Below are 142669 nucleotides of genomic sequence, written 5' to 3' on the forward strand. Positions count from 1 at the left end.
TCTCCCTGCTTCTGTTTCCTCCCCTCTCCTTTTTCCTATCTCTCTTCCCTTACTCTTTTTCTTTCATTCTTGCAAGCACTTTTCCATTTTCCTCCTTATACTCTCTAGGACTTTCTCTCTCTCCCAGCCTTAAAGTCATGTGTCTTCTGTAAAGATGCCTTTTATACCAAGAACACGAACTTCTTGCTGTTGAGTATATAGTGCTAACTCCCTGTGAAAGATAAATGCGTCTCATGGCAGAAAATCATTTAATGATGTTATTTGGTTTTCCAGTGGGTCCTGAGTGACAGTCTAGCCCCCACTTAGTAGGCCTGAACAGCTGCACGAGGGGGCCCTGGGATGCACCAACCCTGGCTTCTGTACCAATCGCCTGACAGTGAGAACCCACCAACATTAAGATAAATAGCCAACCTAGAATTCTGCACACACTGTAAACAGCGCAGTCATGTAACCCATCTACACGGAGACCCTTCTGAGAGTGAAAGGGGCAGCTGTTGGTGACCACGCTGGACGAGCAGGCATAGTCAGGACCGACCAGCACCTCGGCACTGAGACCCCCTGAACACAGACACCACCACTTGATGCAGATAAAATATAATTACAAAGGACCAAGGAGAATACTCACCGGTCACAACTCTGGGATTGTACTGATATGCACCTGCAGGGAAGAGAGTACAGCTCAGTTATTGCCACGGTCCTGAAGGCACTAATTTCTCTAAGCAGGAGAACTCCTGGACGGTTTGGCGCTCATCTTAATGCCCTGAGAGATTCACAACCGGCAAAATCAGACTCACTTTAGCACCGAACCAGGATCATTTGTTTCCATGCTGAGCCATGCTTAGGAATCAGAGGCGCATTTACAGAACATGCAGATTACCCAGCGAGCGTGCCCCCATCCCTCGCACCGTGATTCCAGACGGCAGAAAGCTTCCTCCTCCCGTGTCAGGAGGAGGCAGATCTTAGTCAGATTCGCAGCAAAGGCTTTGCCATGCAGCTTAATATGGGGGGAGACAGTTCTCTTCCGGCTGAAGCAGGGTGGAGCATAGAACACAGGCTGGAGGGAGAAGGCTGTGGCAGAGAGCAGGAGGCAGAGGGTCACACAGTCGTCCCGATTTTGGATTGAATGGTGTGATGGGATCGGCCTACTCTGGATCTGCGTCCGCGTCTCAGAAGCAGCCCCCGGGAGCTGCTCTCTCCTCCAGCAGGCAAAGCCAGCACTAACCGGGCGTGTCCTGCAAGGCCGGGTGTGTGTGTTCCGGAGCCTTGGCTGCTGTCTGAGCTGGGACGTAGGTGGTCTCCTTACTGACTACCCCTGTGGTTCCCACAGGAGAAGCTGTGGATGGCAACCTGGAGCCTGGTCCAGTAGCTGGCCTTGTGGCCACTTTGGTGTCTGACTTGGAAGTAAGATCTGGCTCTGCAGGGGAGTGCAAGACATGGACAATGAAAACATTGAGAACAGTGTCTTTTCTCAGCTGCAGAAGAGAATGGACCAACACCTTCTCCCGTGAGCCCACCCCGGCCAGTCCTCTCCCAGAAAACTCCTCCACAGCTCTGGGGGAAGAGCCCTTGAGTGGGTGACATCTTCGTCCGTTCTGAATGGCCAAGAGGCTTTTATGGACACTAGCGGATTTATGACTATTTATCATGGGCCACATAAGCTAACGATCTCAAAGATCTGAGTAGAATCAGGTACTGGAGAAGTGGTTACCAGGAGATCCAGCTCAGACAAACAAGTGGAACTGAGGATTTCCCTGGTTGTCCATAGGATAAGTATCCACCTGCCAATGCAGCGAAGAGGTGGTTCGACCCCTAGTCTGGGAAGATCCCTCATGCTGTGGAGCAACGAAGCCAGTGTACCACAACTGCTGAGGCTGTGCTCCAGAGCCCACCAGCCTCAACTACTGAACCCACGCTCTGCAATAAGAGAAGCCACGGCAGTGAGAAGCCTGAGCACCGCAACTAGAGAGAGCCCTCGCACAGCGACAAAAAACCAGTGCAACCAAAAAATAAATGAACAAAAATAATTAAGAAGAGTGGAACGGTAGTTGCCAAAGACATCAGGATGCTAATTTTGGTTTACTTTTTTCATACTGGCACAAAACTTTTGAAATAAGGGGAACCTGGGATTCAGCCCACCTGACCTTTAGAAAGTGGACCTGAGAGATGTGTCTTGGCTCAGCGCCCATCTCTGGGAGGAGGCTGAGCCACCTGCCATGTGTTGAGGTCCTTGACCTCCCATCCCTCACTGGCCAGCAGCTGCCACAACCCGTAGGGTGCAGTAGCACAACCCTGCTGTTCTGTTTCCGTGGTGAGTGGGTCTTCCAGTGTGATAATACAGTCCTGATGAGCCCAGCCCTGGAGCAGAAGCTGTGATCACACATCCTGGGCTATCCGGCCCCCTGTTAGAGCCTCTGCCCCACGCTCTCCCAGGCCCGTGCGCCAGAGGAGTCATCATGCCCTTTCACCCTCTGTCAGCACCTCGTAGGGCCCAGGCGCTCTGCAGACCATGCTCCCCCTGACCCGGGGCAGGCCCATGAGATGCCCCTGGCCCCAGCACCCACCCTGGAGGTTACGCTCACACTGGAGATTTCCCTGCGCGGCTGAAATCTGCCAAATGCTTGGGGCACGAAAGCCAGGCTGAGGGAGGTCCCTCGAGCCAGCTGTGACTTGGGTCAAAGAGGTTGTGGGAACCCCAGCCTCTTCCTTCCATTTGTCATCAGCTCAGTAACTGGGAGGAAACCCTTACTCCACCCCGCCACCTTCCCTTCAGCGATGGTTCTCAGCCGTGTCCCCCTGAGGGTCCCAGGAGAGCTTCTGGAACTCCAGTAACTAGGCGCTCCCCAGACCACCCAGAGTTCCAGAAGATACAGTGAGCATCCTCACTTAAGAACTGGATCTCGAGGGAGGCGGCCCGAGAAACGCTGTCAACCACCGTGGGATGGCTGCGCCTAGAGGGAAAGGAGGAGACGGGGCCAGGAGAAGCCTGGCCCTGAGGCTTCCCTGATGGCTCAGTGGTAAAGAAGCCACCTGCCGACGCAGGAGACGCAGGTTTGATCCCCAGCCCAGGAAGCTCCCACATGCTGCAGGGCAACTAAACCGAGATGCCACAACTAGTGAGTCAGCGCGCTAGAGCCCTGGAGCCACAACTCCTGATCCACGAGCTGCAACTTCTGAAGCCTGGGTGCCTGGAGCCTGTGCTGCCGCAGCAAGAGAAGCCACAGCAATGAGAAACCCATGCACCACAACTCGAGCATAGCCCTTGCTCGCCGCAGCTAGAGAAAAGCCTAAGCATCAACAAAGACCCAGCACAGCCAAAATAAATGAAAAATAAATAAAAACCTCACACTGGGTAACGGGCCACAGAGAATCAGGGGTCAAGAGAGGGTGTCAGAAGACACAGGGCAAGTCTTCCCAGGATATTTTGCATCCAAGAGCTCAGATTTTCTTAACAGAGCGGAGGAAACCAAGGTAGAGTTTGCCTAAGACTCGGTCAAAATGCAGAACCCTGGCAGCTTTGTGCAAGTGTCTGTACCAAAACAACCATGGGTAGGGTTGTTGGGAGATGGTATGCCTCGGTCTCTCCCAGTTCTGCACATCTTGCCAGCGGAGGCGCCATCTTTTCCAGGATGCTTAGATGGCCTTGGCAGGTGGAGACAGTACCTCCCCCTGGAGCACAGGGCAGATGTGTTCACACCAACAGTAAAACAACAGGCTTCTGCTCAGGCTCCCTCCTCTCCAGGGATGTCCGCCACCCACACAGGCACCCGCTTAGGCCTGTTTAAGGCACGTGGGGACGAGGGACTTGATGAAATCTGCCAGTGGCCCTGCTGCCTGCAGTACCAAGTAAGAGAGTCCTCCGTCTCCGATCCAGGAGGGTCGGGTTTTCTGCCAGTGCCCATGAGGCCCAGGAAGGCTGATATGCAAGGTGGGCAGGACCTCAGCCCCCTGTTCCCCACCCCCCTCATTCTTGAAGCTATGCATCTGAAACGAGGTGTGATCCGGCCTAGTAAGAGTGGATTTTAAACCATTGTGAATTGTGCACCCGTGAAGCCTGGCTGTCAGGCAACTTTGGTTGAAAAGAGACAATGAAGCTAATGTCAACTCTTATCCTTGACGTGAATAAGGGGTGTTTGCGGTGGAACCCCGGCAGTGGCCCACGGATCTGCAGGCTCTCTGTGGACCCAGGGCAGCCGGGAATGGGGGTCCTGAGAGGGTCTGCGGCATTCCTACCTTTTCCGGAGGGGGTGGGGCTCTCTGGCTCTGGGGTCAACCCTGTCGGCGCTGCTGTGGAGGGTGGCCTTTGGTGACTCAGGGAGGGGTCTCCTAGAGAGAGGATAACCACACGGCATTTATGATCCCGAGGGTGGAAGCTGGGGTGGCTTCAGGACTGGATGTAGATAAAAGAATAATAATAAGTGTATAATTTAAATAAACAATATGTTTATAATTTAAAGTGGACACATTTGGCCACCCAGGCCTAGCCAGACACACAGGAGATAAACAGCTGTTGGTCCGCAGTTCGCAGAGCAAACAGACTGCACAAGTTCAGTGGCAAGTGTCTTGTCTTTGGCTACAATGATGGCAATGATATCAACTCAGCTTTTTAATGCTGGCTTTTCCATGAGAAAACAAACGATTACTCAATGGACTGTTTTTGGCACAGGTTGCTGGGGATCATGGAAGGAGTGGTTAGTAGTAAAAGGTGGGGCTTTGGGGGCTAAGACTTAAAGGTTCCCCCAGTCTTCGGTTCTAAACATCTATGATTCTAGGCTCACCCCCATCTTTCATTCCCCCTACCCCACCCTGCAACCCACCCTGTTCAGTTCAACCTCCTTGATTCATTCACCCAGAGGAACTGGAACATTGAGGAAATGCCCGCTTTCTCTACAGTAGGAAGCCCTGAATTTTGCCCCTGGACTACAGTTCCAGTGGGTCCCCGGGCTAGACTGAGGAAGACAGCTGTGCTCTCCCCAAAGTTACTGCTCAGACCTGGCCTCACCCAGCCCGTTCCCATGGTCCCAACGGTCCATGCGGTGGGCACCCTGTTCCCAGCCCAGCGATGCCTCTGCTACAAGCAGAAGGCTTGTCTGGCCTCTGAGCCCTTGCACGGTGGCCACGCGGTGGCGGGACAGGGGCACAGGGTGATCTCAACACTACAGATTCAATAGGAAGACTGGCTTTTCAAGGAGTCCCCCCGCCATGAATCTGCTCTTGAACAACCCCGTTTGTCTGCTTTCCCCGGAGAGAAGCTGAGACTGTCCACAAATGTTACGTGAGATCGTATCCCACCTGGACACACACCATGTGTTCAGTAACTATTTAACTCATCCTTCTCTTGGAAGGCTATGCTCCTTCCTTCTCTAGAGTACAGGGCTTAGTCTTCCTGAAAATAACACTGCTGGCTTCCACTCTAAGATTCTTTGACTTCTCCCGGCATGGTTTTCCAGCTGTGGATTTTTTTTCTCTTTAAAGGTGGGGCAGTTCCATAGATGTCTCCTCATTCTTGGTCTGGAGCTCCGGCTGGATCCCAGATGATGTCTGGACCAGGAGGTCTCTGCTCCATGGGTCTCTCCACTTCTCTCAGGGCAGGTGCCAACAGGAGGAAGGGCAGTGATTTCCCTGTGGGCTGTCCCCTGGGGAGGAATCGGGCAGCCCGCCAGGGAGCAAGGTGCTGTGAGCAAACATCTCTGTCTGTAGCCCAGTTCTTGCTTCTGTGATCTAAAGCACTGATGGTAATAATAGTTAATATTTACCAGAGTTTGTTTACTCCTCTTACAACCCCCCATGTTGAAAGGCCCTGATGAATCAGGCCCATTTTCTTGATGAGGAACCAAGAGATCCAAGACATTGAGGCCCTTGCCCAAGGTCTCATGGATGGTTATGTGGCAGAGTCAGGATTTGAACCCAGAACTGTGTGACCCCCAGAGCCCACATAGTTCCCCCTCTTTGAGGTGTGTTTAGAGGCGCATTGGTTTATTTAGCCTCAGTCCTCAACCCAGACGTCTAGGCTCCCTCATCAGCTGCCCGTACTGCGGTCTGCTCTCTGCGTGGCCGTGGCAAAAGGGGTGGAGGGACAGTGCTGGGACGGCCACTTACTGATGCACTTGAGGTTGGGAGTGGTCCAGTGGGCGACTTTCGCGGTCTCGTTAAACACACACTGGGTCAGGCTGGAGGTCCCAGCTTTACGCTTGAAGCCAGAATTACAAACATACCGCTCCCTGGAGTTGATGCTGTAATTCTTGACCCGGATGTCTGCATGCTCCACAGATGTGGGAGTCGGGCAGGTGATGCCTACAAAAGTGTAGACGAGAGGGAACATGTGAGCAGATTGCAGCTTGCTCTGCGGGAGGCTCGGGTGGAAGTCAGTCACTTTAAACCTGAGGGACCCTAGGGATCCACCCCCAGATTCAAGCATGTGGAAGATGCCGAGTAAGGGCGCCCACCGTCTGGAAGTGGTCCAGGATCTTGCTTTAAGAGCCAGCCATTGAGCATCATTCGAGCCTCGGGGGCCATCAGTGGAGACCCCTCTCCCTGCCCTCCACCCCCGTTAGTCTCCAGCCTCCATATCTCTCAAACATATCCACCTCTGTCTCTCTCTACCCTGCCTCTCTTGCCTGAACAGCAAAAGGCTCCAGGTTGCTACCTTTAACAAACCTTTAATCCATTTGCACAAGGCAGATGGCATCATCTTCATTTTTTAAATAGTTTATGTATTTATTTCTTTGGCTGCACCGGGTCTTAGTTGTGGCATTCAGGATCTTTAGTTGTGGCATGTGAGATCTTTAGTTGCAGTATGTGGGATCTACTTCCCCAACCAGGGATGAAACCCGCCCCCCCCCCCCACCCCCCGCATTGGGAATGTGGAGTCTTAACCACTGGACCACCAGGAAGTCCCCAGCAGCATCTTTATAAATGCATATTTGATGACTTCACTCTTTCCTGGTTGCCCACTGCCATCTTTCCTAAGCTGAGTTTAATGTCACTTCCTTAGGAAAGCCCTCCCTCACCCCTACAGTCCCCTGAGTCCCAGAGTTCTGTGCCCTTTTCCTCTATAGTGGGGTCCATCCACAGCTGTATTTAAGACACAGAGCCTTGAGGAAGGCTCTGCTGTTCCCGTCTGCCGCTCCAGCTATTCTTGCCCCTGGCCACACTAGCCTTTGACCCCTCACCACCCCCCATGCCTTCACCATGCCCCTCTGCCTCCCCCTACCCCACCCTTCCTAGCTTAGTTCAATGCCACTTCCTCGGGAAAGCCCTCCCTCACAAGGGTCCTCAGTTCTTACAAGGTGAGGACCCAGCCAGGTTACCACCTTTCCTCCAAAGTGGCCTCCTTTAAGACTGAGTCCCACTCAAAGCCAGGAAGAGTCTATTGCAGCTCAAGTTTCAAAGCAAGATTTTCCTGTAGCCACTTGAAACAACTGTATGATTTCTTAATGCTCTTTTCCTTATCAATTCAGTACATGATTAGGTTTTCTTGTGCATGGAAGAGACGGGAGAACTCATTTCTGAGGGCAAGCCTTGCATGTGTGAGGCAGTCGAGGCAGCTGAGGGTGGGCTATGCTGGAGGCAAAGTCCCACGGAGAGAAATTCCTCAATAGCATTTGCCATTGTCCTGGAGGCTCCCTTCTCAGTTACTGAAGGGTGTGTCTATGTGGAGTGGCTCGTTGGTTGGGTGCCTGGCTGCCCACAGCTGCCTGGGGAGCTGACTTCTGGGTTCCGGGTTAGGAAATGAGAAATGAGTAAGTCTCCACTGAGCCCCTGGAGCATCAGGAGGCAAGAGAAGGGAGTGAAGTAATCTTTCTGCCAGGGAGGGACTCTGAGGGGAAGACTGAATGTAGCGCCAGTTGGATTCACAGACTGGAGGAGGAAGGCACCTTAACTGCCCCTGTGCCAGGGGTCAGCAAACTAGGGCCCAAGGGCCAAATCCAGCCTGCCATATACTTTTGCCAATAAAGTTTTATTAGCACACAGCCTTGCTCATTCATTTATGAAGATAGAGGCTTTCACTCTGCAACAGCAGGACCGAATTGTTGCAACAGAGATCTAAATTATTTACTTCCTGGCCCCTTTCAGGAACAGCCTGCCCCAGGCTGTGTAGCCTTGAAACAAACCACTGCCCTTGTTACTTCAGTGCATAAATAACTTTCTTTTTTTTTTCCCAGCTGAGTGAGTCAACACAGAACTAATGCAGTCCTCTGAGTAACTGAAGTTGACAAAAGTAATATTGCCTTGCCAAAAAAGAAAAACCTCCCCACATGGCAAAACTCCATGTAAGTCAGAAGACAAATGACCAAACTGGAAAAAAAAACAAACTGCATTTTCTATCACATAGGGTTAACTTCTCTCATGTCAAGAGCTCCAGAAAGTCAATCAAAACACTTCCAATCCCAAGGAAAAATAGGAAAAGAGTATAAACAGGAACTTGACAGAAAAGGAAATACAAATGTTTTTAACTATATTTAAAAAATACTCAACCTCAGTCATAATGAAGGAAATGTAAAATAAAACTACCTAAGACAGTGATTTCAGTTCCCAAGTTGGAACAGAGCCAGGAGTTGGTTACTACACCGTTACTTGCATGTTGCTTATACAGCCCCAAGGGAGACATACTTGCAATCTAAATACCCATGCATTTTGATCCTGCAATTCTGTTCTCAGGGATTTTATTTTACAGCTATATCTGCATTCCTGTGAAACGTTATTACAACACTTATGCACATACCCTTGAACTCAGCAGTTCCACCTCTAGGATTTGCCTTCCTGGTGTATTTATGAAGTGAGTGTGTACAACGTTATCCATTATAATAGCCAGTAAATCGCCCTGTATGTCGTCAGTAGGAGAATAAATAAATTACAACAGAGATTATAGCACCACTGTACCATGAAGTCCTACCCAGCTCTTTACAATAGAAATTAGAAAAAAAAAAAGAAAGTTGTTTATGCACTGAAGTGGAGAGATTTCCAGGATAAACTGTTAGGTTTGGAAGAAAAGGAACAGAGCACTGTATATTATACACTACCCTCAGTGAGAAATGAAGCAACACATTTATCCAGTTTTTTGTTTATACATAAAATCTGCAGAAGTATACACAAGAAACGATTCACACTGGAGGTGAGGTAGCTGAGAGGTAAGATTGCTGCCTTTTCACGCTTTCTGGATTTTTTTTTTTCATTTGTTTTTTTGCTTTCTGGATTTTTAATGGTGCAAATGCTTTACCCATTAAAAATGCTTCTGAAATGTTTTGTAATTCTGTTTGCTCTGCTGATGTTTACACAGGTTTTGTTTTGTTTTGTTTTGTTTTTTTTCACGATATATGCTGGAGTAACAATCAAAATAGCTAGCAACCAGACAGTGGCCTGATTCAGACAGCAAACAATCAGAATAGCTGCTGGCATTAACCTGGACCTGGTGGGGTGACCACAGGCCACAAATCAAAAGCCATACCAATGATGAGGACTGGCAGAATATCAGTCATGTAGATATACTATATACTGTTTTAAATATATGAAATACTTCATAATAAAAAAGTAGGGGATGGGATTTAAAAATACCCCACCACAGGAAGTCAGAAACCACAGGACAAAACGTGTTCATTGCTTTTACTGTAACACCATGCCGCCTCTGCGTGGAGCCCTAGCTTTCTGCTTTCCTGCCTGACCCTCTGCCCAGGGCTTGCCCATCTTCTCCTTCAGAAAGCGCTCTCTGGGTTTCCACACTCCCCGGCTGCTAGCCTAGGTGCAGATGTCAGAGAATCACTGCCAGAATCAGTGGGACACGTACTCAACCTCTCAGGGTCACCACTTCCTGAACCCCTTCTGCCACATCTTGCTGGCTAGGAGGGCCTCTTTAGATATCAAATCAGAGGGAGCCAGTTCCAAATTCAGAGTGTGGTTGGAACAGTCTACGGTCAAGTGCTCAGCAGTCTGCAGACAGGCCAGCCCACCCCTGGGTCAGCTGTCAGACCCTCCCCTCCTGCTTCAGGGTGTATTGCCAAGGTGTCAGCATCCTCATACCTGAACACACCTGAGCACACCTGAGTCCAGTGGGTCAGTCACTCCAGGCTTTACTTTGGTCTTCCTAGTCTCAGAAGGGAAAATAGCTTGTTTGATTTTCATTCTTAATCCAACCCTGACTCTTCTTTTAAAACCCCATCAACATCTAATATTAGATTTTTAAAATATTTATGTACTTATTTAGGGTGCACTGGGTCTCAGTTACCACATATAGCATCTAGTTCCCCAATCAAGGAGCATGAAGCCTTAGCCATTGGACCACAAGAGAGGTCCCTAATATTACATTTTAAAAACTCTAATATCCAGCTTGCTGTCCTTTGTCACTCCATCCTGATGCTGACAATGCTGTCTTTACTTACAGTGATTCTATAGTGGACACAGCATTTTCATCCCCTTTTCAATGAGATCATAAGATAATCATTATTTTAATGTATCAGTTTTCTAAAAAGAATTTTTTTTTTCCTATTAACTTGTGTGAAAAGAGTTCATGGGAGAAGCGATCTGGCTGTTTAGGCATACTTCCTTCCTCCTCCTCTCTCTCCATCTGAAGTCTGGGTTGCATCTTGCTCATCTGAATCCCTTCCCAAACATTTTTATTTGCCTTGTAGTCCTCAAGTTCAGCTCCATCCACTGATTGCAATTTCAAATCATGTTTTGAATCTCTTGATCTTTCCTTGGTCACCTTTTTTTTTTTTGGTCTTCACTGTTTCTATGTTGTTTTCAGATTTGAGATTGTGTGTCAGCAAATTGTCCTACATCTTCTAAATCTGGAAATCCTTTCCTCCATTTAGGCAGTGGATTTCAGCTTTGAGTGTTTGTGGCACTCTGAAATAAAACATTTGCCCTGTCACTCGAGGGGATTTAAAAAGTTGAGGCCATGGCAACCGTGTCAGTAAGAGCCACAAAGAATCACTGCTACAGTGTAAGGACACCGAGCTAGTATGTCATTCTGCAGAGCTGCCTGCTATGTGGGTGGGACAGTTCATTGCATGTATAAGTACCTAAATTTATGGCATATGTAATAATTCTAAGTTTTGGGCAGGCTTCAGTAAATAGGCAGTCTTCTCCATGGTGGTCTGACTTCACCTTAGATGCGTAGTTAATCTGTGACACAGTAAAGATGTGTGTGAGCGCCCTGGCAGGACGGAAGGAGCGTTCCTGCTCCTTTGCACTTGGGGGATGGCTGCCCTTGCAGCTCCCGCTGTCACTCATCTGCGGCCCCCACGGGTGGCAGAGCAGCTCCTCCAGCCCTGTGACCCTTTGCTGCAGCTTCTCCCGCCTTTGGGCCAGGTGTGCCCAGCTCCAGGATGAGGAGCGCCCCTTGTGGAAGCTGGAGTCTCACAGGGAAGATGAAGGACCCACATGGGTTCCAGCTCTGCCTCTCAGCTCCCACGTGGCTCTTGCTTCCCCCTGTTTTATGTCCATCTTCCCACCGGACCATGACCTGGAGGCTCCAGCTTCAGACGCAGAAAGGACAGCTTATCTAGATGGTAACCGGCTCCCACAGCAGCAGGAGGTGGTTCTGTTCCTCTTAGATTCTTTGGACCACAGTCCTGACCAACACAGTCTCAAAGTATCTTCCCACAGTTGGTTACTAGTTACAATGGGGAAAATGGTAACTACATTGCTTCCCACAATTGGTTACTAGTTACAACAGGGAAAATGGTAACTACCTCAAAAAAAGCTGACAACTGCCACCTGAACCAAGTGATCAGACATCACAGGGACTTCCCCCTGGTGGTCTAGTGGCTATGACACTGCGTCCCCAGTGCAGGGGGCCTAGGTTCGATCCCTGGTCAGGGAACTACATCCTGCATGCTGCAACTAACGATCCCACATGCTGCATGTGGGAACTACATCCTGCATGCTGCAGCTAAAGATCCCACATGCTGCATGTGGGAACTACACCCTGCATGCCGCAACTAAAGATCCCACATGCTGCATGTGGGAACTACATCCTGCATGCTGCAACTAAGACCTGGTGTGGTCAAATAAATAAATTAAATATTAGATAAAAAGAAGTAATATCACCAACATGGGGTTATAATAGCTGTCATATGCCTCCTGACCTGATTCACTGCTAAGGACACAGGATCACATCTGTGGTCTCCCTCCCCCAAATCCATAAGCTGAATCTAACCATGAGGAAACATTCAGAATGTTCCAGACTGAAAGAGGCCAAAGAGATATGATAACTAAATGTTACACGTGGTCCTAGATTAGATCCAGAATTAGGAAGAAAACAGCTAAAAGGACATTAATGGGACAACTGATAAAATTTGAAAAAATGGACCTCGTATTAGATAATATTATTATGCCAAGATTAAATGTCCTAATTTTGATAGTTGTACTGTGATCTGGTAAGAGTGTTGTGTTTTAGGAAGGTATGTAAGAAAATGTGTTCTTAGGAAATATACATTGAAATATCTAGGCATAAATATTTCAAGCATAATGTGGCAAACAGTTTAGATGCTTCAGAAGAAGATGTACATGTAATATAAATATGCAAATGTACATATATTTAGAGAGAGGGGGAAACAGTAACTAAAATGGTGGTCCAGTGGTCAGGAATCTGCTTTGCAGTGCAGGGGACATGGGTTTGATCCCTGGTTGGGGAACTAAGATCCCACATGCCACAGAGCATCTAAGTCCATGTGCCACAAGTTGAGAGTCTGCACCACAATCTCGCATGACGCAACTAAGACCCGACAAACCATAGAAATAAATTAAAAAAAAAGAAAATTGGGCAAAATGTAAACAGTTGGCAAAGCTGGGTACAAGGTATTCAGAAGGTCTTTGTACTGTCTTTACAACTTCCTGGTGAGTTTGAGGTGGTATTGGAATAAATAAAGGTTAAAAAATAAGTACGCATCCAAATAAAAATTAGCTGAGTGGTGCCTGGGGCCCTTTCCTTGAGATTTCCTCTTGAAGGAAACTCTACGGGCCCTCTACAGCTCAGACCACGATTACCTTTTGGTCAGGAAAATCTTTGATTATTTCCCTCACTGTGATTTTCATGGTGCTGACTGCCCCTCGTTACCTGTCCTCTCTTCACACCTTTCAACGCTTCTTCCTCATTTCCCCGGGGCCAGTAGTGGTGCTTCCACTCTTTCTACACTTGGTCTTTTTTTTTTTTTTTTTAAATATTTATTTATTTTGCTGCTCTGGGTCTTTTTAAAAATTTGATTATGTTATTTTTTTATTCTTGGCTGTGCTGGGTCTTTGCTGCTGCATGGGCTTTTCTCTAGTTGTGGTGAGCCGGGGCTCCTCTAGGTGCGGTGCTGGGCTTCTGATTGCCGTGGCCTTTCTTGTTGCTCTAGGGCCCGAGAGCTTCAGTAGTTGCGGCTCTAGAGCACAAACTCAGTCGTTGTGGCACACAGGCTTAGCTGCTCTGCAGCATATGGGATCTCCCCGGAACAGGGATTGAAACCAAGTCTCTGGCATGGGCAGGCAGATTCTTTACCACTGAGCTACCAGGGAAGCCCTGCTCCGGGTCTTACCTGCAGCATGTGGGATCTTTTAGTTGCAGCTCGCAGGCTATAGCCAAGAGTTCTACATTGTCCCCGATGGGAGTGTTCGCCTCCATCAGGGCCGCACTGGAGGTCTTTCTCTGCCTCACCAACTGCTCTTTACTGCCTTTACCCTCCTCTTCTACCATCCTTGTCAGCACGTCTCAGATGTGCACCAGAACCGTCTGGAGGGCCTGTGACAACACAGGGTACTGCACCCTCTTCTTGGAACTCCTGAGTTAGCAGGTCCTGGGCAGGAGCCACGCATCTCACTTCCTAACCCTAACCCTAACAAGCTCCAGGTGATGACGATGCTGCCGGCCCAGGGACCATGCCCTCTGCTATTTAAAGGTGCAGAAGAGCCTCGGCACCACAGCAAGTTACCTTTCAGCATGGAAACTGCTTGTTCATACTTTTTCAGGTCCTGGTCTTGGTTCTATCAGGAAGGATTTCTTTTACAGGTTCTTCCGGCTGTGCTTTTCTGAATTTCTGTTCTAATCCTTTTTCATTGGATCTAATTCTCCCCCACCTCCAGCTCAAAAATGTTCTGTTGGTGTGTTTGTGTGTGTCAAGCTTGACAGTACCACACCACAAAATCTTAAATTAAATCTCAGATTTTTGCTACCAAAATCCTAAATCTGTACCTGTGGGGCTTTGCTATTTATGAACAGAGCTGGGGAAGTATTTAGAGGTGGAGGGGTGGGTTGAGTGGAGAGGGACGACCATAAAACTCAACCCTGGAAACATTTGACCATGACCAGCACAGATAGTCCCATAAAAACGCTAGACTCTGTTCTATGATAAAGTGTTCCTTCCTACTGTGGGAGCCTGAATGGACCTTGGACCTTTGGACCTCTCAGGGTACATTACTGATGGCTGGACGGTCTCTCCAGTCCCAGAGGAGTAATTCCAGAGAATACAGCAGACGGGAGAGGGCTTAGCAAAGACGGGATTTAGTCGGCAAGAGAGTGTTTAGCTGGTTTCCTTCTTTATGCCAGGTCTGGTCTCTGGAGCTGACACCATTGTGGTCTTGGCCTTGGGAGAGTCTGTAATGTCAGAGTCAAGTGCTGAGCCTCTCTGCCAGAGGTTGTTCTGAAACCTTAGCAGGGGGGAGACTCAGAACCCCTGCCTCACCCCAAACACCATACATACAGTGACTCTCAGGACCAGTCCATTTCCTCGGAATTGCAAAGGCAAAGTGCTCAAAGCTGTACCTGTCTTTTTGTGACCAGCATATTTCAGTTAAAGGGCTTCCCTGGTGGCTCAGATGGTAAAGAATCTGCCTGCAGTGCAGGAGACCTGGGTTTGATCCCTAGATGGGGAAGATCCCTTGGAGGAGGGCATGGCAACCCATTCCAGTATTCTTGCCTGGAGAATTCCATGGACAGAGGAGCCTGGTGGGCTACAGTCCATGGTATCACAAAGAGTCAGACATGACTGAGTGACTAACACACTATTTCATTTAGCATAATCAATATTGTAGCATATTTCAAAACCTCCTTCCTGTTTAATGCTAAATATTGCACTGTATGTATAGACCACATTTTGATTGTTATTCATCTGCTGATGGACACTTGTGTTGCTTCCACGATTTACTTACTGTGAGTAATGCTGCTATGATCATAGGTGCACAAATATCTCTTTAAGACCCTACTTTCTTATCTTCGTTCCTCTGTATATAACGTATCTTTATTCTTTGATCATGATTTTCTCTTTCTCCGTATTTTTCAGCAGTCTGAATATGATGTGTCTAGCATGAGATTGGGGCTTCCCTGGTAGCTCAGACAGTAAAGCGTCTGCCTGCAATTCAGGAGACCTGGGTTCAATCCCCGGGTCGGGAAGATCCCCTGGAGAAGGAAATGGCAATCCACTCCAGTACTCTTGTCTGGGAAATTCCACAGATGGAGGAGCCTGGTAGGCTACAGTTCACGGGATCGCAAAGAGTCGGATGTGACTGAGCAACTTCACTGAGCATGAGATTATTTCAAGGGGGTGGCATTCATCCTGCTTGGTGTTCTCTCAGCTTCCTGGATCTGTAATTGAATATCTTTTATAAATTTGGAGAAATTCTCAACTATTATCTCTTCAAATATTTCTTCTGCTCTATTCTCTTTTGTTTCTGGAGTTCTGATTACACATATATTAAACCACTTCCTACTGTACCACAGCTCTTGGATATTCTGTTCTGTGTCTTTGTTTTCCCGCTCATTTTTGCTCTTTGTGTTGCTGTTAGAGTAATTTGTACTGACCTATCTTCAAGTTTTGGAGAAGGCAATGGCACCCCACTCCAGTACTCTTGCCTGGAAAAATCCCATGGATGGAGGAGCCTGGTAGGCTACAGTCCATGGGGTTGCAAAGAGTCGGACACGACTGAGCGACTTCACTTTCACTTTTCTTTATATTCAAGTTTACTGATTCTATTCTTGGCTGTGTCAAGTGCTCTGATAAGCTTGTCAAAGGTTTGCTTCATTTCTATTGTTTTTAAATTTTTTCTAACATTACCATTTGAGACTTTCTCATGATTTCCATTTCTCAGCTGAAATTCCCCCTTTACTCATGAATGCTATCTTTTCCATCTGAGCCTTTAACAAATTAATGATATTGAGCTAGCGAAAAGTTTCCTTTGTTTTTTTTTTCCAAAAGATGGCTCTCATAGAGCTTAGCTGTCTTTAACTTCATTGGAAACAATTTTGTTAGATTGTATTGTGACAACTCATATCAGCATACATTTTTAAAAACTTATCAAAATTGGTGAATTTGTATGTAGCCATTTTAATATTGAAGACGGAAGAAAAAAGCAACATTTTTGGCATATCGTGCATTATTATTTCAGGAAAGGTAAAAGCACAACTGCAATGCAGAAAAATATTTGTGCAGTATGGAGACCATGCTGTGACTAATCGAACATGTCAAAAGTGGTTTGCAAAGTTTCATGCTGGAGATTTCTTACTGGATGATGCTCCATGATTGAGCAGACCAGTTGAAGTTGATAGTAATCAAATTGAGACATTAATTGAGAACAATCAATTAATTGTTATATCATGTAGGCGACTGCCAACATACTGAAAATATCCAAACCAAGGGTTGAATATCCCGTGCACCAGGTTGTTTATATTCATCGCTTTGATGTTTGGGTTCCACAAAGTTAAGCAAAAAAAAAACCAAAACCTTCTTGACTGTATTTCCACATGCGACTCTCCACTTAAATGTAATCCCTTCCATTTTTAAAACACATTGTGACAAGTGATGAAAAGTGGACACTGTAGAATAATGCAGAATGGAAAAGATAGTGGGCCAGGTGAAATGAACCACCACCAACCACACCAAAGGCCAGTCTTCATCCAAAGAAAGTGAAGCTGTGTATATGGTGGGATTGGAAGGGAGTCCTATATTATGAACTCCTTCTGGAAAACCAAACGATTAATTCCAACAAACACTGCTCCCAATTAGACCAACAGAAAGCAACACTCAGCAAAAAGCGTCCAGAATTAGTCAACAGAAAATGCATACACATCAGGATAACGCAAGATCACTGTTTCTTTAACACCCAGGCCAAAAACTGTTGCAGCTTGACTGGAAAGTTCTGATTCATCTGCCATATACACCAGACACTGCACCTTTAGATGTCCATTTATTTCAGTCTTTACAAATTAATGGGAAAACTTTCAATTCCCTGGAAGACTGACTGTATAAGGCACTTGGAACAGTTGTTTGCTCAAAAGATACAAAGTTTTGGGAAGATGGAATTATGAAATTGCCTGAAAAAAAATGGCAGAAGGTAGTGGAACAAAACAGTGAATACGTTGCTGAACAAAGTTCTTGGTAAAAAAAAAAGAAAGAAAGAAAAAAAAAAAGAAAGTTCTTGGTGACAATGAAAAATGTGTCTTTTATTTTTACTTAAAAAACTGAAGGAACTTTTTGGCCAACCCAACAGTTTCTTTAATTTCCAGTCTGATAGTTTCAATTTCTGGGTCATTGGTGAGTCTTGCTTATTGCTTTCGATCCCTGGGTCGGGAAGATCCCCTGGAGGAGGAAATGGCAACCCAGTCCAGTATTCTTGCCTGGAAAATCCCATGGATGGAGGAGCCTGGTAGGCTATAGTCCACGGGGTCCCAAAGAGTCGGACACGACTGAGCAACTTCACTTTCACTTCATAGTGGGACTTTTCTGTTGTTGCGACATACAGACATACAGTATGTTGAGACATATTTTTTTGTATGTCTCAATTTTTGATTGAATGCTTAATCATAGTTGTAGAACTGAGATAAACAGTATTTACGCCTGAAAGTGTGAACACTTCTAATGCTTAACTGATGACGTGGGGAAGGTTGAGTCAGTCAAGGCAGTTGTTGAATTGGATTTAGATTTTGTTGTTGCTACGGTTACCTTCAGAATATCATTGGCTTCAAATTCCCCCAGTTTTTTTTTAGCGGGGGGTGGGGGAGGGCGGCGCAGGGCGGGGGCCGTGCTGGGTCTTGGCTGCACTGAGCAGGGTCTCCTCTCTCATTGCTGTGTGCAGGCTTCTCACTGCAGTGGCGTCTCTTGTTGCAGAGCATGGCTCCAGGGCACACACAGGTTTCAGTAGTTGCTGCTCCAGGCTCAAGAGCCAGGCTCAGTAGTTGTGGCACACACTCTTAGTTGCTCTGTGGCACGTGGGACATTCCTGCGCAGGGATCGAACCTCTGTCTCCTGCATTGGCAGGTGAATTCTTTACCACTGTGCCACCAGGGAAGCCCTCTTTTAGTCTTTTCTTGTGCTTAGGGTGGATTTGAGTAAACTCTGGGAGAAAACGGAGGGCAGAGGATCCTGGCGTGCTGCAATCCATGGGGCTGCAAACAGTCAGACACGACATAGTGACTGAGCAGCAACAAGTGCTTCGAGTGGGGGCTGGAGTGGGGAGGTTTTTCTCAGTGTTCCTGCTCCACCTTCATCTTGTGTCCTTTTCAGTTTATCTAAACCGCAGGGGTTATCTCTCCACACTCCTGCCCACCCCGCCCTGGGCAGTTGACGGCTGCGCTTGTGACTTGGCGTCTGCTTGCTTGGATGGGGTGGGGTCCGGGGAAGCTGACTCTTGGCCGGGTCCAGCCTCAGTCCTAGGCAGGCCCGGTGTGCCTGGCGCTCAGGCTTGCAGCTTTCAGTCGCATTGCTTTTTCCTTTCATGGCAGCCAACCACACCCTTGTTATCTTTAACAGGTTTTGTACTTGAAAAAGCTTCCACCCCCTCCTCCAGCAGCAGCAGTAGTGGGCCTCCAGTGGTGTTGGTATAGGATCTGTACCCAGGACCAAGTATATGTGGGGTTATTTAGGGACTTGACATTCTGTTCCATTGATGTATTTGTCTATTTGTTCATCTAGACACCCAATACCTTGCTGTCTTGATTATTGTAGCTTTATTGTTGAAGTCAGGTAGTGTAAATCCTCTGACTTTGTTAATCATTTTCAAAGTTGACTTTGGTCCTTTACTGGGTTATCGAATCAGTATATCAATTTCTAACTGGAAAAAAAAAAGCCTGCTGAAAGTCTGATTGGAATTGCATTAAATTTATAGGTCAAGTTGGTGAAGAACTGACATCTTAATAGCACTGAGTCTTCTCAATACCCCCAAACACAGTCTTTCTTGATTTATTTAAGTCTTCAGTAATTTATCTCAGAAATGTTTTCTAGTTTTCAGTGTGTCAATTTTGTACACCTTTTGTCAATGTGTCCCTAAGTACTTCACATTTTTACTACAACACAAATGACATTGTGTTTATTTCAGTTTCTAATTGTTGCTCATATTTTGTATATTGACCTTTGTAAATTGATTGTGTACTCTGCAACTTTGCTCAACTTATTCCATTAGCATTTTTGTAGATTCCATGGGATTTTCTACACAGATGGTCCCATAGAAATTTCATGATTCCCTTTCATTTACCGTGTTGTCTTACTAACTGTAACGCTTTGCTGTATTATTGTAGTGTTTGCTTTCAGATCTGTAGTATATGTCTTTACCTCATCACAGCTCACCCACAGGTGAAATCATACTACTTCACATGTATAGAATAAGAACCTTGAACAATACACTCTCTTTCTCTCCATCCAGCCTTTTGCTATTCTGTCAAATGTTTTGCTTCTACTTATAAACACCACAATATATTATTATTATTTTTACTTTAAACAGCTGATTACATATTTTATTGGCTACAGATTTTAATAGATGTTTTCTATGTCTTATTCATCATTTCTGGGTGTTTTGTTTCAGGCAAAATTTTTCGGAATGTCTACTTTGTCATTTTACTGAAAAAGGAAGTCTACTTTCCATTGTGAACAGTGTGCATGTGTCTGTGCATGCTTAGTCTCTCAATTGCGTCAAACTCTTTGCAACGCCATGGACTGTAGCGCGCCAGGCTCCGGTGTCCATGGGATTTCCCAGGCAAGGATACTGGAGTAGGTTGCCATTCCCGTCTCCAGGGGATCTTCCCAACCCAGGGATCGAACCTGTGTCTCCTACATTGCAGGCGGATTCTTTACCACTGAGCCACCTGGGCAGCCAATCAACCACATATTGGCAAGTAACTCACTTTACAAAGCTAGACTCACACAATTGCAGTGGAGGTAACACATTTGATTGTGTCAATAATCTTCATCTCAGAAGCCTTAGTCACACCTTTTGATACTTCAATTATAATTTCTCTTCTCATAACATTGTTCTCTAGATGGTCAGTGAAGCAAATCTCACCTTGTTTCCAACACTGTAAGCTCCTGAATACAGTTCTCTGGTACTTATTACAGGAGTTAAGCCCATTGTGTGATGGGTGTTTTCTGAAGTTAGTTTTTAGCTCATGAATCTACAGAATGGAATGGATGAAGTAATGGAAATGGGAGAAAATGTAAGATTCTTGGATTTTCAAAACTCTTGAGTAGGCAAAAAATATACATAACAAGTCCTAACGATTGTTTAAATGAAGTCACCAAAATATTTGTGTAGGGCCACACCTCTTTCTACTTCCCATAACCTGTGAATCAGACTTTTTTCTAACATGAGTAAGTGACCCTGGCCTACTCTCGAAACCAGAGTTCAAGAGTAGCAGGCTCCTCCCATTCTGTAAGAAAAGTCAGAATCCATTTCAGTATTTTCTGTCTCTTATTCTGCTGTTCAAACACCTACAGCAAGCTGACTGTGGTGGGAGACCAAGATGTATAGGATATGATCTCTGCCCTCGGGCTCACTGTGACACTGATGTAGCCAATGCATAAAAGCCTTTCTGTGTTTTCAGTAATCCATTTTCCCTCATTATTCTGGAAGCGCCAGCCAAGCCAACACACATTTTCCTCTTGGCACTCAGTGTGAGTACCCACTATACCCAGGTCATGCCTTTAACTCATCAACTCTCTTCTCTCAAGCTCGTTAACTGAGCCTCCCCGTCTACCTTTTGTGTGGTAGGTGGACTCATCACCATTCAAGTCCTTAAATTATGACTTCTGAAAGCTTGGGAGACTTGAGTAGCTGTAGGTTGAAGGACAAACAAAAGGGAAAGAATGAAATACATTCTATACTCAAAGGACTCAGGAGGAAATCTGCACCCCTCAGCCTTACCAACACTGCCTTGGTTCAGGGTTTCATCACCACTTACCGGAACTATTGCAAAAGCCTCCAGCTTAGCTTCCTGCCTCCAGACCCTCTTGCCTGCAATCTTTTGAAATGTATTCTCCACACTCTTGACAAGAGTAACCCTTTCACCACGTGCGTGAATGCTAAATCGCTTTAGTTATGTCCAACTCTTTGTGACCCCATGGACTGTAGCCCGCCAGGCTCCTCTCTCCATGGGATTTCCCAGGCAAGAATGCTGGATTGGGTTGCCATACTCTCTTCTAGGGGATATTCCTGACCCAAGGATCAAACCTGGGTCTCCCACATTGCAGGCAGAATCTTTACCGTCTGAGCCACTAGAGAAGTCCAACTTTTCCACCATACAGCTCCAGTTAACATCCCCCTGGACCCAGCCCTTAATTACCTCCCCACTATGCAGAAGAAAATCATCTTTCCAAGTAGAAACATTCAAATAACATTGATCATGTTTAATAAGTAACATGGATATGACTCCAAGAGTATGTACTAGGGGACTTTGTACATGTATTTACTTAGCTATGTGCTATTTGGTAAAATCAGCTTGGTAGAAGTGATCTAGCCCAATACAAGTTAGCTGGAGTGATGATTCTATTGAAAAAGAATATCCTCAAATGTTTCTGCCATTTAAAAAGACTTTGAGGGCTTTCCCCTTGCCTTATTTGTTCTATATAGCTAATTTTCATCCAACTTTTTTTACTCTATGATGTTTAGAATATCAGAGATTTTGAAACAACCTGAATATCCATCCTTTGGCAGGTAACAGAAGCCTACCAACAACTCTAACAATAAGGAACTATTTAAATAAGTCATAGAGGATTATAAAATATATGTATATAATGCACAGTTATATGCAGTGACTTTATAGAGCCCAATTTTGAGCAATCTACAAAATTTAGAAAGCCACAAAAACATTGCCAAACAAGATTGGTTGTAATTAAAGATGAATTAGAAAAAACTCAAAAATTCTAGCTCCTTTTTGTGTTACTTCTTTTGTAGTTTTACTTTTTTCCTTTCACTACAAAAGCAATGCAAATTACATCAGAAAGACAAGAAAAGGCAGACAACTACACAGACACAGACGCACACACACACGACGTATCATCTCTCGACTCTAGATCTTTAGTAAAGGCTGAATCATACAATGCATGCTATTTGAAAGCAACCCCATTATTTATGCAATCCTCCACTGTTGGAAATTCAGGTTATTTCAACAAATCCCATATTTTGTACATTTAAGTTTGTATCACTTTTTTGCTATCAGTAGCTGCACAAAGCAAAAATGAGATAAAAATGATATAAGTTTTTAGCAAAACTCCCCAGATGTCTGAAAAATGGCTTAATAATTTAAAAAATGTTTAAAGAAATAAGTTGTACAACCACCCTTAAGCACACCAGCACCCTGCGTAACAAAACCCAGGCTGGTGAGCAGGGATATTCATCTTCAAACAAATCATCGTCGTCTCCAGCTGCTTTGGGCAAATCACCTGAAGCCTCACAGGTTACGAGCGTCTTTAAGAAGCTGCCTGGCCAAGATGATGCGTTCCCCCTCCAGATCAGGCCTCCTGAACCAGGACAGATGACAGCAACACGCTTTGTCTATTAGCACTGAAAACTAGCGGGAACAGATCTGAAACTATCATGTACCCACCTAGTCGTAAGGAAGGAGCTGCTCAGTATAATTCCTGACCAGAATCACACTGCCAAGTAGCAAATCTAATCATCTGTGTCCACTTCCCTTCTCAGTTCACTTAAAAACACCAGGGACCCTCTGTTCTCTTAGCTATTCATCCATTTTTACACCAGGAGAACGGCTACCCAGGTGGCATTAGAGGTAAAGAACCCGCCTGCCAATGCAGACCTGGGTTTGATCCCTGGAGGAGGGCATGGCAGTCCACTCCAATATTCTTGCCTGGAAAACCCCACAGACAGAGGAGTCTGATGTGCTACAATCCAAGGGGTCGCAGAGAGTAGAACACAAGGGAAGCACTTAGCATGCACACTGTCCTGATTACTGCAACTTTAAAAGTCTTAAAATCAGAAGTGCTGATCCTCCAGCTCAGCTGTCTTTCAAAGCTGTTTGATTGTACTAGGTCTTTTGAATTTCCCATCTCGATTTTGCAACCAGTATGTCAATTTCTATAAGAAAGCCTGCTGGAATTTTTATTTGGGGAGAACTGATACCTTAGCAGTATTGATTTGTCCAGTCCATGAACATGATACACCTCCATTTGTTTAGATCTTCTTTAATTTCTCTCAGCAGTGCTTTGTGGTTTTTAGTGTACAGTCTTTCTCACTTTTTTTTTTTGTCAGAGTTATCCCTAACTTTCTGATGATATTGCAAATGATATTGCTTATTTAAAAAATTCAGTTTCCAATTACTCATTGGTAATGTATAGAAATATAATTGATTTTCATGTAGTGATGTTTTGTCTACAGCAACCAATATATACAAACAGCTGATGCTCAAGACAGGTGTAAGAGCAATTCAGCAGAGATCATCTTTTCAACAAATGGTGCTGGAAAAATTGGATAGCCATATTTGCATGGAAAATCAAACAAATACAGAATTTTCAATCCATATTTCACATTATATGAAAAATTAATTCAAAATGAATCATAGACATCAATAAAACCTAAACTATAAAACTTCTAGAAGTAAACATAGAAGAAACCTTTGTAACCTTGACTTAAGCAAATATTTCTTAGATATGACACTAAAAGCACAATACAAAAGAACAAATTAATAAGCTGAACTTCATCAAAATTAAAAATGTCTTCTCTTCATCAAAGACTGTTATAAAAATGAAGAAAGAAGTCACAGACTCTGAAAGCTGTTTTTGCAAATCACATATCAGATAAAGGACTTATACCCATAAAATATAAAGAAGTCTCAAAACTCAATAATAATTCAATAACTCAATTTTTTAAAAGGCAGGATGCTTAACTAGACACTTTACCAAAAGAAGACAGATTGATGGCAAAGAAGCACAAGAAGAGATGCTCAATATCATTAATTATTAGGAAAATGCAAGTTAAAACTATGAAAGACAATTACACATCTACTAGAATGGGAACGATTAAAGAGAAAGACTGATCACACACACACAATTGTTTTCTTTTGGTAACTATGTGAGCTGATGATGAATGTGTGAATCTTATTGCGGTAATCATTTCACAATATACACACATATCAGATCATCACTTTGTACACCTTGTGTGTGTGGTCAGTTGCTTAGTTGTTCCAACTCTGTGACCTCACGCACTGTACCCACCAGGCTCCTCTGTCCATGGGATTCTCCAGGCAAGAATGCTGGAGTGGGTAGCCATGCCCTCCTCCAAGGGATCTTTCTGACCCAGGGGTCAAACCTGTGTCTCCCACGTCTCCTGCATTGGCAGGTGTGTTGTTTATCACTGTGCCAACTGGGAAGCCCTTTGTACCGTTTAAACTTGCACAATATTATATATCAATTACATATACCTCAATAAAACTGGAAAATAATCTAAAAGTTAACAAAAAAAAGACTGGCCAACAAGGATGGAGAGGAAGTAGAATTCTTACCCACTGCTGGCGAGAATGTAAACAAGTACAATTACTTTAGAAAACAGATTGGCTGTTACTTTAAACAGTAAGCATACACATGTCATGTGATACAGCCATTCGCTCCTAGCCATTTTCTCCAACCCAAGTGAAATGAAAACGTCTGTCCACACAAAAACCTATATGTAAATGTTCATAACAGTTTTATATTTAATAGTCAAAACCAGAAACAACCCCCAAAACATCCAGCAACAAAGAGGATGGATAAAAAACTACAATATCCGTGCATTAGAACAGTTAGTAATAAAGAAGAATGGACTGCTTGATACAAGTTACAAGGCTGGAGAATTCTCAGGATAATTATTATGAGTGAAAGGAATACAGGACATGAGGAAGCTTCTGAGAGTGACAATTATATTTACTCTTCTTATGGTGGTGAAGGTTTTGTGACGTCACGTTTACCTCTAAACTTATCAAATTGTGCACTTTATATGTGCACTGTTTATTATCTGTCAACCTACCCCCAAGACAGCTGTTTAGGAAAAATTAAGAATCATCAGGAGCTAAGAGATGGAAGCCGTGCCTCTGTGAGGTCAAAGAGCTGCTGGAGCTGAGGAGCTTCAGGGAACTTGCCTGCAGCCTGCTCAGCCCTGGGAGGTACACAGCTCTCCGTTTAGCTGGGTTCTGACTTAAGGCTGCATTTCACTTTCACATTGTCCAGTAGACTTGACCCCCAGGGCTCTCCCCTGGGTCATGCAGGACACTGGTTAGGCAGGTGGGAGGAACTGACCACATCACTCACATAACTGGGATTCTCAGATATGGGGGGAAATCCAAACATAGTCTCAGGAAAAGAAAATGTCAGGAAAGCCAGAAGAGCCAGGGGATTCTCAGCAGGCCAGCCGGCCACCACTGTGGATGGATCCTCAAATGGAGGACAGGCAGACTGACCCGGCTGGACCTAAGTGATGAGAAGTGTTGCCTTAAACACACAAGTGCACAGACAGATCACAGCATTACTATCCTCTGGAGAGTCCATGGATGCCCCCCAAAACTATATGCAGGTTTTGATAAGTTTGTGCATTCGTGTGTTTTTCAGAGGAGAAGGTTTGTAGCTTTCATCAGACCCTCGCAGCTCTGTGACTGGAAAATGGTTAAGGCGCGCCAATGCGGATAAACGCGGACACATCCCTGCTTTCTCCTCCCTCTTGTCCAGCTCCTGGGACGAAAGCCCACCACTGGCAGGACACTCATTCGAGTCTGCCCAGTGAGTTGACAGCTGTGTGTCTAAAGTTCCTCCTGAACACGCTCACACCCAGCCATCCTTCGACTTCATTTTTCCCGGTTTGCCTGGGAGCGCGGGGTCCGGGCTGCGGCCCCCACCCCCGCGCGCCCTCGGGGTTTCCTAACGCTGAGACTTCCCGGCGGTTGTCAGGCCCCCAGGTGTGGAACCTGCCCGACACGTTTTCTCTCCTCTGGGACGCACGCGGCCCGTACCCGTCCTACCGCCGCTCACCGGTACAACCTGCTTTGGTCGGGGGGAGGGACCCCGCGGGGACTGCCGGCTGTTGAACGCTCTGCCTGCTTTCCTCCCGGGGTTCACGCATTTCTCGAAATCGCTGTAAAGCTCCCAACTGGAGCCCGTGCGGCACACCCCGGCTTTTTCCCTTTGCCTCGGAAATTGGGGAAAACGTAGAATGAAAAGCCCGGAGACTCGCTGCCTGCCTTGAGTGGCCAGGCGAGCGGGGCCCGTGGCCCGTGGTCCCCGCGTCCCTCCACGTGTCCCCGGCGCGCGGGGCGCACCCTCGTGCTGGGGGCCGCCTGGCGCCCGGCCGCCCGCCTCCCTGCCCGCCCGCCAGCCGCGCGCGCCCTACCCGGCGTGGCCGGCGATCTGAGCAGCAGCAGCAGCAGCAGCAGCCCCAGCGCGGGGAGGGCGCCGGCCCCGCGGCCCCGGAGCCGCCCGGACATGGCCGGACTTCGGCCGCGCCCCCGCCGGCCGCCTCCCGCGCTCGCCCCGGCCGGGACGCCCGGCGGCCGGCGCGCTAAGATGCCCACGGCCTGGGGGAGGCGGCGGGCGCAGCTCCGGGACCGGCCGCCCAGCGAGCGGCATTCGCTTTCGCTTTTGCTTTAGCCCCCGAGGGCTGGAGAGAGGTGAGAAGCGATGACAGTTCCGTGACTCAGCATCCCCGCCCCCTCCCCTGGAAAAAACCCCGGCGGCGCCGTGACCCCCGCGGCGCCGCCCGATCCCCGCAGCGCCGCCGGCCGCGCCGGAACGGGGACCCGGACTGTGCCCCGCGGAGGCCCGGAGTCCTCGCCGGCTGTGCCCTCCAGCCCCTGGAGACCCCAGCGGTTCATTCCGTCCCATGTCCCCGCGCAGAGGGAGTGGGAGAAGCCTCCTCATTCCCGTAAACACGGCCGGTGGGCCTCACACCTGGCTTCAGCTCCACTCGGTCACCTCCCTGGCTTGTCTGCGTCTGTCGCTCTGACTTAGACGGCCTGGACCGCGGGCTGCCGGCGAACGAGTGGCTCCGCGCCCCGCCGGTCCGGGCCTGTGACGCTGGGTGGCAGCTGGGGTGTCGCCCGGCGCGGCTGACTCGGTCACCTGCCCTGTGCCCTCAGGCCCAGACCTGGAGCGCAGCCCGGGCGCCTGACCGACCGTTCCCCTACTCCCGGCACTGCCACTGGCGCTTCTTACTCTTGCTGCATCTTTCCTCCCAAGAACATTTCAGCTATTTAAAGAGGGCTCGGGAGAGAGGACCGACCGTGGTTCCCCTCTGTGCCTTATTCCTGCGTTAGAGGAATTCGCCTAGCCCTCCATCCTGCGGCTGGGCAAGCAGCTTGCTTTCTTGATTAAGCTGGACAGTACTGAGAAGCAGGTGCTATGAGAAAGTTCCCGATGCACGATCGAAAATCCCATTTGGGAAGTGAAATGAGGCCGAGGCGGGGTCTCTGGCCTGGGCCTCCCTCCATTCTCCAAGCACTAACATCCTGAATAACTCGGCACAGTAAACTGTCACTAATGCCAACGGCCAGTCCTTACTCAGGTTTGGCCCGTTTTCCATGCCGCAGGGGAGGGTGTGTACTCAGTTCTAGGCAGTCTTGTCCTGTGTGAAGATGTCTGTGCCCCCCACTGTCAAGATGGGGAGCACTTGTCACCAGCACCCTCTCCCTGAGCTCTGGCCACTGTCGAGATTTTCTCCAATCTCTGTGACCTTGTCATTCGAAGGATGGTGTGTAAGTGGAATCATACAGTTCGTAACCACTAGGGGTCCGGTCTTCTCCCCTGAGATCCATTCACATTGCTGTGTGTCAGTACTTTGTTACTTTTAGTGAGCAATGCTGATGGTTTCCTTTTTAAAACGTGTGAGGCTCCGCCATCCACACCCAGGCAACCCTGTGCTTTTGGGTCTGTGTTAGTTGGCTAGGGCTGCCTTAACAGAGTTTCAAGAACTAGGTGCTTGATTACAGCAGAAAGTGATTCTCTGATGTTCTGGAGGCCAGGAGTCCCAGATCCAGGTGTCCCTGGGGCCTAGCTCTCTGGGAAGATGCTGGGGGGGACCGTCCTACCCACCTCTTCTAGCTTCTGGAGTTCCTGAGTTTGTCAGCGCATCACTGCAGTTACTCCATTTGTGCCTTCACCTTGCCTTCCCTCTGTGCCCATCTCTGCCCAAATTTCTCCTTCTTCTACTGACACCAGTCGTAATGGATTAGGAAGTACCCTAATCCTAAGGACCTCGTTTTCTCTTGATGACCTCTTTTCAAAGTGGTGACATGCTGAGTCACTGGGAGTTAGGACTTCAGCATATGTTTCCAGGATGACACATTTCCACCTAAACAAGAGGGTGTCTTTTTATTTTTAAAATTTGTTTTACTTATTTTTTTAATTTTTGGCTGCACCGAGTCTTCGTTGCTGAATGGGCTTTCTCTAGGGATGGCGAGCGGGGGCATCTCTTTAGTTCCAGTGTGCAGGCTTCTCATTGTGGGGGTTTTGTAGTTTCTGCCCCCGGGCTCCAGATTGCGGGCTCAGTAGTTGTGGCTCCCATGGGACGTGTGATTGAACTGGTGTTCCCTGCATTGGCAGGTGGCTTCTTACCCACTGAATCAGTAGGGAAGCCCCCATGGTATCTTTACGTCTGAGAACAAAGTCCAAGACCTGTTTTTCAGGCCAAAGGGAGTGAACAGCTGGGTCCCTGAGTTATCCACACCTCGAGGGTGACTCATGTAGGAGTTTGTCCCGGGGCCTTCAAATCAGAGGCCCTTAGAGAACTGGGGAACTCGGTCGTCAGCCACCACTCAGAGCACAGCTGGGGCTGAGGACAAAGCTGTGGTGTTGGGAAAGGTGATTCCTGGTAGCAGGGTCTTCAGCCATAGCCTTTCCTCTGGAGGGGTAGACAGTGGACCCTCAGGACAGAAGGGTAACAGATCACATAAGGTCACCCAGAAGAGGAGGCCGTGGATCAAGGCTAATGGATTATTCTCCACCCTCCTCCTCCTCCTCTGCCTCATTCTTGCTTTAAAATCTTAATTTAAAAAAAAATATTTGGCTGCATCAGGTCCTAGTTGCAGTATGTAGGATCTTCGATCTTTATTGTGACATGTGGGATCTGTTAATAGTTCCCTAACCAAGGATTGAACCTGGGGCCCCTGCATTGGGAGCTCAGAGTTTTAGCCACTGGACCACCAGGAAAGTCCCAAGAATCTTAAAATTTTAAAGTAAACAGTAATTCATATAACAGTAAATTCACCACTTTATTTATTTATCCAGATGTGTCTGACTCTGTGTGACCCTGTGGATTGCAGCCCACAGGCTCCTCTGTCCGTGGGATTCTCCAGGCAAGAATGGGTTGGGGTGGAGTGGGTTGCCATGCCTTCCTCCAGGGGATCTTCCAGACCCAGGGATCAAACCCACGTCTCTTATATCTCCTGCATTGGCAGGCATGTTCTTTACCACTAGCGCCACCTGGGAAGCCCATGACACTGTATAATCATCACCAATAGTGAATTCCAGAACACTTCCATCATCCCAGAAAGAAACCCAGGGCATGTCGGAGTTACTCCCAGTTCTTCCTCTCTTTAGTCACTGCTAACCTCGCATCTTTCTTTTCCTACGGATATGCCTATTCTGAATCTTTCACATAAATGGAATCATACAGTATGTCCTTCTGTGTCTGGTAACTTTCACTCAGCATAACTTTTTCAAGGTTCATCCATGTTGTAAGGCGCATCAGTACTTTATTCATTTTTTTGGCTACATATTATTCCATTAACTAGATATTCCACATTTTGTTTATTCATAAGCCAGCACACGGATATTTGAGCTGTTTCTACCTTTTGGCTGTTAGGAATAATGGTGCTGTGAACATTCATGTACAAGCCTTTGGGTGAATCTATGTCTTCAGTTCCCTTGGATGTGCGCCTAGGAGCAGAATTGTTGGGTCGCATGGACACACTCAGATTCTTGAAGGATAGCACAAAGACGTGGGAGCCACTTAAGAACCAGGCATGACTGGTCCCCAGACTGGGGGTGGTCATTCCACTGCTCACCAAAGGATAGCATCCTTGACTTGGGAGATGCTGACTTAGCAGCTAAGGCGAGGGAAATCTGTCGGGATCGGTGTACGGGCATGTAGCAGGAGAGAGCCCAGGGAAACCAAGGTGGCAAACTGTGATACAGGGACCGAAAGAAAACAAGTCCATGCACAGAAGAGCCTTTCTGAAGAGCAGAAAGACAAACGCTGGCTGTGACAGGAAGGACTTGCTTCTCAATCTTCAGAATATAAAAAATACCACATTTTCTATTTTTGTAAATCTTCATATCAGGCCCCAAGCTTCCGTTTGCCAAGATCAACAAAAATTCGATACGACTCCCTCCCATCACCCCTGTACCCCTCCAAAAGCAATGGCTCTCTTCCCTTCCCATGGGTTTTTTCAGGAAAACTGGAGGGGAGGCCTGCCACCTCTGACTTCTTGGTTATTTCTGGATAGTCGTTGTCCAGACCCAGGCTCCAGCCTCTGGTTTCAGCAAGCCTCTCTGACCCCTTCTGGCGATTCCACCTCCTTTCCCCTTAATACACCATTTTGTGCAGCCTCACGGGCAGTCTCAGCAGATTCTCTCAATTAGCTGAGGTCCTTGCCCAGAAGAGTCATATGTGGGTCCACCTCCCTGGTACCCAGCCATCAATCAGACAAGTAAACATCAAACAGTCTGTAAACTGCATCCCTGGGAGAGCCCAGATTCTGGAACACAAAAGCCTATCCACTCTCAGGGAAAATCACCCCTTAGTTTCTTCCCTGTCTTCAGCAGCAGAAATCTCCAAGCGACCAATCCATTCCTTTCATTTACTTGTTTCATTTTCTTTTTGGCTGCATCAGGTCACTGCTGCAGCACACAGAATCTTCATTGCGGCACATAGGCTCCTCTCTAGTGGCAATGCTCGGGCTTAGTTGCCCCTGGAGTGTGGGATTTTAGTTCCTTGACCAAGGATCGAACCTAGGCCTCCTGCATTGGAGGTCAGATTCTTAACCACTGGACTGCTAGAGAAGTCCCCCAATCCATTTCTTGATATCACAATTATATTCATTTGTAGCCTCATAGCCATACTTGAATCACTTTGGTAGTTGAAAAATGGAGTGATGAAATGGACTTTGAATTTTAAAGATTTAAACATGTCAGAGGAGAGTGTGCTTAACAATTCTTAACAGCTTCTTCTTTTTTTTTTTTTTTTGACTCAACATTGTTTTGGATCTTTTAATTGAGGTGACAAGACTTACAGCAAGTTTCATTTGTAAAATGTTTTATTTTTACTTCTGTCTACCCTGCAGAGTGCTCACCACCAAAAATTTATTTTCCCTCCATCACCATACAGCTGATCCCATTTATCCATTTTACCCTCCACTACCCCTTCCCCTCTGGTAACCCCTATTCTGTTCTCTGTATCTGTGTGTTCATTTTTGTTTGATTTGTCTTGGAGCTTTTACTTTTTAATTGACTTTGAACCACATTCTCTCCAGTTCTGCATGCGTGGTAATAAGATCCACATCATAGGGTGGTCGTGAAAATCAAATGAATAAATAAAACCATTTTGTGTGCCCCACATATAACAAATACTCGATAAGTGTTACCTATGTGACATACAAAGTGTAATATATAATGCATTGTCCTTTGTAAACTACCCTAGATGATTGTAAAGAAAGTTATCAGCTAGAAAGGTTAAGTACAAGTTAGGGGTGGGAAAGGGGTTGGGAGAAATATTATCTATGACACTAAGTCGAGCCATCTGCCGAGGTGGGGGCCAGACAGCCGGAGGAGCCCAGCGGGTGTAACAGAGGAAGAACACGCAGGCAGTGATCTGAAGGAGGCAGCACCCGCCACCCTCGTGGGGTCAGCAGGGAGCTTTCTCAGCATCCCAGCTCCAGCTTTGGGGAAGTAAAACCCATGGGGTCCTCTTGATTGAAGGCAAAGTTTCAGTGCATCCACACAAAGGAGGCAGAGTCAAGGATTTATCATCACTTACGGATCCCAGAAGCAAGGAGGGGGACACAACTGACTCCAGGAGAGAGAATTCTCCATCCCAGGCTGCAGTGAGCGGGAGGTAGAGAGGAGGGGAGCAGCATCTATTACTCATGAAGTCCTTGGGCGGAGGTCACTAATTTTTCACAGGCTTACCTGTAAGCAGTAACTTGAAAAGGCGCCCCAAGAATAGCGAAGTGGGAACTTAGAGTGGCATCCTCCATTTGAGTCTTTATCCGGATGTCCAGACTGGGTGTGAGGAGGATTATCACAGCATATGATATCTCAGCAGCAACTCAGAAAGACAAAGTTGTTTTTCTCAGAACATTTTTTTTTCCCTCTCTCATCACATCAAAGTCTCAAGAAGATGGACAGTGAGGCACCATGAACAGATGGTGAGGATAGAAACCCCACCCTGGGTGAAGTCCCAACAGCTGGGACCAATCTTCCTGCTTCTGCCGTCACTTCCTACAGCAAGATTACACAGCCAACTAAGATGCCGAACTCATGAAGCAAACCACCCCGAGCTGAATAGGCTTGGTGTTTCATTTTCAGTTACACCATGAGAAGCCCCTCCTGTCCCTCACCTACCCAAGGGCCCAACGTGGCCAGTTACCCTGAGGCTTCTTCCTTAATTTTCACAAATACACCCGTCCCTCTTCTCTGCCCCTCATCCTGTCTCTTCTTCTTCCCTTGGCTCATCTCCCAATGAGGAGGCTTGAAGACGAGGACCAGCTTCGTGAGCCTCCTGCTCTCTCCATTGTTTTTTGGTTCATCCCTGAATAGCTTAGGATAAAACCAAGGAAGAAAGTGACAGAACCTCAGGGTTTTAAAAATGCAAACTCATGACTTACCCCAGAATCTCAAACCCAAATAAATGCCCACAATGGCCAGAGAGCAGGGTTGGTGGGCATGAGAGGAAGTGAGCTGAAAGCTCTTGCAGGCTTTGTAAGCCGTGTGTGTCCAACATATTGGTCCTTGTGTGATAACTCCTGGTTTGAAAACAGTAATTGTTTTAGAAAAAAATCGAGACACCATGCAAGCCCAAGAAAACCCATTTATAGGCTTTGCAACATCTAATATATAGTAATCTTTTTATTCAGACAACCACTCAGCTTCCTCCAGCATGCTAAAAATCAGAAATACTACTTTATTGGAATGAGTTCAATTCACACATTTAAAAATCTTGTGTCTATGACCAACCACAGATTGCAGGGTAGCCACAAACCTTCAATTTGTGAAAGAAGATGCATTATCTGCAAAACACAATAAAAATGAAGTGCAACAACTCAGTAAATTTACTAAAGGCATTTAATTGTACTTGAAAATTGAGGGAATTTTTTGGTATGTAAATTATACCTCAATAAAATTATCTACAGAGGTAAAAAAAAAGTGCAATACATTGAGGGCTGCTGTAAGTGCCTGATAGAAGAACATGCATGCCCATTTATGGGTATAAATAGTCCTTGCTTCAGTCTCTACTATTCTCATACACAGAAAATTTAACATTCAATCCAAATAGCAAGCTATCCCCCACCCAAAAAACAAGATGATGTGAGATAAAACAGTCAACAGAACCAGACACAGAGGTGGTGCAGATGTGGAACTATCAAAAACTTTAAAAATAACTGTAACTAATGTATTAAAAGGGCATAGTGGGAAAAGTGAACTCTAGGTAAGAGTTAAATCAAAATTCTGAACATGAACATTATTTTTACGGGCTAAACTTCCCCCCAAATTCATCTGTTGTAGCCCTAACCCCCCAGTGTGACTGTATTAGGAGATAAGGCCTGCCCTAGCAGACTAATGAAACCATGACATGAGATATGAAGAATTCCTCAACAGGCTTATTAGCAGAGAAAAAAAAACCAATGAGCTTGAGGAAAAGTCACTAGAAATGATCCACACTGAAACATTAGGTGTGGAAAGGGAGGACGAGAAATAACAGCATCCTCGAGGCACAGGATAGTACAAAATAGTCTTACATACCTGTTAATGAGCCCTCGAAGGATGAAACAGAAGAAGATGGAAGAAGAGATAAAAGGCTGAGATTTTCCCAAAGTGCATGAAAAACTACAAACTCCAGATATAGGAAGCTGAAAGCACCCTGATGAAGATAAATACCAATAAAAACAAATAGCATGTCATTGTCAAACTGCTGAAAATCAGTGATATAGGGAAAACCTTAAAGTCAGCCAGAAGGAAATAATGAAATGATCCATAAGGAAAATTCTGCATTCTGAAGACTTCATATCAGGTCCTGTGTGAACTGGAAGAGGATGGAGGGACTTGGTTAAGAAGCTAAAAGAAGGGACTTACCGCGCGGTCCAGTGGTCAGAACTCCAAGCTTCCACTGCAGGGGGCACAGGTTCAATCCCTGGTTGGGGAACTAAGGTCCTACAAGACATTGAGTGTGCAAGGAAAAAAAAGAAAAAAGAAAGAACAAAACTGTACTTGCAGTTTATCTATTCTCCAATATCCTTTTCTCTAAGGATCCCAGCACGTGGTTTGTCACTATAATATGGCTGAGACACCTCTAGGGAGAGGAACCATTGGAGAAGAGGTAAGGAAAAGCCTGCCAACCCCGGAGGTGTAGTTTTGGGGAGCAGAGATGGCCATCTGATTCCCTACAGGTAAAGTGAGCAGACATCTGCCCTCACAGGACCCAGGTGGCAGAAGCATTCTAGCGTGTGGCAATAATTTCTCTCTAAAAATCTTACATATATAATTTTTTTAATATCAAAATGAAATATTATTTTAGGAACACAGACATTATGAAAAAAAGCCCTCTGTATTTCTCTTCTCCCAGTCTCCATCCATTCTGAAATGTGTGACAATAATTTCTGACTCTAAATCTCTGACCTGCCAGGTACATTGCGTTCCACCTCGCCCACTCCACTCCGTCCCTCCATCCGCTTCAGTCAGCTCACAGGTCAGTTATTAACTCGGTCCGAGTTTCATCCCCCTCTTCCTTGGACAGGGGATGTCTCTCTTCGATTTCTGCCCCAGTGTCTCCAGGTGCTGAGGGAGGGTTTCCCTGCTCCAGTCCCAGCAGTTCCAGAGGTGCCCTCAGGTCCCTGCAGGAGATCCGCTGATATCCTGAGCTTCAACTCCCTCCCTGCACCCAGGCTCCTTCCTCGCTGAGGCCTGAAGAGTGAGCGGTCACTGTCTGCGGTGCACCGGGCACCTGGGGACGTTTGGATTCTGTTCGGGCCTCCTTTGCCCCAGGGGAGCTCAGAACTTGGGCCATCTCTGGCAGCTCTCTGGCTTTCCCCACTTCTAGGGGCGCAGGATTCGTGTCCTGGCTGCCCCTCCCAAAACAGTCAGACTCCCCCAGGCTCTTTGTTTTTTTTTTAAACAGCTTTGTTGATGTTCTTTGACATATAAAAATTACATACACTTAAGATGTTTGATACACGTATACATCATGAAAAGATCACCAGGATCTTTACCATCCCCTTTACCGTCCCCTGTCCCTGGTTCCTCCGGTGTCTCAATTTAACGGTGCCTGTGTCAGAACCTCCCACCCGCCCCAGAGCCAGGATGGTGGGCTCTGAGCGCGCCCCTCCCCTGCCCTCTCCTCTTCCCCGTGGGCTGGGGAGGCGATGGGCATAGGGAAGGAAACCAGCTCTCCCGGTTGTCCCAAGATCCCCCTCCTTTCTTGTCCCACGCCATTGGTGGAGTTTCCTTGAACTAGATTAGCATCTGGTGACTTTGTTTTCATGAGTTCCCGGTGTAGGTGGTTGCGGGGGTGCAGAACACAGTCTAGTCCTTTCATTTCTAACACAGTCAAAACGTCCTCCTTTATGTATGATCCTATCATACCAGCTATGAAGCTGTCTGTCTGGTTTTCCCTAGAGAGTGGTGCTCCATATTTGTAAAATGAATACACGGGAAGCTGAAACTCCAGAGGCCCTAGAAGAGGTTTCAGTGCTGGGGTCCTGATCTCTGTGGACTGGATGTCCCGCTCCCCTGAGTTCACCAGTAAAATCCACCCCTCTCTGGGCATGCCTGCTGAACCTCTAGGGACAGTAAGCAGGAGTCCATTTGCAGTTTTGGAGGCCTGGGCCCTGGGGACAAGCCCAGGGAGGAAGAGAGGACAGGCTGGTGCCTGTCTGAGGCTGTCCGGTGGTCTGGCCCCTTGGCCGTGGATGAGAACCTGAAAAGCTGTTTAGGCATGAGCTGAGAATGCGGGGTTCACAGAGACTCCAGGTGAGATTCCAGGGCGCACGGAACTTGCTTTAGTGCAAATGCAGTCCTGACAGCCAGATCCTGGGGATTCCCAAAGATGTCTGACAGAGAGGGTGTGTGTGCGAATGCCGTGGGTGTGTGCGGGGTTGAAGTCCGACACTAGCAGATGGAGCAAGAACAAGGCATTATGGTTTATCCCCAACAGCCTGGCCTCATCTGAACCTGTAGGCTGGTGAGGCCAGAAGACATTTCATTCAGATGCCAGTCTCCCCTCGAACCCCCCAAACCCTGCCATCCCACCAGGAACTTCAAACAGAGGTGAACTTTTTAGAAAGCATTTTATTGGAGGGGGTTAATATTTGAAACATACAGTTGGGTAGGTTTTGACATAGATGCAACTGTAAACCCACAGTCACACAAAAGCCCTTTGTAACCCTTACCCTGCCCCTCCCTGCCCATCTTCCATGTCTCCACTTAACATATATAATCTTTCTTCTAGCTTTTTAAAAGTCTTTTAAAACTAATTTAATAATTAATTTTGACTCTGCTGGGTGTTTGCCGCTGCAGTTGGATTTTTCTCTAGCTGCGTGTGGCGAGCAGGAGCTACTTTAGTTGCAGTGCGCCGGCTTCTCACTGCAGCGCCTTCTGTTGCCAAGTGCAGGCTCCAGGCGCACAGGCTTTAGTTGCTCTCTGACATGTGAAATCTTCCCGGATCAGGGATCCAACCCATGTCCCCTGCACTGGCAGGCAGATTCCTAGCCAGTGGACCACCAGGGAAGTCCTTCTTTAGCTTTTTTAAACAGATGGAATGCAGTTGCTGTTACCGTTTTAATGGGTCACCTGCTTTGGTTTTGATCGACTGACCTTCACTCATTGTGAGTCATGAACTCCTGCTGGTTTGCATGGCCCGTACATCCAGACTGGTTTGTGGATTTTATCTTGTTCGCTGCTGGATGTTTTTCTGCATTCCTGTAAACATTCTCGAGCTTAGTTCCAGGGTGCAATGAAATGCGTGGATACGCTTTGATCCTTTTGGATCTCGCTTTTAAGGTGTGTCAGGAAGGATTTGCACAGCTTGTAGCCTGGGGGGTTGTTATTCCCCAATGCTGAGGTGTGGCCCCTCTGAGCGCTCTACCCAGTGCCTCATGAGTTACGGAATCCAGAGAGCTTTAGGCTGGCTGGTGGGAGCGGGCACTGTCTGTGACCTCTCGCGTGCTGGGTATTGTCCCCCAGGTCTCCAAGCTGGTGGGAGCGGGCACTGCCAGTGACCTCTCGCGTGCTGGGTATTGTCCCCCAGGTCTCCAAGCTGGTGGGAGTGGGCACTGCCCGTGACCTCTCGCGTGCTGGGTATTGTCCCCCAGGTCTCCAAGCTGGTGGGAGCGGGCACTGCCAGTGACCTCTCGTGTGCAGAGTCTTGTCCCCCTGGTCTCAGGCTGGTGGGAGCGGCACTGCCCGTGACCTCTCGTGTGCTGGGCGTTGCTCTCCCCCCAGTCCCTCAGGTGGCCCTTTTCCTGGCCTGAGCAGTTTCCTCACACACAGCTGCTGATGGCCGGCACTCTCGTGAGGTGAAGGGCACTAGCGCAGTCGCTCCAGAACCCGCGGGTCTCCGGGTCCTTCACTGCTGCTCTCTCCGGGGTCCTCCTCCCTGTGAACCGTGAGGCCCAGCTCTCTCAGACCCTCAGCTGCATCTCCAAACCAGGAATTCTGCTGTGTCTCCTCCCCACGCCTGGCCTGAAACGTAAGACATAAGCTGAGCCAGCGTAGGCTCTCCTGTCTGTTTTTCACCCCTCAGGGATCGGTATCCTTCACTGCAGCACATCCAATGTCTTGAAAACCATTGTCAGAGCTTCCCTGGTGGTCCAGTGGTTAAGACTTTGCCTTCCAGTGCAGTGGGTGCAGGTTCGATCCCACATGCCTCAGGGACAAAAAACAGAAACAAGAGAAGCAATATGATAACAAATTCAATAAAGACTTCAAAATGGTCCACATTTTTTTTTTTTAAAGTCTTAAAAAAATCTTGTTATCTCATTTTATTTTCTCCCATTTTTGGTTGTTTCAGGCATGAGGGTAAATTCAGTTTCTATTTCTCCATCTTGGCCTGAAATGAAGCCTAAGCAGTTTATTTAATGTAAGAATCTGGTTGCATTAAATAAACTAAAGGAGCAAAATGGGAGAAGTTTTATTTCAGGAAGCAAAGTGTTAGTCACTTAGTCTGTCATGTCCGACTCTTTGCAACCCCATGGACTGTAGCCCACCAGGCTCCTCTTTCATGGAATTCTCCAGGCAAGGATACTCGAGTGGATTGCCATTCCCTTCTCCAGGGGATCTTCCTGACCCAGGGATTGAACCCAGGTCTCCTGCTTTGCAGGCAGATTCTTTAAGGTCTGAGCCACTCCAGGGAAGCAATCAGGAAGCAAAGCCTGGAGGAACACAGGGAAGAGGTGGGGTTACATGAGCAGACTTTCGGCTGATTCTGAAGGAAACTGTTGCTGCTGTTGAAATAAGTGCTGCTGTAACTGCAAAACCATTTTGGAGCCTGTAATAGCAGTCAACCACTGCTGTCTGTACCGGGGCTGCCAGAGGCTGCTGGAGCCCACAGCCATCTCTTGCTGATGGAAAGGCCACGAGAAGCCAAATGGAAGGATTATGGCTTCTCTTTCTTCATCGGCCTCCCAAACTCTTCTTTGGACTTCCCGATGGCCACTTAGCCCACAGCCAAAGCAGGAGCAAGTGGGAAGTTGCAAAGACACAGCCCCTGACAGTAGAGACCCAGGCGTGCAAGGACAGGAAGTCATCACCTATCTGCGGCTGCATCTTTTACTCCCTGCTGATCACTGGTGTTTACCTTCTCAGTTAATCAATGGCTGTGAAGCATCTACTCCACTGAAGATCTCAGATAGTTTATAGCTTCTCATATTGGGGTCTATTCTTTCAAGGTCTTCTGAAGGACTTAAGCCAGATTCTCTCTTCCGACTCTACTAATGGAAATTAGTAGCCATCCATCTTGCCTGACTGCTTGAAGGTAGTTCTTAGCCTATTTTTTTTCCAGATGGAATACTCTGTTATCCTACCCTCATAGCATTAGGATAACTCATGTAAGTAGGATAACTTATTGTAGAAAGAAAAAGACGTACATTTTGCGCTGCACTCTTTCGCAGGAGGAATGGAGTAACAAGGGGATTGGCTCTGCAAATCTCAGCCCTCCCTCTTTCTGATTCCTAGCTTAGCCAAAAAGGACCATCTGCCTGGAATATTCCCACGTGAGCCCACATTTTTGGAAAGCCTTCAGGGACACTTCAGACTAACTACAGTCATTCTCTGAAGATGAGTAAGGAAGTAGTCAAATTAGTACAGAGTCTCAATGCTGTTTCCTTGGATGTGCTTGTTTACCTCCTGGAGGGAGAAATTTTTTAGATAATATTTATGAACAGCAAACATGTACTTACTTGAAAGTCTGTTTAAATATTGCATGCTCATTCTTGTCTCATTTTCCACTGAAAATATTTGGATACTGATAAGACGACCATATAAGCCAAATTTGGGGGAGAGGCATGTCTGTCTCTGATACTGGTAGGGGTGGATGTTATGGGGGTGTTGATATAGCTATTCTAACAAGGGCAGAAGTCATAGGGTCCTAAAAGGGAGAGTATCCCTTTCTTTCTTTTTGGTAGTTAAAACTGTTATGAGGGCTTTCCAGGTGGCTCAGTGGTAAAGAATCTGCCTGCCAATGCAGGAGATGTGAGAGAAACTGTTATAAATGTTACATCTGCACTTTATTTTTATTTTTAAAATATTTTGTTTTATATTTGAGCATAATTGATTAATTGTTGCATGCGTTTCAGGTGTATAGAAAGTAATTCAGTTATACATATACATGTATCCTTTTTCAAACTCTTTTCCCATTTAAGTTGTTACAGAGTACTGTGTAGAGTTCCCTATGCTATGTAGTAGGTCCTTGTTGGTGATCGATTTTATATACAGTAGTGTGAACATGTCCCTTCCAAACTCCCAATCTGCCCCCAGGGGAGGGTATTTCTGTCTCACATCCAGCACAAGTATAAGCAGTCCCGGCATGGCCCTGCCATGTCAGACATCCTGGCTCCTTCGGTTTTATTTCAGTTTTGATCCCACTCCTGGTGGGACTCCCACCACCAAGGCTACCTGCCGGCCAGTGGAGAAGGTGAAGGAGGGGCAGGACACACCCATCGTCTTCAAGGGCACATCCTAGAGACTGCTTGCTTTACTACACTCGTGTCTCCTGGGGCAGAACTTAGTCACGGGACCCACTGAACTGCAAGGGAGGCCGGCAAATGTAATCCTCAGCTGGGGGAGGACAGTGTCCCACTAAAACCCGGGGCTAAGGGAAGGATGGATTTAGGGAGTCACACAGCAATCTCTGTTAGAATGACTTATTTTCCGCAGTTGTTTTAAATTCCCAATGTGGTAATTCCAGCATCTCTGCCATGTCAGTATTTGGTTCTGATGCTGGCTCTGTCTCTTCACACTGTATTTGCTGCCTTTTAACTTGCCTTGTAGTTTTTATTTATTTATTTTTTTGCCCCACTGCTTGGCTTGCGGGATCTTAATTCCCTGACCAGGGATCGAACCGGGGTCCTTGACAGTGAAAACATTGAGTCTTAACTACTGAACCACCCGGGAATTCCCTAGCATACTTGTACTTTTTTGTTGAGAGCTGGATATGATGTCCCAGGTAACAGGAGCTGAGGTAAGTAGGCCTTTGTGTTAAGCTTTGAATGTCCGTGTAGGAATTAGGCTGTTTAATGCTTACAGTACCTGGGGTGTCAGAGGGTGAAACTGCCTGTGGTATAGCTTTTCCCCCCTGGTTTTTCCTGGGTTTTCTCTGGGTCTCCCTTCAGATTTTTTCTTACATAGGGTCTGAGACATGCCGGTCTTTGGGCTGTTTTGATGTTGTTTAGGCACTCAGTCATGTCTGCATGCTGTATGTAGCCCACCAGACTCCTCTGTCCATGGAGATTCTCCAGGCAAGAATACTGGAATGGGTAGCCATTCCCTTCTCCAGGGGATCTTCCCTACTGTCTCTTACAGTCCTGCATTGGCAGGCAGGTTCTTTACCACTGCGTCACCTGGGAAGACTTACCACCCCATCCCCGTTAGGTAATCACTCTTGCCAGCCCTGGTAAGCACTAGTTTGCTTCAGTCTCTTTGGACCTGCCTCTTCCGGACATTTTGTATAAAAGGAATCATATGACATTTGACATATGATTTTTGTCATATGACAAAAAGGAAACATGTGACATTTTATGTCTGGCCTCCTTCACATAGTGTCATGTTCTTTAGGCTCATCTACATGGCAGCCATTTTGAAGACCTCGTTCCTTTCTGTGACCGGGTCGTATTGCCGCGTGTGGAAAGACCACGGCTTGCTTACCTGCTCATCCACTGGTGGGCATTCGGGTTGCTTCCATCTCTGGACTGTTTGGCTGTGACGCTGTTATAAATAGTCATATACCAGTTTCTGTGTGGACAAGGGTTTTCTTCACCCCTGGGTAACATACCCAGGAGTGGAATTGCTGAGCCATGTGGTCATTCCATGTTTAACTTTTTCAGAAACTACTACCACCGTGGCTGTACCATTTTACATTCGCACCAGCAATGTATGAGGGTTCCTATTTCTTCATATTCTTGTCAACATTTGTTATTTCTTTTCTTTTCTCCTTAAAGTCGTCTTATTGGGTATAACCATCTCACTGTGGTTTTGATTTGCATTTCTGTTTTAAAAATGTTTATTGAAATATAGTTGATTTACAATGTTCTGTTATTTTCAAGTATATATATATATATATAAATGTTAATTTTTTACATTCTCTTCCTTTATAGGTTATTATAAGATTTTTGAGTTCTCTGCGCCATACAGTAGGTCCTTGTTAATTATCTATTTTTCTATATAGTAGTATTTATATGTTAATCCCTAACTCCTAATTTATCCCTCCCCACTTCCTCTTTGGTAACCATACGTTTGTTTTCTATGTCTATTATAGAAAACAATATGTCAAAACATACTGTTTTGTTAATAAGATCACTTGTATCTTTTTAGACTCCACGTATGAGTGATATCGTACAATATTTGTCTCTCAGTCTGACTTACTTCACTTAGTATGATCATCTCTAGGTCTACCCATGTTGCTGAAAATGGCATTATGTCATTATTTTTATGGCTGAGTAATATTCCATTGCACACAGGTGTGTGCATGCGCATGTGTGTGTACACATATACACCTGATTTGCCTTGCTGAAAGGACCAGTGATAATGTGTTTGTTAACGGTCTGTCAGAACGACCTCTGTATGTTATTAAAAGTATTGAAGGCTCCCAAAACTTTTTGTTTATACAGTTACATCTAGTGATACTTACCATACTTATATGCTAAAACCAAGAAATTTTAAAAATATTATTTATCAATTCTTCCATAAACAATAGTAATAAACTCATTATATGTTAACACGAGAGCAATGACATCATTGCACATTATGTAGCTTCCGGAAAACTCCACCATGCACTTGTAAGGGAGTGAGAGTGGAAAAGGCAAATCACATCTTACTCACAGTTGACCCTTGAACAACCCAGGAGTTGGGAGCAATGACCCTCTGTGCAGTAAAAAATCCACATGTTATAGTTGGTTCCTCATACCCATGGTTTCTACATATCCCTGGTTCTGCATCTACAGATTCAACCAATCTTGGATTGAATAGCCCTGCAGGATTTACTGTGGACAAAAATCCACATGTAAGCAGACCTGCGTGGTTCAAACCCAAGCTCTTCAAGAGTCACCTGTATTATGAAAAAATTTTGATCTCACAGACTTCTCTCCCCCAGAATGAATAATGATAATCCAGTTTTACTCAAGTCAGATAAATAAGGTTAAAAACATATATTTTTTTCTGGTCTGAAATTCCAGGTCTTAACCTTAGTTTCCCAGAAAACATACATGTTGGGGAATGCTGACAATGGAATCTGATTGTACTTGGTTGGTCACAGAAAGGACAGAAAACCACTTTTTAACCTAGATATAGACCTGCTGACACCTGCACATTTTCTGGTAATACTTCCCTGCCCTCTCAGAAATGAAAACTGGCTGATTTAAATTTTTCATTGATCTCCTTCATCATGTGATTTCGTTCAGCCAGGACATCTGTCAACTGGTTGAGAATTGATATCTTGGGCAAGAGTCTGAACTTGCACGGAAATCTCGGCCCCCAAAGTTGGCTTTTCCATTGGGGGTTGAGGGTTGGCTGGTGTGGAGAAGTGTAAACCCTGTGGTTCTCAAAGTGTGGTCCCCGGACTAGCATCGTCAGCATCACCTGTAACCTGTTAGACATGTGGATTCTCGGGCCCCACCCCAGACCTGCTGACTCAGAAACTTTGAAGACGGGCCCAGGCTTCCGGGTCTCACCAAGGTCTCCAGGCAATTTTAATTTGCTCACAGTGTGAGGGTCACTGATGTGACCTCGTCCATAATGACATGCGCTCCCCTGCCCCCATCCTTCTTTCTTTCTTTCCTCCCATAAACATTGAATGTACTGCTCCCTTACCAGTGTTTTTATGACACCTCTTTGCAAATGTACACGTTTGCACACTGTGTGTCCGCCTGTAAACATCAAATTTGTGGCAGCCGAGAGCATCATTTATAGCAATCCCAGAGAAAACGCTCTTAGAACAGCCAGTCACAAACAGCTGAAGCTACATGTCAAGGATAACCCACTACCTGGGACCCAGCTTCTCCCCCTTCTCCCAGCATTAACTCCAGTGAAATCCCTTCAAACTCTGAAGCTTGACAGTTCCATGGGTTTGCTTGCTGTCTTCTGCAGTCACCTAAAGACTGCTCCCCCAGGGAATCTGTTCTTTAGAAACTCGAACTGGAAGATTCAGTAGAGGGGGCTAGCTTGGAGGACTGGGCTAAGGTCAAAAGTCTTCATTTGGGGGGCATATGAGCAGGAGAGTGGGCTGGTCAACCAGAGGCTGGGAAAGGACTTATGTGGATGCAGAGAGCGTGTGTGTCTATTTACATCAGTGCTAGGGCTTCCCTTGGGATTTCTAACCTGGGAAGTTGGGATGCTCTTAGCATGAAGCTACTCTTCTTTATACTCTACATGGTGTGGAGAAAGCTCCATGCTATTTGTGGTCTGGTGAACACATATACATGAAAACAGGACCAAGAGTTCTGGTTGTCCTTCTCCATTCCTCCAGCAACCTTGGACTTGCTGCCTAGACACAGGTCAACCTCAAGGGTTGATGCTACAGAATTGGCTTCACGATGGGGTTGCAGTTGCCCGGTGTTCTGCTATGTGACTTCAGAGCTTTCCAGAGCCCACCGGATCAGGAGATGCCTCTTGGATGAGTGTTTAGCTTCTTTGATTTTGATTGTGATCCATGACATCTGTGGGCTGTTCTTGACTTCTTCCGGCCCTTGGTTTTCTAGATTGTCCTTCTGTTCTTCTTCCTGTGGTGATACAAGTCATAGTCATGGGTGGAATGCTGCACCAAAATCAATATGGTCTCAATAAACTGATGTGTGTTGAGCATCCCACAAAAGCCCCACTGACCTGCTAACTTTAAGTCCCACCTCAGGATACCCTGACCATCCCACTTGCTGATCATCCCTCTAGAGGTCAAGACCAGCAGCCTCGTGGTCCTCATGGTGACGTGATCCAGTCATTGTGCAGCCTGTGGGGCTGAAAGTGAGCCCAAGGCCTGGCCGGTTACAGGTGGGGGAGCTGGTGGGTCTTGGGGAGGGGCTGAAAGATAGGCTGTGCTCACTGGGTGCACATCCTCACTTTGCATTTTGTCCTAGTGGGTGGTGATGACAGTCCCCGGGGAAGGGGTAACTGCATCATCTCGAGTCAACCCTCCTCCTTCACACTCATTTCCAATCAGCCACCAGACTCTGCTAACCTGACTCCTTTATGTATCTCTCCATTCTTTTCCTCTGCTTTAGCGGATGCCCCCGACCTGGTCCATGCTCTCCTCATCCCCTGGGTGGATTTATTCTAGCACAACATATCAGACTGCCACCACTATTACCACCCTAAATCCAGCCTTTCTGGTGGCCAGACCATTCAAATGCCGATGCTACCGTTTATCGCATAAGCCCGCTTCTGTGGCTGCTGTTGCCCTCAGGATGGGACTGGGTTCCCCGTCTGGCCTGATCTTCCAGGACGTGGTCTCCGGCCATCCTGTGCGCTTTACCCCTCAGTGCTGAGAACTGCCAGACCCTCGCAGACAGCCTCCTGCCCCTCAGGATGCTTCCCTTCTCCTCCTGTCCTTCTGCCTTGCAGCTGCTCCTGCTGTTCTTCACCTGTCTGCCGGCATCGGCTCTGAAAGCCTGTTGGGCACCCCCATCTATGTTGACGTGTGTCCTTTCTCTCCTCATTCTCTGCAGCACCTCAATCTTAGGCTTTCATAAATGGCATTTCAAGTCTCTCTCTTTTTTATTTTCTTTTCTCCTTGACTGGTCTATAAGCTCCTGAGAGCAGGGGCCCTTCTTAATCATCCTGAGGCCCTTACCAAGTGCCTGGTACACAGGAGTTGGTCTCTGAGTCCTTTTAAACTTGAGAGATAATTGGCAATGAACGCTGTGCAAGGTTAAGGTGTAGCATGTTGACTTGATATATTTATGTGTTGTGACATAATGACCACCTTGCCGTTAAGCTAACACTTCCATCACATCGCGTGGTTGTCATATCTTTTTTGGTGGTGAGAATATTCAAGAGTTAGTCTCTTAGCAACTCTAAAGTGTGTGGATACACTGCTGTTGATTGTAGTCACCTAAGCTACTGCGTCAGATTCCCCAGAACTTGGCCATCTTCTAATTGCAAGTATGTGCCCTTTGACCCACATCTACACAGGAGCTATTCTATAAAACTTTTTGGAAGTGGAAGACAATAGCTGCAGAAAAGGAAAAATAATAGCTCAGCTAGCTGTGCTAAGGGGACTTCCTGAATTGAAAACTGCTAGCTTCTAGCCAGCACTGTGCTGTAAGAACTTTCTGTGAAGACGGAAGTGTCTCGTATCTGTGTTGTCCAACAAGGTGGCCACGTGTGGCTATCAAACACCTGAAATGTGGCTACTGCCACGTGTAGACTGAACTTTTAATCATATTTAATTTATTTAAGTTTAAACGGAAGTATGTGCACGTGGCTAGTGGCAACCCTGTCAAACAGCTGTCAGCAGCATCTGGTTACCTCCTACCTGGCTAAGAGCTCCCATGGGGTGAGGCTGCAGGAACTGGCATGCAGGCAAATGCTTAACAACCAGCTCTCGGAAACAGTCTGCTCACCTCCATGGTGTAAAAATCCCCACCAAACCCAGTGTCAATACGTCCTGGATACAGAGCTGGGGAGAGAAGTACAATGTAAAATCATCATCTAGGCAGTATTTCCTCAACACAGGTACACAGATGCAAACAACCCTGAGAATAGAGTAGTCCACTGCACTAAAATAATTAGAAAGTGATTAATTTTTAATATTTATTGACTTTGTACTATTTAACTTATTTAATTGTAAGCTTATATACTTTAGTTTTTAACAATGGCTAAACTTAAAAGCAGATCGCGAAACTCCAGAGCACCTAATTTTTGGCTTTCAGGAGGCTTTGTAAGCCAGCTCCCTCTCATCACCAGCTCCTAGCTCAGTTCAGTCACTCAGTCGTGTCTGACTCTTTGCGACCCCATGGACTGCAGCACACCAGCCTTCCCTGTCTATCACCAACTCCCAGAGCCTACTCAAACTCATGTCTATTGCCTTGGTGATGCCATCCAACCATCTCATCCTCTGTTGTCCCCTTTTCCTCCCACCTTCAATCTTTCCCAGCATCAGAGTCTTCAAATGAGTCAGTTCTTTGCATCAGGTGGTCAAGGTAGTTGAGTTTCAGCTTCAGCATCAGTCCTTTCAATGAATATTCAGGACTGATTTCCTTTAGTATGGACTGGTTGGATCTCCTTGCAGTCCAAGGGACTCTCAAGAGTCTTCTCCAACACCACAGTTCAAAAGCATCAACTCTTTGCCACTCAGCTTTCTTTACAGTCCAACTCTCACATCCATACATGAGTACTGGAAAAACCATAGCCTTGACTAGATGGACCTTTGTTGGCAAAGTAATGTCTCTGCTTTTTAATATGCTATCTAGGTTGGTCATAGCTTTCCTTCCAAGGAGTAAGCATTTTTTAATTTCACGGCTGCAGTCATCATCACAGTGATTTTGGAGCCCAAAAAAATAAAGTCTGTCACTGTTTGCATTGTTTCCCCATCTATTTGCCAGGAAGTGATGGGACCGGCTGCCATGATCTTATTTTTCTGAATACTGCTGCTGCTGCTGCTGCTAAGTTTTTTCAGTTATGTTCGACTCTGTGCGACCCCATAGACGGCAGCCCTCTAGGCTCCTCGTCCCTGGGGTTCTCCAGGCAAGAATACTGGAGTGGGTTGCCATTTCCTTCTCCCAATTGCTAAAAAAAAAAAAAAAAAAAGTAATATTTCCTTTGGCCACAAGAGGGCACTCTCAGATGACATTGGATTTTAGGAAGGATTTTGGTGGCTCTTTCGGTAAAGAATCTAACTGAAATGCAGGAGACCTGGGTTTGATCCCTGGGTCAGAAAGATCTCCTGAAGTAGGGACTGGCAACCCACTCCAGTGTTCTTGCCTGGAGAATCCCATGGACAGAGGAGCCTGGCGGGCTACAGTCCACGGGGTCGCAAAGAGTGGAACGCGACTGAGTGAGTAACACTTGGAACAGCTCTCTGGGTCAGTCTGTGGTGTCTGCTCCCGTCTCCCGGAAGACTGCAGTTCTGGGTATCTGCGGGACTCACACAGTGTCAGGCAGTTATTTGTTTCACAGCTACTCACCATCTCCGCCGCCAGGTGAGGCAGCTCAGGAGGAGGACACTGGCGAGCAGGAGAATGCAGCCGGCCACTGTGGACAGAGAAGCAGGTCAGGGAGGCGGTCCCCGGGACTGAGAGAGCCCCCTCCCGAGTGTCTGTCAGGGAGGTGGTCCCTGGGGCTGAGAGAGCCCCCTTCCCGAGTGTCTGTCAGGGAGGCGTCCCCGGGACTGAGACAGCCCCCTCCCGAGTGTCTGTCAGGGAGGCGGTCCCCGGGACTGAGAGAGCCCCCTCAACTGAGAGAGCCCCCTTGACTGAGAGAGCCTCCGTCCGAGTGTCTGTCAGGGAGGCGTCCCCGGGGCTGAGAGAGCCCCCTCCCGAGTGTCTGTCAGGGAGGCGTCCCCGGGACTGAGATAGCCCCCTCCCGAGTGTCTGTCAGGGAGGCGGTCCCCGGGACTGAGAGAGTCCCCTCAACTGAGAGAGCCCCCTTGACTGAGAGAGCCTCCCCCCGAGTGTCTGTCAGGGAGGCGTCCCCGGGGCTGAGAGAGCCCCCTTCCGAGTGTCTGTCAGGGAGGCGGTCTCCGGGACTGAGAGAGCCCCCTCGACTGAGAGAGCCCCCTCCCGAGTGTCTGTCAGGGAGGTGTCCCCGGGGCTGAGAGAGTCCCCTCCTGAGTGTCTGTCAGGGAGGCGGTCCCCGGGACTGAGAGAGCCCCCTCCCGAGTGTCTGTCAGGGAGGTGGTCCCCGGGGCTGAGAGAGCCCCTTCCCGAGTATCGGTCCCTCCAGCTCTCCACACCCAGCTCAGTGCTTCCGGGGAGGTGAGCCGGGCAGTCTCTGCCACCCCTTTTCAGAATGCAGCCCCCTCCCGGCCAGGCTTCCCTGGAGGCTCCAGGACCCGGGCCTGGGGGTATGGTCGGGAAGGGCCCCAGCCCTTCCCGGGGGCTCGCCTCCTTCTCGGGAGCAGCTGACAGGCACCCTCTTCAGAGAGGGTCAGAGGCCCAGCCTCAGTTAAACAGATCTTGAGTGAGGCCCACAAGGGGTAAATGAAATGTTGAAATATCAAGATGAATATAAAGGTAAATGATAAGCAGCTAGCATCTCCTGAAAGTGTCCCTGTTTCCCATATACTCTTTCCCTGGAGCTGGCGGTTATCCATCCAGCTGTCCATCTGTCTGTCTTAGACCTGCCTCAAAGCCTGTTTTTCTCCCTCCATCCGCCCCGTAAGATATAATTGACCTGTAACCTTGTATAATTTTAAGGTGTACACTTACTTATTGCAAAATATTTTGTAATTACTATTTCTTTTTTGTGCCAAGAACATTGAAGAGTTACTCTTAGCAACTTTCAAGTCCGCAACACAGCATCATTGGCTGTAATCCTCACACCCTGACCATCCCTAGACCAACTCCTCTGCTGACGAAGTCCGTGCCCTTTGACACTGGTCTTCTCTTTGCCTCATCCCCAGGCCCGGTTACCAGCAGTCTACTCTACGAGCTCCGTTTTGGTGTTTTTGGTTCTTTTTTCCCCCTCAGAGCCTGTTTTTGCCTCCCTCCAGAAGGCACCTGGAGTGGTCTTGGCATGTTTTTTTCTCTCCCCCACTGGGCACGCCACCTCCCCCCACACACATCCAGGTGCTGGGTGTTTGTCCTCTGGGAGCTGGCCGGGAGGCCCTGGTTGAGGCTGGTTGGAGACCTCACTGCTGACTCACCACAGCCGTGCCTGTGACTTTGAGTCGTGTTATGCTCTGGATTCGTCTTTGAGTTTTATGCACATCGTAGAGTGTAAAGAGTTAATTTAGACTAACTCACTGAGCAGCTCACCACCCACCAAGCAAATGTGTCGGTATGGTTGGGTGACTACCCACCTGCGATCTGATACTCAGTGGTAAATATGAATGTATCCAACGTTGCAACCTCTTCTGTGGGCTTCTGGAAATCTGTGCAAAAGAGAGGGGGAGGTGCTTGTGGATGCTGGCTGTGGGACTGCCTGGGGCTGCGAGAGTCCAGGCGGCTGGAGACCTATGAGAGGCCAGGGGAGCCCTGGCCCAACTTCTGAACGTTTTGTTCTTCTGCCTCGAGCTGGCGCCCTCTAACTTGCTTCTCCTCTGACACTGGCGACGCTGGTTGTGTTTGAGGCCTGGGAGGTCATGTGCGGGTGTGTGCCCATCTCTAGCACCAGGGGGCAGCTCCCAGGCCAGCTCTTCCCTCTCATGCCTCACAGTTTAATAGCCAAGCTTTTATCTTCCAAGAAATGCCAGCCATACCTGTGGTCCCTGCCGTCCTGGTTGTTAAGAAAGGTCCACTCCCAGGGGGAGCTTCCGTGCTCTCCCAAGGCTCTATGTCATCTGGAGGAGAGAAGAAGGATGCTTGTGGGGCAGAAGGTGGGGAGTGGGGGTCTGGGGTCTCCCACCCACCCCCTCCACCTCCTCAGCTGACCCTAGACATGGTAGCTAAGGTGTGTCTCGGCTCTGTAGTCCCCATCAGGGTCAAGTGAAGTGGCTCAGTGTGACCCCAGCAGAGCGGGAGGAGGGAACTGTGACCCTGACTCTGGCTCTCTTTGGAGCTCTTTCTCCCCAAGCTTCCTACTCAGCTCTGGTTTCCATTTGCAGCTTGGAATTGGGTCATCATAATACAAATTCCATCAAAACATTAAGCAAAGTGTGTGCGTGCTAAGTCGCTTCAGTCGTGTCCAACTCTTTGCGACCCTATGGGCTGCAGCCCATCAGGCTCCTCTGTCCATGGGATTCTCCAGACAAGAATCCTGGAGCGGGTTGCCATTTCCTTCTCCAGGGGATCTTCCCAATGCAGGGATCAAACCTCTTAAGTCTCCTGCATTGGCAGGTGAGTTCTTTACCACTAGCTTCACCTGGGAAGCCTATTAAAGTAGATATGCACTAAAGGAGAGCTTTTCTCTGTGACAGGTTCACCATTGCTCAGACATGCCCGGTGGGCAGCGTGACTCTCAGGGTGCAGGCTATGGGAAAGAAACTCAGCACCCCCCCGACAAAAGATCCAAGAGGGAGGTGGGGGGCCTGGGCAATGTGGGCAAGCAAAGAAACCACTGGAAGTTAGGGCCCAATGAGGGGACTTTTGATTGTAGATATGGTAATATGATTTCAGGACGAAAATAGCAGAAGACCTCAACGTAGGTGGGTTGTCCGTGAGTGTGAATGAGCATACGTGTGTGTGCATGTGTGTCTGTGCTTGAAAAGTCCCTGCCCTGCATGTCTGCACTTTGGCAAAGCTCAAGTGGAACTCACACAAGAGGGGAGGGTGGCTTTCTCTTGGTATAGCAGGAGAACAGATTTACATTACGTGTCAGCAAGTTGGAAATGTATGCAGGGCAGGTGGACTTTCCCTTTTGAATGAGGAAGTCTTGGTAGCTTAGAGGCAGAGGGGGAATTTCAGGATCAGCTAGAAATGGGAGCGGCACCATGTGGGGGCGGGGGGCCCCTCCGGAAGACACCTGTCTTCCTCTTTCAGATCCTGCTCTTTATCCCCATCAGGAAATGGGGGACCCCAGGGTGTGGAGACCTTACAGTTTATCTCATCTGTTTTCTAGAGAGAGAACAACCCGAGGCCCCAGGAAAGGAAGTGGCTCACCCTAGACCACTTAGCGGGTGGATCAGGGATTCCAGCCTGGTCCACCTCAGGGAAGCCACGAGGCGGTGGACCCTGGGGTGGGGGGCACCTCTGTACCTGGAACCTGACCGTTCGCCCCTTCACTTATGCACTTGAGCCTGGGCCTGGTCCACTTTATCTCCCCGTTGATCAACGTGCAGGTGCTTTCAGCAGAACCAGTCTGTAGGGCCCTGAATCCCTGGGCGCACTGGTAATGAACTGTCTGCCCCAGGATGAAATGATAGACTCTCTTTAAAGGTTCACGTTCATGTTCCCATGGTGGCGGCTCCTTGCAGTGACCTGGACGAGGGAAGGGAATTCCAGAGGCAAGTAGAGGAGATGCTGTGAGTCCAGGCTGCCTCTTCCTAGAGACCAGACCACAGTCCTGCTTCTTTTCTTTGGCCCCCTCCTCCTTCCCCCCCTGCCTCCGCCGCCCCACTTTCTTCCAGTAAGTACTGGTAACATCTATTTGTCAGGGCCTTTGCTAGGTACTTTGTGAAAGGAACGAAGACCCAGTCCCCCTCCCCTGCAGTGAGCAGACAGTGGATCAGGGAGGGGAGCCTCTGCAGGGAGAACGTGGGGAGCATGACCCTTGAGACACAGGTGCTTGCTCTGGGAACGCAGAGAAATGAGCTTCTGCTGACAGGGAGAGATTTGCTAAGTGGACAGGTGTTCGAACAGTGGTCTCAGCTTAGGGTTAAGGGCAGGTTCCAGCTTGTCTGGGCTGAGGAGATGTGGAGACCACTTAGATCTCGACTGCTAAGTGAGGAAGCACATCTAAAGTGGTCATCTTGGGGCCACGGAGAAGTACTCGGGACAAATCCAAAGATGGGATGAGGGAAGCACCAAGATGATCTTAGAGGAATGGAGCCCGGTCCCTGATCAAGCCATGCCTGAAGCTGGCCCTTTTAAGGCCTCTGAAAATTCCCATGTCCAGTAACTTTCCCCTCACCCAACTAAAACCCAAGTCTGGCTGACCTTTAACCCCACAGATTATGTTCTGTTCTGATTTAATCCCCTCCCCTGCCCCGCAAATCTGGACACACGGAACCACAGATCCTTCTAAGCCCAGAACTGTGAAGCTGTGTTTATGCTCTGACCTTCCACAACCCCAAAGATCCAACATAACCCCTCGCACTGCCCTCCATGACCCTCTGCGGCAGGAGGACCAGTGGTCCCATCCCAAGGGGTCTGCTCAGTACAGTGTCTTGCAGTTCATGCTTGAATATGTGTTTAAGTCTCAGAATCAAATTGCCTTTCCAGTCAGTAAAATTCATAACTGTCCAGACTCGTTGGAATTGGATTTGCTTCTTTCAAAACCTCCAAATTAAGACAGTCTGCGCAGCACCCCTTAGCCAGAGGCAGCTGGTTATCTCTTGAGTAAGGAGAGTAAACACTGACTTCTTGAGAAAACTTTCAGTAATTGTGGAATATGGGAGGGGAGAAGCAGAGGAAAACAATGAACGTGTTCTGAAACCTCACTCCAGAACAAAGTCACAGTGACAAGGACAGGAAACAGCATATTGCAGCAGGTTCCCCAGATTAGTCATTGTATTTTTATTTTTTTTTAATTAATAAAAGCTGATAATAAATTCAAAGTAGCTTAAATAATCATGCCAAGACCCCTGGTCTAATTCAGGAAACCCTTATTTCAGTCCCATTTTGTGAGTTGTGCCATGTCTTTAATTGTCTCTGCATCTCAATTCCATCAGTAAATTGAAGGAATATTTCCTGGTCCTTGACTCACTGGGTTCTGAGGTTGGAATGAGATTATATACAAAGTCGTAAAGTTCTTTGTAAAGTTGTACAATTAGCGTAGGGGCACAGGGTATTGTAAGGTCAGCTGGGCCCCCTAAAGCTCAGGTTTCCCTAACGGGCTCCTTTCTTCCTGATGTCAAGGCTGACTTCCTCCTTATTAATTTTGGAAAGTCGGGGCAGCAGCTGGGTGACATGGCACAGGCTCTTCCACAGCCCATTAGCCCAAGTTTTGTCTGCAGCTTCCAGAAGCCGGTGTGGCCACACCCACCTCAGAACACTGTCCTGTTAGAAATAAATGTCTGGAAGTAGATTACTTGGCTCACGGTTCAGTGTCTCTTCCTTAAGGGAAACATAGAGCATCTTTTGAGGCCAAGGAACACTGCCGACTCAGATTGGTATTGTCTGGCCACTGTGCTTGGAGCAGTTAGCCCCCAAAATGCTATTTGAAAGAAAGTGAGTTGAGTGGAGTTGAATTGAGCTCGCTGGGGCCAGTTCCCAAGCCTGGAGGAAGCCCAGAGCCCAGGCCGGCTGCTGGAAGAGAGGCTTGAGATGCTGAGCAGACAGCCTGCCACCACCGCGCCGCAGCGCCGGTCCCCAGGACGTCCTCGGGAGAGAGGACCACAGGCCGGACTCTCCTCCTCGGGGGCGCACTGCATGTGTCTGTGAGAGAGCAGGTTCGCTCCTACCTGGAAGGTCAGCTTGCTCCGGGGGCTGCGTTTGGCTCTGCACGTCTGTGGGTTTTCTTTCATTCTGTTCTTTGGGTCCAGGAGTGACTTGTTTTACTGGGTTCTTGGCAGGGGCTAGAGAATATGGAGGGAATGAAGACGATAACATCATAGGTGTTTAAAAGAGAAAACTCTCAAAAAGAACATCTTTCTAGGGCCTGTAACGTGCCAGGCAATATCGGGGGATGCAGAGGTTATAAAAATGAGCCCCACATACCCTGTCCTTGGGGGGCTGTCAGAGGGCCTGTTCATGGGCAGCAGAGCACCAGCCCACCAGGCAGTCTTCCTGTATGTGATGATAGTAGCCTACAATGTGTCTCCGAAGGACCCGAGCTTTTCTGGTGGAATGGTTTGTGTTTGTGTGTCTCCCCCAAAGGGGCCCCGTTCTGGCCATCAGCTTGTCAACACCATGCATGGAGGTGAGTGTGGTGGCCAGAGGAGCAATCTCAGTCACTCCTGTTTGCCGAAGGCAGGTCATTTAAGAGTCAGTTCAGTTCAGTCGCTCAGTCATGTCCAACTCTTTGCAACCCCATGAATCGCAGCACGCCAGGCCTCCCTGTCCATCACCAACTCCCGGAGTTCACCCAAACTCATGTCCATCGAGTCGGTGATGCCATCCAGCCATCTCATCCTCTGTCGTCCCCTTCTCCTCCTGCCCCCAATCCCTCCCTGCATCAGGGTATTTTCCAATGAGTCAACTCTTTGCATGAGGTGGCCAAAGTACTGGAGTTTCAGCTTCAGCATCAGTCCTTCCAATGAACACCCAGGACTGATCTACTTTAGGATGGACTGGTTGGGTCTCCTTGCAGTCCAAGGGACTCACAAGAGTCTTCTCCAACACCACAGTTCAAAAGCATCAATTTTTCGGTGCTCAGCTTTCTTCACAGTTCAGCTCTCACATCCATACATGACTACTGGAAAAACCATAGCCTTGACTAGACGACTTTTGTTGGCTAAGAGTCAGAGGGCATCCTAAAGAATGGCAATGTGTGCAGTCTCAGAAAAGACAGAATGGTCTCTGCTTCCAAGGCAAACCATTCAATGTCACAGTAATCCAAGTCTATGCCCTAACCACTAATGCTGAATAAGCTGAAATCGAACAGTTCTATGATGACCTACAAGACCTTCTAGAACTAACATCAAAAAAAGATGTCCTTTTCATCACAGGGGACTGAAATGCAAAAGTAGGAAGTCAAGAGACACTTGGAGTAACAGGCAAGTTTGGCCTTGGAGTACAAAATGAAGCAGGGCAAAGGTGAACAGAGTTTTGCCAAGAGAAACACTGTCATAGAAAACACCCTCTTCCAACAACCCAAGAGACAACTCTACATGTAGACATCACCAGATGGTCAATACCAAAATCAGATTGATTCTGTTCTTTGCGGGTGAAGATGGAGAAGCTCTATTCCGTCAGCAAAAACAAGACCAGGAGCTGAATGTGGCTCAGATCATCAACTCCTTATTGCAAAATTGAGACTTAAATTGAAGAAACAAGGAAAACCACTAGACCATTCAAGTATGACCTAAATCAAATCCCATTTCCCTGGTGGCTCAGATGGTAAAGCGTCTGCCTACAATTCGGGAAACCCAGGTTCAATCCCTGGGTCGGGAAGATCCTCTGGAGAAGGAGATAGCAACCCACTCCAGTACTCTTGCCTGGAAAATCCCATGGATGGAGGACTGTGGTAGGCTACAGTCCATGGGGTTGCAAAGAGTTGGACATGACTGAGCGACTTCACTTTCACTTTCTATGATTATACAGTGGAAGTGAGAAATAGATTCAAGGGATTAAATCTAATAGGCAGAGTGCCTGAAGAACTATGGATGGAAGTTTGTGACACTGTATAGAAGGCAGTTACCAAAACCATCCCCAAGAAGAAATGCAAAAAGGCAAAATGGTTGTCTGAGGAGGCTTTACAAATAGCTGAGAAAAGAAGTGAAAGGAAGGGAGAAAAGGAAAGATATACCCATTTGAATGCAGAGTTCCAACGAATAGCAGGGAGAGATAAGAAAGTCTGTCTAAGTGATTAATGCAAAAAAATAGAGGAAAACCATAGAATGGACATGTTTAGAGATCTCTTCAAGAAAATTAGAGAAACCAAGGGAACTTTTCATGCAAAGATAAGCACAATAAAGGACAGAAATGGTATGGACCTAACAGAAGCAGAAGATATTAAGAAGAGGTGGCAAGAATACACAGAAGAACTATACAAAAAAGATCTTCATGACCCAGACAACCACGATGATGTGATCACTCAACTAGAACAGAGATCCTGGAATGTGAAGTCAAGTGGGCCTTAGGAAGCATCACTATGAACAAAGCCAGTGGAGGTGATAGAATTCCAGCTGAACTACTTCAAATCCTGAAAGATGTTGCTGCTAAAGTGCTGCAGTCAATATGCTAGCAAATTTGGAAAACTCAGCTGTGGCCACAGGACTCAAAAAGGTCAGTTTTCATTTCAATCCCAAAGAAAAGCAATGCCAAAGAGTGTTCAAACTACCACACAACTGCACTCATTTCACACACTAGCAAAGTAATGCTGAAAATTCTCCAAGCTAGGCTTCAAAAGTACAGTAACCAAGAACTTCCAGATGTTCAAGCTGTATTTAGAAAAGGCAGAGGAACCAGAGATCAAATTGCCAACATCCTATGATTGTTGGATCATAGAAAAAGCAAGAGAATTCCAGACAAACATCTACTTCTGCTTTATTGACTACACTAAAACCTTTGACTGTGTGGATCACAACAAACTGGACAATTCTTAAAGAGATGGGAATACCAGACCACCTTACCTGCCTCCTGAGAAATCTGTATGCAGGTCAAGAAGCAACAGTTAGAACCAGACATGGAACAATCGACTGGTTCTAAATTGGGAAAGGAATATGTCAAGAGTGTATATTGTCACACTGCTTATTTAACTTATATGCAGAGTACATCATGCGAAATGCTGGGCTGGATGAAGCACAAGCTGGAATCAGAATTGCTGGGAGAAATATCAATAACCTCAGATATGCAGATGACACCACTCTTACAGCAGAAAGTGAAGAACTAAAGAGCCTCATGATGAAAATGAAAGAAGAGAGTGAAAAAATTGGCTTAAAACTCAACATTCAGAAAATTAAGATCATGGCATCTGTTCCCATCACTTCATGGCAAATAGATGGGGAAACAATGGAAACAGTGGCAGACTTTATTTTGGGGAGCTCCAAAATCACTGCAGATGGTGACTGCAGCCATGAAATGAAAATACGCTTGCTCCTTGGAAGAAAAGCTATGACCAACCTAGACAGCATATTAAAAAGCAGAGACGTTACTTTACCAACAAAGGTCCGTCTAGTCAAAGCTATGGTTTTTCCAGTGGCCATGTATGGATGTGAGAGTTGGACCATACAGAAAACTGAGTGCCAAAGAACTAATGCTTTTGAACTGTGGTATTAGAGAAGACTCTTGAGAGTCCCTTGGACTGCAAGGAGATCAAACCAGTCAATCTTCAAGGAAATCAGTCCTGAATATTCATTGGAAAGACTGTTGCTAAAGCTGAAACTCCAATACTTTGGCCACCTGATGTAAAGAGCTGACTCATTTGAAGAGACCCTGATGCTGGGAAAGATTGAGGGCAGGAAGAGAAGGGGACAACAGAGGATAAGGTGGTTGGCTGGCATCACTAACTTGATGGACATGAATTTGAGTAGGCTCTGGGAGTTGGGAAAGGACAGGGAAGCCTGGCCCGCTGCAAACCACGGGGTTGCAAAGAGTTGGACACGACTGAGCGACTGGACTGAACTGAAGAATAGCAGTGGTGCAGTTGCTATGGAGAACAGCTCTGTTCCCAGGCTATGTTCACATCATTATGAACTATGATTATTTTCAGTTGTTTAGTAATTATTAGTGTAATGCCTGCCCCCCCACACCCTCTTAAAGTGTGGTTTCCTTGAGGGCTTGGTGTGGCAGACTCTAGGTCCACCCAAATCTCTACAAACGACCCAATTTCATCCCTTTTTATGGCCGAGTAATATTCCATTGTATATACGTAGCACATCTTCTTTATTCATTCCTCTCTCAATGGACATTTAGGTTGCTTCCATGTCCTGGCTATTGTAAATAGTGCTGCAATGAACACTGAGGTGCATGTGTCTTTCTGAATCATGGAAAAGCAGTACAGATGAACCTATGTGCAGGGCAGGAATAGAGATGCAGATGCAGAGAATGGACATGTGGACCAGCAGGGGAAGGGGAGGATGGGATGAACTGAGAGAGCAGCATTGACATATATATACTACTGTGTGTGAAACAGCTAGTAGGGAGCTGCTGTACCGCACAGGGAGCTCGACTCGGTGCTCTGTGGTGACCTAGAGGGGTGGGAGGGAGGCTCAGGAGGGAGGGGATATATGTACACTTGTAGCTGATTCACTTCCTTATCCAACAGAAACTAACAACATTGTAAACGAATTCTACTCCCCCCCCCAGCCCCCAAGGAAAGTTGGGGGGAGCCCTGCCTCCCTCTTTGCTACAGTTTTCTCCTTCCCTCGGGGTTACCAGTGGAAACTCTTACAGATGCTGTTGCAGAGGCATCTGTTTTCCCAGGCAGAGTGGCTGGAGTTCCCCGCACAGCGCATGACGACCGACACTCTGCGGAAGCCTGTCTTGCAGTCGCAGTTTATCATGGTGCCCACCTTGTACCTGAGGACCTTGAACATGGCGTTTCTGAGACTCGGAGGGTCATCGTGACAAACCTCTGCCAAGACAAAAAGGCACCTTAGTCATCCAGGAGCTTCCAAACACAGGCACAGACAACCATCAAAATGATCTAATCCCACATTTCTTCCCCTGATTTAAGGGATTGGCATGTACCCCACTTTTTCCTGGAAAGACACTCAGGCTGTTGAAGGTTCTTCAGAAACCTTCAGATCAGAGATGGTTCAAAATTTAACTTCAGCCAAGTTCTTCTCCAAGCTACAGTGTCTTTCAAACTAAATGAGTAGAAACAACTGGGGTTTTATTCTGATGACTCCCACCGAGCAAGCATAGTTTCTTCACAAGGAACATGAGGAAAGGCTTCCCTGGTGGCTCAGCTGGTAAAGAATCCTCCTGTAATGCGGGAAACCTGGGTTCGATCCTGGGGTTGGGAAGATCCCCTGGAGAAGGGAAAGGCTACCCACTCCAGTATTCTGGCCTGGAGAATTCCATGGCCTGGAGAATTCCATGTGCATGGGGTCACAAAGAGTCGGACACGACTGAGCAAATTTCATTTCACTAACACGAGGAAAGGCGGGGAGCCGGGGAAGCCACACGGATTTAACTGAGGGATGAAATGTGTCTGTTGAGAAATCCTTTCTTGGGGGAGAAATATTTGTAAAGTGTTTACTCAGTGTGTGGTGAGTAGGAAATGTGTTTCTCACCCATCTACCCACCTCTGAGTTTTCCAAATTTCTTCTCACGCCACAAAACCTGACCCTCCCGTGGCCCAAAAACGCATCACTGGTTCCCCACTAAAGACACTTGAAGAAGTGGCCGAACACCCAACTATCACGGGGTGGGAAACGTGCTGGTCTCATCAGAACAGGGATTCCACTGTGTGTCTCTAGACACGTTGCCCTGCTTCAAGAGATGAGATTTTTCAGGAAAAAGTCATAGGCCGTGTGGAGGAAGTGAACAGGATGGCACAGAAAGTGGGAGAGAGTGAGGCGGCCAGGCTGCCCGCAGCTGGCCTCACCACCCAGCAGAAGGGCATCAGTTCTGGGCAGGTGGCCGTACCTGCGGCCGGCAGAGGACCAGCTGCCAGTTGTGTGTCAATCACTCAGCATGGAGTGGAGCTTCTCTGAGCCCTCACACTCTGCCCAGCCACTCATCGTCCTGGAGACCACCCCATCCTCATCCAGGATGCAGGACCCTCCCAACACCCCCAAGAGGATGAGGAGAATGTGAACAGCTTGCCCCACCTCTAACCCAGAAGGGACTAAACAACAGCAATTTGAATGGCCGAGTGGGCCAGCAGTTGAGAGGAACCTGTGACATAATGTGCATGCGTACATGCTGAGTCACTTCAGTCATCTCTGACTCTTTGTGAGTCTATGGACCGTAGCCTGCCAGGCTCCTCTGTCCATGGAATTCCCCAGGCAAGAACACTGGAGTGGGTTGCCATGCCCTCCTCCAGGGAATCTTCCCGACTCAGGGATCGCACCCGAGTCTCTTAATGTCTCCTGCTTTGGCAGGTGGGTTCTTTACCATTAGCGCCACCTGGGAACCCCGTCACTTAATTAAATTCTGGTCACTGTAATAATCATAAGGCAAGAAATGCAGTGTGGTGGAAAAGGAAGGAAGCTGGGTCTCTAAATTGTAGCTCCACCAGCTTACTAGCCACACAGTTTTATTGCAGCTACTTATCTAAGACACGGCTTCCTTTTCTGTAAAATTTGTATAATAATTATTATTTTACTGATTTGTTTTAAATTATGTGAAATAACATATCGAGGTAACTTGCAGAGCACCCAGCACATAATAGTCCTAGAATAGATGCTAGTTCAGCTCCTTTTTTCTCTGTCCAGAAAAAGCAATCTTGGATGTCCCTCAGTAAATGAGTGGACAAATAAACTGTGGTAAATTCAGACAGTGGAATGTTATTCAGAGCTAAAAAGAAATGAGCTATCAAGCCAGAGAAGACAGAGGAAACATTAATGCATATTACTAAGTGAAAGATGACAATCTTAAAATACAACACATCGTATGATTCTAACTATAAGACATTCTAGAAAAGGAAAAGCTATGAAGGTAGTAAAAAAGAAAAATCAGTGGTTGCCAAGGGTTAGGGAGGCTGGAGATATGAATATTCGGAGCACGGAGGATTTTTAGGGCAGTGAAATTTCTCTGTATGATACCATAATGATGGATACAATAAATAAGTGGGTAAAGATTGTTCAAGTCACTTCTCCAAAGAAGATATCTGATTATCAGCAATCAGTTGAAAAGGTGCTCAAGACAACATTAGACATCACAGAAAAACAAATCAGAAGCCACGTTGAAAGAGTCCATTAGAATGGGTAAAATAGATACAAGACTGACAATACCAAATGTTGACAGGGAGCGACTGTAACTTGCTGACATTACTGGTGGGAGTGAAAATAACGCTGCTACTTTGGAAAATTCAAAGTTTCTAAAAATGAAGTTAAACATATACCTGCCCTACGATCCGACCATCCCACTCCTGGGTATTTATCCAGCAGGAGTGAGATCTTGTGTCTATGAAAACACTTAAACATTTATAGTAGCTTTAAGTAATCTCAAAAACATTATGTTGAACAAAAGAAGATAAAACAACACACACGCACATTGATTCCACTTCTATAAAGTTCAAGAAAAGACAAAACTAGTATACAGAAAGAAATTAAGCCAGGGTTTGTGTGTGGTGGGCAGGGCTGGCTGCAACGAATCAATGGGTAATGAAAATGATGGGTCCTTGGGTGTACACCTTCGTCCTAATGACAAATTGAAATGATAATGGACTCATCACAGTTCAGGCACACAAAAGTGGAGTCAGGGGCCATGGAAGACCTGCTCCCAGACACTTCCCTGCACCACCAAGAACTTGAATTTTCTCTGAATTGCACCAAACTTAAGGACACCACCAACCGTTTTCAAAACAATACCTGCCAGCAGCTGCAAACTGAGGGTCTCAAGGTCCCCCCTTGAAACTGTGCAGCCTTTTCAGATGTCAACCAGTTGGTACTCAGCAAGCACCCTTAGGCTTGCCAGCTCCAACTATAATTCTTGGTAAACAAGTCCTGCTGTCACTAACTGTAACCTTGGTTTTCCCTTTATAAGCCTCCCTTATTTTATTGTTGGGGGTGGAGTGGGGGAGACAATTCAAGGGCTTCTTTGCTTAGTTTTTATTGGAGTCTAGTTGCACTACAATATTGTGTTAGTTTCTATTGTACAGCATGATGAATCAGGCAGAGATGTACATAGATCCCCTCTTTTTTGGACTTCCTTCCCAGTTAGGTCACCACAGAGCATAGAGTAGAGCTCCCTGTTATATAGTAGGTTCTCATTAGTTACCTATTTATACAGAGTATAAATAGTGTCAGTCCCAATATCCCAATTCTCACCACCCTTGCCCTGTCCCCCTTGCTCAAGGGCTTCTCTGGGGTATCCCTAACAAACCCCAAATAAACACCTTTCTATTTCAATCAGACCTCCATTTCTGAAATTTTTGGTTAATGGCCAAAATTCATCAAAATTGTACACTGCAGATCTGTGCATTTCACTGCAAGTAATTTTACTTCCAAAAAATCAGTAAGAAGTATACAGAGCAACTCTCACGATTATTCACTAGCACAAAGAATCAAGGATTGACCTCAGATGCATTCAGAATCTGACAACTCAATCACAAACCAAAAAAGTTTCCAAATACAGAAATTGGAAAAGAACAAGGCAAATTGCCCTTGGGACAACTTGGTGTCCTTAAAAACTATTTACGTGGTGATATGCTTTTTTAAATTAGGCCCTGGAAATTTCCGGGATCATCATAAATTAGCCTGAGCATCGAGGAGGTCATGTGGGGACAAGGGAAAGTCAGAACTTCTTACTCCCACGGACTTGCTTTTTATCAAAGCAATTTTCCTGGAATCTAGAAGCAATGAAACTTCCCTGATCTATAACTAAGAACTAGTAAAGAACTTGACTATAACCCTTTGCCCTGGAACCATGCAAAGACTGATCCAGATGTCATCTGAAGAAGGTGGGGTGGGAGGGTGTTCAGCAAAGGCAGACAGAGGGTGGGGTGTTCTTTTTAATAGGATTAAATCTGGGATTTTTTTTTAAAGTCCTTCTCAGAGAGGTCATAAAAGAAACAGCAGTACAACATCTTAAAAGGAAAAAAAAAGAATGGAAAATGCCTCTTCTCTCCTGAAATCTTGCAGAGGAGTGAGTGAGTGAAAGTTGCTCAGTAATGTCCGACTCTTTGCAAACCCGTGTACTGTAACCCGCCAGGCTCCTCTGTCCATGGACTTCTCCAGGCAAGAACACTGGAGTGGATAGCCATTTCCTTCTCCAGGGGATCTTCCTGACCCAGGGGTCAAACCCAGGCCTCCTGCATTGCAGGCAGATTCTTTATGATCTGAGCCACCAGGGAAGCAGAGGCATGTTGAAGGACAATTCTGTTTGTGTGACTCAGCAAAATGTCTTTACATCCCCTTTCCTCGTATTATCCTTATGAATTTTCTTCCCACATAGCATGGCAGCTGCCCTCATTCCCTAGTTTTACTCTAAAATTTTCAGAGTTCAGCAAAGGGGCTTTTTCCGCCTTTACTCTTGTACCCACACTTCCAAATCTATTTCCTGTTTCCACCAGAGGCTCTGCCTTTCTAACAGAAATCTTTCTCTGCTCTCCACTCTGCCCATTTCCCCAACTCAGGAGGCAAACACAGAAAAAGTTTTTGCAAGTGGGAAGGGAACTGTTTTTCTCTCTGTCTTTTTAAAGCATCGATACATTTCTAAATTGGATGTTATCTTCTCTTCAGAGAGGATTGAAAGTGTGTGCTGCTTCTGGAGTGGAGAAGAACTGTGTACATTCCTAGTCTGGTGCTGGGACTTAGGGTGAATGCTCAGAGCTCGGACTGGGGGCCCAGGCGGGGTCCTACCAGGGGCTCAGAGGAACACTGATATGGTCTTGCCACCTCCGACCTTTCGTGTGGGCAGAGGCAGAAAGAGAGCCAGTGATTATCATTAATCCTGCAAACCCCAAGAGCTTCCATTCTCAGAGAGTTAAAATTGAGCTCTTCTGATGTCGAAAGTGTTTCCTGTCTCATTTCGGATTTTAGCTGAGACAGGTAATTGGAAAGACACAGGCGGGACCCCACGCACGTGTCCCTCCGCCCTGCACCCACCCCACCTCCATCCACACTGGCCCGGGTGCACCTCCCCTTGGGATATTTGTAGGTGTGTGGCCTCCGGGAATTCCCTGTTCAACTGAAGTGCAGGAATCCGTGCACTTTCAGCGTCTCCAGCTGACACTGGCGGCAGTCACTGAGGGCTGCCTTGCTCTGGGCTGTGTCACCATGCAGGTCTGGGAGGAAGGTGGACGAGGGTGGGGGCCCCTGGGCCACTCCCTGCTTCTGGTCTCCGTTGTTTTGTTTACCCTCCAGTGGATTGCTGGAGCCTCACCTCCTCCATCTCACCATGCCCATGCCGGGGGAGAGAGAGCGCTGAGGCATCCGCTGGATGCACTGCAACAGACTAAGGATCCAGACCAGCCGTTCTGTCTCCCAGGCGTCTGTTCTGTCCTTTCTTGCCTCTCCCTCTTCTTCTCTCTCTCTTTTTTTTTTTTAAAAGATTTATCTATTTACTTTTGGCTGTGCAGGGTCTTGATTGCTTTGCGTGGACTTTTCTCTAAATGTGGCAAGTTGGATGCCCAGGCTTCTCACTGTGGTGGCATTGCTTAATGCAGAGCGCGGGCTCTAGGCACACAGGCTTCAGTAGCTGTGGCTCACCAGCTCTAGCGCAGGCGCTCAGTAGTTGTGGCGAACAGGCTTGGTTGCTCTGCAGCAGGTGGGATCTTTCCGGACCAGGGGTTGAACCCGTGTCCCTTGAATTGGCAGGCAGATTCTTATCCACTGGGCCACCAGGGAGGTCCTGCTCTCTCCATTTGAACGTTAGACCAAACCATCAACCATCTGGTGCTGTTTCCAGAAGGACAGCTCCTACTGCTTGGGTTTCTAATAAAAGATGAGAAACTTGGTGATGCAGGGCAGTCCCTTCTCTTCCTCTACGCAGCCGGTCACCCAGTCGGAGTGACAAGAGCTGCAGACTGGGGCTTCCTAATTGGAGTTGGGATCCTGATACCCTTTCTCTCGTTTGGCGTATGCTCTCAATGCCACTCCCCCCAACATAAAGCTATCCTTTGTGTTTGCCATTTTGTTTTTAGAAGAGAATAGAACTAAGATGTGGGCTTCCCCGGTGACTCAGTAGTAAAGTGCCAATGCAGGAGACGTGGGTTCAATCCCTGGGTTGGGAAGATGCCCTGGAGAAAGAAATGGCAACCCACTCCAGTATTCTTGCCTGGAAAGTCCCATGGATAGAGGAGCCTGGGGGGCTGTAGTCCTTGGGGTCCCCAAGAGTTGGACATGATTTAATGACTAGCCAATGGCAACAACAAAGAACTAAGATGAGTTTTGGGCTGAGGTGTTTTTGTGTCCCTTGAGTTAACCAGAAATACCAACACCTGGAGGGAAGTCGTTCCTTTGAGCGGGAAGTCTGATTCTCTAGAGCTGGGAGGACTCTGCTTCACTTGTGTGCAGCAGAGCCTCTCACTCTTTGACATGCAGACATGTGGCCTGCGGGGGGGCTTGTTGAAATGAAAGGGTGAGTGCATTTAGCAGTGGCTGCCCCCTCCCCGGGGGCCCGCCTCCCCCAGGGGCCCGCCTCCCCCAGGGGCCCATCAGCAGGGTCCTTGGGCACTGCTAAAGCTGCTTCTGGAGCACTTTGTTCCCAGGAAAAGCATCTGAGAGGGTGCACTGAGAACTCCCTTGGCTGGAGGAAAGGTGGATGGGTGAAAACAGTTGTGGATTAGGTGAGTGTTTTTTTTTTTATTCTTTTCTGATGTTGCTGAAAACAAAAGAGCACGCATATGGCCCCTGTGGCCTGTGTGAGTAACATGAAAGACAAGGAAAGGGAAGGGGCTTCGAAAGGATGTGGACAAGGTCTGAGATAAGAGTCTTCACCCTGCGAGTAAATCAAGGTCAAGTTATGTTTGCCCGAACAGCCAGGCCAGCTCTGAGTGCCTGGCTTCATCTGTGTGCCCATCTGCCTGGCCATCCATATGCTAGAGACTGAGGGTAGACATCAGAATAGCTCACTAAGCACAGAAACTTCTAGGTGACGGTTTACTGCACTTTACACATGGGACATAGGAGCCATTAAAGTTTGGGGCACTGGGTGAAGAAATGGTGCGGTTCTTTTTTTTTTTTTTTGGAATGGTGCGGTTCTTGACCTTAAAATACTCATCTGTGTCAAATCTAAGAAGAACCCCGAGATTTGTTGCTGTTGTTCAATCGCTGAGTCATCTCCAACTCTTTGTGACCCCGTGGACTGCAGCACGCCAGGCTTCCCTGTCCTTCACCATCTCCCAGAGTTTGCTCAAGCTCATGTCCATTAAGTCAGTGATGCCCTCCAACCATCTCATCCTCTGTCACTCCCTTCTCCTCCTGCCCTCAGTCTTTCCCTGAGGAGGGCACCTCATCGGGACACCTGATGGTGGCCAAAGTATTGGAGCTTCAGCTTCAGCCTCAGTCCTTCCAATGAATATTCAGAGATTTATCTAAATGTAAGAGACAGTCTCCAAATTCCTTGGGGAGCCCACCCAGCAGTCTGAGCCTCAGTAAAAGCAGGTATTTCGGGTGCAAACTAAAATATTACAGGACATGTTTACCATTAATCTCAATAGGATCCCAGGGTCTGAGAGCTGGGAGAGACTCCAGTGATAATTAAGGTTAACCTGCCCTTTTGTTGATTGAGGAAATAGGCCTCGTTCCATTAGACGAATAGCTGCAAACCTGGGACACGACAGAGCCCCTACATCCGGTTCAGTGCTTCCCCATTGCTAGCGTCAGGAACGAGTGTGCTTGTCACCAGCGGTGGAAGCTCCTCTAGCTGGAGGCAGGGCTCTGCCTCTACTATCTGGGTCACTGGGAAGTGTTTGTGAAGTGTTGTGGTTGAATTCAGATCATTATCTTTGAAAAATTCAGAGCTCACGTCCTCCATTTGGGGCTATTTATATAACAGTAGCTGTGACATCTGAGCCCCGCCTGTGGCTGCTCCTTCATAGAGATTACCTTCCAAGCTCACTGCAACCCTCAAAGGGAGAGATTGTCACCCCACCTTACACGTCAGAGAACTGAGGTTCAGAGAGGTTCAGTCAGTTGCCTGAAGTCACACAGCTCAAGGCGATGGGACCAGAATCACAGGAAATCCTACTATTACTGCCTTCATGCCTACCTTTTTTTTGAAGGAATGACTTTTTTTTTTTTTTTTTACAATAGAGAATCTGCTTGCAATATAGGAAACATGAATTCAATTCCTGGGTTGGGAAGATTTCCCTGGAGAAGAAAATGGCAACCCACCCTAATATTCTTACCTGGAGAATGGACAGAGGAGCCTGGCGGGCTACAGTCCAAGGGGTTGCAGAGAGTCTTATACGACTGAGCGACTCACACTATTTCTTTTTTTTTTTTTTTTAATATCTATTTTGGCTGTGCCTGGTTTTCATTGCTGCTCAGGCTTTCTCTGGCTGTGGTGGGTGGGGGCTGCTCTTTAGCAATGCCCAGGCTTCTCTTGTTGCGAAGCACAGGCTCTAGGACACAGACTTCAGTAGTTGCAGTTTCCCAGCTCTAGATCACAGGCTCAGTAGTTGCGGAGAATGGGCTTAGCTGCTCCGCGGCACGTGGGATCTTTCTGGACCAGGGATTGAACCCTTGTCTCCTGCACTGGCTGGAGGATTCTTTATCCCTGAGCCACCAAAGAAGCCCCCTCATGCCTACCTTTTAAAAAAGATCTCATTTTTACTTTCAGGAGATAATTTCAAATAGCAAACTTAAATGTGTCGGAAGAAGCAGGGATGAAGAAGACAGCATGTGGAGAGAAGGTTTGCATGGACCCCAGGTCACCACAAAAACACAGAGGGTGACGCAGTTGGTTTCTCTGTAGGAGTGAGATTCAAAGTGTTGAACAAGCAGGATACAGGGGGTCAGGAACCAATGTGAGGGGTGCCAGTGTAAGGGTGAGGCCAGCGTCCCACAGCCCCCATCTGCCACACGGTAACCCTTCAGCTGCTGACGTGTGGGGGGAGCCAGGGGAAGGAGTGCAGATGGATCATTTGAGAAGTTCAAAGAGCGGATATTGACCAACAAACTTGGACATATTTCAATTCTTTAAACAACCAATATGACAAAGGCAGTGATTCTCAAACCTTTTGGTGTTAGACCTCTTTACGCTTTCAAAAATTACTGAGGGCCCCACCCCAAAGCTTTTGTTTTTGTAGATTATATCCATCATTGTTTGCCATCTTAGACATTAATACTGGGAGAGTTTAAGAGTACATGTCTATAATTCGTCTTAAAGTAACAATGACAAGCTTTCACAAATATGCCCTGATTGGATCCTGACAACTACACCATGAAGAAGATATTATCATGATTCCTACCATTTTACAAATGAGACACTGAGGCACAGTGAAGTTTGGAGAATTGCCCGAGATTGCCCAGCAAGGTCGCCTGGCTAGAGGACCCTCAGTGATGAGGCGAGAGGCTTGTCTGGGCTTCTGAGCGGAGGTCTTGGCAAGGATGCTGTGCTGCCCCGTCCAGACGCACACCTCTAGCCCTGAGCTCAAGTCACCTTCACCTTCCCATCTGACCATCCTCTGGTGCTCCAGCGGTGCTCAAAACCTACTATTTCCTCTTCTACTTAACTTGCCATTGGGGTTTTAGTCAACACAATCGGATGAAAGAACACGTAGCAGCCTAAATACTAGAAAGAAAAGAAGTGGAGCTATCTGTACTTGCACATATTATGATAGTGTGTCCAGTAAACCCAAAAGAAGCAATGGCGGTAGTGATAAAATAATGAAACGATTTTAAAAGATAGCAAACGATCTGTGTGTGTGTTCCAGCTGCTCAGTCGTGTCTGACTCTTTGTGACCCCGTGGACTATAGCCTGCCAGGCTCCTCTGTCTATGGGGTTCTCCAGGCAAGAGTACTGGAGTGAATTGCCATCGACAGTGATACTGAAAAAGCGTGACATGGAGTGAGGAGGAGAGAAGCACTTTTTGGGATACTGTTTGGATAACGCCAGCTCAGGAATGCGGAAAGATGGATTGTAAAGGGAACTATGTGCAGAAAGGTAGATTGCAAATGAATTAGGTTGAGTGAAAAAAAAGCCAGTTTCAAAGGTTACATATCATGTGATTCCATTTGTCTCGTAGTCTTAAAATGACAAAATCATAGAGATGGAGAGTGGCTCAGTGTCTGCCAGGGGTCAGGGAGGATGGTGGCCTGTGGCCATGGTCACAATAAGGCAGGGGAGGGATCTTGGGATGGGAACTTTTGTGTACATTGGCTCTGCTCATGGTCACAGAAATCTACACATGTGGGAAAGTCACATGGAAATAAAGACATGCGTGCATGAATGAGAGCATGTAAGATTGCTGAGGTCTGAGCAAGACTGATAGATTGCAGCGAGGTCAACTTCCTGGCTGTGATACCATGCTATAATTGTAGGGAGGACGGAATGAAGGCTGTACTGGATCTCTTGATATTGTTATTTACAACTGCATGAAAATCTATAATTATCTCAAAAAGTTAAAGACAAACACGCACTCAAACAATCCTCTGTTCTTCTTCTTGTCCCTGTTTCTTTTAAGGGCCCGCTCATGCCTGTGAGGCAACTCTTCAGTCCCCTTCAGGTCCCCTCAACTTTGCCATCGGGTACAATCCCTTCCCAGGAGTCGTTGCTTGGACCTCTGCAGAATCCTGGCGGACGCCACCCCCTCCATCTCCTGTACCGTCCACCCTCGCCTCCAGCCCTCCCGACTGCAGACCTGCTAGAGCAGTAGCATCTTATCCTTTCCTTCCACCTCCCATCTTTCCCTGCTTCCAATATGTGTTTTCAAATGTCACCGGTTTTGCGCAGTGGCAGTACCGTAGCCAATGAGGTTTATCTGAGCTAGCTGAGAAGGAAAAAGGACCATCAAGTCAGGGACTTGACTGGCTGTCTACTAGTTAAGAATCCTCCTTACAATGCCAGAGTTAGATCCCTGGTCAGGGAACTAAGATCCCACATGCCGTGGGATAGCTGGGCCCTCGAGGAGCAACCAAGCCTGTGCGCCTCAGCTAGAGAGTCTGTGTGCTGCAACGGAAGATCCCGCATGATGCAACTAAGACCCAACACAGTCAAATACATAAATATCTTTTAAAAATTAAAAAGCATTGAGAAGTCAAGCATCCTAGCATCCCAGAGCACAGAGTGACTGTACTAGTGCCGTAGCCAACGGCCGCAGCTGCGGATCTCTCCAGCTCCCTGATCGACCTCCGGGTACCACAGCCACCCTCCTTCTTTCTCCTTTGATTCAGGAAGTGGGTTTCTTAAGCACCAGACTCGGCTTTTGACAGGAGGGATTGACAACATTTCTTTTCTTTACTTCGGGAATCAAGTCTGCCAGTCAAACCACAGTTGGCAGATTCCTCAGCGCCATTAAGGAGCGTGTGACCTTAGGGGTTTCTTGGACGCTCCAGGTCCTCCAGGTCACTGCCTTTGCCAGGCTGATCCGTCCTCTGGGTCTCCTGGCATGGTGTCCCTGATGGGGAAGCCTTCCCAGCCTGTGAGTCAGGTCAGGAGGAAGGCTGGCCTCAGCTTTGCCGTGTTTGGAGGAGGAACAGTGGTTCACCTGGCAGAGAGAATGTCAGGCTCAGGGGACTGTGCGTGTCTGCTTAGTTTCTTCAGTCGTGTTTGACTCTCTGCGACCCCGTGGACTGTAGCCAGGCTCCTCTGTCCCTGGGATTCTCCAGGTAAGAATACTGGAGTGGGCTGCCATGGCCTTCTCCAGGGGATCTTCCCAACCCAGGGATCAAACCCAGTTCTCTTATGTCTCCTGCGTTGGCAGGTGTGTTCTTTACCACTAGTGCCACCTGGGGACTTTAAGGGGAATGTTTTCTGGAGAGTGAATGGCAAGAGCTTGAACGACAGAGATGCGTCCATGGAATTAATGTAAGCGGAAGATTTCAATATCTGCCCCCCAGGTCTTGATGTTGCTATTATTATCTCTGGAGCAGGGTTGTTTTTAGGACTAAATGATAAGATATGTAAACTTTGTGAGCTGGAAAAAAATATCTAAAATGTTAGTAACTTAAAGCTTTGTTGTATCAGAACAAGGAAATGGAGATTCTTTTGATCTTATCTTCTAAGAACTATTTGTGGAAAAAAAAAAAAGAACTATTTGTGGGAATTCTGGATCTGTTTCCTTCCTCTCACCTGCATTCACAATGGCCTTCACATCTAGTAAAGTACGGTCAGCTTCCTGATCACTGCCCACTGACTTACCACTGTCGAGTTTCAAAACTTCTGGTTATTTCTGGTTGCTGTTGGCCGTCCATGTCACCTACTGTTTATTTAAACTATTTCCTCAATGCAGGCAGCGATAGGCCCTGAATGAATGCTTGAGAGTGTTAGCAATCACATCGATAATGTGGTCCTTTAATTCATTCAGTCAACACAGATCCATCTTCACTCAACATAAGTGCCGAGGCGTGCACGCTCAGTCAGTCAGTCATGTCCAACTCTTTGCAACCCCATGGACTGTAGCCCATCAGGCTCCTCTGTCCATGGGATTCTCCAGGCAAGAAATACTGGAGTGGGTTGCCATTTCCTTATCCAGGGCATCTTCCTGATCCAGGGATTGAACCTACGTCTCTTATTGTCTCCTGCATTGCAGGTAGACAATTCTTTACCACTACACCACCTGGGAATCCCCCACATGCTGAGGGAAACGTGGCAAAACCAAGTTTAGGGTCACCAGGCTGTCGGCTGGGGGTGGGAGTGGGGTTAAGGCAGGTTAATGGCATCAAAGAAAAGGTTGCCTGACTCCCCAGGTGGGAATAAGAGGGGGCGCTGTGTGCTCTTTGGGGGTGGGGGGGACTCAGTGCAGCTGGGCTTGTTCTATGGTACTGAGCATCCTTCGCTCGTGAGTTCTGTATCTGACCCACAGTTTCTGAGACCTGGCTGGGCCTCTCAGACCTAAGAGTCAGAGTTTCCACAACTCAAGAATGAGAACATATTCTGCCTTAATCAACACTTGTTACCAAGAAAAATGGGGGGATGGGTGGGAAAAGAGTTATTTTCTCTTTATGTTAGAAGTGAAGAAAGGAGACTGAGAACCAGCAGCATTCCTGTCCCTAAGTCAAAGCCATCGCATTTGGGGGTCTCCAGTGCTCCTGTGAATGAACTGTTGAGGGTGGTGGTTTTGTCCCTGGGAGGCTTAGCTGATAACAAGCTTCTGTATGTGAAAGAGTTAACCACACATTTACCGCAGAATGTCAACCCCATGAAAATTAAAATGTTGTCAGATAAGAAAAACAAGGTGTGTAGAAATATACCCATGTTCTTTCTCTGAAATCGAAAATCAGTTTTCCTTCAAACCTTTGAAACCTGTTTCTTGGGACGAAATAGTGGTTTCAGCAGAAATGTGCTACGTTGGTGAATCCCACCTGCCATCTTCCCCAAGGGGAGCCTTCAGAGAATTTAGACCATGGAGTCGTAGAGATTTTCAACTCTGTAGCCACAGAGTTTCCACTATTCTAAAGAATGCCAGGTGCATAGGTGCAATGCCGGGTAGAAACTCAAGACCCAAAGGGAAACACAGGAAAGAAGAAAACAGAAAAAAGTCACAGGAGAACATGGAGGCATCTCGAAGGAAGAGTCACACGTCAGAACCCACACCACATTCAGGTGTCGTGCAGGGGCCGGCTGTGCCAATATGGGCCCCGAGTGTGCCAGGCGCCCCAAATCCATGTGTCCTGGGAAGATGAGGGTCAGGTTTGCCAGTAGCCACTCCCACCTCCCGGGGTACCTCCCATACCCATCACTCTGGGCAGGCTTCTTCCTGCCTGCTCTCAAGAATACACTCAGTTTCAAACAAGTGTTTGGATTCACATTCATATGAAGAAACCTTCCTGCCTAGTGCAATGGTGTCAGGAGGTGGGGCATTGGGTGACTTGAGGCCGTGAGGTTGGAACCTCAGAGGTGGGTCTGGGTCCCCTAGGAGAGACACAAGAAATCCTCTGGGGAGAAACCATAGCCCTCCCCCAAACCCCATCACGCCGGCCCCCCATCTCAGATATCAGCCCCTAGGAATAAAGTGAGGGGTGAGCTGTGTTGTTCTAAGGCCCCCAGGCCATGGTATTCTGCTAGGACAGCCTGCTCGGACGAAGACATCACTGTGCGTCTAGGATGGCGACCAGCCTTTCCATGGAGAACGTCAATCCCACTACGGAAATGGAGGCCACAGGCCAGATGGAGGTAAGGTCCTGATTCGGGTTCCGAGGTTCTTGGTGCTTTGGAGGCAGTCCTGATCTGCTTGTCTACTGTGATTGGCCTAAGATGGGTTCAGTGTAGACCAACCACAGCCTGAATGTGTTCCCCAAATCCACACATCAGTAGGTGAGGCCCCACAGAGAAGAGGGGGGATGAGGCTGTGTCCGAGTGAGCTGATGATAGGGGTGGCCACACAGGATCGGGAGGAGGTTTTTAAGATTGTTGCGTAAACTAGGCCCGGAGCCCTCTCCAGTACTGAAGGAACTGGCCTCAGAAAGGCAGCCTCAACTGAAAGGCTTTTGATGAGTTTACTCTGTGGGCTCAGCCTGGGCTGTCCCCCCAACTAGGCTAGCACTGAAGAAACAGGCTCCAAGATCCCCAGAAAGGGAAGTGAAAGTGTTGGTCGCTCTGACTCTCTGTGACGCCATGGACCGTAGCCCACAAAATTCCTCTGTCCACGGAATTTTCCAGGCAAGAATACTGGCATGGGTTGCCAGTTCCCTTCTCCAGGGGATCTTCCCATCCCAGGGATCGAACCTGCATCTCCTGCATTGGGAGGAAGGTTCTTCACTGTCTGAGCCAAGTTCCCCAGAGCACCTTTTAAAGTATCAGCTCTAGGGGCTTCCTGGTCCAGTGGCTAAGACTCCAAACTGCCAGTGCAGAGGGTCCAGGTTTAATCCCTGGGCAGGGAGGTGGATCCCACAAGTCACAAATAAGAGTTCGCATGCTGCAACTAAGACCCAGTACAGCCAAATAAATAAATAAAAATATCTAAAAATCCACGCCATTCCTGCCTTCCCTAAATTCGTAGGTAGCACTCGCAATTGTGGTCTCTGATCAAAGCCACAGGTGAGCACTGTTCCTTTCAAGGGACACCTGCCTTAGGAGCTTTGACCACAGGTGATGAATTTGTAAGGGGTTTTCATGTTGGGCTTCCTCTTATTGAATTTAAATCCAAGGTGGCAGCATTTTCCAAGGACATGGGAACTAGGACCTGTTTACCATGATTCATGGGGAATTGCTTTGTGCTGAAAAGAACAGATGGGAGCCGTCAAGGATGTAGTCATTGCAGCATGAACTACACAGAGTTTCTCCCGTGGTGTGAGCGATGCCTTCAGTCCCGCTGGTGAACGGACGGGACGCAGTAGGGGAGCGGGCTGGCTGGGGGGAGCCTGAACGGCTCGATCAGCACAGGGTGGAAGTGATGGCGTTTCACCCTGCTCTGGGGTGTTTATTAGCCACAGAATGTCAGGACTGAAAGGGACTTAGAGAGCCTCTCTGCCGTCTCCTTGGATGCACAGAGAAAGCGCCCGCTCTGTCCAAGACGTGGCAGTCACCGTGTGCTGGCCACTGATCCAGGCACACAGCTGGCTCTCCCTGGTCCCCACGGCCACCTCTGTAGTAGGCTGTTATGAACATTCATGACAATTAATATGATGACTATTTTATAGTCCATTATTATAAGCAAGACATTGAATATAGAATAAAGTGAGATACACAGAATGCTAGTGTTATTGATACAGCTGTAAATAAGAATCATTTCGGTGATTAATTACTGGATGACCATCCCTACCGGCTCCGTGTTATACACAATGCAGTGAGCTGGCAGCGTCAGGGTCCTGCCCAGAGTCACACAGCCAGTTCCAGGAGGCCAGGATCCGCAGCCTCAAGGGGGAGGCGCCCGTGATCGCGTGTGCCCACCTTTCCTCCCTGTGTCTCAGCTACTTCCTGCCCCTGTGGCCACAGGTAGCCTCTGGCCTCCTTCCGCCCTGTCCCCCATGTGTCCTGTGAGGCAGGAAGGCTGTCTCAGGCACCTCAGGCTGGGGCTTGGGGGGCTGGAGCTTGGAGAGTGGAGAGTGGGTACTAATATGCTGAGATGGTTCAGACTGGACTCCCCAGGGATTGGGCCTTTGTAAGGAGAGTGGGGCCAGCGAAGCGAAAGGAGCCGGGATTCTGGGCAGGTTCCCTGGGCAGCTGGAGGTGGTGATGGTGGCATCTTTCATTAAAACTGGAGATAACAGAGGACAAGCAGGCCAGGGGGCGGTGAGGGTGCCCAGCGCTGGCTGTACTAAACTTGGGAAGCATGTGGGAAAGCCCCGTGGAGAGGTGCTCTGGCTCTCAGCCGTGCAGATTGCAGGCCCAGCAAGCGATGTTTACTGAGCACCTACTGTATGCTGTTTACCTTAGGCAGGCTGCCTTGTCCCACAGCAGCTGAGGCCGCTGGAGGCTTGAAGGACCGGCCCACCCCCGGCTCTCCCCCAGGTCACTCAGCACCCTCAGGGGCTGCACCCCTTCCCCCATGCCACCTGCCAACAGTCATACACAGATAACAGGGCTGATGCCCTGAAGCCCAGATGGCCCCCATCCCTGCAGCCGCTCTGTAGCGCTGGCTCCTCCCCAGCTACAGTCCATGCTCCTGCACTTGGCCCGGCTCCACGACCAGCTCACAGCTCTGCCCCGCAGGTGCTCCCCAACCTGGAGGACCATGCTGTGTCCTCTGTCATTAACTCGATCGAGACTTCGCTTCCCCCTTCCTGCCTTCTGCCTGTCCTGCAGGACCCCTCCTTGTCGCTTTGCTCTGGGAAGCCTCCTTGCCCCTTTCCTCTGGGGTTGGGCATGCCTCTGCCTTCCCGGACCACCTGTGCTCGCCACACCTGTCCATCAGCTGTCCCCACCCTGCTAGTGCTGGCAGAGAATGGTGCCCAGTGATGGTTTTACAGGAAAACAGGATTACACAAGTTCAAGCCAGGTTCTGAATCCAAGCCCTGTGGAATCCCAAGTTCCTGAGCCCTTTCTACTCTCCCCAGATGCTTCCCAGCTGGGAAGAATTCCAAGTAGGCAGATGAGATGTGGTAGATTATAAAAGGGGAGGTGTCCCTAGGTGCCAGGCTTTGAAATCATAGGTGAGGAAGCCATGTTTGCAGAACAGGAGCCCTGCCGGCTGGAGTGGCTGGAGCTGCGGGAGGTCCGACGTGCAGAGGACGTTCAGATGGACCAGGTCAGAAAAAATATGAGATGCCGGGCAGAGGACTCATGCCCCACAGGCGGCGGGGGAACAACGTGAGGTCTTTGTTCAGGGAAGAGGCATTGTGAATGTTGATTTCAGAGGAATTAATTTGGGAGTGGATCAAAGAGTGACTTAAAATAAGAGACAGAAAACTTCCCTAGGAAGCCCAGGGGAATTGATGAGACCAGTTAACTGCCTTCTTCCTCTGTACAAGGATGGAGCAGGTAGCCTGGCTCCGTCACTCTCTGGGGTGTGTGAATGACTGCCTAACAACTTCAGTTTCCTCGTCTGTAAAATGGGAATGATTCCAGTGGTACCTGACTCGCAGGGTTGTTGTGAGACTTCGGTAAGATCACAGGTGTAGAAGGTACAGCCGGGTGCCTGGTGGGCCCACAGCTCCTCTCCCAAGAGGAAGAGGAGGAGCAGGAGGGTGGGAGTCCCTCTGCAGGAGCCCACTGCAAACTCAGGCTAGAGGAGTGAGACAGGAAGCCCTGGGAGAGGGAAAGTGAAACTTGATGGCCTGGCGAGTGAAAGGCGTTGAAAGTCAAAAGTGAAATAAAGGGCCTGTTAGCACATCTGAGCCGAAAACGCTCACCTTTGCGGTCCCCCGCACTCCCCTGGGTGTCAGCAGGATGTCAGCGGAAACTGCCCTCGTATCTGAAAAGGTGGTGGGGTTTGTAACTTTTTTTGGTAGTTGTTTGTTTTGCTTTCCACTTGAAATAAGGAGTTTTCTCTTCACGAAGATCCTTTTATTCTATATCAGACGCTGAGCAGAGGTGTCACTACCGCAGGGGCCGGAAACAGATACCACACTCAGCTGGGTCTGCAGGCGTTACTGGTTTCACCCGCTGGGGAAGCCGCCAGCCTGCCGCAGCCAGGACGGCGCCCGCAGCACAGCCTCCCCGAAACTCCCGGGAAACTCACAGGGCCCTGGGCAGGAAGAAGCTGACGTCAGCCCAGGCCGCGGGGATTTCAAGCAAGACTTGTAAAAACGCCTCCTCTGCCCTTTAACTGTGTCACGGTCTTTCTCTGAGGAGATAGACCAATTCACTCACTTGGGGACCAATTCACTCCAATTTCATTTCATGAAACTATGTGTATATAGTTATACACAAATATATGTACACATTGTATATATGTGTATATATATATATATCCGCGCACACACACATATATGTACGTGTCTATATCGTGTGTATATACATATATGTATATGCAGAGTGTATATACGTATATTTGTGTATATGTATGTATAGATATGGGCTTCCCCAGGTGGCTCAGTGGTAAAGACTCCGCCTGCCAATGCAGGAGATATGGGTTTAATCCCTGAGTCAGGAAGATCCCCTGGAGAAGAAAATAGCAACCCACTCCAGGACTCTTGCCAGGAGAATTCCATGGACAGAGGAGCCTGGGGGACTACAGTCCATGGGGTTGCAAAAGAGTCAGTCACAACTTAGCAACTAAACAAACATATATATATATATGTATATATATATATATATATCTAGACACATATATGTACATAAACACACACATACATATATATCCATAGCACATATATGTATGTGCATACACATGTACGCTATATATAGCAAGTGTATACATTCACAGCATGTGTATACAACCTGTATATATCAGGTTGGCCAAAAAATTCATTCAGATTTTTCTGAAAGATGTTACAGAAAAACACAAGCTTTTTTACAAACCCAATATGTATATATGTGTATGTGTGCATATATATATATATGTATGCATATATATACATATATAGTTTAAAAAAACACTGTTCCTTTTAAGTACCTAGCATGACCAGACTGACTGGGTTCCCTTCATGCCTGTCTTGGGGAGGCAGGTCCTTCCTGGGTGTTTGAAATTGGGGAGTGGCTCACACACTGGTGAGGAGGTGCCACATGTCAGCCTCACGTGTTATTGGTGTTTCTACAACACCTGTGGGCTGTGGGAGCCATCTGTTTCTCCTTTAAGGAATATAACTGCTCCCACCAAAAATGTTCCTATTTTCTTGGTCAGGGAGTTTCTTGAGCAAAGGAAAGCTTCCGCACATTTTCTGACTATGCTGTTTTAAATTTAAAATCCATGGTGTTTGATTTCAATAGCTTTAGTAATTAGTAATGACAGAGCAATGCTTTCAGCCCTTGTTTCTGTCCCAGGTGTTAGGACAGTGAGGCAGTTCTTGAGTGACAATGTCCAGGGGCTTGCGTAAAAACAAATGCCTGTCTGTGTGGCCATCCACTCTTTCTTTGTATTTGCATTCTGAGACTCAGCTAGGTTGGCATTATCTGTGTGATATATTTTTCTCCTGCTGGATGGTGGGTTCCTGGAGACCCAGGGCTGGGTTGCACCCACCTCCTGACGCTATATATGACACACAGTATTTGCTTAATAAATGTTCGCCAAGTGAATGAATGAACAAAGGAATGACCGTTCCCAGCCACCCTCCCGCGTCCCCCTTCCCCCTGCCACACCTGTCCTCTGTGTCTGGCTCAGTGGTAATGTTTTCACTCCAGAGAACTTCACAGCAGAGTGAACTCCCTCCATCATGCCTTGGACGCACACCTACCCTCACCTTTGTTTTCTTACTGCTGAGGCTACAGAAAGCAGGGAGGCTTCTGAAGGAGGTATCTATTTTGGGCCCAAACAGAAGAGTGGGTGATTCTGTGGGCAGAGATTCCTGAACATGGTGGTGTTGACTCATGCCTGAAGGTGCTCAGAATTTCCTTGCTTCGTGGGCGGCTGGGGCAGACGTGGCTTGACTCGAGTGCTTTCTTTGAAGCCCAGTCAAATGCAGGAAAGACACCCGGAGCTACTGTTTGGCGGGTAGGAGGAGGGGGAGAGCAGGATTTAGAGAATTTAAACTCAGGGACTCGGCAGGCCTGGAAAGGCCAGCCCCTCGAGCAGACGGCAGGCAGTTACTGGGCATCTGGCGTTGGATGCGGTCGGAACAGGCTTTTCATTTATCGACAACCACAGGGGCAGTGGGGCCTACTCAGAGCAGACTTTCAAAAGGTGAAAATAATCTTCTTTATTAACAGCAGTTTACGAGAATCATCAAGAATTCAGGCCCTGCATGGATCCAGCCTGGCTCCCATCTGGCACCCCCCCACCCCCGGTTGTATCCCATGTGATAACTGATTCACCTCTGTGAGCCTAAGTTTACTCGGCACGAAAGGGGGTTGAGAACAAGGTGGACCTGATTTTGAGGATTAACAGAGGCAACACAATGTTTTCATGTAGTGCCTGTGAGAGAGCTGTAAATATGAGCTCTTCTCGTTATCATTCGTGTTTCAAACGTTTCTTGGGGACTTTCCTGGGGGTCAGGGGTTAGAACTTGGTGCTTTTACTGCCTGGACCCAAGTTCAGTCCCTGTTTGGGGGACTAAGATTCCACAAGCCTTTGTAGTGCAGCACCCTCCAAAAGTGTTTCCTGGCACAAGGCTGAAGGCAAAATAAGCCTCAAAGGGAAAAGTGGGTGCTGGGATCAGGGTTTGTGTGGGGCCTGCCCCAACCAGCCAGCCATTCTGCAGCTCACAGCCTCTCCCACCTTCCTCATCTCTCTCTCTCCCGAGGGCCTCCTGGAGTCCAGTGAGCTTGCCATGCTCTTTAGAGTAAAGGGACCCATCACCTCCTTAGCACTGACTTTGTGTTCTTTAAAAACCTGCTTCTCTTTCTTCTTCTTTGCGGAAAGAAGCTTTTCACACTTCCTAGTCTCCTGATCCACCCGGCCCTTTCGTTGTGTCTAGAGTTGGGGGTGGGGAAGGGGGTAGGTAGAGGCCTGACTCCACTGGCCTGCGCCGGCCACCCCACCCATTCTCAGTGGCCTTCTGGTCACCCCGCCCGGGGCATCCACACTTTGGTGCCTTAAAGTTTCTGCTGCCTGAAATCCCCCTGGGTCCCTGGCCCTGGGCTGGGTGCTGCAGGCACCATGGCTGATGGAAAGCCAGGTGGACAGGATGGGTTAGGGGCAGACGGTCACTTGGGCAGTTGGGATGGAAGCCCTGGCCAGACAGAGGTCGGGGCAAAATTTGAATGTGGGGAAATAAGACCCTGGACTTCTTGACTGTTACCCAGAGGTGTCATGAGGTCCTAGTGATGCTGACTTGGTGGCCCATTGTGGGAGTGCAGACTCCAGACCCCATCAATGTGTGTTACTAGAGGATCAAGTGAGAGGGAGAGAACCCAGATCGCTCTTGTCAGAGCAGAAGTACAGTTTTTACAGGATCACTAGGCATTTGAGCTTCATTTTGTTCAACAAGCAACCAACATGGAGTGGGAAATATTTGACACGTGGGGCGTTTGTTTCTTTGCCCTCACGAACGCCTCAGTTTTCAGTTTGTTGCTCAAGGAGCATGACTCACGTGTACACCTTTAGCCACCTTGTTAGGAGACACCACCCCTCAGCCGGCTCCTGAGATTCACAAGCGCAAACTCAGAGCCACCTCCTCCAAGAAAGCTTTCTGAATGCCCCGGGAAGCACCTCTGGATGCCATGGTGTCTTCAACTCTGCCACCTTCCACACTGAGATGTTCAATCTTGTGTCTTTCCCAGAGTGCTTTTCCCATTTTAGTTGCACGTTCTGTGTGGGGTGGACACAACACCTGTTTCTTCTCTCCTGTGACGGCCTTGCTACTCAAAATGGGGTTCAGGCACCAGGCACTCGGATCTCATGGAGGAGCTTGTTTGAACCAGAATCTCCTCCCTCACCCCAGATATCCTGAATCAGAACCTGTCTCACAACAAGCCCCCTGCCTCACCAGTACGACAGATGATCTGTAATACATTGAACTTTGGGAAGTACTATGCTAGGGCATCTATTCCCAGTGAATAGGAATAAAACAATGGACTCGGACCAACCACGGAATCACTGTTCTGTGGATTTCAATCCTAACTGCATCTTGAATCATTTGAGAAGCTTAAAAATGATAATAGCCTTAGTTCCAGTTCTAATCCCCAGAGAGTCTGACCTAACTGGCCTTGGGTGGGACTTGGACATCATTTGTGAAAGTTTCCCAAATGCACACTTAACGTGCAATTTGTGCCAGAAACCACTGCTCTAAATACATTTCCCAGTTGGACTCGTGTTTTTTCACTGATGGAAGCGAATCCCAGAGTAAGCTCCAAACAAGTCAAAAGCCGGAAAATTCCTGAGTAATCTTAGAGCGGAAAATACCTAAAAGACCCAGAGATGATTCTAGTATTATTTTCCCCAAAATGGGTGACTTATTTGAAAGCCTGGGGAAAAAGGGGATTCAGTGACGGCTGTTGAGTCATTGGCAAATACTGCTGCCTCCCTCGGCAAGTCCTCAAGGCGGGAGTTGCTCAGCAGATGTTTTATCTCCAGTCTTAGGCCAGGAGCAGTTTGAGAGCAAAGACCTTTTCCATTTCAGTAATCCTAATGCAAGGATAGATTGATGGATGGATGGATGATGGCTAGATAGATGAAAGAAAGGAAAGATGGATGAACGGAGAGATGGATGGATGGAAGGAAGGAAGAAGGGAAAGATGGATGATGGATGGATGGTTGCATTGAAGGAAGGATGGATGGATGGATGGAAAGTGGATGGATGGATGTCACTGAGAGTTGATGTGAAGACGTATGGGGAATATTGTACTGGAATTTGAGAGGCCTGGATTCTAGTCCTAGATTTCCACTTCTCTTGCTTGCCTGGTGTCTTTGGTTTTTCCTTGGCACCCTTTCCTTCCAATCTTGTCTAGGCACCCAGGTCTTAGGTTACTTTTGCCAAGCCAGCTACATTTCCCTTACTAGTGAGGGTAACTTCCTGTGTCTCATTTTCTGTGCTCAGAGTATGGTTATTCAGATACTAAAGAACCTGACCGGAGGTCTTACCTGGAGACCCTGGTTGACAGGGAGGTTATAACCCCAAATATTACTCTCAAAATTTTGTGCATAAGAAAGTTTTTCTAAGGAAACAAATAGCAGCACTCACCAAATTTGCTCAAGGACGCACTACTCAAGAAAGATGGAGCTAGATAGAGTGTTTCTATCACATTGTTCTTCCTGTTGGGAGTTTCAGGATGTGTATAGGAGTAATAAATGATGTCCATCTTTATGTGGTAAGGTCATCTCTGGGCTGTTTCCCACCACCACCTCCCCACCCACCTGCACCTGCCCCGGATAATACTTAGGACAGCAGCTGACTGCACCTAAGGAGAACTTCCTGAAGAAATTACTAGAAGAGGTAGCAAAAGAGGCGGATGAGAGTGCTCATTAGTGGCCTCCAATCTTTCCTCCCCTGATAGGGGGATGAAGAGCAACAGATAGGAGGGTCGTAGGAAGTTTAGAAACCCCCTGTGTCTTCAGGGGGTTCTCTGGTGGCTCAGATGGTGAAAGAATCCACCTGAAATGCAGGAAATGTGGGTTTGATCCCTGAGTCAGGAAGATCCCCTGGAGGAGGGCATGGCACCCACTCCAGTGTTTTTGCCTGGAGAATCCCATGGACAGAGGAGCCTGGTGGACTGCAGTCCCCGGGGTCACAGAGTCGGACACGACTGAGCAGCTAACAACACTGTAACTTCAGAGGGCGCGGCTGGGCTGCAGTGCCGCGCACTGTTAGCCTGGAGACAGGAATCCTAGGTCCTGAGTCCAAAGTGCTCAGAGGCCATCCCTCCAGCCCCCCCTGCCCGGCTCCTCACACCACTTGACCAATGTTCTTCTAGGCTCTGCTCAGATACCTCTCGAGGAAGGGCGTCCAGGCCTCTCTGGGGAGGAAGGGTGGAGGAGCCCTTTCCTCTGACTGTTGAGCTCCTGGACGCTCACCAGACATGAGTAAACCCCTGGCCCAGGTTTTACCTCCTCAGTGCCAACCTCCCCCGCAAGCATCCACTCGCTTCCTACTCAAGTCTCCTTCCTTCTCTGTTTCTCGTTGCCACCCAAAGTCTAGGACAGGGAGCAGACGAGGAACGAAAGCCAAGAATCGCTCGGAAGGCCAAGGACCCATGGGTACACAGTTGGGTGCCCTGACTTGCGAAAAATATGAATGTCATCACATATGCATACATTCATTTTCTCAGAGGAGAAGTTAAAAAACAGGGATTGGAGGGACTTCCCTGGTGGCCCAGTAGCTACGACTGCGTGCTCCCCACGCTGGGGGCCCAGGTTCCCTCCCAGGTCAGGGACTAAGCTTCCACGTGCCTCAGGTAACCATCTCACATGCTGCAGCTGAGACTTCACAGGCCACAACTAAAGACGCCACAGGCCTCAGCACAGATCAAAGAGCCCACGTGCGGCAACTAAGACCCGGTGCAACTGAATACATAAATAAAAATCAGTATTAACAGAAACAGAGACTGGAGTGGAGCAGAGAAGAACCAAAATTCTGCCCTGACTGTCTTCCTGGCCAGTGCACGTGCCCCTCTGAGGCTCCCCCGAAGTGGTTAGAAAGCCTCAATTTAACTGCTTTCAAGAATGCAGGGCTTATAGCTTTTTGAAGCGATTGACTGAATGAAGATCCTCTTTCCTCTCCTCCCAGGGAATGGCCTGGGATGAAGAGAAGAGAAACAGGTTTCCACTCACGTAAGCCCTCCCCTACGAGAAGCAAGGAAATCAACTGAGGGCAAAAAGGCCCCAAGAGCAAATAGCAGAAGCCTCCCCGGCAGGGAGCGATGTTACAGCCGTCACCCTTCCTGAAGCCGTGGTCCTGGTCTGAGCACAGGGCGGAACCTCCCAGAGGCTGGAAATAACCGTGATGACACGTCAGCCTTGGCACTTGGGCCTCCGAAGGCCTCTCAACCCGGACCCTGCTGTATATGTCTTCGGTTTGGAAACTTTTTCATCTGAAAGTACCCCAGCTTGCAAAGGCCTTTTGACAGGGCTTATTTTATTTCCTGTTCAGAATTCTTGACATAGAGCAAGAGAACCAGAAGTAAGCCTCAGGATCAGCCCCATCAACCTTCTCATTTTACAGAGAAACTGAGGCCCACGGAGATCCAGCAATTTGCCCCCAAATCACGCCCTTCACCCCCCTGCAAAATTCAGCTTCCTCCTAACATTTCTCTGCCCTGACCTCAAGGGATATGGCCCCACTTCCCAAAGGAACTCCTGTTTCTTTTTCAGGTTTCTACTGGTCATCAGGCGGTGAGGGGGGCAGGGAATGAGTGAGGGCTGGGGTTGAGGGCTAGCCTGACTTGAGGGTGACTATCGCTCTGATGAGAATGACCTCAGCAAGAGGTGATACAGGTGCCTCTAGACCACTCAAGGCTTTGCTCAAAGAAGCTAAGAACTCTTCTCTTTGCCCATCAGCCGTTCTTTATAGCAGCTGACTGTCAGCGAAGCCAGCTCTTTCTGGTGCCTCGATGCTCTCCGATCTCAAAAGGAGCAGATGTAAACAGCACTGCCTATTTCAGAAATGCTGTTTTTAAAGAAACTAGCAACTGTTTTATGAGGTACTCCCTAAGTTGACCAAATCCATATATATCTATATGTACCTATATCTATGTGTGTATATACACACACACACACACACACACACACACACACACACAAAGGGTAATGATCTATCTATCTATCTACACTAATTCCTCTAAAGCATATCTTAAAGATAAGGAACATATGGTAATAACACTTTGGGATCTAGAGAAACCGAATGATTGAATGTGAAGGGTTAAGCGTTTGTGTTTTAATGACAAATGTGAAGATGGAAATTCCAGTGTGGGCAGTCATCTTTACAAGAAGGGATAATTAGACGAAAATATCATCTTCATGGGTTTCCGCACTGTGTGTGTGTTTTTGAGTCTAGGGCATGCAGATTTGATCACAGAATTCCTAGAATGAAAGAAAGATGATGAAGGTACAGATAAACTCTCAGAATTTCCACAGTGCTGAGAAAGGCACCATCAATAACGTGCCTGTTGGCAACATCAGGAGAATTCTCTTTTCAACCACATCCCAGGACCCAGTAATACAGAGACTAAAAACACCCACGTTGACCAACACACTCCCCATCAGCCCTCACAGTTTTAAATGGTGGCTTTGGAAATTTTCAGAATGAAAATCAGCCTTATGAATCAGCTAGAAATTGCTTCTGTTGACAGTCTGATTGATTTTGTTAGTGACCTCTCCCTTCCTAGGAATAAGATTTGTTTATTTTAAGACTGGGCTCCTCTGGGAGGAAAAAGTCTGAGAGGAGATTATTTCTGACCCTGGAGAGGTTCCTAAGCCACGCGTGGATCCCAGAAATTCAGCCCTTGTCATTCTCTTTGGCTGCCGAGTCCTTACTGGTCTCTGGAAAAGGCCATTTCATGCCCTGTCTGCTCACCTACTTTCTCTATGGAGTCACCTCCAGAGAGCTTGGGCCCTGTCCACAGTGAACAGAAAGAGCACTCAGCGGAAAGAATCGGGTTTGAGTCCCGGCTGTGTCACTGCCTCGTGGCCCCTGAGTCTAGGGGTCTTCTTTGTCTCAGGGGGGGTTGGTGACATCCACTTTGCAGAGGGACTGTGAAGGAGGAATGAAGACATGTGTCTGGCCTATACAACGTACTTTTTGCTCAGTTACTCAGCTGTGTCCAATTCTTTGGGACCCCGCGGACTGTAGCCCGCCAGGCTCCTCTGTCCATGAGATTCTCCAGGCAAGAATACTGGAGTGGGTTGCCATTTCCTCCTCTGGGGATCTTTCCGACCCAGGGACCGAACTCACCGTCTCTTGTGTCTCCTGCATTGGCAGACTGATTCTTTACCACTGCTCCACCTGGGAAGCACTCCCCCGTAAGGCACCCTATAAATGGTAAATTTTACTTTCTCATGGTCTTTGATTGACTCCCAAATGAAATTTAAAATCCTCAACTTGGGGTCATCCAGTTTTAACCCCCAGGAGCCCCATATCTCCACCCGAGGCTGGGGGCTTTTCCTGGAGCTCTGCCCCGTCTCTGCGCGTGTGGTCCTCTCTGCCTGGAATCCCCATGGAGGGAAGTTTACTGACCCCTCAGGGCGCCTTGTGCTGCTGCCTTCGTGAAGCCTTCCCACATGGCCCCCTGCTCCCGTAGCTCTTGTCCCATCCCACCCATATTGCGGTCATAACTCTCTTTCCCTCACCAGGTGATACCCCTTTTAAGGTGAGGCTACGTTTTGTTCACGTTTGTATCTCCTGTGCTGTTGAAAAGGGAAACAAGAGGCATTGGATAGATTTTTGAAGATGTGAGTGTATGAAAGAGCACTGCTATCAGGCCAATCTCATCCTCAGATAAGTCACCAACTCCTGGCAGTAGCACGCACTTACTCGAAATGTGCTCCCGAGAGATGAGGCCAGTCAACTGTAAAGACTTCTCTGTTCCCTTGGCCTGCCTCTCACTGTGCAAAGACCCGGCGGAGACAGAAGTCACATTATAAGTCTTCCTAAAATCATGCCCACTTTTCACTTTAAAGAAGATTCTACCCCTGGGTCAGTTCATAGCCCAGAGACTGATCACTTCCCCTCAACAGGCCAAAAAGACCCCGTATGCATCATCGTGTCTCACTTCTTAACACATCTTTCTGTGGACACTTAGCCTTATTATCTGTCTAGAAAGGAAGGATATGAAATTATAGATACTGATATGTTTTCCTGCATAAGCAAGGGAGGACATTATTAGAAAATTCACATGCTATTAGGAAGGAGGTTTGAGGCTGAAATTGGTGGTTTCTTATTTCTTAAAAAAAAAAACAAAAAAAAAAAACAACCAGAAACTGACAATATCCTTCTGAAAGGATGAATGAAATGCAAAACTTTCATATATGTACACATACACACATATATATACATGCATGTAGACACATAAGAAGACAAGAAGAATTAATGTTCTCAAAGTGATATGCTTATATTTTTTTAAAAAAACTTCTATAAAGTTGCACATATAAGCGGCTTCCTAGGTATCGTTTCCCTAGGCAGTAAAACACAAAGTACATATCCTTGAAGGTTAACTTTTCTGAGATCCCAAATGATCCCAGTGCTTCATATATGAGTCACTGACATCTCAGGCACATTCGCCTGGTCATAGAGAGATTTCTAGCAGATTTTTAGTATTATCCTTACAGCCAGTGGATGCAGTGGAAAACTAAATTCATTGGAAAATAAAATCTCTTGAGGAATCTGCTCATTAATAGCTGGTTAACAGTCAAATATCATACCACTATGTTCTTCCCAGAATCAACTGTCAAAGACCTTGAGTGACAAGAACTCCCCATTCCGAGTTGTCTTTGTAAGTCAGTGATGATAGAGGCAAAGAATGGGGCCCCGGTGGGCCACCGACACAGAGGCAGAACCCAGGATCCTGTCCCCTCCCTGTACTTTCCACTTAGATGCCCCTCAGATTATGTGATTGGGAAGAGTCTACATCCTTATCCTTCCCAGGACTCCAAAGGCACCAGCGACCCCTTACCTGTCACGCAGCCAGGTACCACGATGAATACGAAGAACCTCCACATCAGCAAGCTTGGCTCCATCCTCCTGGCCCCTGGGACCACTGCCGACGCCGGGGCCGGGAAGAGAAAGTGCTGCTCTGCTGAATGCCGGGTTTCCTTTCAGACTCTTGTTGGCATCACACCAGGGGGCTGGGGAATGAAGGGTGAGTCCTCTCAGGTTGTCATCCTTGCTGGTCTGTCAACCTCTAGGGCAGTCAATGCTTGCTCTGTATAAGTATTAGCCTGGGTTGTTCAGCCAGGAAATTGTGCGTACCACTCTCTTCTCTAGTCTCAAATATAGGAAGTGGTTTTAACCAGGTTTTTTTTTTTTTCTTTCTCAAGTTCAGTTGCTGGGAGGTGTGGGCTGGGGTTGGTGAGAAGGATTGGGGTTCGTTTATGAATCCTTTCTTCGGCTTACCCCTGAAAAGGACAGGGAGATTCCCACTGCCGTTAAAGCAGGGTGAGCAAGCGCTTCTTGGCAGTGGTCTCATCTAGAGTTTCATAAGCTGATGTCACCGTGAAACTGAGGTCCCGGACTCATAGCTCCCTGGGGAGTTGGCAGGTGCCACTCGAGATGGAGGGGGGCAAGGTCATGCCAAGCAGTCTTGGCCCTAGATGGGAATTTCCTAAAGTTGTCTGACCACAGAGCCCTTTAAGAAGTCCACCGGGTCTCCGGGTGGGGTCCCCAATACTCAGATAATTGAAGAGGAAGCAGCAGGCTGTCCCATGCTCAGAACTCCTGAATGTTCTCCCAAGACTTACAATAAGCACTAGCTGTAATTCTCTCACCATGATGCCCTGGGTCCTGAATATGAGTTGTCATTTTATAAGCTATTTTGCCACCAGGTGTGTTTTTCTCAAAAGTGGATTTTGGTTTTCAACGTTGGACTTTTTTTTTTTTCCCCCAGAAAATTGAATCTTGCTTTCCTATTTAACGATCAGAGCTATCTTCTGATTTTCACAGAATAGTTGACTATGTTTCGCCCTCTAGAAATTCATGTCATCATGTATTTATAGTAAAATAAAATTTAAAAAATATTGGCAAGTAAGCAAAAATATTGACAAAAGGAAGACTATCCAGGCATGCCAAAACAGGTCATAGTTCCAGTATGTTATTGATAATTTCTAAGAATATTCTGACATTCTCTAAAAAGGACAATTACTGGGACTTCCCTGGCTAAGACTTCACCTTCCAATGCAGAGGGTGCAGGTTCAATCACTGGTTGGGGAGCTAGGATCCCATATGCCCCAGGACCAAAATCCCAAAACATGAAACAGAAGCAACATTGTAACAAATTCAATAAAGACTTTTAAAAAAGGTGTGTGTGTCTTAGTAGCTCAGTCCTGTCTGACTCTTTGCGACCCCATGGACTGTACTCTCTAGGCGCCTCCTTCTGTGGAATTCTCCAGGCAAGAATACTGGAGTGGGTTTCCATTCCTTTCTCCAGGGGATCTTCTGAACCCAGAGGTCAAACCCGGGTCTCCCTCATTGCAGGCAGATTCTTTACCATCTGAGCCACCAGGGAAGAAGAAAGAAAGAAAGAAAAAGAAAGGAAGGAAAGAAGGAGGGAGGGAGAGAAGGAAGAAAAGCAATTACAATCTCTGAAAAGAGCCTTGTGCATGAGTGTGTGAGTGCTCAGTCCTGTCCAACTCTGTGACCCCAGGGACTGTAGCCTTCCAGGCTCCTCTGTCCCTGGAATTTTCCAGGCAAGACTACTGGAGTGGGTAGCCATTTCCTTCTCTAGGGAATCCTCCCAATCCAGGCAGGGATCAAACCCACGTCTTTTGCATTTCCTGCGTTGGCAGGCAGATTCTTTACCACTGAGCCACAACCACCTGCAGATGAACTAAAAGTGGTTTCCAGACTAAGTACCAGAGTTTACAGAGAAAAGCGTGAACTGCTCTCTTTCTGGGAATGCAATACTTGTCAGAATGTGGCAGGATCGTCGTAGGATTCCAGGACAGGCTTACGCTCACTGCTGGAAACAGTCTCAGCCCGCTGAATGTGAGCAGCAGTTCCTGTTGTCTGTAGGGCTGCCCCAGTTATTAAGCTGGAGATTTTTCCTGGCTACAGGTATCAAAGTATAATTTTACAAACACAGAAAAATTTGAAATATAATACAAATAACATCCCCAGAGTAGCTGCCAATGTGATATTTAGGGCTGAATTATTCAGAAAATGAGGGAGCAGAGAATGGTTAGTACCCAGCATTCAAGAGTAAAGCAATGAAAGGAAAATGAGACCAAAATGTGAAATCTAGCCAAGCTCAGTGAGCACGTATATCATGAAGAAGCAAACAAGCCAGAATGACCTCCACGCTTTTTAAAATTTATTTATTAATTTGGCTGTGCCAGATCTTAACTGTGGCACATAGGACCTTCCATCATCATTGCAACATACAGGATCTTTAGTTTGGCATGTGGGATCAGGAATTGGGCCTGGACCGCCTGAATTGGGAGTGTGGAGTCTTAGCCACCGGACTGCCAGAGAAGTCCTGACATACAAGATTTTAAGGTATTTCATATTTTTTAAACTCTAGAGGGTCTTTGGAAGTAATAATTCTTCTTGGAAAGTAACAATTACCTTAAGTTTACTAGTACCTTCAGCTTTATATCAGTTTTCTTTCTTCTGTGAATTTAAAATTAAATTTAATGATGTTTATTTATAAAATTTTTGAGGACCAAGGAAATATTAACCAGGACCTAAAAGATATACTTGGACTGAAGTAGGTAGACAATATTAATTTCACAGATTGATTCACTGTTATATAAAATAATCAAAATTTGAATTGTAATTTTTAAAATTTTATTGGCACATAGTTAACTTATAATGTTGTGTTTAGTTTCAGCTGTTCAGCAAAGTAAGTCAGTTACACATGTATCTATTCGTTTTCATATTCTTTTCCATTGTGGTTTATCACAGGATATAAAATATAGTTCCCTGTGCAATACAGTAGGACCTTGTTGCTTATCCACCCTATACATATTAGTTTACATCTAATTCAGAGCTCCCAACCCTTCCCTCCCTCTTAAAAACCACAAGGCTGTTCTCTATGTCTGTGAACTTATTTCTGTTTTATAGATAGGTTTATTTGTGTCATATTTTAGTGAGTTGTAAGTTTTTATTTGCTTTACAACAGAACTTCCCTCAACCCCTTCTCATAATTACTAGAAAAGTTAAATCCATTTTATTTTATTAGCAACAAAATAAGAAAGTAACAGCAAAATAGTTAAATATCTTTAATTTTATCTTGTTTATTATTTAAAATGATGTATAAACTGTGAAAACAAAAATAGTGAAATGGGGCTTTTTTTTAATAATGTAAAAGCTTTATTTCACCCCACAATTAGCAAATGGGTTTTATTTTAGTTCAACTAGAAGTTTTCTTCCTACAGTTGCCTGGTTGGGGGGTCTTTTTAATCAAATAACTGTGTTTTTTACGAGTGGTGTTACTGAATTAGAGCCTCGAAGCAAAGCCACATTTTATATTCTGCTCCACACTGGAATGTTAGGGAAAAGGTAGGACGTAGAAATTGCTCACTGTTCCCAAAACACATCAGGTGGTTTACCTTGGGATGCACACTTCTCCATTTGTAAGAAATCTCCGGTTGGAAATTTTCATTTTCACTTTGAAATGTTAGGATATGTTGTTTAAGTCAATCCAAGTTGGAAAACCATGAAAGATTCTTTTTAAGTCAGTCTTCTTGGGACAACCATGTAAAACTCTTTTAGTCACAGAGCTTAGTTAACATGATACACATGTGGGGATTCACTAAAGTGAATAATATCATAAACACATGATGAAATTATGGACAGGGACCAGAGAGCAATAAGTTGACAACTGCGTCATGACTGTTGTCATGGAGACGACCTGTCGTGGTAGGGTGGAAACAGCCAGCAGGTCCCCCAGGCCACCCTTCCCTTCTTCTTGGGTGAATGATCGGAGCACATTCCCTAGCCCCCTGGAGCTAAGTGTGGTTCTGTGGTGGTGTTCTTGGCAAGAAACGGTAGCAGAAGTGGCCTTTAGTGCCCCTGCTTGGATTCCCTTCTTTCCCTTCATTCCATGTCTAGAATGCAGTGACCAGAGTCATCCTGCAAGTTGAGTGCTCCCCCTGGGTTCCTGAATGCCCAGGAGCACAGCTACGCATGACGGGGAACGTGTACCTTGAATTGTCATTTAGGAAACCAGTAGATTTTCTGGTATATAAGTCACATTCTTGTTGGGTTTTTGTTACAGCAACTTAGCTTACCCTGACTAATACCACTGGTTCCCATAGACGGATCAAACATCATATGCTCCTGGATCAGTGACTTCCCTTGGGGGCGGCAGGTTTGCTTAGGGAGAACTCAACCACTCTCAAATCCCATAAGAATTGCCATAATAGTCTCAATCTGACTCATTATAAAAGGAAAAAAAATCCCAGCATTTTGTGAGCTTCTAACCAAAAATGTTTCCCCTTACTCTTTCAAAATGTGGGACTCTAAACATTAAATCTAGGTAAATGATTCAATTATTTGACCTGTTATTTAATCAAGATTTCTTCCTAATATTATCTTAATGTTTCACACAAACACACCTTGACCTTCGAACCAAGACGTTGGTGAAGTTCTTTCAAGTAGCTAAGCGGCGCCTAGTCCACTAGTAAAGCAGCAGAAAAACAAATGTCTCGAAGTACTTAATGGATTGTGATGATAAAATATCTACATTCATATGAGTAAAAGTCACAAAGTTTACAGAATTTTTCTGACAAAATAAGGGGACCAGCTCCTGGCGCTAAGATGGACTCATAAAAGACAAATAACTTGGTCAAGTTTTACAGCTTGCACTGAGCTGAACTTTCTGTCTTAGTCTCCTGACCTTAACAGCCCCGGAGGAGGCAGAGATAGGAGAAGAGGGCAGACCCATTTTGTCGTGAATTGTGTAAATATTGTACCGAGACTCCATAGAGCAAAACTGCTCCCCACAGTGGATTCACGATTGAGAAGGAAAGACACTTGACTATCACTTTCTAATCCTCAGACCCTGGGTTGAATTTCATTTTATCTGCCTTCGCTCATCAAGGTCGTTTTAAGACTTGCATGTTCTCTAAGTGGCATGTAGCCTGAGCAACAGGATGTTTGCCCAAGTTGTCGGCTAGGAATTTGGAGTTTGCTGTGTCCAGTTCAAGCTGATGTGGTTAAGACTGGATGGAACCAATGACCCTTCAACTGGGCAGACATGAGTGTCTGTGTGGTGACCTTTTGCAGGTAACTTAGTCACTTCTGCACAGAAAGATAATCATGGCACCTTTTTCCAGTCGTCTTTCCCCACACTCCCCATGCCTCAAACCATCCTGCTTCTTCAGTCTTTATCCCAGAAATACTCCAGCCCCTTGCCGTCGGGGAGTCAGACTTGAGATTTGCTTTTCTGTCTCCTCACATGGCTGCCTTGTGAATAACCCTTCTCTGCATCAAACCACAGTGTCCTAGCATTTTGTCTTGCTGTGTTGAGTAAGATGAACCTGGTTTAGTAACAGACTGACACTATCACACCACTTGCTTTGCTGTATTATCACCCACTCTTTTTTTTTTTCTTTTTTAACTTTTGAACGTTTTCTTTTGCATTGAGATATAGCTACTTAACAATGTTGTGATAGTTTCAGGTGAGCAGCAAAGGGACTCAGCCATACACACACATGTACCCATTCTCCTCCAAGCCCCCTCCCATCCAGGCTGCCACATAACATTTAGCAGAGTTCCATGTGCCATACAACAGATCCTTGTTGGTTATCCATTAACAGTGTCCATCCCAAACTCCCTAACTATCCCTTTCCCCTCATCCTTTCCCCCGGCAACCATAAGTCCGTTCTCTAAGTCTGCGAGTCTCTTTCTGTTTTGTAAGTTCATTTGGATCATGTCATTTCAGATTCCACATATACAGGATGTCATGTGATATTTCTCCTTCTCCGTCTGACTTACTTCACTCAGTAAGACACTCTCTAGGTCTGTCCATGTTGCTGCAAATGGCATTAATTCATTGTTTTTAATGGCTGAGTAATATTCTGTGGTACATACGTACCGCATCTCCTTTATCCATTCCTCTGTTGATGGACATTTAGGTTGCTTGCATGTCTTAGCTGTTGTAAACAGTGCTGTAATGAACATTGGGGTGCATATATACTTTTGAATCATGTTTTTCTCCATCTGCCCAGGAGTGGGATTGCAGGGTCATATGGTGCCTCTATTATTAGCTTTTAAGGACCCTCCACACTGTTCTCCACAGTGGCTGTACCAATTTACTTTCCTGCCAACAGTGTAGGAGGATTCCCTTCTCTCCACACCCTCTCCAACATTTATTGTTTGTGAATTTTTTTGATGATAGCCATTCTGGCTGTTGTGAGGTGATATCTCACTATAGTTTTGATGTGCATTTCTCTAATAATGAGTGATGTTGAGCACCTTTTCATGTGCCTCTTGGCCATCTGTATGTCTTCTTTGGAGAAATGTCTTTTTAGGTCTTGTGCCCATTTTTTGAGTGGGTTGTTTGTTTTGATACTGTTAAGTGTCATGAACTAATTGTAAATTTTGGAGACTAGTCACTTATTGGTCACATCATTTGCAGATATTTCCTCTGAATGTGTGGGTTGTCATCATTCTGTTTATTGTTTCCTTTGCTATGCAAAAGCTTTTGAGTTTAAGTAGGTCCCGTTTATTCATTTTTGTTTTTATTTCCATTACTCTGAGAGACGGTGTCGTCCCCACCTTCATATGCTTTTTCTTCCTCTAGTCTGGTGGTTAGTCTTTGTTTTGGGGGGATGTGGTTACGCTTTTGAGAATTTGATAGAATCTCTAATTTCTTCCCTTGGAAAAAAATGTACATCAACACATCCCCAGGAAGTTAAGAGTCCATTTCAGAAGAGTCTCCATCACTTTGAGGACTTAGATGAAAAGATTTTCATGCCAAGTTACGGGCCTCTGGGCAGCTGAATTCACATGACCCAACCCAGAGTGTGACACATGGGTATTCAACATGGGTATCTTATAGGTATTCTTATACCTATAAGAATACAACTGGCATCTATTCAAGCAACTTCAGACACATTCCTCATGAGCACACATTGAAGGTTTGTTTCAAGCCTACTGCCAGGAGATCATTTCCAATCAGTCCAGGTCAAAGATTTCCTTCCTGGTAGAGATTCTTTTTGGAAGAAAAGGTGGGTAGATGATACAGACAGATTATGTTCAAGAAAGGAAAGTTTGGTTAAAGGTAACTAAGTTCCTCCCAGGAGAAGTGGTCAACTGTTCAAGTTGAATCTCAATTTTTCAGGAAGTTGCTCAATTCTGTTATCAGAAACACTTGGTACTTCCCAGAAGAGACCATTCATTGCATCAGACAACACATTTCTAACCCAGACTGCATTTTCTGAGGTTTGTGACAATTGTGTAGCAGTAAAAAGTGATAAATACTAGTGATAATGATAAGAGACATAGAAGTTCAGGAAGAGAAAAATTCAGGAAGACTGATACGATCAGGAATGTCTAAGAACTGTGCTTGAAGGAGGAATGGTAGGTGGATACTGGGGTAAGAAGGTGTGGTCTATGGTTGAATAGAAATAGAGGTAGGTAGACAGAGGATGGGCTTCTCTGGTGGTTCAGATGGTAAAGAATCTGCCTGCAATGTGGGAGACCTGGGTTCGATCCCTGCATTGGGAAGATCCCCTAGAGAACAGAATGGGATCCACTCCAGTATTCTTGCCTGAGGAATTCCATGGACAGAGGAATCTGGCGGGCTATAGTCCATGGGGTTGCAAAGAGTTGGACATGGCTGAGCAACTAACACAGAACAACACAGACGAGGGGGTGGGAGCCAAGGGTTGAAATGTCAGTTGGATTTAGATTGAGATGGACCTCAAAGGACAGAATGAGATGTGCGGACTTCAGCCACTGATGAAGTCTAAACAGAGGGGACATGATTCAAGTGACATCATAGTTGGCCTGAGCCGGTGCAGCGGAGAGTAAAGGTACAGGGGAGGCTAGAGGGACAGAGATCCTGAGATGCTCTTCAGGCAGGAAATAACAGGACCCAAATGAGGGGATGATGCAAATTGGAATTGCATAAGGGTTGCTGTCAGCATAGAAGACAAAAGAAAAATGCAGCTTGTAATACCTGGTATTTGGAGGCAAGAGGTAGGGGATGGACATTGTGAACTTTGGCAGAAGTGAAATTCATTGATTTGAGTTTCACCTTTTCCTTCCCTTGAGTATTCCCAGGTGAAGATGCTAATAACGTGAAATGAAGAGACCAGTAGGAAGTGGGGCAGCAGGGGAGAAGGTGGAAGATGTTTAAACCCGGGTGCGTGAGGCTGAGGTTAGGTGAGTGGCAGAAAGGTGGGTTAATGCAGGGGTTCCCAACCTCCAGGATCTAGTACCTGATGGTCAGAGGTGGAGCCGATATAATAACAAGGAAATAAAGTGCACGATAAATGTAATGCACTTCAGTCATCCCCAAACCACCTCCCTCGGGCCAGTCCGTGGAAAGATTGCATTCCTTGAAAACAGTCCTGGGTGCCAAAAAGGTTGAGGACTGCTGGATTAATAGGTAGGAGTTAGTTGTTCACTTGTGGTTGTTCTGTCATTCTTGCTCTCTTGTTTGGTCCTAAAGACACAAACTTTGCTTTGTCATTTATCATCCAGACTATCCTAAGCCTTGGCTCTCCCATCTTTCCCTACACCCCTTATAATGAACAACTTACAACAAACTGCTTCTATTTATCAGAATCTAGATTGGGGAGAGAGGGTAAAGGAGCCAGCAGGCAAAAGAGGAAGAGATGGTGAGAAATCAATCCTCTTCTTTTACTTTTCCCTCACTTACCATTATGGCTTGTCAAAGTCATTTCAACAGTGCCCCTAGTCCCAAGTTGCACAGCTTCTCCTATGAAAGGCAGACAAAAGAAGTGGATCATGAAAGATTGAATGCAGAAATAAGAGGATGAAGTAAGAGAAAGGGTAGGACAAGGAAGAGAGAGATAAGAAAGAAGTGACTGCAGTGAGACCATGCGTCCCACCGGGGGATGCTGACCCCTGATCACTGGAGTTGCTGTCTCCCGCAGATGAAAGGTTGCTAGGGTGAGCTTTTTACTGAGTCCACCTATCACTGTTTTCAGGTATTAAAATGCCAGTTCTCTAAGGTGTGCTTGCAAAATGGGCATGAGTATGTGCATTAGAGAAGCGAAGGCCCAGAAAAAGTGCTCCATTAAAAAAAAAAAATGCTGGACAAAGAGGAAGTAGGGCTGAGAGAAGGTGGCAGAGAAGGGATTGGGATAGAGTGAAAAATTAAGGGGAATTTAAAATCGTTGGAAGATTTTTGCAATTTGCTTTGCAATGTTAACCCTTTCCCCCAGCATTCTATGGAAATCAGGATTCTGGTGCCCGTTTCTTGCTTATGCCTTTTGGAGTTGTTTTTGCTTGGAGAATGGGTGCAGATGCTGAGCACAGCTTTCTCCAACAGATTGGGACAAGAGAGACAGCTGTTTAGCTCAGAACTTCATGATTTCTCTCCGATCTTTCCTGCCTCTGCTTTTTTTTTTTTTTTTAAACCATTTTATTTTTTTCGAGTATCTTCAAGGGAAGTTCAAGAAAGAGAAAAAGTGAGACTTGAATAAGAATGATTTCACCTTTGTCAAGTCCTCCGTCAACAGAAGTTGACAGCACCTACAGTTAAACATGCACTGTGCTAGGACCCTGGGAGACCCAAGAAATGGGGGCACGGCCCTGCTCAGGGGATGTTCAGGGTCTCCTCAAAGGGGAAAGAGGGGCGCCCTCCACGAGGGGAATGACTTGAGTTGCAGGGAGTCTCAGCCACCAGGGCTACCCTGCCTCACCCAGCCACACCACATAAAAGCAGCCTTGCTCTCTCATCTTGTACCTCTTCTCTCTAGCAGAGCGATGTGCTGAGCTGTGGTCTCAGAGTCAGAATCCAAGAGAAGAGAAGCTTTGCTCTCCCGGGTAGAGGCAGTGTGATGACCAGAGGTGGTGCAGGGAGCCTGTTGTTTTTATGGCGGATGTGGGTTTCCCTGGTGGTGCGAGTGGTAAAGAACCCACCTGCCAGTGGCAATGAGACATAAAAGATTTGGGTTCGACCCCTGGGTCAGGAAGATCCCCTGGGGGAGGAAATGGCAACCCACTCCAGTATTCTTCCCTGGGAAATCCCATGGACAGAGAAGCCTGGGGGGCTGCAGACTATGGGGTCTCACAGTCGGACACGACTGAGTGACTGAGCACACACGTGCCTTATCCAGTTAAAAAAACAGGTGGTTTTCCCAGGCCTGTGGTGTGGTGTCCCAGGTCTTTCTGCCTTTTACCTGTTAGTTATGGACTTGAACTCTCCAGTAGAGGTCCCCCAATTTACTCTTTCCTGTAGTTCATGCACTCTGGGGAGTATCCTTCAGTATAATTCAATTCAATGAGGATGGGGAGATACAAAAGGAAATTTACAAGGGCCCCTGCTCTCAAAAAGCCCACAGTCAAATCATGGGGGTTGGGGATCAGAAAAGCCCCAGCTAACTGCAGACACATCTGTCAGCTTGATAATCCCCCAAACAGTGAATCAATCCATGCAAGAGAGGCTGCAGCGTGGAGGTCTTTAATCCACGCCTGTTAGACAGTGGATGGTATCTGCCATGGCTGATACCTGCTGTCGCTGACATAACAGTACCTCAGATTTCGCCCCAGTTATTACTTTGAAAACAGTCTTATTTCTCTCAAACTCGTGTTGAGAAAATTCTGCTGCAAATTCTACGAAATCTACAGGTGCATCCTGTTATTGAGACACTGAGTTGAATTTCTGCAGGTTGTAATTTCCACCAGATTTCACTAGTCGAAGGGTACCGTGGAGAAAACAAACTCCACTATGCATCAAATACTCTCCCCGGTTCACACGTCTGGTATTCAAGGAGCAGTGGATTGCCATGCCCATAAAATACTGGGAGTGAGCAGCTGGTTTGCATGAACCAAAAACCAAGTCCTCCATCTCGAATGGGTAAAAAGGGACTTTGCTGTCATTTTGCAGCTTATGAGGACTTTTCCAGTGGGATTCCACCAAGTTTGTCAAAAAGTGAGGTTCCTTTTCTCCCTTTCTGTTTGAGAGCAGGATGTGTTTGCTATATGGATTTCAGTAAAAGCCCCCTCACCTCTTCCATTGTGGCTCTAGTTCAGGGATGGATAATAATGCGTTTTCTCTCTCAAGCCAGTGATGATCAATTACCAATAGTTGCCTGGAGCAGATTCTGGGCTGCATCTGGGCTCAGGGGCTGGGGGTGTTCGGAGGGTGCATAGACCTGTATCATTTTTTTGTCTAGACCTTTACCTAGATTCCCACGTGGGCTTTCCTGGGTCAGATGTGTATCTCACTCCTTAACAATTCTCACTCATTAGATTCGGCTTAACTTTTCTAAAGAACATTGTAATTTTTTCTCTTCTTTTATCCAAAACTTAGAATCTTAGGAATGTCTCTAATGTCCTTGAAATTAAGCCCAAGTTCCTTTGCCTGGCACTCAGGGTCCTTTATAATCTGCCCTAGCCTATCTTTTCAACATAAATTCTCCACCTCTCTCTTTCATGACTGGAGAAGGCAATGGCACCCCACTCCAGTACTCTTGCCTGGAAAATCCCATGGACGGAGGAGCCTGGTAGGCGGCAGTCCATGGGGTCACTACAAGTCGGACACGACTGAGTGACTTCACTTTCACTTTTCACTTTCATGCATTGGAGAAGGACATGGCAACCCACTCTAGTATTCTTGCTTGGAGAACCCCAGGGACAGGGGAGCCTGGTGAGCTGCCGTCTATGGGGTCGCACAGAGTTGGACACGACTGAAGCGACTTAGCAGCAGCAGCTCTTTCATAACAGCTCTGCTACAGAAAAAAACAAATAAGAGAAAACAAAAGTCATCAACTTTTCACTAATCCCCCTAGGTTCTCTCTGCCAGATCTTCAAGGCCAAATCTAAGTCACTCTTTAAGATCCGGTTCAGATGCTTCCTCCTAAAGGGAATCTCACCTAATCTCTCCTCCTTGTGCCTCAGTAAAACCAATGATAATCACTAACAGTGATGAAATGTGTGCAACAGGGCAGGCCCTGTGCTAAGCATGCCATATGTATCATCTCCCCAGCCTCTCGTAAAAATGGATGAGGTCAGTGTAACCATCACAATTTCCATTTTACAAACGAAGACACTGAATCTCTTTGAGGTTGTGAAACGCCCACACTCCCCGATACCTGGGGGTGGAGACCTGTCTGGGTCCCCAGGTCTACCTGCCACATCCCCTCACTCTCAGGACACTTCCCAACTTCTAACTGTGTCCTGGGTCTTTGGAGACACATCTGATCATTCCTACTAGACTCCACGTGTCTTAGAGGCAGGAAGTGCCTCTACGTCCCCTATTATTCCCCGTGCAGTGCCTGGCACAGAACAGACAGTAAGAGTCTGCTGAATGAGTGATCACATGGGGAGCCCATTCCGAGCTCTGCTTTTGAGAGACGAGTCATATGCTGTCAGTCTTCACCAGTTTTCAGTAGGCTCTTATTTTATGGAATTGGGTTTCAGGAGAAGTCATTTGATGGTGGCAATTCTGAGTCTACGCATACACCGAGTTTGGTTTGTACTCAAACCTGCCCTGTCAAGAGGCAGGATGGTCAGGATTTTCAGCCAAGAATCCAGACACCTGGCTGCAGTCAGCCAGCTGGGGTGAGGAGCTGAGAGTGTCCTTTCAGGCTCCGGACTCACCTCTTCTTAAAAGAGCAGTTGAGCCCCCAGGAACTGAGCTGAGGAGCCTCGTCTTCTGAGTAAGGGGCCAGGACGGGGGTGGGGGGTGAGGAGGGAAGAGAATAACATTCCCCTCGCTTGAGATTCTGAGCAGCTGTGATCCTCTGTTAAAAGCTCCCACTTTGCCCCACCATTCATTCTGGAAACCTCTAGTTTCAGAGCTTGAGAAAACAAAATGAAACAAAGCAAAAATAAAAAACAAAAAAGAAGCAGGGACTTTTGGGGGTCATGAGGTCAGAATATTATTTCATAATAGGCAAAAATTTTTTTATGACACCTGGAGGATGAAAATAGAACAAAGGAACTCATTTGAAGACTCTAGAAGTGACATTAGCAAGCGGTTAGATTCATGGAATCCAAATATCTGTTTCATCAGTCGTGGCCAGATGGGGTATTAACAATACCTCGAATTGATGAAATTATTTCTTTCTTAGAACTTCTAAACTTTTTGAGTAACCTCATATTTATCCTCCCGAAACTACTGTGATGTATTCTGTTTCTTGTTTGAGAAATTACGAGATTGAGATCTGTTGAGACTAGATTGATTTCATCCAGGGTGGAGACAGGACTAATTTCTAATTTACTCACCTATCTTTTTTTTTTTTTTTTTCTGAAAAACAAAAACAAAAAAACCCTATCTTGCTTATTGATGGCATATTTCCCACCTTGGTGACTTGCCTGTTTTATGCAAAGCAGGGAATTCTTCATTTTCTGCTGAGCTCATTTATGAGCTCATTTGCTGTTACCACTGCTAGTTTATTGAGTATCTACTGTTTGCCCACTCCAGTATTCTTGCCTGGAGAATTCCTGTGGATGGAGGTGCCTGGCGAGCTATAGTCCATTGGGTCGCAAAGACCGACTGAGTGACTTTGGGCTTCCCTGGTGGCTCAGTCGGTAAAGAATCTGCCTGCAGTACAGGAGACCTGGTTTCGATCCCTTGGTTGGGAAGATCCCCTGAAGAAGGAAACGGCAAACCACTCTAGTATCCTTGCCTGGAAAATGCCATGGACCGAAGAGGCTGGTAGGCTGCAGTCCATGAGATCACAAAGAGTCGGGCGTGACTGAGCGGCTAACACTTGCACAATTTTACTTTATACACTATTTACTTATACTGTTTGCCAGGCACACTGAGCCAGCTATGATATTTAGCAAGGACAAAACAGACAAAATCCTTGCCATTGTTATGGTGCTTAAGTCCTAGTGAGGCAGACAGACAATAAGCGAATAAAGAAAGGAAAACCTACAGTGTAATGTTCCATTGTTTTACAAAGAAAAACAATGCAGGTGAGTAAAGCTGGCCTGGGGAGGGGACGCAGAGGATGCTTCTAAAGGTCAGGGTGCATAAAAGCCCTGCAGGGACTTCCCTGGAGGTCCAGTGGTTGAGGCTCTGCTTCCACTGCAGAGGGTTCAGGTTCCATCCCTGGTCAGGGAACTAAGATCCCACACACACGAAGCATGGGCAAAAAACTTTAAAAAAGGTTTTAAAAGCCCCTCAAAGTTGTAGACACTTGGCCAGAGGCCTGGGTGAAGTGAGAGAACAAAGCGTGTAACTGTGAACTCCAAATTGGCGCTTGCCAAGAGCATTTGCCAGCAACTGAACAAAAACGGTAGCGCCTGCTCTCTGCCTCTGCGGAGACCGTACCCTGGCTTATGCAGGATCCTGTGCTGTGGACCTCCAACACCCAGCGTGGGAGCTCAGGGTGGAGTGAGGCACTCTGTGCTCTAGGGAATCCGGTAGAACAGATCTTTGTAGTTAGATGTTTTCAGAACTGATTTCATGATCCCAGTCCTCACATCTCTTCACCTCTAGAAAAGCACTGAAGTCCTTTCATGGTGACAGCAGCTCCTCGTGACTAGCAGTAAACCTCTTGTAAAGCAAGCACCGGATGGCATTAAACTCCCCCTTCACCAAAATCTTATATATTGACCCTCCCCAACTGCCTCTTTGGAGCAGTGTCTCAGAGATATATCTGAGGTGCTATCTCCCGGGCTGCAGTCCTCATTTTGCCCCCAATAAAATTGAACTTGCAGTTGTAACATTGTGCATCTTTTTAGTTGACATAACAATGCAGGGGGCGGGGAATTGGGGATGAGCTCACCACCTAGGAATAGAAAACAGAAAACATCTCCAGGACTGTGTGGTGGATGAGCCAGAAGACACAGGTGAGATGCATCTGGAGATGTTCAGAAGGGTGGCTGGTTTCAGTGTCTGTAGACACAGGTCAGGAGTTGACGATTTTATTCTGATTTGACCGGAAGCCAAGGGAAGGCTGCATGTCCACTGAGGACTGTCTGAGCCCCGCCATGGGCTGTGGCTCTGTTCCAGGCTGCATGCATGCTAACTCACTTTGGTCGTGTCCAACTCTTTGCGACCCCGTGGACTGTAGCCTTCCAGGTTCCTCCATCCATGGGATTTCCCAGACAAGAATACTGGAGTGGGTTTCCATTTCCTTCTCCAGGGGATCTTCCCAACCCAGGGATCCAACCCATGTCTCCTGGGGCTCTTGCCTTGACAGGCAGATTTTTTTTTACCACTGAGCCACCTGGGAAGCCCATACATCACACCACTGGCCAAAAAAAGTCGCATGGCCCAGAAAGATGCCAGTGGGTGGGGAGGCATTGCAACTCGCAAGAAAGAGCACCAGCAGGGATGCAGAAGCTCCAACAAGAAGGGGGGCGTGTTTCTGTTCTCAGTCTGTCTAGCCACAGCTTTAGTTACTTTGATCTCTTATGAATCTACATTCAGCCCAAATTTTCCCTGCCAGCTACAGAGTGATAATTCATCAGACTGTCTCGGAGAAACTTACTCCGGTGCCTGCCACCTCTCAAAGGTAACATCTCCCAAACTGAACTTACCATCTTTCCCCGCAGTGGTTCTCCCAGACCCCCTGGCTCCTTCAGGGTCCCTCCATCCAGTCAGCCATCCAGCCTGGAAACTGGGGCTCTTGGGCTCTTCCGTTTCCTCCCCTGCTTCCTCCACCTCCAGCTGATGGTCAAGTCCTTTGGATTTTAACTCTTTTACATTCATCATCTCTTTTTCCCACTCATAGGATTTATCGCATGTCCTCAGCATCCCTCTCCTTGACCCTGTCTTAACCTGCAGCATCTGTACAATCACCTAACATACACATCCGATTGTATCATGTTCTCTGTTTCGTGGAAGTCAATTTCAGAATCCTGGCCAGAGCCTGCGATGCATTTGTAAATAGCCTCTTCTTTCCACACTCCTCTGAACAGCTAGCTATGCCAACTAGCTATTCCCCAAACTGTGTCAGGCCACACTTCATACCTCCTCAGCTTTTTTCAAGCTCTTCTGCCCAGAAAAGTCCCTTCACTCCTCATCTGTCAAAATCAGCCCATCTTTCTCCTTTTTTTTTTTTTTTTGGGAGCAAATAATTTTTATTTTTTACAAATACACCAAAGAATCATGCAATGCTGCCAGCATTGGATGCAATCCTGGGCCACAAGTCTGCACATTCCTTTGCAACTGGTCCTGTGATGGCAGAACCTTTCATCTCGCCTTTATTGTTTACTATGACCCCTGCATTATCTTCAAAATAAAGAAACACACCATCTTTTCTCCGGTATGACTTTCGTTGTCGAATTACCACCGCTGGATGTACCTTCTTTCTGAGCTCTGGTTTGCCTTTCTTGACTGTGGCCATCACCATGTCACCCACACCAGCAGCAGAAAGTCTATTCAATCGTCCCTTGATCCCCTTTACAGAGATGATATACAGATTTTTGGCTCCTGTGTTGTCAGCACAGTTGATCACGGCTCCAACCGGAAGACCTAAGGAAATCCGGAATTTCGCACCAGAGGACCCACCACGTCCTCGCTTCGACATCTTGAAGGCCGGAAAGTCTCCTTTTTTTTTAAAGTGAGTTTTTATGACCTTCATCCCCAAGTACACCATTCTTTTCTGCACCCGGTATGAATGTGATCATCGACAAAGCATTTTGGATGATGATGTGTGAGATAAGTCAGATAAGTAACTTATCTCAGTGAGATAAGTGGCTGGTCCTGCCTCAAGTTTTCATGGGGGGAGGGTCTCCAGCTGGAGTAAGCAGTTGGCTTCTTCTCCCACCCCAACTTCCTCCTCTCCATGGAGAACTGACATCCACCTGACCTCTGTTCCTCAGTTGGGTAGAGCTTATCTACTGAAACTTTCAGACCACTCGAGGTTCGCTCTTGTTTTCTTCCATTAACATTCCCCAAGGCAGCAGTCTTAGGAAGTGGGTCTAATCTGACACAACCTTAAGCTAGAAATCCTTTTCCCTATATTAAACGAAAACCCTCTATCAAGATAGAATTGGTGAGAATTCCCTGGTGGTGCAGCGGTTAAAACTCTGACCTTCCAACTTAGGGAGTGCAGTTTCGATTCCTAGTTGTGGAAGTTTAAGATCCCACATGCCGTGAGGCAACTAAGCCTGTGGGCCAGCGCTAGAGAAGCCTGAGGGCCTCAATGAAGACTCAGCACAGCCAGAAAATTAAAAACAAATAATTTTTTAAAAAGATCTAATTGGCACATACATTGTGTAGGTTTAAGGTGTGCTGATTTGATACACAAATATATTGCAAAACCATCACAATTAACTAACACCCCCGATCACATCTCATAGTTATTATTTCTTTCTTTGTGGGAAGAACATTTTAAAATTTACTCACTTAGCAGCTTTCAAGGATATGATGAAGCGCTCTTAACCGTAATTACCATCCTGCTCATCAGATTCCCAGAACTTATTCAGCTTCTGACCGGAAGTTTGTACCCTCTGACCAATTTCTTCCCATTTTTCCCACCACCCCCCTGCCCCTGGTAAACACCACTCTGCTGTTTCTCGCTTCAGTTTTTTTAGATGTCACATGTCACTAAGATTACATTGTATTTGTCTTTCTCTGTCTGACTTATCTCACTTACCATAATGCCCTCAAGTTTCATCCATGTTATCACCAACGTCAGGAGGAGAAGCCAGCAGTCTTACACAGTAGGTCTGGTCTGCAGACCACTCTCCGTGGGTGGACTCTCGGGAGCCCAAGGTCTGTCTAGATTTGGGTAATAAATCTAAAGCCATGTTCTCCAACCCTTATGTCAGTAATAATGCTGGTATTCTGATTCCTTGTACATCCCTTTGTTTTTTGTTGTTTTTTTTTTAAGTTTTTAGTATTAACTGTAAACCAAGGAGGGAAACAGAAGATTATAAGGTAATTATCTATAGATTGTCTAAAACTTCAACAACTCCCTTCTAGATGGAAATTTCCTTGAGATTTTATTCTTATTTGAATCCAAAATGCTTAGCACAGATCATGGCACATAACAGAGGCTCTGTAAATATTTATTAAAAAGGTTTTTGCTGAAGTATAATCTTAGTGTCTGTAACACTAAAATGCACACATCTTAAATGTACAGGCTGATGAATGCACCCTTGTAACCACAATCCCTACCAAGTTACAGAACACTTCCTCCCCCCAGGAAGTGCCTTCATCCTTCTTTCAATCAGTATTCCCTTCCTGCCAGAGATAACCACTTTTCTGATTTCTATCACGATGCACTCATTTTTCTTCTTCTTTTACTTCATATTGCTGGAATCACATGTGTATTTTTTTCCAGAGGGCTTGCTTCTTTCACTCAGCATCATAATTTTAAGATTTATTCATGTCACTTCACATATCAGTAAGTTTTTCTCTTTTTTCTATTACTGCATAGTATTCCACTGTATAAATAAGCCAAAATTGTTTATTCTTCTCCCCATGGGCATTTTGAATATTTGCAGTTTTTGATTATTATAAATAAATCTTCTGTGGGCATTCTCTTTTTCTTATTTGTTTTTCTTTTCTCTTTTTTTTTCCATTTATTTTTATTAGTTGGAGGCTAATTACTTTACAATATTGTAGTGGGTTTTGCCATACATTGACATGAATCAGTCATGGATTTACATGTGTCCTCATCCCGATCCCCCCTCCCACCTCCCTCCCCATCCCTTCCCTCTGGATCTTCCCAGTGCACCAGCCCTGAGCACTTGTCTCATGCATCCAACCTGGGCTGGCGATCTGTTTCACCCTTGATAGTATACTTGTTTCAATGCTGTTCTCTCAGAACATCCCACCCTCACCTTCTCCCACAGAGTCTAAAAGTCTGTTCTGTACATCTGTGTCTCTTTTTCTGTCTTGCATATATGGTTACCGTTACCATCCTTCTAAATTCCATATATATGCGTTAGTATACTGTATTGGTGTTTATCTTTCTGGCTTACTTCACTCTGTATAATGGGCTCCAGTTTCATCCATCTCATTAGAACTGATTCAAAAGTATGCATTCTCTTTTTTTAATTTAGTTTTTTAAATTGAAGTATAGTTGACTTACAATGTAGTGCCAATCTCTGCTGTACAGCAAAATGACTGAGTTACACACGTTGTTTTTCTTAATATTCTTTTCCATTTTGGTTTCTTAGAGGATATTGCGTGTGATTCCCTATGGTATACGTTAGGACCGCGTTGTTTACCCATCCTATGTATATTAGTTTACATCTGCTAATCCCAGATTCCCAGGCTGTCCCTGTCCACCCCCTCCCCCCACCCCTGCTTAGTAAACACAAGTCTGTTCTATGTCTCTGAGTCCACTTCTGTTTTGTAAATAGGTTCATTTGTGCCATATTTTAGGTTCCACATGTAAAATGATATCATGTGGTATTTGTCTTTTTCTTTCTGACTTATTTCACTTAGTATGAAAATCTCTAGGTCCATCCATGTTTGCTGCAAATGGCGTTATTTCATTCTTTTTTATGGCTGTAATATTCCACTAAACACATCAACCACATCTTTATCCATTCATCTGTTGCTGGACATTTAGGTCGTTTCCATGTTTTGGCTATTGTGAATAGTGCTTCGATGAACATAGGGGTGCATGTATCTTTTTGAATTATAGCTTGCTTGGGATATATGCCCAGCAGTGGGATTTCTGGGTCATATAGTAATTCTGTCTTTAGTTTTCTGAGGGACCTTTACACTTTTTCCCATAGTGACTGCACTAACTTAACATTCCTACTAACAAAAGTATAGGAGGGTTTCCCTGTGAGCATTCGTTTTTTTTAATTAAATAATTAATTTATTTTAATTGGAGTCAGTTTTCTCTTTCTGAATTACTTCACTCTGTATAATAGGCTCCAGTTTCATCCATCTCATTAGAACTGATTCAAATGCATTCTTTTTAATAGCTGAGTAATATTCCATAGTGTATATGTGCCATAGCTTTCTTATTCATTCATCTGCCGATGGACATCTAGATTGTTCCCATGTCCTGGCTATTGTAAACAGTGCTGCAATGAATATTGGGGTACATGTGTCTCTTTGAATTCTGGTTTCCTCAGTGTGGATGCCCAGCAGTTCTATTTCCAGTTTTTCAAGGAATCTCCACACTGTTCTCCATAGTGGCTGTACTAGTTTGCATTCCCACCAACAGTGTAAGAGGGTTCCCTTTTCTCCACACCCTCTCCAACATTTATTGTTTGTAGATTTTTTGATAGCAGCCATTCTGACTGGCATGAGATGGTACCTCATTGTGGTCTTGATTTGCATTTCTCTGATAATGAGTGATGTTGAGCATCTTTTCATGTGTTTGTTAGCCATCTGTATGTCTTCTTTGGAGAAATGTCTGTTTAGTTCTTTAGCCCATTTTTTGATTGGGTTGTTTATTTTTTGGTATTGAGCTGCATGAGCTGCTTGTATATTTTGGAGATTAATTCTCTGTTAGTTGCTTTGTTTGCTATTATTTTCTCCCATTCTGAAGGTTGTCTTTTCCCTGGGAACTTTCTTATATGACTTTTTTTGTAGACATACTCAAGTCTGTTGGGTATATGTTGGAGAGTTGACTACACAACTGCCAATCACTTGAATACTGCCAAAGAATAAAGCTTCTAATAGCATCTTTGTAGATATAGACAGTCAGTTCTCCTGGGAGGCTTCTCTACCTAGGCACAGTTGAGTAAATCATTGGCCAGTGGAGACTGGACTCCATCTTCAGCCCTCTCCCCTCCCTGGAGATCAGAGAGAGTGGGACTGAAAGTTCCAGCCCTTGAGTCACATAGTTGGTTCCTCTGGTCACCAACCTCCATCCTTAGATGTTTTCTAAAATTCATCTCATTAATATAACAAAAGACACTTTTATCATCCTTAAAACTTAGGAAATTCCAAGGATTTTAGGAGCTCCTTCCCAGAAATGGGGACAAATACCAAATATATATATTTCTTATCATAATTCACAATATCACACTCCCTGTTTTCTTTCTCAACGGGTTCAGAACTCAGAGGGGAGAGAGATGAAATTAATTAACACCTTGAAATCCCAGCATTGTGGGTATAGTAGAGAAGATTTACACATTGAATAAGGTTAAGTCTCTGTCAGCCCTATAATGATATGATCTCATGATGACTGATCAGTTCCATCCCCTTCTCTTACTCAAGAAAGCACAGAGGCATTCAGGCAAGTCACCTTACGGCCTTGGATGAGACGACGACCCATATCAGATTTCAGGAAGGTGTTTTTAAATTTCCTTCTTTTCTGGGATGATGATCAGGTCCAGACAAAATGTCTCTTGCTAAAGCAGAGAAACCCAACTATCAAAGAAGAGGAAAACAAACAGGTGGAAATAATTGTGTTTTTCAACTTTCTTGTAGCAGAGAGAAACTATGTTTTTGCTTGAGGAGGAGGTCTCAGCTTTAAAGGAAATGAAGGAAGGCTACTTGTGAAAAAACAATTCACTAGCACTTCTCGTTCTGTTTCTTTGAAGGTCACAATTACAGATATTTTGATAAAGACATCCTCTTCAATGCTTGTGGTCTTTCCACTTGATGGAGGAGATACAATTGGTACTATTTAGTTACAGCTGTCATCTTACCTTGAAATATGGTAGAAGATAGGAGGAGGGAAACAGAAAAAAAATTTTTTCATTTTCCCCAAGGTCATTTCATCATTTTCTAGCCATATATGTCTACTGAACACTTTCATTTTGATTCCCATACTCCCTGTTAAGAAACAACCCTCTGGTTTAAGAATATGTGTTTTGGAATATGAGAATGGGCTGTGGGGAATCATTATTTGGAATTGTACAAATAGAAAAAAAAAAAAAGAGTTTGAAATGCAACCTGCAATCAAGTAGGATCATAAATAAACCGCTGAATAAATCAATAATCCGTCACTGAATTTGTCATTGAATCAAGAAATAAGAGACACTGGTAAGTTTTCACTTCATAAAGCCAAAGGCAAACTTGAATAATTGTTACATTTAGTCCAAAGGAAGAGTGTGACTAGCCTGTGAATTACATCTGTAATAAACCTAAGTAAAAACCTCAACAGCTTCATGGCAAAAAAAGAAAAGAAATAAAGAAATAACGAGAGATTTTCTTGAAATTTTTATTACAAGGGACATTTTTATATGAGTCCCTCAGGAGCAAAAGCCCTGTCTGGGTTCTGTAGGTCCTCAACACTAGCTAGAATCTAGTGGCTTAGAGGAGGTAGTAGGGAGGGGTTCTCTCTTGTGCAGAAGAGGTCTTTGCATCTTCTTGAAACAAAGGGGATGTTGGCTGGACATGATTTTCAGTGTCTTCCACCCTCCCGCCTGCTCAGGAGATGAGAGACCCTGTATAAACTTCTGGAATTCCTCTGGCTTTCAGTTGCTCTTTAAATGCCCACAGTTTTTTATTTCCTTTGTGTAAAACAGTAATGGAACCCAGAGACAGCCATCTGCTATAGTTTAAATGTTCATGCCCCACCCGCCTCAATTTATATGTGAGAACCCCAAAGCTGATGGTGTCAGGAGGTGGGGCTTTGGGAAGGTGATGAGGTCATGAAGGTGGAGCCCCCATGAATGGGATTAGTGCCCTTACAAGACACCCTGGAGAGCATCCTTGCCCCTTCCTCCATGTGAGGACACAGCAAGACTATGGCTGTCCACGAACCAGGAGGAGGGTCCTCACTGATCCTGAATCAGCCAACAGCTGGATCTTGGACTTACCAACTTCTAGAACAGTGAGAAGTACGATTCTGTTGTTTACGACCCACCCAGTCTCTGGTATTTTTGTTATAGTAACACATTAACCTCAGACAGATCTAGGTTCTCATCGTGGTTCAGCCACTTACTGTGTTTAGCAAATTATTTGATCTCTCTGAGTCTCAGTTCCTATTCATAATAACGCCTGTCTCATTGGGAGTTTAGGGATAAATGAGATTGATTTACATTAAAATTCCCAGCACACAGTGGGCACTAATTCTCCTCTGCTGTTCTAGGAACATCTTATCTTGGAGGTGAACTGTCGTTGCTACTCTCTGCAATGCTTTTGCTCCAGAGAGGCAGAGAGTGTAACTTGAAAGGGTTACTAATCCCTCGAAACCCTCTGATCACAGATAAACTCATTTCCCGATCCTGCCACGTAAGCCGCTGATCTGGCTTTGATGACCCAATCACACGTTGAGGACCACATGAAGGTTGCCACTCAAAGCTGTACTCAAGATCAAAGTTCTGGAGCAAGGCTCGCTTCTGCCCACGCTCTCCGGGGAGGCACCCAACGACTTGATGGAAAAGATAACAGACCCCCGCGAATCATTGCCTACAGATCAGGCTGTTGGTCTCCCTGCTCAGAGAGTGGGAATCTCAGTGCTGGAAAACAATCAAGACATCTTAAAACCTACTGGCCGATTTAGGTGTGTGCATATGTGAACTTGGATTTCCCTGGTGGCTCAACTGGGAAAGAGACTGCCTGCCAATGTAGGAGATGCAGATTCAATCCCTGGGACAGGAGGATCCTCTGGAGAAGGAAACGGCCTCCCACTCTAGTATTCTTGCCTGGGAAATCCCATGACAAGAGGAGCCTGGTGGGTTACAGTCCGTAGGGTTGCAAAAGAGTCAGACACGACTGAGCAACTAAGCATGTGTGAACTCAGCTTCTAAAAAATATCCACAGGCAAATCACAAAACATGCACAAAAATCATTTATAAAAAGGTAAATTTGTTATTGGAAGGATTAGTTTTCAACCAATCAAAGCAATTAAAAAGTTATGGAAAACCTTGTAAAAAAATCAGAACAGACAGCAATTAGTAGAAAATGAATTAAAACTTTCTTTTAATTCAGAAAATTGTACATTCTTTAACATTTTTTTTTTACTGAGAAAAGATACAAACAAGCAAAAAATATATATAAAAATGGCTATAATCCCACTTATCTTGATAAAGTCTTATTGGTAAATATCTTTTTTTTTTTTTTTTTGGTAACTATCCATTAAATACTGTCTGTGTATATATTTCCATATTTTTAAACCAAAACTGGGATCCTTCAATATAAATTGCCACTGAACATCATTAAATTTCATTAAATCTTTATTATTGGACTTTTGAATTTGTTTCTAAGTGTTTGTTGTTATCAACATTACAGGAATAACTGTATAGAATGACTTAGGAAAGAAATGAAGGGGGAAAAAAAAGTCAAAAAAGTTTCTGAAAAGTGGACAAATTGTGTAGAGATAAATTAAACAAAAATCATCCTCTGTGAAATATCGGAAATATCTCTACACACAGAGACCCTGGGAATTAATGTTTGGTCAGATTATAATTTTGATCTAACCATCATCTTAATAACTTGTTTCTTCCCTTTTCGGCATCCTTTTATTTCTCTCCTCTGCTCCCTCCCTGCTCTGCCATCTGAAAGCCAAGGCATTTCATGCCAGCCTTTCTCCTGCCAACCCAAGCTCCTCCCAAGCCTCCTCTCTTTCTAGGACATCTGCTCTGCTAATGTCTAGCTTTTGATTAACTCTACCACCCACTTTCTGCCCTTCTCCCTCCAGGCTGCTGAGCACTGCTGGAAAGAAAGCCCACAGCTTGTCTTGCTGGTGTCACTAGCGAAGTTTTCCACCCGTGCTGGACTGGCCCTCTTCCAGGCCCCTCATCTCTCGTCCCAGTCTCCACTATTTGGTCACCCTGCCCACTCATTGAAAAGCCTGAGTTCTAGCCCTCCATCTAATTAAGCCTTAGATCCTCAGTCTGTAAAATAAAGGGACTACTGGTTACAATGGACAGGAAGTGAATGTAAAAAGGATGTTTCTAATGTCTCAGAGACAAGGAGCAAAAAAAAAAAGATTTCCTCCTGAGAGTTAAACTAGAAAATTCCAGATGGAGAACTACATCTATTGTCTGTAAACCAAAACGTTGTTGCTCAGCTGTTTAGCTGTGTCTGACTCTGTGACCCCGTGGACTGCAACATACCAGGCCTCCCTGTCTTTCACCATCTCCTGGAGCTTGCTCAAATTCATGTCCGTTGAGTTGGTGATGGCATCCAACCATATCATTCCCTGTTGCCCATGTCCCCTCCTGCTTTCAATCTTTCCCAGCATCAGGGTCTTCTCCAGCGAGTCGGCTTTTCTCATCAGGTGGGCAAAAGTATTGGAGTTTCAGCTTCAGCATCAGTCCTTCCAATGAATATTCAGGACTGATTTCCTTTAGGATGGACCGGTTGGATCTCCTTGCAGTCCAAGGGACTCTCAAGAGTCTTCTCCAACACCACAGTTCAAAAGTATCAATTCTTTGGTGCTCAGCCTTCTTTATGCTTCAGCTCTCACCAAAAAGCTCTCTATAAGTGTGTGACAATGATTTGTGAACACACAGAATCCAACCAGAAAAGGAGGCGGAGGCGGTGGTAAACAGCTTGCACACTGGACATGTCCAGTCTATGAAGGAGGCCCCAGGGGACAGAAGATTCCACCTAGAAGTGCCCACTCTGCCCCACTGAAGGCTCTGGCCTCAGAAGGCAGGTCTTCGCACCCCCACCTGTAACTCCATCAGGGAGGTGGGGACAGTGGGACACCTTCTGTCACACCTCTGGGCCCTTTCTCCTCCAGAGCTTGGTGGACAGGAGGTGCTCAGCAAGTTCATCTCATGTCTCAAATGTTCAAGGGACGCATTTTGTTGCAAGAATGACTCCTCAATCCTTTTGCACTGAATCAGCCTGAATCCTCGGCCCCAGCTGCCTTCCTATCTGGCATCTGGGGAGATGGAGCCTCCTTGGCAACTCAGGTGCGTGTTCACCGCCGGCTGTGCCCGTGAGAAAGTCACTTCCGCTCAGGAGACGTCATTGGTTAAGTGGGGACGACACTGCAGCTGTGTGGAATTGTTCAGTGTGACCCAAATAAACGCTCTTCCTCCCCCGCCCGGCCTCTGCGTGAGGCGACAGGGCCCGAGGACCCCAGTCTGGAAACTATGACCCAAAAAGAGCAGAAGCAGGTCATCAGCACACCCTCCTTTCAAAGGCACGATGCAGCACTTCCTACTGTCTCACGTGGAGAGTCTCCCCAGACTCCAGTACGGACGTCTCTCCGGCCCTCAGGGCTTCCAGAGGAAGAAAAAAGGCTGAAATCTTTCTTCTCTCGCTGCCACGCTCCTCTGGGCACTGTCCGCCTTCTGGAAGTTTCCCAGAGCCCATAGTCTGGGCCCACAAACTTCAGGACTGGAGAGAGAGCTGTGCAGGCAGCCGGGGCTTCCTCCTCCCCCTTCAGTCCCCTTCAAACGAGGCACCCAGGGCCCCCGAGAAGTGTGGGTCTTTTCTCTCCCTCACGGTCGGCATGTCTGTGTCTCCCCAAAATTCACCCCCCACCCCCGCCCCGCATGACGGTGCTGGGAGGCAAGGTCTTCGGGAGGTGATTAGGCTTAGATGAGGCCTGGAGGATGCAGCCCCCATGATGTGAAGATGGAGACGGGAGCTAGCTGTCTCCACCGAGGGAGCGCACAGCGAGAGGGTGGTCGCAGACAGCCCAGGAGGGCACCCTGCCCAAGAACGGCCCAGGAGGGCACCCTTCCCAAGAACGTGATGAGCGGCGCTTCTCCGGGCTGGGAGATCAGGGTGCACTGTTTAAGCCTCACAGTCTGTGCTATTTGTTACGGCATACTGGGCTGACCAAGATGGTCTCAATGCTTTTCTCTCAATTTCTCTGGGGAACTTTCTGATGAATGTAGGTCTCCACCATATCACATGAGATTTAAGGTGAGGTAATGTGAGTCAGATGGCAGGGACAAGAGTAAATCCTAAGCTCTCGGAGACGGGCTACGCTTCTGAATCACTCGTTTGGTGCTCTCATCAAAAGATGGGCAGGGTCGGGACTTCCCTGGTGGTCCAGTGGCTAAGACTCCTTGCTCCTCATGGAGCAAGGGTTCCATCCCTGGTCAGGCAACTAGATCCCCTATGCCACAACTAAGAGCTGGCACAGCCAAGGAAATAGATACACAAATATTAAAATAAAAAAAAAAAAAAGACTGGCATCATTTCTTCACCAGAGGGACTAAGAGAATAGTCTGTCTCCTGCCCGTCTTGTAGGATGTGGGGTGGGAAGGTTCACTTCCTTATGTCCTAAGCTGAATGTTACTCCCATTCCCCATTTCCCTTTGAGCTTGATTTCCACAGGATTGGCTCCTGCTAACATATTCTGCAAAGTACCAGGTGCTATAGACTGAATGTTTGTGTCCTTCCCAACATTCACAGGTTGAATCCTGATTCCCAATGTGATGGCGTCAGGAGGCGGGGCTTTGTGGAGGTCATGAGGGTGGAGCCCCAATAAATGGGATTAGTGACCTCACTGGAGAGACCCCAGAGAGCTCCCTCACCACTGTAGATGCCTGAGCACAGACTGAGACATCAGGCCATGCTTGCTTATCCAGCTGGCCCCTGCATGATCCTGCAGCTGCATTCAAATAAATAACAGACTGGAAATGAGAAAGCAAGAAGAACGGCAGCTGGCTGGTCAGCTGCATGGCCAGGTGTGCAGACCATCGTGGGTCTGGCTTGGGTTCTCTTCCCGAGAGACAGCCAGAACCCAGACAAACACATTTGTTCCCATCTGTATCATCTGTTCACTGGGCTCTGGACCAGGTGCAGGAGTGCCATCTACTCACTTCCTGCCACAGACCGAGTGGAGAGGCAGCCAGGGATTTACCTTAAGGATCTCTCTCTCTCCACTGGGATTCTGATCTCCTGCTAGTTGAGCCATCACCTGCATATCTAAAACAAAGTCCTACCCCTGAGGATTGAGCCTCACCACTCCCTAGTCACTGCACCACTTCCTGCCCTCACTGGCTCCCTGTGATAGGCATGCTCCCTAGGTTTGTACCCATCCTTGGTTCGTGACCTATCTCTTCCCAATTGTGTCCCCTCTAGCAACTTCTTCAATGTATCTAATCCTTTTTTCCTACCCCCTTCTCCTTCCACCCAGGCTGCAATGCTGCGTGGTCCTCTACAGGCTCCCAAGAGCAGCAGGACCCTTTAAGGAGCCCCCCAGAGTCCACTGCTGCTGCTGAGTCGCTTCAGTCATGTCCAGCTCTGTGTGACCCCATAGACAGCAGCCCACCAGGCTCCCCGGTCCCTGGGATTCTCCAGGCAAGAGTACTGGAGTGGGTTGCCATTGCCGTCTCTGCCCCAGAGTCCACAGCTAAGTCCAAAGCTTAGAATCAGATCTATTTGACCCTGACCCTAAGCCTGATTGAACTTGAATGTGCATCAGGGTTTCCCTCCAGGAATGACTCCCCGGCTTTGGAAACCCTCACTTCTAAAATGGAGCTGACCCCAGGACTACCCTGGTGGTCCGGTAACTAAGACTTCCAATGCAGGGAGTGTGGGTTCAATCCCTGGTCAAGGAGATAAGATACTACATGACTCAGGGCCAAAAAAACAAAATATAAAGCAGTGTCATAACAAATTTAGTAAAGACTTTAAAGACTGCACATCAAAAAGAAGAAGAACTAAAAAAATGATCAAATAAAAAATATTCTAAAAAATAAATAAAATGGAACTGAACCCTACAAACCTAGTTCTCCAAGCAACCTTAGAAATAAATGCTTTGAAGTCAGGACTGATTCCTCCAAATGTGCAGCCGAGCACTCCAGCCCTGACACATTGTTTTACTGCCAGAATGCTTCATATCTCACCCAGGGCTGATCCCCAAGCCTTGGGACTGACGACTTCTGTCCTAATGCTGCACTGATATTTTATTTAGGATTTTTGCATTGAGGGTCATATGTGAGAATGGCTGACAGTTTTCTTTGGGCTGTATGTATTTGTTGGGTTTAACTACTACACTAGCTCTGTATGAGAAATTTGAAGCTTTCCTTCTTTTTCTACACTGTGGAACTGCAGAACAGAGTTCACTGGCCCTGGAGGTCTCATTGCAGGACTTCCCTGGTGGCTCAGCCATAAGGAACCCACTTGCAACGCAGGAGGCTTGGGTTCGATCCCTGGGCCGGGAAGATCCCCTGGAGAAGGAAATGGCAACCTACTCCAGTATCCTTGCTTGGAAAATTCCACGGACAGGCTACAGAGGAGCCTGGCAGGCTACAGTCCATGGGGTCGCAAGAGCTGGATACGTCCTAGCACTCACAACAACAAACAACAGAAGTGTGATAAAATTTCTCTGTGGAAGCACCTGCACCTGCTGTTTTGGAGAGTAGCTCTTTGCTCTTTCCTCCTGTTTATCCTGTGATAGTTCATTTGTTTAAATTTTATAACTCATCTAAGGTCCATTTTGAGAAATTATATTGTTCTAAAAATTATTTCATCTGGATTTTTTGTTGTTGTTGTTCAGTCACTAAGTCGTGTCCAGCTCTTTGCAGCCCCTTGAACTGCAGCACGCCAGACTTTGCTGTCCTTCACTATCTCCCTGAGTATGCTCAAACTCATGTCTACTGAGTCAGTGATGTCATACAACCATCTTGTCCTCTGTCACCCCCTTCTTCTCTTGCCCTCAATCTTTCCCAGCATCGGGGTCTTTTCCAATGAGTCAGTTCTTCCCATCAAGTGGCCAAAGTATTGGAACTTCAGCATCAGTTTTTCCAATGAATATTCAGGGTTAATTTCCTTTAGGATTGACTGGTTTGATCCCCTTGCAGTCCAAGGGACTCTCCAGCACCAGTTTGAAAGCATCAATTCTCCCCGCTCACCTTGCTTTATGGTCCAACTCTCACATCCATACATGACTACTGGAAAAACCATAGCTTTGACTATGCAGACCTTTGTCAGCAAAGTAATGTCTCTGCTTTTTAAATATTCTGTCTATGTTTGTCATTGTTTTTCTTCCAAGGAGCAAGCGTCTTTTAATTTCATGGCTGCAGTCACTGTCCACGTTGATTTTGGAGCCCCCCAAATGAAATCTGACTCTGTTTCCACATTTCCCCAATGTATTTGCCATGAAGTGGCAGGACCGGATGCCATTATCTGCTCCTACGACTTTTTGAAAGTTGAGTTTTAAGCCAGCTTTTTCACTCTCCTCTTTCCCCTTTATCAAGAGTTCCTTTAGTTCCTCTTCACTTTCTGCCATTAAAATGATTTCATCTGCATATCTGAGGTTGATATTTCTCCCAGCAATCTTGATACCAGCTTGTGATTCATTCAGCCTGGCATTTCGCATGATGTACTCTGCATATAAGTTAAATAAGTAGGGTGATAATGTATAGGCCTAATTATATAAACAAAATAATAAATAAATAAATATTATAATAGATTATTATATTTAAATCTGAACAAAGTCTTCTCTTAAGCTAATTTCACTTTCCTTTGTATCCAGAGTTTATTCCCCTTATTCCATATTTTGTATTTTTGTGCCTTCTTCTGTTTTTTTTTTAGTTTATGTTGATTCACATATATGTGTGGTCTTAGTTCTGTCTTACTGTTCTGTTATGGTTTTTGTTTTTTAGCTTTTACAAATATTTCACTGAGTGATTTTATGTGACTTGCTGTTGTTGTGTGCATGTGTCTTGAGAATTTGAAAGGTTTGTATTTTAGTTCTGGGTTAATGATAATCAGAATGCCACATGATATCCTTAACCACCTATTTCTTTAGGTTAACTACCGACTGCCTACAATATTTCCTTCTTTTGTCCCTTCTTCTCTCTTTTCTTAACCACCAGTTTTTAACTGTATTCTTTCTTCATATGTCCCTTTGTACTAAGGTGCATATTTAAATGTCAACTATTTGATTTATCAAATTGAAAAGTTTTTACCCCAAAATATGTTACCGAACCAAAGTTGGGTCCACTTGCCCACAAGCAGTAAAACCAACCTACTGACACTGGGTTGTGATGAAGAAATGTACAGCATTTATTGCAGGCATCTAGCAGGAAGTGGCAGCTCATGCTCAGAGGACCTGAATCTGACCGCTTTCAGGGAAGAGGTTTTAAAGGCAGGGTGAGGGAAGGGGCTGCAGGGGGCCTGATCCGCTCCTGCACAGTTCTCAGACTGGTTGGCATCAAGGTGAAGTTTCAAGCATCTTCAACCTTCTGGTTTCAGCCAGTTTAGTGTCTACATGCTTGCAGTCAGCGGTTCTCATCTGGCAGAGGCTGCTTCCTGTAAAAACAACCTAGGAATGTGTGTCAGACCTTCACCGTTCAGGGCCCTGGGAAGTGGGTGATTCTGCTCTGTGGCGAGTTTATGGTGTAGATTGTTAGCAGTTTCCTGGCTCAATAGCTACTTTACATCTTCACATTTCCCAATCATTAACTCTTGAGTCAGCCTTTTGAGACTCGGGGAGACCCAGGAGACTAAGCAAAATTCTTTTACTTCAAAGGACAGGGACCTAGGGGTTGTATACGGTTTCAAAGATAGACGTGAAAATCTCATTGACACAGAATCCTATTTTCTCTTTCCTCCCAAATTTTGTCCTATCGTTTTAAAATCGTGAGGCTTTATAACATGTACCTTGTATGTATACATGTATGTATATGTATATAACATGCATCCTGTAACCCTAACTTCATATCCATGATTTCCCGAGCCCTTCCCTTGTGACTCAGCTGGTAAAGAATCCGCCTACCATCCTGGTTTCCATCCCTGGGTTGGGAAGATCCCCTGGAGAGGGGAAAGGCTACCCACTCCAATATTCTGGCCTGGAGGATTCCAGGGACTGTATAATCCACGGGGTTTCAAAGAGTCCGACACGACTGAGCGACTTTCACTTCACAGTTAATTCAGCTCTCCTGGTCTTGTCCTTTACAGCCCTTTCCCCGTTCATCTCTCCTACTATGATTTATCTTCAGCTTTGTGCACACTGATGATGAACAGTTTTGAAGTCGACCTTTGTAGCCCTGGACCAGTCGTCCTTCTCTCCACCTGAGGCCAATTCCAGGTTCCAGGGTCTGTAGCGTCACAACCTTGTGCCATCGCGACCCCTCTTGGCAGCAGAGGAAGTCTCTCGGGTCTGCGGGCGCGGTCCTCCGGCCGGCAGGGGGCGCGCGGCAGCAGAAGCGCCCTCAACGCAGGCGCCGGGCGCCTCTCTTCCGGCCGTACGCGCCGTGACCCCGCGCCGCCGCGCGTCCCGCGGAGTCTGCGTAGGGGTTGGCGCCGGAGCGGTGTTGCCGTCGGGGGCTGACGCCGAGCGCCCAGCCCGCGGTGTCGGCGGCGCGTTGGCGTCGGTGCGCCGCCGCGGCCCGGGAGCGTCGGCCGGGCGCGCTGGGTAAGTGGTCTCTGGGGCCGGTGGGCGGGCGGGGGCCGCGGCCGGCGCGCCTCCCCGTCCGGGCGTCGCGGGAGGCGAGGCCGCGGCTTTAGGCCGCACCGCGAGGGGCGGGGGTCCCGGACCGGCCCCGCGCCGCTGGCTCCCCCGCGCCTGGCGGCCTGGCCGCTGGTAAGCTTCCCCGCCTTCTCTCGCTCCCTGCCGCCCCCTTTCTTTATGTGTCTCGGCTTGCCGGGCCTTCGCACCCCTTCTCTACCTTCTTTTCCCTCGTCTGTCTGGTCTGTCCTTGTCTCTCGACCCGAGGGCGCCTTTCCCTCTCGCTGTCGGTCTGTCCGGGAACAGCTGTTGGTCCCTTGAACCCGGTAGGCGGGCCTGAGTAGCCTGTGGCCGGGGGCGCCGAGGAAGGAATCCGTTTCCGCCCCCGGCTTCGAATCAGGTGTGGCCATCCCTCAGAGATGGGGGATTTACCTGGACGAGGCTCTGGCACTGCCCCGGACTCTGTCTTTTCTTAAAGCGGTATTTTAGCTTCAGTATTCAGTCACCAAGTTTTTTTTTTTTTTTCTTGAGCGTTTCCTTTTGCCCAGGTCATGTTTAGAAACAGCAGATAGTTAAATCAGTAAGATTCTGTCTCTACGCTCCCGTGAGTTTAGTTTCCAGAGAAACAAGTGTAAAAAGCCACGCCTCGGTCGGTCTGAGGGACTGGAGTGGGGTCTGGAAAGGCTTTCAAAGGAGTGAGGCGTGTAACTGAGCCTTGGGGGTGTCTTTTTAGATGTGCACGATGAGGGAAAGCTTTCCTGCAGAGGAAATAAGTGTAAAGGTAGCAGAGGTGAAGCACCTTAGTGCATTCTGGAAACTGCAGGAAAGGGAGATAGAAGTGTGAATAGGGGTAGTCAGGTCAGATCAAGAAGGTTCTCTGAGAAGTCAGTGAAGGAGGGCCCTGGGAGGTGCTTATTCCTAGAGGCGGCAAGTGGATGGGAAATAGGGTATACTGGAGGAGGGCAAAATTCTGCACATTCTCAGGTAGGTGCGGACTGTGTCTCCCCTCAACAGGTGGAGTTTTTAAAGGATGCAGTTCGGTTTCCACAGTTCTGTGGGTTAAAGGCCCTAGGCAGTTTGACTATAGTGAGGATATTAGGCGATATGGGATATTACATTAGTAACTTAAACTATGGGTGTTTTATTTTTAGAAGAAATAAAGCAAATGGTACATACTAAGAAATGTGTTGTGTGCTGACTGACCACTCACTGATATATTTAGAAAATATTTAAAAAGTGCTTAACAATGTCCCAAGCATGGTGCTCCATTGGAGATATAAAGATAAAGACAGAAACAGCCCTTGCTGCCTCTGAGGGGTTTATGATATATTAAGAGACAGACATGTCACCCAGTGGACAGCCTAACATGATGTGTGTTCAGGGGGTAGCTGGTTTTATGTGAGGGTTGTCAGCAAAGGCTTCAGAGATGTACTTAAAAGATTAGCATGTGGGATGCTCCTAGGAAGATGTCTTCCATGTTCTTTTTTGCCAGTTGCACGTGTTTTAAAAAATACTTCTCTAGCTTAGGTACAATCTTGAAAAGTCATCATTCTTCCAGAAGAACTGTGTTTACCATGTTTCTTTTTAAGTAAAAGAAAAAGGAGCATACATAGAAGATGTGTTGATCAAAGGCTGATGTTACTATGAAAAAGATGTCAATGGTGAGATGGTATTTTAAAGAAATTATGAAAATCAACTGTTTGTATTTCCATTTGGTCCTGGCTTCCTAAGATATATCCAAATGTTAGAAAGTGCTCCGTTTTTATTACCTGTCACCAGACTTCATGACATAAATGTGTTGTACTATCTGAAAGACATCTGAGCATTAATTAGGTGAAGTTCAGGTCATAACAGAGTCTTGTTAGTGCACTTGTTATTTTCAGTGTTTGCAGCAGAGAGGATGCATGAATCAACTGTGATATATTTGCAAGTACTCAAGGCAGCTAAAGTGAAGATATATACACCTTTAAAGGAATGGATGCAGCAAGTTGTGTCGGTAAGGTTACATAAAAGGAGGAAAGGAAGGAATTAGAATGGGGTTCAGGCTGCTGCTGGTCCAGGGAGTTCACTTGGGTGGATGGGATGGGATGGTGACCATATGGGTGGAGGGTGGTCTCTTGTCTCACTGGCGCTTGTTGCAGTATAGTAGTTAATTAAAGCAAGTCTTACAAGTGCAGGTGGGTAGAGCGTGTCGTTGCTGTGGTTCATTCAGTTCTGTGAATTTGAAGATCTGTGAAGAGAAAAATGAAGAAAGCTGTTCTGCCTTTACCGTGATGAGGAGATCTGAAGTGTAACCTCCGAGGTACAGAAAGCTAGCAGATGCTAGTAAGGCGACATCAGTTTCAGATATTTAAGGTGTGCTTTTGAAGGTTTTGAGGATAGAAACAGGGAACTTTAAATGAACATAAGATTTTGCTGCACAGTGACTTTTGAAGCTTGCGGAGCGAGGCAAATCAGGTGCTGTTGTCAACAGCTCGCTTCAGGTAGACTGGAGTTGGAGGAAGTATGGTGGCATGGAACCTCACCAGTTGGGTGATGAAGTCTTAGGAGTTGGGCTCTTGGCTGAAAGATCTCTGTTGGAGGTAGAGAGCCTCTGCACTGCTTGAGCGTGTAGCCCTGAAATAGGGAAAATGTTCCCATCTGCATTTACTCCTTCCCTAGGGCATGTCCAGCATCCTGTTAGCTCACACTGCCTCCCCTTGTGCTGCTACTCCTCTCCTTTTTACTTGGTTTTTAAAAAATTTTGATTGTGGTGAAATACACATAAAACTTGTCATTTGAACTGTTTTTACATGTGTGGTGGTGTTGTGTGACCATTACCACCATCCATCTCAGAAGCTTTTGTTTCTTTACTTCCTAGTGGAGCCTGTGGGTGTTGTGTAGTTTCACTGCTGATTCATGTGGCTAAAAAGAGTTTATTTAATTGTTTATATTTAAAAATGTTTATTGAATGCCTCTTCCGTGCCAGAAATTGGAAATGCAGAAGTGAATAAGTTGGTCTTTTCCCTTCCGTTTAGTGGGCATTTGGTCACTCCATTTCCATTGAGACCAACATTATTTGTATCCTGCCTGGGACTCTGTGCTTCCTGGACTTGGTTGATTATTTCCTTTCCCATGTTAGGGAAGTTTTCAGCTGTTATCTCTTCAGATATTTTCTCGGGTCCTTTCTCTCTTCTCCTTCTGGGACCCCTACAAGGCAAATATTGCTGTGTTTAATGTCGTCTCAGAGGTCTCTTAGGCTGCCTTCATTTCTTTTCCTTCTTTTTTCTATATTCTGTTCTGCAGCGGTGATTTCCACCATTCTGTCTTCCAGGTCACTTATCCATTCTTCTGCCTCAGTTTTTCTCCTGTGAATTCCTTGTAGTGTATTATTCAACTCTGTTTATTTGTTCTTTAATTCTTCTTGGCCCTTGGTAAACATTTCTTGTATCCCCTCCATTCTTTTTCTGAGATCCTGGGTCATCTTCACTATCATTATTCTGAATTCTTTTTCTGGGAGGTTGCCTATTTCCACTTCCTCTAGTTTTTCTGGGGATCCTTGATCCTTCATCTGGGACATAATCCTATTTCTTTTCACCTTGGTTAGCTTTCTCTAATTGTAGTATTAGTTCTAGAGGCTTCTGGGATTGTAGTTCTTACTTCTTCTGTCTGCTCTCTGGTGGATATGGATAAGAGGTTGTGCAAGCTTCCTGATGGGATGGACTGGCTGTGGGAATAACTGGGTCTTGCTCTGGTGGGCAGGGTCATGCCCAGTAAAACTTGACTCCAGTTGTCTGTCGATGGATGGGGCTGCGCTCCCTTCCTGTTAGCTGTTTGGCCTGAGGTGACCCAGTCCTGGAGTCTACAGGCTCTATGAGTGAGTGAGTGAAGTTGCTCAGTCGTGTCTGACTCTTTGTGACCCCGTGGACTGTAGACTACCAGGCTTCTCCATCCATGGGATTCTCCAGGCAAGAGAGTGGAGTGGCTTGGCATTTCCTTCTCCAGGGGAGTCTTCCCGACCCAGGGATCGAACCCAGGTCTCCCGCATTGCGGGCAGACGCTCTACCCTCTGAGCCTCCAGGGAAGCCCTCAGGCTCTGCACTGGGGCTTTTGGCACCTCCCAGAGGACTCCCACCCAGCTGAGATGCGTCTCCCAGGACTGCCGCTGCCAGTGCCCTGTCCCGGGCGGGCCCCTGCCAACCCACACCTCAGCGGGGGACCTGCAGCACTCACGGGAGGTCCGGCTCAGTCTCCTGTGGGTCAGCGTTCCTTTCCCCTGGGTTCTAGTAAGCACAAGGTTTTGTTTGTACTCTCTTTAAGAGTGGAGTCTGTTTCCCCCCAGTCCTGTGCAAGTCCTGTAATCAAATCCCACTGGCCTTCAGAGTCAGATTCCTTGGGGATTCCCAGTCCCTTGACCAGACTCCCTGTTTGGGGAGCCTGATGTGGGGCCTAGAGCCTTCAGAGCAGTGTGAGAACTCCGGTGGTGGTGTTTGCCAGAGTGTGGGTCACCCACCTGGTGGGTGTAAGGTTTGATTTTGTCATGATTGTGCCCCTCCTACCATTTCACTGCAGCTTCTCCTTTGTCCTTGAATGGAGGGTATCTTTTTTTGGTGGGTTCTGGTGTCTTCCTCTTGATGGCTGTTCAACCGCTAATTGTGATTTTGGTGCTCTGGCAGGAGATGAGTGCACATTCTTCTGCTCCACCATCTTGAATTAGTCTCTAGGGACCAACGTTATTTGTAAACACCTTTCTTGATGATGTTCTCAAATTTCTTACGAAGCAGTATTGAGAGAAGTAAAGTGGAAAAGGACTTCCCTGTAGCTCAAACGGTAGAGAATCTGCCTGCGATGCAGGAGACCAGGGTTCGATCCCTGGGTTGGGAAGTTCTTCTGGAGAAGGGAATGACAACCCACTCCAGTATTCTTGCCTGGAGAATCCCATGGACAGAGAAGCCTGGCGGGCTACTGTCTGTGGGGTCGCAAAGAGTCAGACACGACCGAGCGACTAACACACAAAGTAGAGTTTGGTTTGTGAACAAAGTTTGATAATTTAGCTTTATAATTTCCCAGAAAGTGTTGTTGTTTATATTTATTTGCCAAAATGTGTCGATCTTCTCTTGCCTTTATAAGAATAAAGAAAGATAAAACAAATGAACCCACAATATGTTCACTAGGCTTTGGTCTGATGATCAGCTGAATGCTGAGGTCTCAAAAAATTAGACTAGGCTAGATGAAAGATGCATGGTCATTTCTGAAGTAGTGTTTTGAAAACCACATTACAGTTTACCCCTGAACGAGGTAGGGGTCAGGGGCACCAACCCTCCGCAGCTGAAAATCCGTATAACTTCACAGTTGGCCCTCCATATCTATGGATTCCACCAACCTTGGATGGTGTGGTCCTGTAGTATTTACTGTGGAAAACAGGCCACGCCCAAGTGGACTTGGGCAGCTCAAACCTGGCATCATTCATGGGCCCTTTGCAAGCTGGACACTCAGCATTGTTTTTCTTTGCTGTTGCTCTGAGTTTTTCAGGTTAAATTTAAACTTTAAGGATGTGTACCTAGAAAAGAAGGATTAGTTTTGAGTACCAGGTCGGCTGGAAGAAAAGTGCACGACATCCTCTGCGGTTCTGTGGTCTTGTGCAGTCATCAGTGGCCAGAAATTCCTGAAGTCTGTGATGAGAGGGGTTTGCAAGTAGTGTGCTAACTGAGCAGTTGGCCCCATTCCCTGTTGGACTCTGGGGCAGACATTGATCTTAGTCTGGGGGTAGAGCAGTGACCTCCACACACTGGATCTAGGTTTTCGTGGAGTTTATAAGACCGTGGATTAAAATAGTAGGTTCTGAAGTGGACCCAGGGGTATTCCCTACAAAACTTTGGAGACCTGGTCAGATTTCAGGCATGCTTAGATGAGAAAAGGAATTCATTAACTTTTCTACGTTTAGCCTCAGTGTCTTGTGCGTGTCTTAAGCTTAATAACGTGACAAGGTGTTGCCAAGTCCGCTTTGTCTGGCACTGAAGGCAGCGGGCGTTTCCCTGTGGGATGCACTCTTCAGGGAATCTTTGTCGCTGCTGAGCCAGTGGGTTGTCCCAGGAGCCTTGAGGGGAGGACCGTCAGGCATGTCTCAGTGTTTCTGTGTGTCTCTTGGAGCACTCAGCCACCAGTACCGTGGGCTCTGCTTTTAGTCACCCTGCTTCTGTGCTGCCTTGGGGCCTTTCATTTAGCAATCAGCGCTGAGAGCTCTCAGGTCATCGCAGGGTTCAGGTATAAAGGAAGGGAGGAGCTCTGAAAGGCACCCAGAGGTGACGGGGCTGACTTCAGCTCAGGAGCCGAACTGCTGTCCTGAGGGAAGGAGGTGGCATCCACCCCCTCACCCCCGCCCCACGCACCGTGGAACCAGGTCAGCCGAGGTGTCGGGGTGTCGGGGTCTTAAGATCCATGCACAGAAGGGTGGAGAAGTGAGCATGAGCAGACACTGAAGTTTTGCCCCAGGTCAGATGTGATTCTGGGGGAAAATTAGATATTTCCCTTCCTGTATGTATCACCTTCTTTTCCTGAGACATAACACAGGCAAAACAGGATTTGTGTGACATGGTTTCGGTAGCGAAATGCTGTCTGAACCTGGGAACTGACAGACTTTTGGAATGTGTTCATAAGTTAGCAACTCCTGTGTTAAGCATTTCTTTGCAGTTTAGGGTTTTCAGTCAATTTTTTCCCCCTTTCCAGCTATGAGAAACAGATTGCTGTCTTATTTTGAGAAATGAGCCATGTTGTGGGTTTCAGAATGTTGAGGTTTTTAAACATGGCAGTAAGGACTTAGCAGCTAGGGGTGTAGACCTCTGACTGGATTTGACCTGGAGCAGATTTATCTCCGGAAGTCCCCACCAGCTCCTGACTGCTCTTGGCTTTACTGGTAGCCTCCTCCTGGGCTTCTGTAGCAGATACTGCCTTTGACCACCCTGGTGACAGTGATAGGCTGTTACCCTAATGTCAGAAAGTGAAGAGGAACTAAAGAGCCTCTTGATGAAGGTGAAAGAGGAGAATGAAAAAACTGGCTTAAAACTCAACATTCAAAAAACTAAGATCATAGTATCCGTCCCATCACTTCAGTTCAGTCGCTCAACTCGTGTCCGACTCTTTGCGACCCCATGAACCGCAGTGCGCCAGGCCTCCCTGTCCATCACCAACTCCTGGAGTTTACCCAAACTCATGTCCATCGAGTCAGTGATGTCATCCAGCCATCTCATCCTCTGTCGTCCCCTTCTCCTCCTGCCCCCAATCCCTCCCAGCATCAGGGTCTTTTCCAACGAGTCAGCTCTTCGCATGAGGTGGCCAAAGTATTGAAGTTTCAGCTTCAGCATCAGTCCTTCCAATGAACACCCAGGACTGATCTCCTTTAGGATGGACTGGTTGGATCTCCTTGCAGTCCAAGGGACTCTCAAGAGTCTTCTCCAACACCACAGTTCAAAAGCATCAATTCTTCGGCACTCAGCTTTCTTCACAGTCCAACTCTCACATCCATACATGACCACTGGAAAAACCATAGCCTTGACCAGACCGACCTTTGTTGGCAAAGTAATGTTTCTGCTTTTTAATATGCTGTCTAGGTTGGTCATAACTTTCCTTCCAAGGAGTAAGCATCTTTTAATTTCATGGCTGCAATCACCATCTGCAGTGATTTTGGAGCCCCCAAAAATAAAGTCTGACACTGTTTCCACTGTTTCCCCATCTATTTCCCATGAAGTGATGGGACCAGATGCCATGATCTTAGTTTTCTGGATGTTGAGCTTTAAGCCAACTGTTTCACTCTCCTCTTTCACTTTCATCAAGAGGCTCTTTAGTTCTTCGCTTTCTGCTGTAAGGGTGGTGTCATCTGCTTATCTGAGGTTATTGACATTTCTCCCGGCAATCTTGATTCCAGCTTCTGCTTCTTCCAACCCAGCGTTTCTCATGATGTACTCTGCATATAAGTTAAATAAGCAGGGTGACAATATACAGCCTTGACATACTCCATTTCCTATTTGGAACCAGTCTGTTGTTCCATATCCAGTTCTAGCTGTTGCTTCCTGACCTGCATATAGGTTTCTCAAGAGGCAGTTCAGGTGGTCTGGTATGCCCATCTCTTTCAGAATATTCCACAGTTTATTGTGATCCACACAGTCAAAGGCTTTGGCATAGTCAATAAAGCAGAAATAGATGTTTTTCTGGAACTCTCTTGCTTTTTCAATGATCCAGCGGATATTGGCAATTTGATCTCTGGTTCCTCTGCCTTTTCTAAAACCAGCTTGAACATCTGGAAGTTCATGGTTCACGTATTGCTAAGGCCTGGCTTGGAGAATTGTGAGCATTACTTTACTAGCATGTGAGATGAGTGCAGTTGTGCGGTAATTTGAGCATTCTTTGGGATTGGAATGAAAACTGACCTTTTCCAGTCCTCTGGCCACTGCTGAGTTTTCCAGATTTGCTAGCATATTGAGTGCAGCACTTTAACAGCAACATCTTTCAGGATTTGAAGTAGCTCAATTGGAATTCCATCACCTTCACTAGCTTTGTTCACAGTGATGCTTTCTAAGGCCCACTTGACTTCACATTCCAGGATGTCTGGCTCTAGGTGAGTGATACCACTGTATTCTTGCCACCTCTTCTTAATATCTTCTGCTTCTGTTAGGTCCATACCATTTCTGTCCTTTATCGAGCCCATCTTTGCATGAAGTGTTCCCTTGGTATCTCTAATGTTCTTGAAGAGATCTCTAGTTGTTCCCATTCTGTTGTTTTCCTCTATTTCTTTGCGTTGATCGCTAGGAAGGCTTTCTTATCTCTCCTTGCTATTCTTTGGAACTCTGCATTCAAATGGAAATATCTTTCCTTTTCTCCTTTGTTTTTTGCTTCTCTTCTGTTCACAGCTATTTGTAAGGCCTCCTCAGACAGCCATTTTTCTTTTCTGCATTTCTTTATCTTGGGGATGGTCTTGATCCTATCTCCTGTATAATGTCACTGAACCTCCGTCCATAGTTCATCAGGCTCTCTGTCAGCTCTAGCCCCTTAAATCTATTTCTCACTTCCACTGTATAATCATAAGGGATTTGATTTAGGTCATACCTGAATGGTCTAGTCAGTTCATGGCAAATAGATGGGGAAAAAGTGGAAACAGTGACTGACTTTATTTTCTTGGGCTCCAAAATCACTGTGGATGGTGACGGCAGCCATGAAATTAAAGGACTTGTTCCTTGGAAGAAAAACTATGACCAACCTAGACAGCATATTAAAAAGCAGAGACATTACTTCGCAGCAAAGGTCCATATAGTCAAGACTGTGGTTTTTCCAGTAGTCGTGTATGGATGTGAGAGTTGGACCATAAAGAAGGCTGGGCGCCGAAGAATTGATGCTTTTGAACTGTGGTGTTGGAGAAGACTCTTGAGAGTCCCTTGGACTGTAAGGAGATCCAACCAGTCAATCCTAAAGGAAATCAGCCCTGAGTATTTGTTGGAAGTGCTGAAGCTGAAGCTCCAATCCTTTACCTTAGGTAAAGAACCCACTCATTGGAAAAGATCCTGATGCTGGGAAAGATTAAGGGCAGGAGGAGAAGGGGACGACGGAGGGTGGTTGGATAGCATCACTGACTCAACATGAGTTTGAGCAAATTCCCAGAGATGGTGAAGGATGGGGAAGCCTGGGGTGCTACAGTCCATGGGGTCCCGAAGAGTTGGACATGACTTGAGAGGACTGAACAACAAGTGTTACTATTGTCTTTTTTGTTGTCTTCATCCTCTTGTGCTCCTCTGTTCTGCCAGGGATAGTATGTGTTGGTCATTCACATATAGATTGTTGATTCTCTTTGTGCTCAGTGTCGTTAAAGATCACAAGGTGGGATAGGAGGAAGCCTGGGTATTAGTACAATCTAACCTACTTTCGTGTCACATCTGTGAGATCATTTCTGGGTTTTCCCCCTTATTTGTAGGCATATAATAAAATTTTTGTTTATAAAAGGGTAGCTTCCCCGCCACCCCCCCACCCCCCGGCCGAAAACGTGGTTAATTGTGCTAAGTCACCTGGTAATAGGTGTTTTTGTAAGGCTTCTACTTTTTGCTGCTGACACAAAGTAGAATTTTTTAAATGAATATGTGTAGTTAAGAATGCCCTGACTCTGGAACTTCCCTCTTCCCTCCTTTTGTAGAACAGAATGATTTCACTCCTGAATTACTTGATCACATGATCTTATATACAGGAAACTTCATGCTAGAGGTTTATTTTGAAAATAGCACGTGGGTATTAGAAAGGGCACCGATTGGTGATATCAGGTGTCTTGGCTTCTGTCACTGAATGTTCCTGGACAAGGTGATCTCATCAAATACTTCCTACCTCTGAAATTCCGTGCCACTGCATATTTTAACATAGGAGGGTTAGAAATCTTCTCTACGTTCTTACATTCTTTAACCCCTACCCACTTTCCCTCTCAGCACTGAACTGAGAAGATGTCCCTGTACGATGACCTGGGCGTGGAGACCAGCGACTCAAAGACAGAAGGCTGGTCCAAAAACTTCAAACTCCTGCAGTCTCAGCTCCAGGTGAAGAAGGCCGCTCTCACTCAGGCCAAGGTGAGAGAGCTAAGCCCGCCTGTGAGGAGAGAGTCCTGGCAGGTGCCTCCTGAGGATTAAGAGCCACTCCTCTGCCTCTTTGTTAAATATGTAGGGCTCATCCGTTGTAGGAGGAGAGGCTGGGGTAGGAAGGGAGAGAAATAGGAGTTGAAGGTCATTTCCTGTCTCCTGGAAATAGAACTGTTTCAGAGAGTCAGGATGAGGAAAAGAGTACTCTGGATTTCCAGCAGTGAGGCTGGTTTTCAAAGTACAGTGTGTCCAAGCATAGTTTTTCAATGTATTATTTCATATGAAAATTTAACAGCAGCCAATCTTTCTGTAAACCTTTTATAAAAATGGAGATTTGTGTTGTAAGAAAAAGGAACCTAGTGTATGGTTATCATAATAATTGAATTAAAAGGCTATTGTTTTAAGATTGTTTCTCTCATATCTGAAAGGTTTGTTGCCAAGACCAAAAAAAAAGCTTTGTTACAAGTAATCCGAATTTTGGTTTGAAGCCTCAGTACACTTTTCTTGGTTTTTGATGATTTTAGAGCCAGAGGACAAAACAAAGTACAGTCCTTGCTCCAGTAATCGACCTAAAGCGAGGCGGCTCTTCAGATGAGCGGCAGATCGTGGACACTCCGCCGCACGTGGCCGCAGGCCTCAAGGTACGCCTCCACACACACAACTGGGTGGGCTCTCCTGCTTTCCCAGTCTGCACTTTACACACGTCACTCTGAGCACCCCTCCTCTGTAGGCCTTGCAATCTAGTCAGTATCATGTTCAATTTAATTTTTGCTCTGGTTTTATCAACTTTAAAACACTTAATCTGTTTAAAGCTCAGTAGTTATATAATCAGAAACTGGAGGTGGATGAAAAGAAAAATAAATGACTTAAGAATTTAAAAACTTGGTATTCTTTTCCTCCTGCATCTTCTGTTCCCTGATTTGCTTTTCTCACTTAATATACTGTGGCTGTCCATCTGTGTCAAAAAGTGTAGGACCATGTGATCATCCTGATGGCTTCTCCGTGTTCCCCTGTGTGGCATGCTCTGAAGCTCTTGGTGGGGTTTCCTGGCCAGGGGAACTGATCCTTCTCCTGCAGTCTGGTAGTCTGTCAAGAGGCAAAACCACTTGGTTCCCCACAAGGGAACTTTTCTGAGGAGTCTTAGTCATTTAACATTTTTTCCTATAAATTCGTCACCTAATTTTTTCTTGCTGCTTCTAATCAAAAACTGGTTAATCTTCTTCTGTTATTGTATACTGACTCCAGAACCTATAATATCACCCCCAAATTTAATCAGTAAGCATTTTCCTTTTTGCAACATAGCCAATTTTTAATTGTAAAGTATTCCCATCAGGTAAGTGTATGGTGATTTACACACCCATTTCCTAACTGTAGGACCAGTAAACCTTTTAGGGAACACATTTTCAGAGAGCTTTCTATGCATTTAAAATTTTCTTAGGATAGATTTCCTGAGGTGACTTTAGGAGATCAGTCCCTTTCCTGGGCAATTTATTTATCGCCAAGTTGTTCTGGCAGAGTTGTATCACCTGCAGTGTGAGCGTTTGAGTTTTTCCCACCGTCTGCAGTATTGGGTATTGTCAATCTGTTAAAATGAAGCAAGCCCCTTTATTCTTTTTGGCATTTAGAGCAGGATGGCTCATTGTTGAACTTAGCAGGGTTCACACAGTAAAAGTTGTTTGCTGTCAGATTTTAAATGACAGAGAATTAGCCTTCATCCTGACAGTTTGTGCTCTGAGTTGAAACTTTGTGATGGCTGTGTTAAATAAATTGAGTTGCTGATTGTTAGCTTCTCCTGTCTTAATAGTAACTGAATGGAAATGTTGTTCAGGTGCTTTTGTGTTTTAGAAGTGTCTTTTATGTGCATACAAATGAATAACCTGCCCTTTGGGAGCCTTGCAAATAGATTTGTGTCAGATTTCCAGTGATACGGCCTGGGAGGTGATTACAGTTATTTTTCTAATTTCATTTATTCAACAAATCAAAGTGATTTTTTATTTTTAATTGTAAGGAGACCATGATGTGTTTTGTTTTATTAATACGATGAGAAAATGTCCAGCTGCACAGTGTAGTCAAGGAATTGTTAGATTTAGATCCATTGATACTGAGCATAAGCTCTCTGTATCATGCCTATTTTGTGTTCATATGTAAAATACGTTTTACAAACAGCCGTCCTGCCTTTGGCAGTGCTGGGCACGCTCCTCCTGACAGGTGCAGAGTGGGAGCTTAGGGACCCTGACCGGCACTCATTTGGGTGTCTGGGGACCAGGGAAGGCATCTTATTTTTACAGACATTAAGGGGGTGTCATGCTAGAGAAACAAACAGAAGGAAGTATGAAGATTTAGGAACGTGAGACCATGCAGTGGGTCAGGGCTTAGGAGAACCACAGAGATCAAGACCACCATTCTAGGGCTAAGCCCCCTTTTCATCTTGTGTTTCTAGTGCACTATTTGCCTTTTGTTCTTTTTCTCTCAGAGAGCAGTTTATAAATGTACAAAAGGAACGCAAAAACCTGATTTAGTGGACTTTAAAAAATGAACCATGCTGTGAAGGGAGTTACGTACCCTGGTACCCTGTTCAGACTCACGGCCTGAGATACAGTGGCCTGGGGAGGCTGTGGACTCCGGAGCATTCAGAGCCCAGGAGGAGGCTTTCTCCTTTTCTTTCCTTTTTTTTTTTGAGAGTCTTAATATGTTGTGTGTCCATGTAATCAAAATCTGAGATTATTATATTAAATGACTGTAAGAATATGTTATTAATGAGTTGTTTTGTATTTTAAGTTTTTATGTATATAAAAGTAGAAGTATTTTGTATTTAGTATAAAAAATCAAATTTATTGCTTAAAATTTTGGGTAATTGTAGCTTGTTTTAAGACTTTCAGGAAAATGCTATAGGGTGTTTACGGGATTGATCCCGAACTGAGAGGTGAACTTTGCCGTGCTCTACTGCCCCTGGGCCGGGCGCGTGAGCATGCTGAGTCTCCGAGCCTCCCCGGACATCTGCTCCCTCTTCTGTAGAGCAGAGGGAGGTGGTCCTCTGCCGAGGACAGGTGGTCCTCAGGGCCCTGTCTTGCCGACATGGTCCTTGACCTTAATTCTGTGAGTAAAACGCCAAGACAGAGGGTGATACTTACTTGGGCATTTTCCCTTCCTCAGGACCCTGTTCCCAGCGGGTTTTCTGCAGGAGAAGTTTTGATCCCCTTAGCTGATGAATATGATCCCATGTTTCCTAACGATTATGAGAAAGTAGTGAAGCGCCAAAGAGAGGAGCGACAGAGGCAGCGGGAGCTGGAAAGACAGAAGGAAATAGAAGAGAGAGAAAAGTAAGGCCTCATGCAAGTGTGGAATGGGATTGTTTGAAATGTTTGCTCAGATGTCATGAGTGAACTTTAGTGCTGTCTGTGGACTGAGTGGGTTTTGTGGTTGGTCTGAACAGTCCTCAGGAGTCAGACTGTTGTTAAGAGTGTGTGGTTGTTATATCCCATCATAGAAACAAACTCCGGAGTAAATTCATGTATAGATGCAGAAAACTTAGAACATACATTTTGAGTGAGTTTTTAGAAAAATAGCTTACAAACTGATGTTGAATAATAGGTTTTTTCTTTTTTTCCTGTGTTCTGACTCTACTAGAGTCATACTGCTTAAAATACTTAAAATGTTTTTCTCAGCTTTTACTATTTTTGAGTCAGATAGAGTTTTTAAGAACTCATAACATCTTTTATGTTTTTCGAAAGTATGGGTAACAGATTTATTTGCATTTCTTCTCTTAAAAATGCTGAGTATTAATTATTAAATGATTATATAAACATTAATATACTATTTCTCATTATTTACTGACTCATTTCACGAAGTGAAAGCATGTTCTAGAGAATCGAAATTATTTTATTAACTGTTACCTGTGTTGATTTGCTTTAAAGTTGAAAGAGGTAAATATGAAGGAAGCTTTTTTCTTGCTATTTATATGGATATACCTGGTTAAATTTGTTCAGTTTATCTTCTGGATTTTTCTCATTTGGGCCCTTGAGTTCACATCTCTGAGTTGTTCCATCTGTTATCACAGGAGGCGTAAAGACAGACATGAAGCTAGTGGGTTTTCCAGGCGACCCGATCCAGACTCTGATGAAGATGAAGATTATGAGCGAGAGAGGAGGAAAAGAAGTAATGCGTGAACATAAATGTCATGTTTTAGATGTGCAATTCTACCCTTTCCTTCCGTATTGTTTGACAATTAGTTCAGCTGACATTGATTTGGGTAGTTTTCTCTCTGGAATCTTAGCAAAAACCCACATTTGTATGGGGTTTAACTTTTCGTTGTGTTTTCACAGATAATCTCTCTAACATTTCCTTATTGGCCCTTTGAGCACACCTTAAACTACATGCCTGTGCTTGTCTCTGTCCGTAGCACAGCCATGCCTGCCCGTTCTCTGTCCATCTGCACTTGCATTGAGAACAGCACTGAGTGGAGAGTGCACTCTTGTCCAGAAGCCTTGCCACCCACGTGCACGACTGAGCCCCTGAATGCTGGCTTCTGGCAGTGTCGTAAGGAGGGCGGGGAGACAGGGTGTGAGCTCGTGCTCGGTCAGGCCGCCGCCATCTCTGAAGCCTCACAGGCAGCATCGCAGTTGTGTGAGAGCAAGGTTCTTTCTTGGTGACTGCTAGATAGCTAAGCACTGTCCATTCTGAGAGAACGGCTTCATCACATGTGGTTGCTGCCTGTACACTGATTCTGGGGGATTTCTTCTGTGCAACATTGCATGCTGGTGCAGCATGGTTTTGTAATTAGTTTCTTTAATTTACATTTTATCATTTTTTGCAGTGTCTCATTGATGATTAAGTTATAATACATACGTTAGGGCTTTTTCCTGGTGAAAAATCCCTGTGTTCTCTGCTCATGTTGTCCTTCTGGTGGTCTGATAGCAAATGGAGTCTGCGTTGGTTTGTTTGTGTCCACCGTTCTCTGTCTAGGAAATGTGAACAAGAATGATGACAACACAAAGCAGACTGACCAGAAGTACTCACACATCCAAGCAGTGATACCTACTTGTGTACTTTTAACCCTGGGTTCAGACACTGGACTCTTTAGGTGTTAGCGAGAGGCTGGAGTAGTGTGCCTGCCTGCCTCTTCCTTTGGGGTGGGCGTGCGATTCAGCGGGGCCTGGGCTGACTCGCTCTGCCCTCACTCAGCCCTTGCTCAGCGGAATGTCTCTTTTGCAGGTATGGGCGGAGCTGCCATTGCACCTCCCACGTCTCTTGTGGAGAAGGACAAAGAGTGTACGTACCTGTTTCTTCCCTCTTCTGTTCAGCTGCACGTCTTTAACCCAGTCTTGGGAAGTCTCAGCTGGAATCAGCCGGGCACCTGGGTGCAGGGAAGAGGCCCCAAACCCTCCTCACTCTAGCCATCGGCCAAGAGCACCTTCCAGCCCTTATGTTTCAGAAGTTTTTATGCCAGTCTCTAGGGCTTTTCTGCACCAAGATGCTTTTCTGTTTGTTAAAAATAATTCATTTTGTTTTCTCTAACATTTCATATTTTGAATTAGGTTAAAACAAATAGTAGCTCAGTTGGCAAGTTCTGTGCTCAGTGATCTCAGGTCAGTTCAGTCGCTAAGTCATGTCTGACTCTGCGACCCCATGGACTGCAGCATGCCAGGCCTCCCTGTCCATCACCAACTCCCGGAGTTTACCCAAACTCAGGTCCGTTGAGTCAGTGATGCCATCCAGCCATCTCATCCTCTGTCGTCCCCTTCTCCTCCTGCCCTCAATCTTTCCCAGCATCAGGGTATTTTCCAGTGAGTCAGCTCTTCGCATCAGGTGGCCAAAGTATTGGAGTTTCAGCTTCAGCATCGATCTTCCAGTGAACACTCAGGACTGACCTCCTTTAGGCTGGACTGGTTGGATCTCCTTGCAGTCCCACACACTCAGCAGCTCTCAGTGATCTAGGAGCTGTTAACTTTGTGGCCCTCCACAAGGTGGCAGCATGTCCCCAAGTTAGATCCCTCAGTCACAGGTTGTGCGCCTTGACTCAGATTCCCAGAAGTCTTCTCCAGGGATCGGTTCTAGAATTGGGGGTTGGAACTGGACTTTGGTGAATCTCCTAGTTCATTTTCCTGCTCTCTCTGTTGGAGCATACCTAAACTATCCTGAGAAAATGTAACAGTCCTCAGAGTTTTTAAATACCTATTACACTATGAGTGTTACCTTTTTATAAAGAAGATGATACAGGAAAAAAAAAAGTTAATAATGAAAATACCTGACAGCCCATAAGCCCCAACTGAAACCAGTCTTTGGGGGTGGAGCCCAAGCATCTGGAATTTTCTGAGCTCCTTGCTGATGCTGTTGCACAGCTGGGGCTGCACTTCACTGAACTGGCATGTGGTCCCTGACCTTGGAGACCTTCGTTGTCTGCTGGGGTAAGGAGCACAAAAATTAAAATCCTGTTTCCTGTCCTCCAACAGTACCCCGAGACTTCCCTTATGAAGAGGATTCACGACCTCGCTCACAGTCTTCCAAAGCTGCTATCCCTCCCCCAGTGTATGAGGAACAAGACAGACCCCGATCCCCGACCGGCCCTGGCAACTCCTTCCTCGCCAACATGGGGTAATGGCCTGGGCACTTCCGCCTCAGCGGGTGCAGGGAGGGTGGGACTCGGGGGGCGGGGGTGGTGTGGTCAGCCCCTCCAGTGGATGCAGCGTGTTTGCAGATGAGGGCTTCAGCGGGTTTACAAGGAGTGCCTGGTGCGCCCAGTCACAGGGGATCAGGGCTTGAGTCACTGGGAGGGTATTGCAGCACGACCCTGTTAACGTTTTGTACAAAACGTAGAGCTTTCTGTCAGAAGCGTTGAGTGATTTGGATGCTGAACATTATATTCCCTAGGTAGGAACAGTTTCTGATTGTTATTTATATTTGTTTTCAGAACATTGGCAAATGAAATAGCTCGTACGAATTAGACCTGACTTATACTATGTCCAAAAGATGAATGGCATCCTTTTTTTCCTTGATAAAATGACCTTTGCTTTAAGGTCATGAGTCTATACCTTTGGTCTAAACACTTTTAGTCATTCTATCTATAATTAGAAATTTGTTTGCCAGTGTTTGAAAGTCAGTGTTAAGGTTGACTTCAGTTGGGGCTTGTGGATTTTTTTAGGACTTGCTGGATTTGGCATGTGTTTTGGTTAAAAGAGTGTTGTGTGTTGTTTACTGTGTTCCTCTCGTGCTCCGAGGGGGTGTGAGGGGAGCAGCATTGCAGCGAGGCCTTTAGAAGGACCGCACCTCTGGTGGGGAGGCTGTGCCTGCAGAGGTCTCTCTGGCCTGCCCTCACCTGTGTGAGCACTTTGATTCTGCCTTCGCTCCTTCGGGGCTGGGCTGGTAGAGCCAAAGAGCGGGCTAGGGTTCGCATGGTGTCAGAGGATTTGGAGTTCTCACCTTGATACCTGTCCTCTCGACCTGTGCTGTTCTCTGGGGGCTCCTGGCCATTTAGGGCTCTTGAATTAATTGAACGTGAATAGAATTCAGCATGTATTTCTTTCCTCACGCTAGTCTCGAGTGCTCAGTAGCCACACAAAGCTCACTATACTGCCCTGGGTGGTGCCGACGGAGGATGTTCACTCATTGGAGAGATGTGCGTGGGGCCGCCCTGGAGTGTGTACTGCAGGGGCACAGGCGTGACATCACTGGGGGCTGGTTTTGGTTTTTTCTGCTAGTGAAACAAAGTGCCTTATTACTGGTAAGAAAAAGGTATTAAATCTTTATGCCTGAAGAAGGTACAGTATAGTACAGTTCATAAGTCTTCAGTCTTTTTAGCTCTGGAACAACTTGTTCAAATGAAATATTTAAGGAAATTACATATGTGAAATACTGTAGGTACAGTTCTGGTTGAAGCAGGGTTTTGGGGTTTAGGCCCTAAGAAGCAGTGGTCAGTGTGGGTACCCTTGAGGCCCCTCCCTGTGCAGTTTGAAAGCTATCACGAACTAGAGGAAGAGCAGTGGACTAAGAATTCAGGGTTGTGGCTTTCAATTTCAGTCTCACCGTTAATACCAACATGTGGTGGCTTGCTTTGCTCTCTCAGTCAGCCTTAAGCTAGGCAGCCACTATGGGCCCCAGTTTCTTCATTTCCATCTGTTAAATAGATGGTCCCTAAGCATCCTTCATTTATGAAGTCAGTCATTGGAAACTTCTATACTACTTAGAAAAATGCAGTCGTCTTCATTACATGAAACCATACTTAGTTTTTGACAGGCTTACTTAAACTGGTTATGAGCCTTGTAGCAGAGCATGCACACAGGAAGTCTGGTATTTTCTAACAGGCCCTGGGGAATTCTCACCAGAGGAACTAGTGTTTCCTTCACCTCAGGTATTCTAAGGGCATCCACTCTTTATCTTTCTCCTGAACATCCCACAACTTCCATCTCAACCCGTTAGTAGATATTTGGCATCATCAATACCCTTGTGGAATCTACATTCTGTCTTCCCAGAAGGAAATTGTGATGTGAAATCTAATCTGTGCTGTAGCTGATGACCCAAGTTCAGGGACCTTTCTCCTTTTCCTCCTCGCAGGGGCACGGTAGCACATAAAATCATGCAGAAGTACGGCTTCCGGGAAGGCCAGGGTCTCGGGAAGCATGAGCAGGGCCTGAGCACAGCGCTGTCGGTGGAGAAGACCAGCAAGCGGGGCGGCAAGATCATCGTGGGCGACGCCACCGAGAAAGGTGGGCCCCCCCTCGAGCAGGGCTCCTGGGGGTGTGGGCGGGGGCAGGCCATCCTGAATGAGAGAATTCCTCATCGTGATGCCTTCCAGCTCTGGTGGTGGAAACAGAATTCTGAGGCCCATCTTTACAAATACAAATAGTTCAAGACAGAGAGACAGAACGCCTGTGGGAGGAAAAGAAGATGAGAGGCTTTGGCAGAAATGAACAGGACTCCAGAAATCCTGTCATGCCTGCTTCTCCTTGGGAAAGAGCCTTGTTATACTGGTAGAACCGTTACTGTGTTTTTATAGCAATACAGAGCCATACACAGTATATCAGTGATTGTTTCTGCTGTATCTCTATCCTGTAAGGGTCCTCTGCTTTTTGCTTTTTTCTGCCCTTTCATCCTAATTTTCTTACTGACTGCTCTGTAAAACTAACGTTGTTTTACAGTCTTCTGGTAGACGATGCCTACGTGGTGTTTTATTTTCATTTGATTGTTACAGTCTGTTCTGTAGTGAGGACATACTGGAATGAGTGAAACATGATTTAGCACTTTAAGCAGCAGAACTGAGTAGTTTTGAATCAGTCTTAGCTGAATGCCTTTTCCTGAAGAAGGAAGAGAACTTTCCTGGCAGGCATGTTGATGTGGAGCTTGAGGAAGCAGCAGTGAGCCTCACAGGCTGGAACCAGAAACCAGCAGTTACCCCGGTGTGTGGGAATGTCTGACACTGTCAGCTCGTGGCTGGCTGCTGACCCGCTCGTTCACACTGCGCTCAGGATCTCTGACCACTGCCTGAGCCAAGGCTCGCTTCTGAGGGTGGTGATCACCGTGCCCTGTCGGCCCTTTAGGAAATGAACTAAGCAAAAATGCACCTCACTGAGGATGTTAAAAAGTCCTAGAAATTGTGGTAAAAATTATACCAAAGCAAAGTAATGCTTTCAGACAGATAAGGCTGCATCTTTGCTCAGAGACTGTGTAGATGCTGGCTCTAGGACATAGAGAGTGGGGATTGCTGTTGAAAGTAAATTGCTTGTTGTAACTTAGACTTGGTGCCCTCACACTTATCTCTGATGATGTTTTCTTACAGACGCAGCCAAGAAGTCGGATTCGAATCCATTAACTGAAATACTTAAGTGTCCTACCAAAGTGGTCCTACTCAGGGTAAGGAGCTGAAGGAGGAGCCCTGTTGCCGCTTTGAGTTGTGTGTCCCTCCCCCTTGCCCTGTCCCTGCATGCTGTCAGCCCCACTAATGATGGGATGGCTGAAGAGGACTGAAAGTGGTACTTGTGGGTAGACTCCCTGGAAGACTGGTTTTTAGATTCCTTTTCACTAGTGTTTCTTTGCTAAACATAATACTTAAGACTACAGTGATAAATTACTTTAAAATGTTTGAGATTGTCAGAAATTCAGCTTGGTTTATGTATTTTGGTGCTTGCCCAGTTGCTTTGGTAACTCTTGTTGAAGCCTAATGTATATTTTTTAGTTTTTAAAAAAAAACTAACCTACTTCAGGATATTTCAGGAATGAAAATTTTCTTTGGGTCATTTGGGTTTCGAAACATTTGCCATCATGGAAAAAAGTTACTTATACATCTCTTCTACATAGTTGTCAATTATACTAGATGCTGGAATCTATATATTTATTTTTGTTTATAGAACATGGTTGGTGCAGGAGAGGTGGATGAAGACTTGGAAGTAGAAACCAAGGAAGAGTGTGAAAAATATGGCAAAGTTGGAAAATGTGTGATATTTGAAGTAAGCGAGATTTCTTTGTTTATAACCCAAGTTATGATTGATAGGTTACAAAGCATTTTCTGTAAATAGAGGATGCATTGTAAGTAATATACTGTCTTACAATAGAAGGTGACGTGTGTTGGTTAGTTATACTGCTTTTACTCAGTTACTGCAATTTCAGATATTAGCATCAGAAGAACTTCAAATGTTATTTGGTGAAGAAATATTTCATTTTGTGACTGACGTTTAGACCTGATGACAGTGGACTCAGTAGTTTAGTGACAGGGGCGTCACATGTGCCTTTGGCGTCATTCTTTTGGCAAGTATTTTATTTAGTGCCTCCCACGTACCAGTACTGACTGCACTGGGGTTGGGGAGGTGCCTCCTCTGCTCTCGGTGATAGTTCAGCTGAAGAAACAACAGAACAAATGTGAAGTTAGAGAATATTCAGTTGCTGGACTCAGTAACATTGACTTATAAGTACAGGAATTTGAGAGAAGGATTAGATCAATACCGAATAGTTAGAGGAGGCTTTGTGAACAGTATCAGATGTGAGCGGAGCTTTGGACTGTGTGGGTAGGATTTGGGTAGGAGGGAACTGGCATTCACATAGGGTTACGGCTTCTGGAGATGGGTGGTGTGGGTGTGGTGGGGATTAGCGGCAGTCGTGCTTACACAGTGCAGTGGGGCCTAGAAAGCATAACGGAGGAACTCAGCCTGGTGTGACAGACAGTTCGTGTACAGATGTTTTATTTTAGTTCCTGCTCACCTCAGCTTCTCTTCCATGCTGGGTTGCGTCTGTTGATTGCATAATTATCTTTTTATGTGTCTGATGGCATAGGACCTGCAAAGGTCCTGCTTAGCTGCCTTTTCCTTACACTTAGCACATAGCCTGTCCAAAACAGACGTTAAGTGAATTTTGATGATGAGTAAATTACACTTACTGGAAAAGGAAATGGCAACCCATCCCAGTATTCTTGCCTGGCAAATCCCATGGACAGAGGAGCCTGGTGGGCTACAGTCCATGAGGTCACAAAGAGTTGGACACGACTGAGCGTGCACATGCACACACAGATTACACTAATATCCTTGGCATTTGACCACTACTTATCTGTAATTGGAATACTCACTCTGACAAAAATCATTGACATCTCTGATGACACCTTTACTTACTACACTCCATTTCTTTTCCAGATTCCTGGTGCCCCTGATGATGAAGCAGTACGAATATTTTTAGAATTCGAGAGGGTTGAGTCAGCAATTAAAGGTAAGTTGTACAGCTAATGATAAAGAATTAAAAAGTTGAACTTGTGATCTTAATATTATGAAGACATATTGTTGTAATGTCTCGTGGAATTCCCGCCTTAACTAACTGTCTTTTGTTTGCCTTTTAGCTGTTGTTGATCTGAACGGGAGGTATTTTGGTGGACGGGTGGTCAAAGCATGTTTCTACAATTTGGATAAATTCAGGGTCCTGGATTTGGCAGAACAAGTTTGATTTTAAAAACTAGAGCCTGAGTCATCTCCAGCGATCCTTCGGCAAGCTGCAGAGTGAGCAGAG

The 142669-nt window shown here is 46.4% G+C and overlaps 4 protein-coding genes across 11 annotated transcripts in view; 1 reads left to right on the forward strand and 3 right to left on the reverse strand.

Moving 5' to 3' along the window:
• The window catches only part of IL15RA (interleukin 15 receptor subunit alpha), a 37456-nt gene extending 10654 nt beyond the window's left edge, over positions 1 to 26802 (reverse strand). For 2 of the 7 annotated variants that reach the window (XM_043884247.1, XM_043884244.1), the window contains exons 1-5: positions 26545 to 26801; positions 6097 to 6291; positions 4231 to 4323; positions 1223 to 1414; positions 626 to 658 (exon numbers count right to left, since the gene is read on the reverse strand). In XM_043884247.1, the coding sequence (XP_043740182.1) occupies positions 626 to 658; positions 1223 to 1414; positions 4231 to 4323; positions 6097 to 6291; positions 26545 to 26638 (607 nt within the window). In that variant the 5' untranslated portion in view covers positions 26639 to 26801. Of the gene's footprint in view, positions 1 to 625; positions 659 to 1222; positions 1415 to 4230; positions 4324 to 6096; positions 6292 to 26544 lie in introns of all 7 variants that reach the window. The other 5 variants (XM_043884251.1, XM_043884250.1, XM_043884245.1 and 2 more) reach the window with 4 other exon arrangements.
• Positions 26803 to 42127: 15325 nt separating this feature from the next.
• On the reverse strand, positions 42128 to 88287 carry IL2RA (interleukin 2 receptor subunit alpha). Its single transcript, XM_043884192.1, has 8 exons — positions 87785 to 88287; positions 58875 to 59057; positions 54283 to 54396; positions 51917 to 52138; positions 50482 to 50562; positions 50083 to 50154; positions 48248 to 48314; positions 42128 to 44848 (listed from the first exon to the last, which is right to left on the reverse strand). The coding sequence occupies exons 1-8, from the start codon at positions 87846 to 87848 to the stop codon at positions 44824 to 44826; spliced, it is 828 nt and encodes a 275-aa protein (XP_043740127.1). The 5' UTR covers positions 87849 to 88287; the 3' UTR covers positions 42128 to 44823.
• Positions 88288 to 103976: 15689 nt separating this feature from the next.
• Positions 103977 to 104483, reverse strand: LOC122681767 (60S ribosomal protein L23-like). The gene has a single exon (XM_043884193.1). The coding sequence runs from the start codon at positions 104454 to 104456 to the stop codon at positions 104034 to 104036; it is 423 nt and encodes a 140-aa protein (XP_043740128.1). The 5' UTR covers positions 104457 to 104483; the 3' UTR covers positions 103977 to 104033.
• A 15436-nt stretch (positions 104484 to 119919) lies between these two features.
• RBM17 (RNA binding motif protein 17) overlaps positions 119920 to 142669 on the forward strand; it is a 22874-nt gene continuing 124 nt past the window's right edge. Inside the window, exons 1-12 of one of the 2 annotated variants that reach the window (XM_043883931.1) lie at positions 119920 to 120077; positions 130547 to 130684; positions 131218 to 131334; positions 133847 to 134013; positions 134751 to 134848; positions 135905 to 135961; positions 137143 to 137284; positions 139241 to 139392; positions 140463 to 140536; positions 141031 to 141129; positions 142303 to 142375; positions 142503 to 142669. The exon at positions 142503 to 142669 is cut by the window's right edge and continues 124 nt beyond it. In XM_043883931.1, the coding sequence (XP_043739866.1) occupies positions 130562 to 130684; positions 131218 to 131334; positions 133847 to 134013; positions 134751 to 134848; positions 135905 to 135961; positions 137143 to 137284; positions 139241 to 139392; positions 140463 to 140536; positions 141031 to 141129; positions 142303 to 142375; positions 142503 to 142606 (1206 nt within the window). In that variant the 5' untranslated portion in view covers positions 119920 to 120077; positions 130547 to 130561 and the 3' untranslated portion in view covers positions 142607 to 142669. Of the gene's footprint in view, positions 120078 to 129593; positions 129613 to 130546; positions 130685 to 131217; positions 131335 to 133846; positions 134014 to 134750; positions 134849 to 135904; positions 135962 to 137142; positions 137285 to 139240; positions 139393 to 140462; positions 140537 to 141030; positions 141130 to 142302; positions 142376 to 142502 lie in introns of those variants that run through there. The other variant, XM_043883932.1, reaches the window with a different exon arrangement.

This window comes from Cervus elaphus, chromosome 23 (assembly GCF_910594005.1).
Source record: "Cervus elaphus chromosome 23, mCerEla1.1, whole genome shotgun sequence".
Classification (NCBI taxonomy): Eukaryota; Metazoa; Chordata; class Mammalia; order Artiodactyla; family Cervidae; genus Cervus; species Cervus elaphus.

Coding starts and splice junctions, on each gene's coding strand:
- IL2RA (XM_043884192.1), bottom strand. CDS start 87,848: ATGGAGCCAAGCTTGCTGATGTGGAGGTTCTTCGTATTCATCGTGGTA. Junction 50,563..51,916: donor GGCGAACGGTCAGGTTCCAG/GTACAGAGGTGC, acceptor TCTCTCCTCCAG/ATGACATAGAGCCTTGGGAG. Junction 44,849..48,247: donor CTCACCTGGCGGCGGAGATG/GTGAGTAGCTGT, acceptor GTATCACCACAG/GAAGAAGAACAGAAGGACAA.
- LOC122681767 (XM_043884193.1), bottom strand. CDS start 104,456: ATGTCGAAGCGAGGACGTGGTGGGTCCTCTGGTGCGAAATTCCGGATT.